This window comes from Emydura macquarii, unplaced genomic scaffold, assembly GCF_026122565.2.
Source record: "Emydura macquarii macquarii isolate MOO-44397 ecotype Brisbane River unplaced genomic scaffold, CSIRO-AGI_Emac_v2 contig_2473, whole genome shotgun sequence".
In the NCBI taxonomy this organism is placed as follows: domain Eukaryota; kingdom Metazoa; phylum Chordata; order Testudines; family Chelidae; genus Emydura; species Emydura macquarii.
In genome coordinates this window covers 8,737,827-8,863,134 of record NW_027132610.1, presented here as the reverse complement: position 1 = coordinate 8,863,134, position 125,308 = coordinate 8,737,827, and the positions used below count along the sequence as shown (strand labels likewise).

The 125,308-nt window shown below is 43.2% G+C and overlaps 3 protein-coding genes across 4 annotated transcripts in view; 2 read left to right on the top strand and 1 right to left on the bottom strand.

Annotated features, from left to right (window-relative positions):
• Window positions 1–26,583: 26,583 nt before the first annotated feature.
• FLT3 (fms related receptor tyrosine kinase 3) lies at window positions 26,584–74,908 on the top strand. 2 transcript variants are annotated; one of them, XM_067562738.1, is made up of 23 exons: window positions 26,584–26,691; window positions 32,869–33,074; window positions 34,490–34,605; window positions 37,896–38,013; window positions 40,175–40,335; window positions 40,997–41,136; window positions 41,220–41,373; window positions 45,820–45,988; window positions 49,263–49,369; window positions 51,993–52,104; window positions 53,919–54,097; window positions 55,458–55,564; window positions 55,652–55,784; window positions 55,875–55,979; window positions 58,554–58,664; window positions 62,350–62,503; window positions 63,082–63,167; window positions 64,372–64,496; window positions 67,082–67,204; window positions 68,504–68,615; window positions 68,695–68,794; window positions 70,266–70,371; window positions 73,592–74,908. In XM_067562738.1, exons 1-23 carry the CDS (start codon window positions 26,584–26,586, stop codon window positions 73,697–73,699), a joined length of 2,940 nt encoding a protein of 979 aa, XP_067418839.1. In that variant the 3' UTR covers window positions 73,700–74,908. The 2 variants fall into 2 exon arrangements, with proteins under 2 accessions (XP_067418839.1, XP_067418838.1); XM_067562737.1 differs by having other exon boundaries at window positions 63,037–63,167.
• A 15,713-nt stretch (window positions 74,909–90,621) lies between these two features.
• Window positions 90,622–95,954, top strand: CDX2 (caudal type homeobox 2). The gene is made up of 3 exons (XM_067562736.1): window positions 90,622–91,114; window positions 94,540–94,683; window positions 95,739–95,954. Exons 1-3 carry the CDS (start codon window positions 90,622–90,624, stop codon window positions 95,840–95,842), a joined length of 741 nt encoding a protein of 246 aa, XP_067418837.1. The 3' UTR covers window positions 95,843–95,954.
• A 28,328-nt stretch (window positions 95,955–124,282) lies between these two features.
• Window positions 124,283–125,308, bottom strand: part of PDX1 (pancreatic and duodenal homeobox 1) — a 6,120-nt gene continuing 5,094 nt past the window's right edge. The window contains exon 2 of the mRNA XM_067562735.1: window positions 124,283–124,909. Within this exon, the coding sequence (XP_067418836.1) occupies window positions 124,497–124,909 (413 nt within the window). The 3' untranslated portion in view covers window positions 124,283–124,496. The remainder of the gene's footprint in view (window positions 124,910–125,308) is intronic.

Below are 125,308 nucleotides of genomic sequence, written 5' to 3'. Positions count from 1 at the left end.
ATGTTCCACCACCTTTCAGTGTAGTTTACTTGTAGCTAGCTAAGTAATGATTTAAAACACAGCTGCATTCTGATGGTTTGTGGACACAGCATGTGAAATCCTTGTTCCATTGAAGTAAATGGGAAAACCCTCATTGACGCCAATGGAGCTATACCATTTACTTCAATAGGGCCAGGATTTCACCAATCACCTTCAAACATGTCATTGATTAAAAATGGACTTAGAGAAAAAGGAAAAAAAAAAAAAACCTCTTAAGACCTCTGTGATATCTCTGTTGTATTCTGTAGCTACACTCTGCTTCAAAATATGCAGACACAAAGAGTATACACTGCTTTACGTATTTTCTTCACTAACGTTCCACCAGACAGACAGGAGAGAGGCTGCTTTGGCTACACTTCTGGCTTGAATATTATGAATTTGTGAGTATTCCCATTGACCTCAGATGAGGACGGTGTGGGCTGTAGGATTGGACCCCCCATATGGCATTGATGGTAAAGAAGCATTAAATTTTAATTATTACCTAGTGACAGTGAGAAAACAGGGCATATTATGGTGATAGCAGGCTAACTCAACAAGAAAATCCAGGGTTTTCAATTTTCCATGATAGACAGGTCTGGCTAAATGGTATTTTTCTACAATATATGGTGTGAAGAAAAAATATCCTGATGGTAACTTAAAATGTATATATAAATTACATTGTTATTTGTATGCAGTGTAGTTGTAGTCATGTTGGTCCCAAGGTATTAGACAAGGTAGGAGAGGTAATATCTTTTATTGGACCAACTTCTGTTGGTGGGAGAGACAAGCTTCTGAGCTACACAGAGCTCTTCATCTTGCTTCTCTCACCAACAGAAGTTGGTCCAATAAAATATATTATTTGTGTCCTTCTTGTACTATTGTGTATTTCTAATTCAGCTGAAGGCTACCAGATATTAGGTCATTATACCAATTTTTTATCAGAACTCCCCATTTTAACCAGTGGTCCCTTTATATCTTCCTTATAGACACTGTTCTCAAATTCTAATATATTGTTTTTTTAAAGAAACTAATAAAATATATATGTAACAATGAGAATATCTCATGTTCTTTCACTACTGTAACCTTTCCTCTTCCCATTCTCCACCATTTCTTTACAGCCAGCTTTTCCTATGTTATCTCTTAGTTAAACTAAAATCTTCTGTCAGGGACCTGTCATTTTTTAATTGCATGAAAACACCATGCACAACTATGACATTGTATAAATAATAAATAATATTCTGAGGCTGTTTCTGCTGTCTGTTCTTCATTTAGACAAAAGGTGGGGGTTTGGACACTCCCTCATTTTGAGTTTCATGGCAGGATTTGGAAGAGATTTCCAAAGCAAAACTGTAAATTTCATGCTGAAAAACAAACAAATTCCTTCTTCACAGATGCTTTAAAAACTGACTTCAAATTAATGCAAAATAAGGGACTTTCCCTTTGAATAATGAGACTTGGCAGACCTGCCATTTTAAAGGGATGTTGAAAGACTGGGTATGCAGGATTTTGTTGTGTGGGTTTTCAGTGAGTCATTTACAATCTCAAGAATTTTTAAAAATCATCCTCAGTCAGACTGTTGCCACAGTTTGTGACACAATCTTTGCAATTATGTGTATAGCTGAAGAATCCCCATATTTTTAAGCACCATGGATATTATTTTGCTAAGAAAAACATTTACTGTGGAATTAAGATCCTTTTTTGTCTTGCTTAGACTCATTATTATAAAAAATAGAAAGTCAGGGGCTGCCGTCAAGATGCTTTGACAGTTTGTATGAAAAGATTTTTAAAAATGAGTGGGATTTTAAATGTCACATTGAAACAAATCAAAATACTCCATCATATAAAGACTTTCAAAGCCTTTGAAAAAGCAGTCTTAAAATGAAACCTCAGGCCATAGTTCTTCCAACTGGTACCATTGGTATGACTTTTTCGGGTGGTTGCAAACCAAGGGAGAACAAACGAATTGCTCTGTTGAAGAGGTTGGTCAGAAAGATGGGCAAGATGCAGGCCCATCCTACCCAAGGAGTCAGGGTCCTATTTGCTTATTATAGGGTGCTCAGGTAATAGTCACCGCAATTGTCCCTTTGTAGAACACAACCACAGACACTCCTGCTCTGTGAGATCAGCAGATGTAAACTGGTGTCCACTAGAGTCCCCCTTCAAGTGAATGACACCTGGGTTCAGTCCTTGCCTGAGTTAACTCCCGCTGCAACCAATCCCTGGTCTGAGAACACAAGGTAGTGTCAGAGGAGGGCCCACCCTCTGATGAAGTAATCTACATAGTGTATATCGAGTTTGGGAAGCATACAAGTTGACTAACCCAGTTGTATTGAGATGTGATGTCATTCACTTTAGCCAGCTTCTTGGGAGTTTTCAGATAATCCCATTTCAGAAGCTGTGGGATTTCCAGACCTATTTGGGAAACCAGCCTGCCTATGAGTCAGATTGGGAAGGATGAAGCTCCCTGCAGCTGAGGGAGAGTCTCCTGTTGTTCAGGAATACAGAGAAGACCATCATGAACAGCATTATACCATGGGGTACTTTCAGCAAAACATCAAATTTCTAACTGGGTTGTCTTTATGATTGAACGCAGAGAATGAGTAATGGAAACAACATCCTGAGTCAGGTACTATTAGAAAGGCTATAATGTGCTAAGTAAGATGATAATGTTTATGTTCATGTGTTATATGTGTAATGTAAGTTATAGGTATGTTTGATATATCTGTATTTCAAATTGTGCAGTGTCTGGGCAATACCCCAGACAGGATGGCTGCAGCACTAGCCTGCTAAATGGCCCATTAAGAAATTCACAGGTACAAGGGGCCCAGGGGGAGAAGCCAGGGATATACCTGATGAGTCACCAGGACTTATTCATGTGACTCTGGACTCCATTTTATTCCTGTAAAATTCCACAAGCAGCATGGCCAAGGCCAAAGGACATAAAAGGCAGCTGCATGACATCCATTTTGTCTTTCAGTCTTTGTCTTCTGTCCTCAGTCTTTAGTCTCCAGTACCTCTGGATCAACTCATCTACAACTGAACTGAAGCTGTGAAACAAAGGACTGAGACCCATCCAGGTACTGGATGTACATCAGAGGGATTATACAAGCCTGCAAACTCCACAATTCTTCTAGAAACCTGATATATATGGACTTTCAAATCATTTGTATGTATCTGATTTATTTAATCCTTTAACATTTCTCTTATAGTTTGTTTTTCTTTTTATAGTAAACCTTTAGTTTTATTTACTAAAGGATTGGCTGGCAGCATGGTATTTTGGGTAAGATCCAAACTTATATTGATCTGGTACTGTGGCTGACCCTTTGGGGTCAGGAGAAACCTTTTTGGTAAAGAGCATAAAGTTTTAAATATCTGGTCTCTTTACTGGACCTAGTAGCTAATTGGGAGCCAGAGACTGAAATGCAGTAAAGGGGGCTGTGTGTATTTGTATACTGGTTTCTGTGGGAATTCAGAAACGCAGTTTGTGGCTGGTTGGGAAGTCTGGTTTCAGTGCTACCCACCAGTGCTGGGAGAATCTGCTCTCCTTTTACAGCCTGCCCTGACCTTGAGATTTTCAGGTGGCTATTCTAGGCACGGATGGGTCACAGGGGAGATGCAGCTACAGGTTATACTTTGAGATAGCACAATCATCCGCTACTAATCTACTCACTCTATGCTGCTAACTAAATCATTCTGTGTATCTTGAGTGTTGTTTTGCAGTGTGGCTGCTCTCACTCAAGCTATGCTAACTCCAGTTAGCCATTGCAGTGAAAAGAAGCCGTACTGTGATATAAAAGAAATGGAGTGATCGTGTGATGTGGTAAGAAAATCAGCTGTCCCACTGAAAAATCCAGTTTTAGTACTAGCATGTATGTGTTCAAAAAACAGATACCATTTACTAGTTCACTCAGAAAAGTGCTTTACTATCAGACATATTAGAGGATGGAGGTCCTCTGTCTCCTGTTCAATACACCTATATGTACATAAGCCAAATGAACTGGGGTTTTGTTTATTTTTACTAAAATCAGTAAATATGAATTAACTTGACAAAAGAAAAACCTGCCAGAGTAGTTGAATGATTTCATAAACATGTTCACTGAGACTTCTGATAAATGAGCAACTGAATCACCAGCTACAAAGTCTGATTCTTCATGAATTGAAAAGTTAACATCAAAGTTGCCACAAAAAGGCAAGGAATCAATAAAATCCTCTGCATCTTCTTCAAGCATGTAGGGACAAAATTAGAAATGTTAAGGCACAAAATGAGATTGAACTAGCTAGGGACATAAAGGGTAACATGAAAACATTTTACAAATACATTAAAACCAAGGGCAGAGTAGTAGGCCCATTATTCAATGAGAAGAGAGAGACAACAGAAAACGCAGCAATGGCTGAAGTGTTAAAGGCCCTTTTTTTTGGTATCAGTTTTCACCAAAAAGGTTAGCAGTGATCAGGCGACTAACACAGTGAACATCATAGTGTAAATGGGGTAAAATCTGAGGCTAAAATAGGGAAAGAACAAGTTAAAATTTGCTTCAACCAATTAGATGTCTTCAAATCAGTAAGTCCTGACAAAATACATTGGGACCTGGCAGAACAGATCTCTGAGCCATTAGCAATTATCTTTGAGAACTCATGGAGAATGGCAGAGATCATGGAAGACAGGAGAGATCCCACAGAACTGGAAAAGGTCAAATATAGTTCTTGTCTATAAAAAAGGGAATAAGGACAACTCAGGAAATAGACCAGTCAGTTTAACTTTGGTACCCAGAAAGATAATGGAACAAATAATCCATCAATTTGTAAGCACACAGAAGATAATAAGGTGATAAGTAACAATCAACATGGATTTGTCAAGAACAAATCATGTCAAACCGTCCTAATATCCTGCTTTGACAGGGTAAGAAGGCTTGTGGATGGGGGAAAGCAGATGTGAGATATCTCAACTTTAGTAAGGTTTTTGATACTGTCTCACTTGACTTTCTAATAAGCAAACTGGGGAAACCTACTAGCCTAAACTAACCTACTATAAAATGGGAGCACAACTGGCCAGAAAACAGAAAGTAGTTATCAATGGTTCACAGTCCAGATGGAAGGGCATATCAAGTGGGGCCCCACAGGGATCTGTCCTGAGTCCAGTTCTAATAATGTCTTCATAAATGTTCTGAATAATGGCTTAGAGCAGTGATTTCCAACCTGTGGTCCCTGGACTCCTGCAGGTCTGCACACTATGTCTAAGGGATCTGCAAAAGGTTGTCATTATCACAGAACAGTAGTTTTCAACCTGTGATCTGCAGATCCTGGGTGTCCACAGATTCTGACTAAGACTTCCATAGGGGTCCGCACCTCCATTTGAAGATTTGTAGAGGTCTGCAAATGAAAAAAGGTTGAAAACTACTGGCTTAGACAGTAAACTTCTAAAATTTGTGGACAATACCAAGATGGGAGGGGTTGCAAGTGATTTGGAGGACAGGATTAAAATTAAAAATGATCTTGACAAATTAAAGAAATGGTTTGAAATATAGGAAGAAATTCAATAAAGACAAATGCAAAGTACTACACTTAGGAAGAAATAATCACTTTCACAAATACAAAATGGGAAATGACTGCCTAGGAAGGAGTACAGCAGAAAAGGATCTGGGAGTTATAGTGGATCACAAACTAAATATGAGTGAACAATGTAATACAATTGCAAAAAGAGCAAACTTCATTATGGGAAGTATTAACACAAGTGTTGTAAGCAAGACATGAGAAGTAATTCTTCCACTCTGCTCAGCACAGGTAAGGCTTCAGTTGGAGTACTGTGTCCTGTTCTGGGCCCCACACTTCAGGAAAGATGTGGACAGATTGAAGAAAGTCCAGAGGACAGCAACAAAGATGATTAAAGTTCTAGAAAACATGACCTATGAGGAGAGATTGAAAAAACTGGATTTGTTTAGTCTGGAGAAGAGAAGACTAAGGTAGTGGGGAGGAGAAATGATAACAGTCTTCAAGTACATAAAATGTTGTTATAAAAAGGATAATGATAAATTGTTCTCCTTATCCACTGAGGATGGGACAAGAAATAATAGGCTTAAATTGCATCAAGAGAGATTTAGGTTAGACATTAGGAAGAACATCCTAACTGTAAGGGTAGTTAAGTATTGGAACAAATCTCTGTCACTGTTTTTAAGAAGAGGTTAGACAAACACCTGTCAAGAATGGACTATATAATATATATATTACTTAGTCCTGCCTCAGTATAGGGGCCTGGAGTAGATAACCTATTGAAGTCCCTTTCAGTCCTACATTTCTAAGATTCTATGAATGTGTTGGGGTGGAGGAGATGAACACCATAAAAGCTTGTTGTCATATTCCATAGTGGTGTTTGTCAGTTTGCAATACCTTCTCTAAATTCTCAGGAATCCTATGTTTTCTTTCCTGCTTTAGGGACCTTTTTCTTTCATGCTCATTTGACTATCTCCCTCACTCCTCTTCAAATCGCTTCAGCTTCCCATTTCCCACCACATCACGTTTAAACTTGTCTTCCACATCAGAGTCCAACATAACTGCCCCAGTCTACATCTCCAAGCTATGTTGGTTTTTTTATCATCACATTGCTGGCTCTGCTTTGCCAGTGATTTCAACCTCATTGCTGTTTGTGCACTTCTCCTGCAGTTGTCTTTGTGACATTTTCTATGCAATCCTCAATGGGTAAAATGCCTTCCTGGTTCTGGTCCATCAAGTTACTACACTCTTTTCATTTAAATCCCTCCTAAAGGTCCTTTTTTCATGATGCCCATAAGAAATTATTCAACCAATATTAATTACCAAAATATCCTAGTCATCGCTTCAGATGGGTTTCATAGAGCATCCTAGCTACATTAAGACTGGCTTGCTTAGACTGTAAGCTCTTTGGGGCAGGAATTGTCTGTATTTTGCAGCTTGTACCATGCCAAACACACTGTTAGCGCTTCATAAATAATAAATAAAACAATAACTATAGAACGAATAATAATGAGAAGTTCTGGAACTACACCAACCCCCTAACTCCAATAAACCAACAACATGGAAAATGATGAGTTACGACAGGGGAGCCCTGCCTGAGGCAAGCACCTTTAATTAGCCACGCTTCACCTTTCCAGCCATTGCCAATGGGGGTGCCAAAGTACAGTCACTCATGCATGTGGCACTTTATACCTATCAATGAACATGAGACTGGGAGTAAATGAGCTACAACATCAGATGCATACGTGAAGAAAGATTTGGAATTGTGATTTAGAGACTAGAGCAAAGGACCAGGATAGGCTAACAATGAGGGCCCCTCTACTCTTACATGGAATTACTCACTAACTCGTTGTTAGAGTGGGCAAGTCAGGTGACTTTTTTTGTACTCAGACAAGCAAGCAGTAAAGTAAGCCACACTAAGTCCTCACAGCTGCTGTAGCTAAGTTTGAGCTTTCCTGTGGAAATTAATAGGTTCCTACACCCACCCACATACAAAAACCGCTGCTTTATTCCTGATCCAGCTCCACTTTCATTGGTAACAAATGTGTCTGTTATAGTAGAACACAAGACCAAAAACTTCTCATTAAGAGTTTTGAACTGAGCAAGTCAACTGATAGATTCAGACAAATAAAGTCTTACTCATCGGGAAGGGGATGCGCTCACTCAGTTTTAAAATCTTCTCCCTCTTGTGATGACAAATGTTGCTGCGTATTCCCATGAGACATTTAGAATCTCATGCGACTTTTTGTTTTGAATCATCCTCTTTCGGATTGTTACCACAACTCGAATGAAGCAGCCCCTTGGAGATACCAATAAATTACATGGATTTTCAGCCATAGACTGAGCAGCAGAAACTGCATTTGCTTCAAAACTTGGATTGTAATTAAAGGGTCAAAAGTCAGCTGTGTCCATCCGCCATGGTATATTTTTTATCCCCACTTATGAGCTAAGGATTATGGGAACACAAGAGAGAGAAATACAGGTATCTAGTCTGGTTCACATAATACGGCTCCTTCTGCAATGATCCTTGCAACAGAAGGAAGAGGTTCCCTGTCCCTCAAAGAGGCCCCTTATTCCCCCTCTCACAGGCATTTCCTTTGGGTGCAGGTCTCGGTTGTATATGTTCTTGGGCCTTTCAGCTTTTGAAGAAGTGGTTTCATGGTGTAAAGGTCTGTGGTCACTGACGTGCACTGTTAAGAGAGCCACCTGCAGCATTCAGTTTCACTCAGTTGGGCCTGGGGACGGCAGGCTGCAGTCAGGCAGGGGAGTCTCCAGCACCAGCAGCTATGAGACCACACCAACCCAGCACCTGCGCCCGCAGCAGCCCTCTTCAACTTCTTGGTAAGGACACACATAGCACAAAGCCTCCTCCGATCTTTCCTTACTATTGTCAAATTCCTTTCTCCTTTTTTTCTCTCACTTCTGTATACCCACCCTCTCCCTCTGTCTATCCCCTCCCTCTTCTCTTCTCTTTCCCCTTCCACTGCTCTTTCACTCCTTCTCTCCCTCCCACCTCCTTTGGCCTTCTTCTCCTTTCCTTCCCCTCTGTTCTTCTCTTCCTTGCATGCTATTCTCTCTCCCTCTCCTCTCCACCTTCACAGTCTCTCCCTTCCCCATCCTTTTTAGGCTTTTGCTCTCAGTGCACCCTAATTCATCTCAGGTACAAGGAAAGAGAGTCCAGGTTTAATGACTAAGTGGTTGTTTGCCAGTGTAGAGAATGCTAATACTGACTTATTTTGATTGTTTTAAGCAATATAGGGGCAATTTCTTAGTTAAACCTCCTATGGAATATCATGGCAGAGTAAGACCTAATATTGCATCTGGGAGTTGTTTGTTGTTGTTTTAGAGTAAAGTATGTTGTTTTGGTTTTTTTGTTCTAGGGTGTAGATAGAAGAACATATCATATTAAAATGTAGCAACTTCTGCCTGATTCATTGCTACAGCAAAGCTTTTAGTTTTTAAAGAGCTGGTTGCCCATTTTAAAAAAATGATTCCAAATATTTTAACTGTTAGGAGAAATGGAGACCACATTTATTGCATGTGAGAGATGCCTCCAAGCTACTTTCCTTTGTCTGTAAAATAAACTTTTCTTGCTTGAGGTGAGCATAATCTAGTTGGACTGCGAATCAGGAGCCAGAGGGTTTTTTTCTGTAGCCCTGATGTATGACTGGGAAAATCATTTAATGACTTAGTTTCCCCATTTGTAAAAAGTAGATAATACTTATCTGCCTCCCAGAGCTGTTATTAGGTATAACTAACTCATTAATGTTTGTAAACCTAACTGAGATCTACCCAGGGAAGGCACAATAGAAATGAAAAGGATTATTTTATGATCTCCTGCTGCAAATGACTCTAATGAAATTACTACTAAGCAGTATCTCTCAAGGTTGGATTTTGGTGCATTTTTCTCTAGAAACACAGACGATCTAAACAAAGTAATCTTTGTGGGAATCAAAGTTAGCATAGTATCCCATTCAGGGCTTTGTTAGTCTTACACAGTGCATTACAAATTAAACATAGTGTTACTATTATTATTATTTATAGTATTGTAGCACCTACCGACCCCTCAGTGGGATCATGGCTCCATTGAGTTTGGTGCTGTACAAACAGATAATAAGAGACATTCTCTGCCCTGAAGACAAGAAAGACATAGGGTGGGAGAATGGGAGTATTATTATCTCCATTGTGTAGCATGGCTAATTTTGTAGATATATGATTTGGCAGTTCTGAAGTGTAGCAGGATTTTCACTGGAAACTGTTGTCTCAATACATATAAAAATGTGGTGCTTTTTTTTTTTTTAAAGTCATTTTTTAAGTAAGAATTATAAGACTTTAGTGAGTGATATTGAGATTCTTAAAAACAAAGTAGCCATGTCCCAAGACTTTGTAAAGGTTCTTCATTATTACTCAGAAGTTTGAACTGAAAACAAATAACATAGCAGGTCCAGGTCTGACAGACTTTCCCCAGCTGATGTAACAATGTCATCATAAAACTATTTACCTAGCAAAGAAAAGTTAAGTTAAAATAACATTCAGAGACTCTCTAAAACTGAGATGATTAGGAAAATATAAAGTTAAGACTCTGAATCCATCTTTACCTCATATATCTGCAATTGCAGAAATTTCAGAACAAAGAGCGTCCTACGTGTGTTTTTTGCTGCAATAGCCAAGAATTTGGAAAGTAATCCTGGGAGCCTTATAAACCAGAACTTGTTTGTTTTATGACAATTAAGAGCTCTTCTCCTTACTGCTTTTCTGGCCATCCTAACCAGACTTGAAGCATGTGGTTAAAAGTAATATTATCTGGGGTGAAATTAGCTTCACTTGCACAAATCCAGGCAAGTGAAGTGCAGAGAGGTGGGGGAATGGGGCTGCTGTGCAGTTCCCCTCCCCACACTCACCATGCAGTTTATGGGATGGGATCACTGCCCTCCTGGGTCACTTGCAGATATGCATAATCTCTGAAGAACCGAGGGCTGTGCCCTATGCCACCCTCCATGGCAGCCTATGTGAGGCTGACACTGAAATCTCTCTGCAACCACTATGGGTGCAGAGACCCCATGTGGCTTTAGCAGTGGACCTCTCCATGCAGCCCCCATTGTGAGGCATATGCGAGGCAAAGGGATTTGATTTGGTTTAGCTCACCAGGGTGAACTTCATCCGTAAGAAAGAGTCTTGTTTCATTTGTGTTTGCTACATTAGCTTTTCATGACAGTTTTTCATGGGGCTGCCCGCAGTTTCAGGACAAATTAGGGGAATCAAGTTATTTAGGTCCCAATCTTGCAATGATGTTAATGGACATTTTGCATGAGTAAGAACTGTAAGTTCAGGGCCTAAAAAAGCTACAGATGAGACAGCAGTTTCTCTGATTGCACAAAAGCTGAAAGACAATAAGACTGACATACATGTCATAGAGCCTACGGAAAACAAAACCAAAGGGTGTAACATTCCTGTCTGGGAGTACCAGAGAAGTCTGAGCCTGGGGATTTAATTTCCATTTTTTAAACAGATACCAGAATCACTTGGGACCTAGTTTTCTCCAGAATTTGTCAATCTCACTGCAGCACAAAGATTACTTTCTTATAAACCAGCAGATAAACATTCCAGAGCATGTTCAGACACAGACCAGTGTCACTGCCAGAAATGGTAAATAAGTGAACATCCAAGAGGCAGAATCATGTTTTAGCCTAACTACGTTCTCTCTCCTGAAGCATATTAAATCTGTACACAACCAAGCAAAATCTTTGTATGAGACTAGAACATGCTCTGCTTACCTGGGGAAGCCCAGTGGGATCTACTGGACCACGACCTATCTTTGCTTTGTCATACATTGCCAAATCTTTTATGGATCAAAAATTTAAGAAATATTGTTTCTGAGATGAAGATTCCTGAAGGTAAAGAGGATTATTTGGATTTTTTGCAATTGAATAAAATGGAGCTTGTTCTATCCATACTGTATTTCTTTTGAAGATAGACCCTAGCATTTTCATTTGCTTTTTCTGATTATTTGAGAAACCACAGTTTGCCCAACTTTCAAGCAGATAAACATTTGGAAAATAGCCAGGGGATGCACTAATTCAGCATATACCTAGCCACCATAGACACGCTCCTGTCCCTGGTATCAATTCTGGATCTGCGCTCAACCGCAGTGGAGACCTCAGTGGGGGAGACTGCAGGTTCCTTGCCCTGCTGCAATCCCCTCTGAGTGAACTTTCTACTACCAAAGGGAGATGGTATATCTCAAGGCACAGAATTAATTAACTATCCTAGTCTACTCTTATTTAGGGTATGTAGAGATCTTGCAGAATGTAACTTTCAAAAGAGCTGAATATAAAATAGCAAAAGCTGTATAGTTTTGACCCATTTGCTCAATTACTGTTGTCTTTGCTGCCATTTTGCACTGCCAAGCTGAAGCAACCAGTAACTAAGAAAACTCTCTCAAACTCCTTATGGAAATGTTCATTGAAAACTCCAGGGACCTGAGTGTAGCACTAACTTCAGAGATAATTAAATGGGAGTGCTAGGTTGTGGTAAAGAATTTCCAGAACCAAAAAAAAAAAAGATAGTAACAGAGAAGACTAACAACCAATTGCAGGCCCACAAGAGAGCAATGGAAGAGATCAAGGACTTTTCAGGGGCAGCAATCAAAACTATTACAATAATTAAGAGGAAAGTGGGACTCAGCAAAACTAGGCCGCAGCCAAGAACATCTAGAACTTGTATTTCTGAGTGGGCAAGGAAGACACAGATTTTGATTCACCTTATGTTTAACACTGTTCCTCAGTTCCTTGACATATACTCCTACGAAGATGTTATAGGAATCAAAATAGAAGCACAATGTAAAATACTGGGTTAGGGACTGGTTGTCTCTGTAACTCTTAGATCTAACATGGACATTATGTTTGAAGGATAGAATCTTCTTTTTCTTGACATACTTCATTGGAAGCCAAAAGGTTAAAGACAGGATAGCCACTGGGTGGATGTCTTCAACCCAGTTCAGGTCCAGCTAGTGTATAGAGAGAATATCTGTTGCCTTTTCTAAAGTACATCCTTGGAAACCACACTGATTAAAAAAGCAAACAGAAAAAACAAACTGATGACTTTGATGTGTTGTAAAGTAGAACAACAATTACACTTCCTTTTACAGTATAGGTTTAATTGTGTAAGTAAAATTTCTTTATGTGTGAGATATAAGGATGTTTTGGACAAATACTTATTGGGTTACAGTGTGCTCCTTTATGGTGTGAACACATTTAATTTTACATTTTACAATAAACCATTTTATAATTGCAATTGTTTTCACAGTTATCTGCTCACTACTGTAAATGACATGCAGTGATATATTAGCACAAAACTATTATTATTTAAAAAAAAATTTAAATTCATTTTTGCCTTTTACATTTTTTAGTTAGTTCTTCTTAACTGCCTGACAGGCTCCTCCTTCCCCCAACAAACAGAAGACAAGAAAACCAGCTGTAGTGGAAATTATTGTTTTAATTCAGAGGGGAAATGTATACAGTACTAGGATGACAAAGAGTATCATTTCTTCAGCAGCTGTCTGTGACATCTACATTCTTGTATTTTTCATTTCTCTATTTCATGGAATCTTTTCTCTTTGGAGACAATTTATTATGGCCCAGACCCTGCAGCCCTTCCTCATGTGAGTACTTCATACTCACAAGAAGTTAATAGCTCCATTAACATCATTGGAACTATTCCTGTGAGTAAAGGTAGCAGGACTGAACCCTCAGTTTGTAAACGTGAAGGATATTTTGATATCCTTTTAATAAACAATGCAAAAATTCTCATTTTATCAGGTGAAGCTAGTGGATTTATAATAATACTTTGGTTTTGAACTGAATAAATTGCATGGTTTTCATGGAACAGACACATGTTCAATCCCCATAAGCAAATCACTGTATATAGTCAAGAATACTATTGGTCCAAAGCCACATGATGATTGCCTAATTAGCCTTTTTTGATGATGTCTGTCTCAGCCATTTACTAACTCCAAGTCCCATTTGGGACTACAGCCCTTACACCCACACACAAAATACCTTGTGTTCCTGGATCAAGGTGTAGTAAGGGACTGGTTTATATGGGGGACAAAAATAGGGAACCCTGTGGGGATGGAAGATGAACAGAAGCCGTTGTGGGCTTATGGAGAGTAAGGGTCTGGAAAAGAAAGACACTGTTTAAACAATTCAACAAAATGCTAAGTTACTATTTCTTGTTTGCAGTGTTGTTGTAGTTGTGTTGGTACCACGATATTACACAGACAAGGTGGATGAGGTAATATCTTTTATTGGACCAACTTCTGTTGGTGAAAGACAAACTTTTGAGCTATTTCAGCACTGGTTGGTGGCCCTTTCTGCCACTTTTAATCTACTTTCCAAAAGGAGAACTAGTCAACAGTCCAAATTATTTTTTATAAATTCAGGTGAATTGAAAGTAGCTGTCAAGCCACAGACTGATGCTGGAAGAGTATTGACTGCAATGGAGCTTCAAATGGGCACAGGAGCTCTACCTGCATGGAGCTGATTGCAATACCGGGCACATGGGCCCAACATGCTCCCATTGTGGTCAAAAGGGGTTTTGCCATTTATTTAAATAGGAGCATGATTTGCACCCAACTCCCACAAGCAAAATAACTGTATGGTAGTTTGATAAATGTACTTTATAATATTTAAGAATCAATGGGACTGAAGGACAGTTTTATTAGTTAGATGAAAGGTAAATACAGGTTAGGATACAAAGAATGTCAGATTTGAAATAAGGTGTCCATTTTTAACTATGAGGGCAATTAACCAAGCATTGGGACAATTTACCAAGGGTCGTGGTGGATTCTCCATCATTGGCAATTTTTAAATCAAGATTGAATGTTTTGCTAAAAGATCTGCTTCAGGAATTATTGTGGGGAAGTTTTATGGTTTTATCAGAGGTCAGACTAAATGATCACAGTGGTCCCTTCTGGCCTTGGAATTTATGTATTTGTCCGAGAGTTCTGAAAGAATTTAAGAAAGAAGTGCCTGAACTGATCACAAATGCATACAATTTCTCATTAAAATCAGCCACTATTACCAAAAGTATGGCAATTCCCATCTACCTGGAGAGACTTGAAAAAGAGGCAGAAAAACAGAAAGCTAATTAATATATACAAAATAATTCAAAACATAAATTCATTCAATAGAAAAAAGAAATCTGGACAGTAGAAATGATAAAACAGGAATATGAGTGACAAACAGCAAATTAGATACAAGTTTGCAATGCAAGAGGACAGCAAAAAAAAAAAAAAAAAAAACCCAGAAAACCCCAATAACAGTTTGAGCTGCATATACAGAGGTATCACATGATAAACACTATTGAACTTTGTGTCGTCATTATCCTTGTTGGCCCAGAGAGGGAAACTGAGGCACAGAGAAGCAAAGTGACTTGCCCATGGATGCACAATGAGTCAATGGCAGTGCAAAAACAGGATCCAGGTCTCCTGGCACCTAGCCAGGTGTACCACTAAAAAAGCAAATATAGAAAACGGGAGCCACTGACAGAGAAATTCAATGCAAATCCCGAAATGGAATCACTTATATAAAATCACTAAATAACTATGAAGCTGACTATGATGAAGCTTATACATGACCATTAACCAGCCTCTTCTAACTACAGAAGATACAATAATAAAAAGGAATAATTTTACCAAGAAATAAAAATGGATTAAATCTATACCCAGGGTGCTAGAAATAGGTGAGGCTTCGTAGGTGGAAGCCAAACTCTTGGAAATGGTGACCAGGAAGCAGAGATCGATAATGAATTAGGAGTGATGTGGTATGACAGGGACATGAAGGAGTACATTCCTCTTCAACCATAGCTATTGCCTAGCTGATGATAGATAATGGAAGATGAGAAGAAGATTTAGGAAGATTGAAAATTAATTTGTGAGCAGAGCTTTAATATACTTGTTACAGGTGTGACAACCATCTTCTTGGGGGAGGGGCAGGTGGCAGGCTGAAAGTGAGGAGCTGCTTCTTCTTCTCTTTCATATATCATGAGGAGAGATCTTTTAGATTCAGGCTTAGATGAAGGCACAATGGGTTGGACAAATTTGAGATGTTTATTATCAGGACAGCCAGGACAGATATGCTATTTTGCATATTAGACTGATTTAGTATCTCTTCAAGAGTGACATGGTAAAGTCCAACAGAAGCCGCAAGAACATGAATGCACTTGCTGAATATTTATTGTTGCTGCACTTAGTTTGTTTGTCCTGGCATCAAAAATAACATTTCTTGTTTCTTCAGAAATGATAGTATAGAGTTGGAATATTATGTCAGCCTTAGGGTTCTTTCCAAAAAGGGATAATACTTTAAGATTGATGCCTTTGAATGAAAACCAGAGGATGATTGATATACAACTGCTAGCCAAAAACACCAGTGTGAAGGAGAAAATTAGGAACAGTTCTGGTTTCTAGATTTTAAATCAATATTCTGGTGATGTAATATTTATATTATTGTAGTTTCCAGAGGCCCTGTTGTTCAAGATGCTGCCAGAAGATGTTACAGTCGAAGAGCTGGTCTACACAGTTTGTGCAACTGTTTAACTAGTTTTTAGTTATTTGTGTAATGAGGGATTTAGTTAATTCAGTACGTAAATTTTGCATAGACAAGGCCTAAGAAAACATTTACAAGTAATTTTTGTTAAGAAAAATGGAATGCAAATCCTTAGCTTGCAATTAGACAGAAAACTGGTTAAACTAGTTGTGAGTTGTGAAACTATCCATAAATTCAAAGACTTCAAAGGGATGCATACATATTCAATACACATTGCTATGTCTGAAACAAATTACATAAAGGAAATATGAAAAGGGAATTTGATTATAGAGTGTACAGAACAGTTTGTATATTGCCTAAACAACTTAATTCAAAGATGTCAAAGTTAGCATAGAGAAAAACATAATGGGTGAAATCCTAGGCCCACTGAAACTGAGGGCAAAACTCCCATTGACTATAAAAGGCCTAGGGTTTCACCTAATGTGTCAGCTAGAGAGGAAGTAGGTGTATCTTTCAATGACTGTTGTGTCTGCTTTTTCTGGGGCTGAATTTAGCCCATAAAGTGTCGTAGAGTCTAAATAGGTTTTACTTACATGCTAAGGGAATGGAAGGATATAAATTACATCAAATTAGACTTCTGAATCTCGCCCACAGTCACAAAATAAAAAGGATACCATATTATTAGATTTATTTTGGCATCCACTCATGAAAGGAGACTGGAATATATCTGTTCAGACTCCAAGCTCAGCACTTCAAAGGCTTGGAAAATGAGTTCATGCTTACCTGACCTAACGTGGGTTGTTCATGAAAGTGAGATGCTTATCTAAAGCTTTATCATTTCTTGTCTTCACAATCTGAACCATCATTTGTTCTATCAGATTTGTGACTTGTGAGTCCCCCTGAATAGAATTACCTGTACACTAGCTTGTTTTCATTATTTATGTTTTATGTTATGAACCTTGTTGTGTGTCTGTATCTGTGACCACAGTGAAATGATCTGACACTGAACAGTACAGACCAAACACTGCTGAGTGTTCAATAGATGGGCTGGTGCAGGAAGAAGATGGAGGAAGGAAGTCTTCTTTCTACCTCAGTACATTCATGCAGAAGCAGGGCAGGATCTCCACCTAGTGGTAAGAGAGGGTCCTGCCACCGGTTCCATTAGCACACAAAAGAATAAGGGTCTGCAAAAATGCTGTGGATGCAGACTGCTCCTTTTATGAAGCAGTAATAAGGTGCATCCAGGTGCCTGGCTCCCCGCCCTCCCATGAAATTGTGAGCCAATCTTCTTTGCCACTGCTGGATGGCTCTATATATATAGTTGAGCTACCCCTGCTCCCTTTCTTTCCCTCTTCTTTGCCTCTTCCAGTAGTAAAGTGGGGAAGTGAAGTGAAGTGAAGCAGAGTGAAGTTTGCCTAGCCTAAAAGCTAGGAAATAGACCATAGGTTTTCTAGAAGCTGGGCATTGTCTTTCAAGTATTTGAGTGTATGGGGAAGGTCTCACCACAGTCCTAAAATAGTGAGTGGCATTAAGAGCACTGAGAAGACATGATGATATATTACATAGTCTAAAATAAATGTTTCAAATAATGTAAGTTATGTGGAGAGTGGTCCCAGTTGAAAAAAAGCCTTAGCAAATACAAAGAATTACATTGGTTGAAAGAAAATAAACAAAGTTTCAATACACTGCTTCGAGGAATGAAACAGCCAGTCTTTTTGTTTAATTCTGTTTTAGTTCAGAACACAGCAGCCTATTTATTCAGTAGCACAGATACCTGAGATGTTAACACCACAGATTCTGTCTTTTCACTGTTAAATCCTGATTCAGATTCAAAGTTTTGATGCTCATCTGCAAAGCTCTCCATGGGATTGTCCCAATTTACCTCAAGGACTACTTCACTCTATGTCTACATTTCACAAGTTTATCATGTTTGAACATGACTGTAATCGATTGAGTTAAGTGACATGGTGTTGACCATGACAGACTGTGTCAGTGTAGACCAGAAAAAATCATGCTCACTATCATGTCAACTAATCATGTTTAATTATCATGATTAAACACTGGTGCTAATACAGTGTTGAACATGATTTGTCCTGGCCTGCATTGACTGGCAATGTTGTGGTCAGCAGCATCATGCTCATGTCATCTAATTTGATTATTTACAATATTGTTCAAACACAATATAATTCTGTAATGTAGAAAAAATTCTAATATGCTGTTATCCTCAGAGACAGCTATATTTCTTTGGAACAATGGAGCTATTTAAATAACATTACACTGATGGGTGTGGTATAAGAACCAAGACAGATGGGTAATTAAATGGATCTCAGAAGAAAATACAAAGGAGCCACACAGAAGCACAGCCCTGCATTGGTGGAGAGAGGAGGCGTCAGAGGTACATTGCCACCCAGGAGAGCATGTGTGCTGAACTATTACTTAAAATAGTATCGTGTGCGACCCTCTCTGAAGTTAGGCACCTCCACTGGCTTGAGATTAAGACAAGGGGGCAATGGACCTTTCCTCGCCATCCTTCTGGGTGGCTTGCACTTCAAGAGACAGTAGGAGGAGCAGTCCCTGTGCTCAGAAAGCAGAGCCAATAATTGTACTTGGCCATTCTGTCAGAGACCATATCTGTACAGCCAGCTCAAAAGATCAAAAATCATGAGTTGGACCACCTCATGAGATCAAAACTCATGAAGCAGGTCCCAAAAGATCATGAAATTGGCAGCACAAATCATGAGATTAAAAAAAAACAAAAAAAGATATGCTCCGGGTATTATTTTTGGGAAGATCTATGGTCTGTCTGATCATCTAGTCTAACCTTCTATAGAACAATGGACCCTTCTGGCATTGGAATCTATTAATAGAAAGGTTATCAGTATTGCCAATTCTGAGATGATATTTGGTGTTTTTCTTAAAGCTCCCGCCTGACTCATGATTTTGAATGTTTGAACTTGCCAGTACTGTGTCATGCCTGGAAAAGTTTGAAACTTCCCAACCATGTATTTTCACTGCAAACTCTGCAGACCTATTCATTTTTCCAGTAACTAGATTGTAACTAACCTTTACCTTCCACATTTACTTCTGTTAAATGTGTTACTGGACCAAAGACTTTTTTTGATCATTCCTTGTAGCCACCTTCCTCTAGCTTCTCTTCTTCTGTACTCTTTATGGGTGAAAGTTGTGCTGGAAAGAATGTCTGGTGTTATTCCATTCTGCAGTTAGGCTTACGTAGCCAGCCTTGAAAGAGTGTCTGCATTAATAAAAGGAGCCATATTGATTTACATACAACAAAAATACATTTAAAATGTTACTTAGGTTGCAAAGTCAAACATTGGAAAATTAGAAAATGCCAAATCTAGGGTTGCCCATGCAGCCTTAGTTCTGCCCTGTTGTGCATTCATCCTGTGCGCTGAAAGAGGCAAGGGTCCTGTGAAAAACTAGTATGTGGTCATGACTGTACCATCGTGTATCTGCAACACAGAGTTCTTTTATTTTCTTTTATCTGCACCACCTCCCCTGCTTCAGCTGATCGGGCGGTTTCCAGGTGTCCCCAGTAAAGTGGCTGCTTTGGCAGTGGTGTGAGTCTGGCACTTTGGAATGTTTGTGTGTTCAACTATTATTCTGGCAAGCCGCCAAAATTTTCCTGAAGAAGACAAGCAAGAGATAGGAAAGGGCAATTTTTAACAGTTTACATCTCAGCAAAAGATTAATGGAATTTTATGGGACAAAGAAAAGGCACTTCCTTGGCGCAAGGGCATTCCCCCTGCTGCCTATCAAAGCCTGTTGCAAACAGTGGTGGTATTAGAGCTTCTCAAAGAAAAGATCACATAAGAACAGCCGTACTGGGTCAGACCAATGGCCCATCTAGCCCAATATCCTGCCTTTAGACAGTGTCTAATGCCAGGTGCTTCAGAGGGAATGAACAGACCAGAGCAATTATTGAGTGATCCATCCTCTGTAGTCCACTAACAGCTTCTGGGCAGCCTCTGTATGGGGTTGCATCCCTGATCATCTTCACTAATAGCCATTGATGGACCTACCCTCCATGAACTTCTCTAATTCTTTTTTAAACCTTGTTATAGTTTTGGCCTTCACAACATCCCCTTGCAATGAGTTCCATATATTCACTATGTGTTATATGAAGAAGTACTTCCTTTTGTTTGTTTTAAACCTGTGGCCTATTCATTTCATTGGGTGACCCCTGGTTCTTGCGTTATGTGAAGGAGTAAATAACACTTCTTTATTCACTTTCTCCACATCATTCATGATTTTATAGATTTCTATCTTATCCTCTTTTAGTTGTCTCTTTTCTAAACTGAATAGCCCCAGTCTTGGTAATCCCTCTTCATATCAAAGCTGTTCCATACTCTTAATCATTTTTGTTGTCCTTCTCTGTACCTATTCCAATATGAATATACTCTTTTTGATATGGGGCAACCAGAACTGCAGCAGTATTTTAGTTGTGGGCGTACCATGGACTTATATAGTGGCATTATGATATTTACTGTCTTATTATCTATCCCTTTTCTAATGATTCCTAACATTCTGTTAGCTTTTTTTGACTGCCAGTGCAAGATGAGTGGATGTTTCAGAGAACTATCCACAATGACTCCAAGATCTCTTTCTTGAATCGTAACAGCTAATTTAGACTCTATCATTTTGTATGTATTGTATTGTTGGGATTATGTCTTCCAATGTGCATTACTTTGCATTTGTCAACACTATATTTCATCTGCCATTTTGTTGCCGAGTCACCCAGTTTTGTGAGATCCCTTTAGAACCCGTCAGAGTCTGCTTTAGACTTAACTATTCTGAGTAATTTTGTATCCTCTACAAATGTTGCCACTTCATTATTTACCTCTTTTTCCAGATCATTTATGAATATTTTGAACTGCACTGGTTCCAGTACAGATCCTTTGGGGACACCACTGTTTACCTTTCTCCATTCTGAAAACTGACCACTTATTCCTACCCTTTGTTTCCTGTCTTTTAAGCAGTTACTGATCCATCAGAGGACCTTCCCTCTTATCCCATGACTGCTTACTTTGCTTAAGAGCCTTTGATGAGGGACCTTGTCAAAGACTTTCTGAAATTACACTAGATCCAATGAATTACCCTTGTTTTTTGACCCCTTCAAAGAATTCTAATAGATTGGTGAGGCATGATTTTCCTTCACAAAAAACATGTTGACTCTTCCCCAACAAATCAGGTTCATCTATGTGTCTGATAATTCTGTTCTTTGCTATAGTTTCAACCAATTTGTCTGGTACTGAAGTTAGACTTATTAGCCTGTAATTGCCAGGATTGCCTTTGGAGCCTTCTAAAAAAATTGGTGTCACATTAGTTATCCTTCAATCATCTGGTATAGAAGCTGATTTAGAAGATAGATTACATATCACAGTTAGTAGTTCTGCAATTTTATATTTGAGTTCTTTCAGAACTCTTGGGTGAATACCATCTGGTCCTGGTAAGAATCTTTTATAATGGAAAGTGTTAGATAAATATAGAAGTCACCACAAGCTCCGCCTATAATATCATACTGAAAACAGCAAAAACCATTGCTGCAGGTTAGCAACTGATGAAGAGAGTAGAATAGAGAAGTCTTGTGTCCTAAAACCTTGAATAATAAGTTATGGTCAATTACCCAGAAACAGCAAGTACTCATGTAATATTACTATTCCTAATATTATACTTAAGGCCACTTTCTCATTCTGTGTATATTTCAGTTTTTGTCAGGTGGCATAGTGCATAGGTCCTGGAATTCTAAGTGCCATATGGGCCATCTGTGAGATCATGGCCCTCACATCAAAAGCATTTTATTAATTATTATCATTTTATTGACAAGAATCTAACAAACATTCAGATCTACTGGGCAGTAGTATCTGGTAAATGTCTGTCTAACCTAACTTGATCTTTATATTCTTTCCTCTTGCTAACACTGAAAAAACCAAATCTTGTGTTTCAGGGGCATTATTGTATATCTAAGCAAGAAATTATCTCACTTTATAATCCACAACATCTGTTTTAGTTACATATAAACATAAGGTTCATTCCTCTGACTGTGAATAGAAATATTATCTCTTCATTCTTGAGAATGCCTAAATTTCATGGATGTTTTCTCTGTATATGACATTAGTATAGTTTATAAACTTCAGAATGACTTTGTCTGAGAATATAATTTTTCCTCTGTTGCTTTAGTTAATCCCACTCCTGGTTTGAAAATAAAATCTAACATATAATTCTAGTGGGTCAACAGTCTGTTTAACTCTTAACTAGCAGAAAATCAGCTTCTCAGTTCATTATCTGCCTCAAAAAGTAGGGTCTTTGCCCTGGATTTTAGCAGTTGCATTTACTACCTGACACTTTATTTTTAGCAGAATTTCCCCAGGTATGTACTTTCAGAACTACATTGCAGGATTGCAGTTTAAATCTTGGGTGAAATCCTGAGCCCACTGAAGTCAAATCAAGCTTTACCATGAACTTCAATGAAACCAGGATTTCACCCTCTGCATTTATTCTTACAGTTTTTGAGGGAAATTAATAAATAAATAAAACAGGCATAGCTTCTGGAACAGTATTTTATTTCCATTCTATTTGTTATACCTTTACAATTCAGCTTTACCAGGTATATTATCCATAACGAGGATCTGTATTCTTTACACAAATATGAGTAAATATTTTCTGTCTCTACAGTTCCTATTCTGGGATAATGGGACCGTGAATGACTAGTGAAAAGTGACCCATCATCTGGTATTGTAGTTGCCAGATAGCACAATTCCAAACTAAACTGTGTGGGCAAACTAGGAGTGAAGAAGAGAGATGGAGGAAAGTTGGAAATGTGATTGCAAGTCCTGCCTTGACTCCACCTCAGCGCCTTCATTTTCTCTTCATATCACAGCCTGTTTAGAATGTTGTTGGCTGCCTTCTCACATGTATTAATTGTTTATTCTTATCTCAAAACAACTGCATTTACTCCCCATTCATTTCAAGGTCCAGTTCAAAATGGCCTTTTTAAAACTTCTTAGACTTGCTTCTGCCTATTGTACCTCACAGACCTGGTCTCTCTCTGCTCATCTAGCATTTTGTTTCCCTCTGTCTCTTCTTGAATTTGGGCCACTGTATATCTCCATCTCTGCATAAATCTCAGTTGAAAATATTTTCTCCATTGCTTAAACCTCTAAATATCTACTATTATTCAAGGAGCATCCTACAAATCTTTAGTGCTGTAAGGAAACTCTTTAAAGTCAATGGACTTACACCAAGGGTGAATTTGGCTCTACATTACATTGTGATAGCAATGGCCATTGTTTGGTTTATAAATCTGGAACAAGAAAGAGATTAGGAGGATGGATGGGTTGAGCATTTGGGGTCAGATTCCCAGCTAGTGTAAACTGGTGTAGCTCCCTTGAAGTCAATGAAGCTACGTTGATTTATGCTTAGGTCTGTAAGGAGAATCCCTGATATGAAATGGAAAGGAAGACCATGCAACAAACAAGTACAGAGCAAGGATGAGAGAGAGGAACTTTATTGAAACCACCAATGAGAGCATCCTGAAAAAGCAAGCAAGAGGAAGCTGTATAAGCATCACATTTCCAAAAAAGATGAACATAGCCTATCACATTAAGCTACCACGGTGACCAAATAGAATTTATGAGCATTGGAAACAAAAATGACAAAGGAGGAAAGAATTATGAGTTCCCATTAACGTCTTATCTAAACTGGCTTTGACTATCTGAAATTTTGTTGCCTCCATTACCTGCCCTCATAGTCTGTTTCACTACTCAGTTATTCCACCTGTTACTGCATTTTCCTAATATTGAGCCTTGTTTAACATCAGACAAGTCCAACCACCTTAAGAATCAATGTAAACAAGGTGGCAGAAGCTTTCTAAGTGTTTTGAAAGAACAGCTCAATGATGTTATTTTAGGAACCCATACTTATTTATACAGTTGAAGGCAGCCTTGAGGAGCTTAACAAAATCACACAATCACTCTATTTGGCTAGTTCCTTATTTTTACTTCCCTTTTTCTTGTTTCTGTGTATGCTGAGCTCTTGGGTTACTGTATTACACCTATAGGGCTAGACTGTTTGTTTTTTTTTTAAGCCAGTCCCTGCATAGTGCTGGTGCAGAGCCACACCGTACCATCAAGAGCATGAAAGAGATTGTTCCTCACAACCAACCAGAATCTTTCCGGTCTTGGATGTAATTAGCTCCATCCACCGAGATGAATCAGGATGTTAACCCTTAGTGCACTTTGCAGGGCCCAAGCATAATTTTTTCAGGCCCAGTACAAACTTGTAACACGGGCCCCCTCCCACACACACACCACAATCCCTCATCCCATACATACAATCTCATGAGCCATGAAAAAAGTTTGAATTCTGAAATTACTGTTACATGTTCTACATTTCTAAACCCCTCCCCCCCTTTGCTATTTTTGCTTAACTTAACACCCAACCTGAGAGTCCTACCGGTTTGCTGACTATTTTGTAATTTTTTGGTCATTATAAAGGTATTATATCCTGTCAATGTCTTGATTTTTTTATTCTAATGGACCAATGTGACTGCAACCATTTTATAATTAGGCCAATTAACTTTTAAGCTTTATTTTTCTGGCCTTTTTCATTGCAAAATCATGAATTAGCCACCCAAAGTCAATTTCTCTTGCAAGTTCACACTCAATAGACAAGATAGTTAGATGGTTTAACCATTCTTGCCCCGTTGTAGAACGCCTGCAGTTTTTGATGAGTGCTAGCTTGCTGAAACTTCTTTCAGCGTCTTCCACAGTCACTGGCAGTGTGCAAAACAACTGATGCATGTTCTGGCAGCTTTTCTTTCTCATCAATTGCCAATGCCACAGACACAGTCTCTATATTTAAATAATTTTCATCTTGATTTTGTTCATCTGATTCCTAGTTAGTATATTGCCTAACTGCAGAAAGGCCTTGTCTTATTTGAAAAACTGGAGGATAGATTGGTGTCCTTTAGCTTCTTTTAGTTCCCTTTCTTTTACCTCCTTACGTTTCTGGCTGCCTAAAATGTATTTATAGCCACCACCAGACATGGCAGTATGGGGTGTGTGTGTGACTGTGAGTGAATTAGACACTTACTCACATATATTTTGGCCCTGCAAATCCTACCAGAAGAAGCAGCAGCACTGGCTCCCACTGTCTTATGGTGCTTTGCTTTGCCCCTCCCTCCTGCCTATGCACAAGGATCTCTGGGACTGGTAGTTCTTGATCTTGATATGCTAAACCATGTCACAGAGAGGAGCACAAATCTCTCTGTCTCTCAGTCTCAAACGACAAGTCCTAGTTTAACTGCACAAGCACACACTCTCTATTCTAGAGAAGGGCCTGGGCTGGGCCAGCTGGCCCAGCAACTCACTGTTCAGAATGTTGCTTGAAACTGCTCTAACGCTGCTTCTGATTGGCTCCAGCAAATCAAGATCTGGACCATAGATACAGGGAAATAAGTTTCTCTAAATATCCTCAGGCATGATCTACAATTCAGCCTCAATTTTTCCCTCATGGTAATGGGGGTTGCAGCCTGGGATGGGCTCCCCCTCCGCCAGGGCCTCTGGGCCCTGGTAAAGTGTCCCCTTTCCTCCCTCCTCGTGTGGGGGCCCTGCACACTTGCCAGACTCCCTGGGCCGCTGTGAGGTTGGGGAGGAGAAAGCCAGGGCTTTAATCCTTCTTGCCATTCCCTGCCCCTTTTTCAACATCCTGCTCTGCAGGAAGATCAGGAACAATGGCTCCTTCACTCTCTAGAATTCAGGGAGCACAGAGAGTGGCTGTGCAAGAGGGGGAAGCATCTTACTCTCCCCTCTGCCTTGGCATGGCAGCCCAAGGGTTGATCACAAACTGAGACATAATGTTGCTTATCATCATTTAATCATATCTTTAAGATCATAAGTAGAAATGTAAATCACAAGGAGTAAGGAAATTCCTCACTTGCTATACAGGGCTAAATACTGCCTTGGCTAGCGCCGCAGGAATGAGAATTGCGAGGCTGGATTCTCTGGGTGAGCTGGGAGTGGGATAAGGAAGTGTATGGAGCTGCTTTTTGCTGCTGCTCTGTGCAGTTGCAGCACGGTTCCTGGGTGACAGACGAACCACCTTGGTGACAATGGGCAAGTTGATACATTAGCTGGCTCTGAAGCGCTGTGAGAAATCCTGACCTGCTGATGCGTACGCAGCATGACCCTTTAAGAGATTCTGACACCTAAGAGAACTAGAAGATGTGGCACCCAGCTTGCAGTATGTTTTTTATTTGCATGGGACCATATTCTAACGCATTCTCCATAATCCACAGGAGGCAGTCATGCAGTCATCCCATTTGCAAATACAAAAGCAGATTTTGCAAGTGCACATATGTACATGAACTTTTGCCTCCTTTTTGTAAAATCTCTCCTATATAGGTTTTGTTGCATTTTATTTTCATTAAAATCATGATTAACCCCATCGCCCAGATAGAAACATGACTTTATTTGTTTTCCATTTTTGTTTTGCAGCTCTTGCTATTACAGCAATGACTTTCACTTCTGCAACAAGCCAAAATATATCAGAGATTACGTGCATTTTAGTCAACCAGAAGAGTAAAGATTCAAGAACACTGGCGTCATCAGGATTTCTAGAGGTAAATTAACAGTGAATGAATAGACAACCACAAAAAATAGCCTTATCCGTTACACAAATATACACTTCCATAAATTTACAACATACTAACCTTTTAAATTGAGAGGGTGTCACAATCAAAATAAAGATTAGGAAAAATATTAGTAGAGAAGGAAGCTTTGAAATCCATGCTGTGTTTAATAATTTTTGAACTAGAAATAAGCTAGTATCTAAAACAGAACTTTTGATCAGTACTATTAGATTGTCTCACATAATTTGGCCTAAATTATTAACCTCTGATTATACTTTGAATTATATAAAGAAAAGGAAACATTCAATTAGAAAGACAAATAATTTGGACATGGACTACAGAATCAAACATGGATGTGTGAATCAAATATCAAAGATAATTTTTACCTTCCAGTGTTGCATTATTGGAGGGCTTGAAGGTCAACAACAGACCCTGTGCAATTGAAACCTGCTATTTCTTTTAGAGACTTAATTACAGAGACAATCTTATATAACCTTTTAATTCTTGGATAAATAAATGTATAGATCTGCCACATCCAGAAGTAAACTAACAAGAAGGTCCATGACTTTCCAGTGCTGGGTACCAAAAACTGAGCACTCAAAATTGCAGCAACATGTTCTTCTGAATCCAAGAACACGAAGAATGTCCACCTCCTCCTGTCCCAGAAAGAGCAGGTAGCACACATATTGATGAAGATTACCAAGGGTTTCTATGGAGTTGTAATCTCATTTTTGTAATTTTATGTTCTCATCTATAAATAATGTGCCACCAGTATTCATGTTCTGCTGCTTATGTCACATACTTTTCCATATCAGTCAGCTAATTCTTAATGTGATACTCCCATTTTGTACATTCAAGTCTGCCAATTCAATTTCAAGTCTGAAATTCAATTCAGACTGTGCCATTGTTCTTGGCTGAGCAGAATAAGGGGGTTTCTCTATCTACCACCCACTGGCAAATGAGCAGGGAAGTGGAAGAGGTGGGCAGGCATTGGATGGAAACTTGGCTTTTCCCCCTGTTCCTCTCATTCCCCCCCTGGGAAAAATAGCTGGCCAGGCACAAGAGGAGGAAATAAAACGCACCCTTTCATGTGCTGCAGTGAGTTAATTGCTTTCACACACCTCCCCACCCCAAGCAAAAAGTAATCTTGGGATTGCTCAACTAAACTAAAGGTTCATCTATTCCCCACTCGCTTTCAGAATGAGTGCAGAATGTTTGTTTCCATTTGAGGTTCTCCTTTGAGGTCCTGCTTTGAGCAGGGAGTTGGACTAGATGACCTCCTGAGATCCCTTCCAACCCTAATCATCTATGATCATCTATGATTTAGTGATAAACAAAAGTGAGGAAATGCAAGATAAGGAAGGCCACAGTATATAGTCTGTTCCATGCTATAGAACAAGGAGTGGAACAGAACTCCAACAATATATGGAAGTGATACACAACATGGTGCTAAGAAAGTTTGCAGTATAGGCCTGGAGGAAAAGGATGGTCTTGCAATTCTTTTATTCATGGAAATACCTAAAGGTAGGTGAAATCTGGAGTGAAAGCTTGAGTGGTGTGTGGTCTTAGGCCTGGGCTACACTACAAAGTTAAGTCAAAGTAAGCCACCTTGTGCTGACCTAGTTGTGCATGTGTCTACACTTAAATTTGTCTCCCTCCAATGTAAGTGACACATTATAGTGACACAATAACACCACCTCTCCAAGTGTCATTGAGCCATGGTTGATGTACTGAGGTTGATGCAGCATAAGTGTCAACCTTAACAGTCCCCAGGCGCTGTCCCACAATGCCCAACTTTGGCTGTTCTGGTTACAGTTGTGAACTCCACTGCTCAGAAGTCATGGAGACTGGAAGACTTCCCCCCCCTCCCCCCCGTCCCCTTTAAAGCCCTGTGAATGTTTAAAGTGCCTTTTCCTGGTTGTCCAGCTTGGGAAGCGCACCTAGCAGCTCTGCACTGCTGTGCGCAACTGCCCAGCTGACCATGCCTGCTACATGTGCCAGATGCGCTCCTCCCTGGAGTAGACAGGAGATATTGGATCTCCTGGGCTTTTGGGGAGAAGAGGCTGTGCAAGCACAACTACAGACTAGCCAGGCAGGAGAAGGGGTATGACAGGAATCAGCAGCAGTGCCATGTGAAAGCCAAGGAACTGCATCAGGCCAACAAGTCTATCTGATACCGAGTTGCAGACCTATCGCTTTTACAAAGAGCTGCATGCTATACTTGGCGGAGACCCCACTACCACCCCACACACCACCGTGGATACCTTCAAGAAGCCCAAGTCACAGGCCTGAAGAGCGAGGACTAGGAGGACGTGAAGGAGGAAGAGGAGGAGGATGGGGGACATGTGACCGGGGAGTCCAGCTGTGCTGCGAGCCAGGACCTGTTTGAGACTCTACCACAGTCCAGTCAGCCCCAGCAGTCGAGCTCGGGAGAGCCTGATGCAGGGGAAGATCCTCGGGTAGGTGTGTAAATTTATTTCCTGTTACAGTGATGGCACCCGTTACTTAACAGGCCACAGCTATCAACTTTTCATGAATGTATTTGTACTAGAAGAGGGAGCGATACAACCAAGAGAGGTAGCATTGTTATCTGCTTTTTATTCCCTTGTAGAGTTAAGCCAGGGGGGCCATGCGGTGCAGTTTGTTTATGTACAAAGAGATGGCTCTTGAATTCTCCTGAGAGATCTCGATGAAACTTTCATGGAGGTACTCTGCAGTGCTCTCCCGAACGTGTCTCTGGATGGCAGCCTTATTTCTTCCTCTGTGGTAGGACATTTTCCCAGTCCAGTCAGCGGTAACTTGGGCGGGCACCATTGCAGTACAGACTAGCAGCAAATGGGCCTAGGTGGTTTTGGGTTGCCAGCAGAAGCTGTTCTCTCCCTGCCTTTGTTACCTTCAGGGGCGAGATATCAGCTAAAATCAACTCTGCCTGTGGGAAATGGTGCCCATATTCAGTGCCATGGCCCTGTACTCATAGATTCATGCAACCAAGCAATTCCCTTTTCATTTCCCTCACCCCAAGCAGGCCATGCTCACCATGGCTGCTGCTGTGAGTGGCGCCGTGCACAAGCATTCTGACTCAGTAGTGTCAATAAGCATGTCTTGTTTAAAACTTTAGGGGAGCAAGGGAAGGTAGTTCTGCATCTTAACTTTCTCTTTCCTTTGTGACTATACCGACAATGGTACCTTTGTGTGTTTTATCTGCAGCTGCTGCCGTTGCATCCTTGACGAGTTCCCCCTCCACACCTGCAGAATATCTGAGCTGGAAAAGGAGAAAGAAAAGGACTCAGGATATTCAGTGAAATCCTGCAAGCCAGTGCTGCATCAGACTGTAAGCAAAGGGCCTGGAGGGTGAACATTGCAGAAAGGAGCAGATGGGAGAAAGGCCCAGAAGTCCCAGCAGGAAAAGGAGAAGGAAATGCACCAGAACATAATGGGACATCTCCCGCAGCAAATACAGATCTGCAGGCTCTTGTGGACATATAGTTCAACAATCCCAGGCTCAACTCTGGCTTGACAAAGCCCTGGCTGGGATGTTTTAGTTGGGGTTGGTCCTGCTTTGAGCAGGAGGTTGGACTAGATGACCTCCTGAGGTCCCTTCCAACCCTAATCCTCTATGATTTTATGATTCTGTGACTCCCTTTGCAGCCCATGCAGAATTCCATTACAGCACCTGCCTTCACCCCCTCCACTTTCCATGTGGGTTCAGGGGCTGCTGCCCTACCTCTGCCACTCCACCCAGCGGGACATGGAGGACAACCACAGCTTCATACACACTGACCTGTGAGAGCCATGGTTGCTGTATGTGTAGGTAAAATGGACATGAATGTTCTTTCCCTGGTTAAGTTCTGTTCCATTAATTTATTCAGTTTTTAATGTGTTTGCTTTTAAATTGCACCGATTTTTCTTTGCCCTGGCTTTGTAACTGAATAAACTTCTATTATTTGGAACATAATTCATCTTTATTAGTTCCCAACAGAGGCTAAAGAGTGCCCAGCAGTTCTGAAAGCACCCACTTCCTTGTTCCTGTATAGTGTGACACAACTCACAGTATCAGTGATAAACACAGGGTACTACTATTATATGTACATCAAGCACTGTAAAATGAATAGGTGCAGTGACAGTGTTACATTCACAGACGTACATCAAGCACCACGCAGTTCTTAACAAGCCCCAGAACAGCAGGCCCAGGTAGAGCACAGTACACCATAATGCATTACTGTGCCTCACTGTTAACATGCTCTTTCAAAGCCTCCCTGAGATGTATAGCTCCACATTGAGCTCTTCTAATAGCCCTGGTGTCTTTCTCTTCAAACTCAGCAAACAGCTGCTCCACCTCCACCCTGGCAGCAACTTTTCCCCCTTAGCTTCACAGATATTATGCTGGACACAGCAGGCAGCTGTAACCATTGGGATGTTTTTTTCACTGAGATCCAGTCTTGTGAGTAAACAACACCCACCAGTGTCCCTTCAATCTACCAAACACACATTCAACTGTCATTCTGCACCTGATGAGCTGGTAGCTGAATCTTTCTTTGCTGCTATCGAGGTGGCCAGCGTCCGACTTCATGAGCCCGGGGAGCAAGGTGAAAGCTGGATCCCTCCAGATCACTATTTGCATTTCAACATGGCCAGTGGTAATCCACCAGTCAGGAAAGAAAGTCCCTGCTTGTAGCTTTCTGAACAGTCCTTCGTTCTTAAAGATGCAGGCATCATGCACCTTCCCTGACCAGCCAACACTGGTGTATGCGAAGTGTCCCCGATGGTCCACCAGTGCTTGCATAACCATGGAAAAGTAGCCCTTTCTCTTGGTTTACTCTGTGACAAGCTGGTCTGATGCCAAAATATGAGTGCTGTCTATTGCTTCACCACAGCTCAGGATCCCCATTGCTGCAGATCCATCCATTATGTTTTGCACATTGCCAAGAGTCACAGTCCTATGTAGCAGGAGAAGATTAATGGCCCTGAACACTTGCATGACGACAGCTTCCATAGTGGATTTTTCCATCCCAAAATGATTTCCCACTGAGCAGTAACAATCCAGCACTGCAAGTTTCCACAGTGGAATCGCCACTTCCTTCTCTATTGTCAGTGCAACTCTCATTTTGGTCTGGAGGGCTGGGGTGAGCTTGGCACACAGATCCGGGAATGTGGCCTTGCACATCCCCAAGTTCTGCAGCCATCACCCATCCTCCAAAGCCTGCATTACAATGCAATCCCCAGTCGGTGCTCATTTCTCAGGCCCAGAAGCGGCACTCCACCATCTACGGCAGCTCCGTGAATGCCACCAGCAACCTTGAAATCGCCATGTTCAAGGCTGATTCAGTTCTTCTTACGGCTCTGCAAATACCGGAGGATCATGCATCTTGTGCTTGCAATGCTTATGACAGTACTGCAGCGGTGTGCAGGCTCCATGCTTCCATCAGAGATGAAGGACAGCAAGGAGGGCCAGGCTGGTTCATGGGATTTTTTAAAAAGGCATGAAAATTGTGGGATATAGATGATATTATGGGATGGAGACAGTTGCATGCTGGGAAGTTGACCCCTTGCTCCCAGTCAGCCCTGCACAACTCATGTCTGCCCCACCATACATTGCCAAAACATCCCAATAGACAGTGCGCTGGATGGTGGCAGTTTGCACACTGGAATTCCTGCCTGTGGTGCACTACACTGTGTGGGGACACAAGCATTCCTGGTGAGTATGCGCCACACTTATGCAAGAATCCAACTGTGCACACACACACAATTGATCAATTGTGGCAGCTTTATGCCAACGTGACTTGCATTGACCAAAGCTAGTAGTGTAAACATGGTCTTAATCACTAGGAGAAAGTAGCACATTACCTACTGAACAAGTACTAACTATAATGTCAGCCCAGAAAGCAAAACTAGTTAATATAGCATAAATCTTCCTGCATTTTTTCATTCAATAGAATTAAACATATTTGATTAATCAGAGTCAAATTGAAAAGCGAAACAAGAATTAAAGTATAGTATTAAGATGACTTTTGTATTTAATTACTATGTTTATTTATGTGTTATAAATAGGTGTAGGAATATTTTAATAGAGTGAAGCATTTTTATAGGTGAGCTTCCTTTTGAAATGTTTAAATATGAAAAACCTAATGACGACCATTAGACATCGCAATCTGTTTTATTGCAATACAGATGCGTAATATTTCGGAAGATCTTGGTTGCTATCTGAGTTCTCAAAGCACAGAGAATGTCTATGAAACAGCAAAAAATGTGGAAGTTGACGTGTTTGGAGACATTGAATTAAAAGTGATAATGAATATTTCAGAAGGTATTTCATGCCTTTGGGTCTTCAAAGAGAACCAAGCTGACTGCAAACCCTCATTGGACTCAGAAAATCGGTAGGTAAAGGGATGAATGCAAATGGGTTATTTTCCATATGAGAATTCTTATTTATCATTTCTTTTCACATTACTGGTTATATTACTAAATCTATCTATCTTAATTATTTTCACTAAACTGCAGGTTGATTATAGCCATTTATACAAATATGCACTAGGAAAACAATTAACTCTGGCTTTATGATTTACAATATATTGATTATTTGCATTTGTATAGTACTTTACAGCTGAGGATCTCAATACACATTACAAACATTCATCAATTCAAGCATCACAATGCTCATGAGAGGTAGAAATTATCTCCATTTTAAAGTCAATGAAACCAAGGTACAAAAAGGTTAATGAAATGCCTTGCCCAAGGTTATACTACATATCAGCCTCAGAGCCTGGAATACCACCCTAATTCTCTTGACTGTGTTCTAGCCACAAGTCCATACTTCCACCCAGAGAGTTAAGAATAGCTGAAGTAAGACCAGAGGCCTAATGTAGATGCTTCTCTTGCAGGACTCTCCTCTTGGTGAGGAAATCTTCATGGGAATCCTATCACATGGGCCCCAATTCAGGAAAGTACTTGAGCACATACTTGTCTACACTATTCAGGACAGTACTTAGAGTGGCATATCGAGCGGGGGACGGGAGGAGTCATGCCCCCAAGCGCTGGCCTCCGGGGGGCGCCAGCCAAGGCCTCCTCCTCCGAGCCACCCCCTCACTGACATCCCCGGCAGCCGCGCTGACCCGGCCCCTCCACCTCCCATACTTCTGGCTCCTCCGCCCCTGCACTGGGTGCAGTGAGGGAGCTGTGGGAACCGCAGCTGTGCAGGGACCAGGCAGCCTCCCCCCCGCCGGGCAGCCCAGAGGCATTTGCCCCTGTTGCTCCTGCTCCCTGCTGGAGGGGCCAGGTAGGCGTGACTGCCAGGGATGTCAGAGGGGGGGTGGCTCCTTCGAAGAGGGCCCATCCCGCGCCTCCTCCCCCTCCCCCGCAGGCCAGTGCCCGGGGACATTTCCCACTTGGTACACCACTGCCGCTGCACCCGCTGTCCCCGCAGCAGGGGGGAAGTGAGGAAGAGTGGGAAATGTGCTGCCACCAATGGGGGGTGTGTGTGTGTGTGTGCAAATACAAATATTGGTCCCCAGGCACTGGACACCCAAAGTGCCCCACTGAGTACTTAAGCACAACTTTGAATCCCACTGGGGACAAGTGCTTAAGTACTGTCCTGAATAGGGATGATTACATGAATCAGGGCCATTGTCTATGAAAGCACTTTGGAGATTGAATGTACTATATATACGCTAAGTTCCATTATCCCAGAATTCTGTTTGCACGTTTTAGGCATAATGAAAGTTGTATTCTTCAGTCAATTACCTCCACCTACCATGACTTTTCTATAACATAAGCTTTATTTTCTGTTTTACAGATACGTTGTATCGCTGGTCTTTTCAAAAATAAAAGGAAGTCAAGCTGGAAAATACACTCTTGCAGTTAAAAGTGAAAACAATAACTACACAATAGTGTTTACCGTTCTCTTAAGGAGTAAGTTTGTTTCAAAGCAAAGGAGTCAGCCTATCCACAGCTTCAGAGGGGGAGGCTGATGCCGGTACATGACAAAACCCTTCCCAAGCAGTGAAACTTTGTTTATTCTACACACTCTGAGGCTTCTCCCTTCCTCAATTGTCTCTCCTCCTTCTCTTTCAGTTCTTGTATTGGGATTTGTGGTCTATTTTTCTTGTCACTTATTTCACATATGGGCACCTCATTTTCCTTGGCTCATTGTGAAGGTTAAAACTGTTCTGAGTCACTAAGTGTTGTTAAAGATGACATGCAAAAAATTGTTTTTAAATGGGGCTTGTGCTCATTTCTCATTCTTTATGTATTACACACACACACAAAATATGTTAAAAGAACATTATTAAGTTTGCAAAGTCAAACACCCAAAAGTTAGGAAATGCCAGTTGGAAGGATCCCTATATAACGTTAATTTGCCCCCCTCATGTATATACATTATGGTACAGTCCTTAATTACATGATCCTATACTATTTTTGCCTCTGGTCCCATCTCATTCAGTACCCAGGATGGATGGTGATCTCTTAATGAGCAGCTATTTAATATTTGTTATACTCATTGTAAAAGTGGCCCCATGTTTTGTTTGCTACACACTATTCAAACACTGCTTTGAATAGAGAATTACTAATTTCCTCAAAGGCTTTTCTGTCTTGCTCTTCACTATAGTATCAGAGAGGGTAACAAATGTTAATTTCTTTTCACAACACTGCTGTCAGGTGGGGGAGTATTATCCCCATTTTACAGATGGGGAATTGAGGCATAGAGAGACCAAGGTCAAAAGCATCCACTAATTTTGGGTGCCTAATTTGAGAAACTTACAACCTGATTTTTCAAGGTTCTTAATATTGCATGGTGCTTTATATGTCAAAAGAGCTCCCACTGATTTCAGTTGCAGCTGTGAGTGCTCAGCACTTCAGATCCTAGGATCCCAAGTTGGGCTACCAGAAACACAGTTAGTGACCACCTCTGAAAAGTTTGGTTTAAGTGGCTTGCCCCAGTCTCACCAGGCTCTTTCTCTCAATCTACTCCTTTCCCTACTCCCTGGATAGGCTCTTGACCCCCTTTATATTCAGATCAGGTTCTTTCCTCCTCCATGCTTCCTGGATGCCAGCAGCAGAATCACTGAGAGATCTAGAGAGACAGGTTCCATGCTCTCATTTCCAGTGCCCTGAGCACCTGGCAGGAGCCATGACAGGGAAATTCTGGCTTCACCCCGTAAGCCTGGCCTGCAGCATGCTCAGTCAACCTGTGGGGATGGCCCATGTGCAGTCTGGCCTGCACTAGAAGCTGTGAGAGGCTGAAGTGTGCTCTGTGAGGACAGAAGCTTCAGAGATTTTAACTGCAAAATCTAAGAAGTCTTTACTGAGCTTGTGTGAACTGTGACTTTTCATAGGGTTACAACTTGGCCAAATTTGGGTGGATTTTCACAGGAGCGGCAAAAGGCACATCCTTGACACACCTGCCAAGTTTCACATCCCTGTTCTGAAGCATGGGAGTGCTGGAGTCTTTTTCTTTTTCTTTTTTTTTTTTTTAAAGTTTTCACCTTTTTTTAAATGGACAAAACAGCATATATTTACCTAGCATCATTCTCAGAAATGACTGAACTGTTTTGGCAGAAATAAAAAAAAATCAACCTGGGGCAGATACCCATCATGCAAAATTTCAGCCCAGTTAAAGCTTGGCAAAGTTATAAGCAACAGGGTCATAATGGGTAATGTCAGGCAATCTTTATACTAGGTGGCACTAACAGCCCTGTCTATAATAAAGAGGTGTAACAGGTTTTGTTGTTGTTTTAAGACTTTTTTCTGCTTGTTTTTTGTCCTAGAAATAGCAGGAATATCAACTCTATATCTTCCCTGATTTTGTTGTAGGACCTATTGGATGTCTAAGAGGATGTGTATTGCTAGTTCTCACTTCTTAATTGAAGGGGCAGGTGTGTTGAATCTTTAATAAAAATAGCCTCTCCAACATATTGAGAAGTCACTAGAATTAAAGAGTTGTAACAAAAACCAAACAGGTTTAAATAGTCTCAGTAAAAAAACCTTTCCCTACTCAGTTGCTCAGCTTTCACTCTCTTCACTCTTGTGAACGTGATGCCATAATTTCACTTTTCTCCAGACATCGGAGAGTTCTCCACACTAAATAGGACCTGCATTTCTAATAGTAAAAACAAGCAGATAAAAACCATTTAAAAAAACAAATAGACTTTCAGTCTTTCTTTACAGGTTATAAAGAAACAAGAAAACAACAAAAAAATGCACAAGCCAAATTTTCCTCTTTGCAAGTCATCTTTAAGATACCTAAAGTATGAATCAGGAGCAACTGTCAGTCTTCTCACCAGAAATTTTAACTTCATAATCACAGTTGAATTTAAAACAAAATCAGTATTTTTAGTTTTAAGTAAAGTCATCATCAGTCTTGGTGTAATAAACTTACAAAATAAGGATGTGAGAAGAGGCACTGCTGCATGCAGTTTCAGTAGATTCTTCATGGATTTAATTAAAATAGATTCAGGAGCTGATTTTCAGTGGTACGAGCACCCATAACTCCAGTTGAACTGAATGAAAGCTACAGGTGTTTAACACCTCTGAAAATCAGGCCCTAGATTACTCTCTGATTCCTAGAGGCCGTTCATTGAAGTCAGAGAGGTGACACATTTACCAGGTCAGGACTAAGGAGCTTGTACAAATGAGGAACTTAGACAAACAGTTCTTTACTTTCCACAGGCATTAAAATCACTTGAAAAAAATATTATAATAAATAAAGTGACATAATATATTATGAACTGAGCAAAACAATTTGGTCTAGTGTTGTTAACAGTTCAAATATCCAAAGATCAAATTTTGTTCTTGAAAGCCTGCATGTTGTTCTCATTGTAGTCACTGCTCTTGTTGGGAGTCAAGTATGGGTATCTGAGGGTAGATTTTTTGCCTTCTGGTTTCTTCTCGTACTTTGTTTATGCGTAATACAATCAAACCATCTCAGTCTGACACTTGCTGTCATTTTCCCAACATAACAAGAAATGCAATTGGTTACTGTTTACATGTATGCCTAAATCAGTGTTGGATTCTTACCTCAGGAAGTCTATCAAGATTATTTAAAGTGACAGACTTGTTTGTTTTATAAATCTATAACTCGGACACAAAGTATATAGCCTCCCATTTCACAAGATTAAAAATGTCCTACACATTAGAAAGATGGATATGATGTTTCAAAAATATTGCAGCATGTTTGAAAATATTTTCACTACTTTTAATAGGTAAACCAAGGAAGCCATATTTTGTGAAAAGTGAAAACTTGACCGTTATAAACTGCCAATCTGAAAGCTACCCTAAACCAGTTATCGAATGGTTATTTTGCAGAACACCTGATAACAGGTATAGTGCATATAATGCTACCTTTTTTTTGTTTACTGAATTTTAAGGTGTAAGTCTTGATGTCCTCCTAAACCGACAGACCTTATACTGCCTGGTGTACTTATTTTTGATGTTATTAAACCTGAACAACTGAAGGAGAACTGGAGTCAGATTTTTCAAAGGAGAATGCAATAGATGCTCTCACAAAATTTCACACACACTGTTTTCAAAAACCTATATGCAAAAATTGAGTGAATGTGAGTGCAATGGGTGAACTCACATTTTTGTATGAACTGCAGTATATTCTTCTTGGAGAATGTGGCCAAAGTATCCTTTTGGAAACTTTAGGCAACCTAGTCTGAAAATGTTGGCCCAAATCCAAGTATCTTCTCTTGACATAGTTAATGAATTAAATATATTTCTAAACCATAGCCCTTTCTTTTCCATTTCCCTAAAACTTAGCTCTTTTAAGAATGAGTGGAGGTTGCAGGTGAGAAGGGTGTCATGAGAAATTTTATACATAAGTTGCCTTTCCTTGAGGCTTTTATGTATGACAAGTGGTTCTATGGGCAATGTGAATATGTTCCAAGAAACATATTAGGTCATGGGTAAATAAAATCAACATTCAGTATGTTTTCATACAGAGTGCATGTGCAACAGCATGGCTTTCTGTCCCTCTCGAGTGCCTGGATCACACAGATGTTTATGATTTTACCCCTTTTATCCTTTCCTCTGGGTAAGTATAAAAAAGATAAAAAAGAAGGGTGATGTCATGGTAAAAGTCTGTTACAGACCACCTAACCAGGAAGAGGAGGTGGATGAGGCTTTTTTTAAACAACTAACAAAATCATCCAAGGCACAGGACTTGGTGGTGATGGAAGAGTACCCAGACATCTGTTAGGAAAATGACACAGCAGGGCACAGATTATCCAACAAGTTCTTAGAATGCATTGGAGACAGTTTCTTATTTCAGAAGGTGGAGAGAGATGGGAGCTGCTGTTTAACTGATCACCATATTTGGAGTCGGGAAGGAATTTTCCCCCAGGGCAGATTGGCAAAGGCTCTGGGGGTTTTTCGCCTTCCTCTGTAGCATGGGGCACAGCTCACTTGCTGATGGATTCTCTGTACCTTGAAGTCTTTAAACCATGGTATGAGGACTTTAATAGCTCAGTCATAGGTTAGGGGTCTATTACAGGAGTGGGTGGGCAAGGTTCTGTGGCCTGCACTGTGCAGGAGGTCAGACTAGATGATCATATTGGTCCCTTCTGACCTTAGAGTTTAAGAGTCTATGAGTCTATTTGATTTTTGACAAATAGGGAGGAACTGGTTGATAATTTTAAAGTGGAAAGCATCTTGGGTGAAAGTAACCATGAAATGGTAGAGTTCATGATTCTAAGGAATGATCAGAGGGAAAACAGCACAATAAAGATAATGGATTTCAAGAAAGCAGACTTCAGCAAATTCATGGAGTTCGTAGGTAAGATCCAATGGGAAGCAAGACTAAGGGGAAAAACAGTTCAAGAGAGTTGGCAGTTTTTCAAAGAAACATTATTGAGGGCACAAAAGCAAACTACCCCACTGCATAGGAAAGATAGGAAATAGGCAAGAGACTACCCTGCCTTAACCAGGAGATATTTAGTGATCTGAAACTCAAAAAAAAAAAAAAAAAAAAAAAAAGTCTACAAAAAGTGGAAACTAGGCCAAATTACAAAGGATGAATATAAACAAATAACACAAGAAAGTAGGGACAAGATTACAAAAGCCAAGGCACAAAATGGCATTAAACTAGCTAGAGATATAAAGGGTAACAAAAAAGCATTCTACAAATACATGAGAAGCAAGATTAAATCCCAGAAATGTAGGGTGAAATCCTGGGCTCACTGGGTTTTGCCACTAACTTCAATGGAGCCAGAATTTCATTTATAAAATTACAAATGTTTACACCTACCAGTATAAGCACTGATAGTGTATTCAGGTAATAACAGCTCATTCTGTTTATCTGGTAATTTCCCTAGTTCCATTCCCCTGGAGTTTTGTTTTATAATCTCCACATTTTCTAGTTCCTTTTATTCAACTGTGTAATGTGCCAATTTCTCTACCATTGTTTGTATTTTCTCATAACTTGGATATCTGTTTGGGATTAACCAAATGATTCAGTAAATAATTGTATTTGTAATTACAGTTGCACCAATATAAATCACAAAAACAATAAAAGAAACGGGGAAGTACATGGAGTACAGAAGGTGCAACATGGATTTTCAGCAAATACATTATTTCAAACAGACATACAGTGCTGCGCAACTAATGAGCTGGGCAGAGAATGCACCAAGCTGTATACAATAGGTAACATAACTATAAGGTTTATTTAAACAGAGGCCTAATCCTGCCACTGATGTTAATTGCACTACTCACTTGAGTAAGGTTTGTAAGACTGGCCTGTAAATTTGTCATCACTGGAATAAATATGTTTAGAGGTGTATTACTGGGCAAAATTAATGTAATCCTGCTATGTTTCTGTCTCATATTTATCTCCTAAATTCTAATAGTTATTTGTAATACATTTAAAAACAAATTGTTGTGTTATTTTACATTTCCTAAATAGCTGCTATTTTTTCACACAAATCTTTAGTATCATACTTTTAAATGATTTTTCTGTAATATTGATATTCAGGTTTTTTTGGAATAAACCTACTCTGATTGGCTTAATTCTATGTTGAATTGTACCATTTGAGAATACAGGGTTACTGTTGGATTTGAAATTCAGGACTGAATTTAGTTTTATTTATTTAAATGTTAGACTCTTTTAATTCATTTTAATGTTAGTTATAAATCTGGAAAAATAGTCTGTTATCATTACAAATACAATAATAGAAGCAAAAACTATGGATGCTTACAAATGTGAAAAGGGGGTGTGGGAGGGAAGGAAAAGTTTAAATAAATTATATTTTCTTATGGGGGAAAGTGATTTTATTTGTTGTCTCACTGGTATGTTTTCACTTGGTAGATCTAAATGAAAAACTTGAAGGATCTTTACCAGAATTCCTTCTTAAGGCTGGGGAACCATTACTGATAAGATGTAGAGCTGTTTATGAAATCTATAGATTCGGACTGAAATGGCATTTTGAAAACAGAGAATTAAAGCAGGTAATAAAGACAGAATTATTTTCACATAAGCAATGATGGGCAGTATCACACAATATTAAATACAAACCTTTATTAAAAACTAGGGGCGCTGGTTTGAAGAAACAGACTATCAACAAGACTCATCTGTGGTACGGATTCTCTATACATTTGTCTCATCAATGGGAAGAAATGATAGTGGACATTACACCTGTTCTTCCACAGAACATCCAAATAAAACAGCTTTGGTTAAAGTATTAGGTAATTCAGATTCGTGTTGTTAACTTTGTGCTATATTTTTCTTTTAGTCATTCGGCTGTTTGCTTGCATGTACATGCAATATGATTACAGTTATTACGAAAAATCCTCCTGTTTCTACTTGAAAATGGAGATAAGCCAGAACTGAATTATCCGTATCTCTGCAGGTACCCCACAATCACACCTTCTCCCAGGTTATTTATATTGCTCCCCGAAGGACAATGCTTCTGGGAATGACACCACCATAACATTAATTTGAAGTGAAGCCTACACAATGATGTCATTCTTGCAATATTATTACCAGACACAAAATAATTCAAGATGGCAGCTGCAACCATTTCAGAGGGAGGATAGGGATATAAAATACTTGACCTAACCAGAGGGTTTCCAGGTACCTGAAGTTTCATGTAATTAAAACTTTCTGTACAGGTTTGACCAACCATCTTTGGGAATTATCCTGTTGACCTTATAACAAATATAGGAGATACATTTTTTACGTTAAAATTCACGTTGTCCAGTTAAAATGTAAAAAGCCAGAATATACAAGAGTTAAGGTTTGTAAAGCAATGGTAACTTGGCCACTTTGTACTTATGCAATATTTTCTATTCCTGTTTTTCTTGTTCAATTTGTAGTTTGATATTTATAAATTTGTGCTAGCAAATATACATCAGATGCAACACTGGCCAATGTGTATCTTGCAGAATTGTGCCCATAGTTCGTAAATGTTATAAAGTGCTTCGAAATGATGCTCTCCAAACATCAGGTCATTTTAGTGGGCTGAATGGTGGCATTCCCATGAGCAGTGCTGCTGTTGTGCTCACTCTGGAGAAATCCAGGGGGGACACTGTGATCCAGAGAGAATGAGTTCTTGCTGCTCTGGGTAGGGAATAAACTGATCTGGGTCTTTACCACACACTCCCTGTCCCATTTTGCTCCCCCATTCAAGGAAGGGACATATCATGTCTGTGGAGCCTGCTCCCCCTGCCACACTGCTACTTATGATTCAGGTAGCCAGTTCAGGGGCCTTCATATCCCCTTACGTCCTGCACCACAGCACTATCCGGTTAGTATTTATTTTACATGCTGGTTGCACTGATACATAACTTAATTTACCCGAATCTGTACCATGTATAATCTACGTGCACAGGAATTAAATACAGTTATTACAACAGCATGCAGTGGTGGACTCTCTCACAGAACCCGTAACAAAGGCATGAGGTTGATGGCTCTCCCTCGTGGAGCCCTGCTCAAAGTGAGTGACTACAGAGTGAAAACATAACATCTGGTGGGTAAAATTATTTGTGAATGAGTAAATCTGGGAAAGAATCGCACCTCCTTCTCTATAGATTCATACACACGCAACAGCTAGATAACAGAAAAGAAGTACTAACTTCCAGGTAATATCCAATTTTTCTTCTTATTTAATTAACGACAATATGATTATGACTAGCTACCCAGGCTATAACTGGCCAAACTGGCATACTAGAAGGCTTAGGGTATGTCTGTGCTGCAAGGAAAACCTGCAGCGCTGAGTCTGAGTCCTTATCAATTGACGTGGGCTGCAGGGCTAAAACCAGCAGTCTAAACATTCCCACTGGGACTGGAGCCTGGGCTCTAAAACATGGTGATGGGGGAGGTCTTGGAGCCTGGGCTCTAACCTGAGTGGGAATGTCTACACTGCAAGTTTAGCCCCACAGCTCCAGCCCCACATGCCCAAGTCAACTGACCCAAGCTCTGAGACTTGCTACTGCAGGTTTTTCTTTTCACTGTAGAAATACCATTGGATACTGCCGTAATGGACACCATGGAAAACCCTAGGGTGGTAGCTAGTTGCTGATAGTACAGCTGGATGATAATTTTGACCCAACCTTTTTTTCAGCAGAAAAATGCAGATTTGGCAACACTGAAATATTTTGTGGATTCCTTTTGATTCTGCCAAATTGTTTCAAGCAACTAAAATAAAACTTAAATAAATGAATAAAATAAAATTCAGGAAAAACTTGAATGTTTCAGTTTGAGGCTTTCAAAATGGAATGGGTGGGGGTTTTTTTGTTGGAAATGACACTGTAATTTTCTTTAGTTTTTTTTTTTTTTTCAATTTAAAATGTTTTAAAAAATTCTCAAAATAGAAACAAAACATTTTGGTTTGGGTAGGAAAAATGTCTTTCTTGACCTAAAATAGTTTTTTTAATGTTTCAATTCACCAAAAAAAATTAAAAATTTCATCCATGGCTCAACTTGAAATTTATTTTATTTTTTATTCTTTGGAATTGCCAGTAAAAAAAAAAATCCATCATTTGCTCAGCTCTAGCTGCTAGATTATTGCCTGGGCTAGTTGATTCCCACCTTCATGGTGCTATAGCTGAATATCTTGAACTCCTAGTTTTGTCCTGCATAAAGCCTGAAAATTAAAAAAAAAAAAAAATCTAAGGCAAAGCAAAGGCGCAGCATTCAGCCCATTTGGTTTATATGGCTTTCAACTAGGCTTGTTAGCTTTCCTATTTCATGGTAACTAAATACAGTAAACTGCTATTCTGATGTATTCAAAGTTTCTGAGTAAAGGAAGGAGAAATTCAAACCGAGGCTGCTGCTTACAGATGAGACACGTCTCTCTTCGTCTTCTTCAAGCCTAGAAAAACTGCATCCTTGGATCCCAAATTTAACTATGTAGCTTGTTTAAATTTAATGTTCACATTTCTCACCCTGGAGAGTCTCAACCCTGATTCCTTCAATTTATAGATGAATGAAGTGGATAGATTTCCTTCTGGGTAGTCTCAAAGTAGATGAGTAGGATTATTGCAGGAAGAAAACACTTCAGCAAAACAGCATAAATTGCTATTTTTTTGCTCCTTTTCAAATGTGCCTCCTAATCACCACCTTTTTCATTTTAGCCTTATTCTCCACATTGTCAAGTCTGGCAGAGAGGTTTTGTTTATTTTAAACACAGCAGAAACCATGCCATCCACCGCAGCTGCGGAGTTCTTCATGTCTCTTATTCTCACATCCAGTTTCTGGATGTTATCTGACATGGATGCCAATTTTTTTTTTTTTAATAGCACTGGATAAAGAATTCTAGACATTATCCAATCTTTGTTCCAGGGGAGATGAGCAATTTTAAAATAAATGGTTTAAGCCGCTGAATACCAGGTTCTAAAGTAAAAAGAATAACAGAAACATGAAAAGATCATGCTCAGAATTAGGAGTTTCAACTTGACTCCCATGATCCCTAAATAATTACTCTTAATACATTTTGAATAGAAATAAAAAAAACTGCCATAAGTGAACTGAAAAGGAACCGCTGTGAAGATCAGACCACTCACTCTTGCACTCCTTTCTTTCAACTTTAAGAGGAAAAACCATTTTGTTTAAGTTCTTTTGTAGAGAAATTGTCACTTTATTTCAAGGTACTTATGGGCAATATGGAATTAGCTGTGAGACCCATTTAATCTGAACGGTGCTCACAGCATAACTTCAAATGACTTTCTACCTGAAAAGATGAAAAATACTCCCCTCAGTCCTGTTTGTACAGCCAGGAAGCTTATAACACACAAAAACTGGAGAATTCACACAAAGGGAAACACTTTCTTGTTTTAAAGCATTGTCCCTTTTTATGGTTTATGTAGGAATTTCCACCGTATTCTTTGCTAAATGAAAACATCAGCTAGAGAAAACTGTGCTTTACAGAGTATGTGGATATGGCCCAAAGAAAACCATTTAAAAAGAAAAGCCCAAACCAGCAATATTTACTACAATTCACTTTTTCTTTCCTTTATGGACGTGAACCTAAGTCCATTGGTGTCAGTGGGAAGGCTTCCATTGATTTCTGTGCACTTTGGAGCAGGCCCTCCCAGATGTGAATATTTTTTTAATGATCATTTTAATAGATTTTAAAGTTACTTTTCTATCTCTCTCTAAATTAACAAACAAAGCAGTAGGTATATATTTTGTTTTGTTTTTTCAAAATCAGCCCTCTACAGGTAAGAAATGACAGCAGCCATCCAGAGATACTTACACTGACAGTGATGTATTATTTTCTATTTTATAAATCTAAAGTTATTAACATTTGGAATAAGTATTTACAATTGAGTGAAAGAAATTTACAGGAGATGATCACTACAGTCGATTCAAAACGACTTGAGGGGCAGAAAGATGGATGAGTTCCTGTATTCTGAAAGGTCTTTGAGTCTTTTATTAACCAAGCCAATCAAATGGTTTCATTCAAAGACAGAGAATTACATAAACTGGAGTGGAGCACCATGAGAAAACCTGTATATTATCGTTCAGTATTACACCGGATCTTTTTGTAGATAAACAGAGTGCTCCTTAGTGAATTGTGACCAATGCATTTATAACGTGCAATGATAAATGAGAATAAAAGTGTGCACATTTTCAAAATTCCTTAATTGGATGGCAGTTTGTATAATAGAATTTTAATATTTTGTTCACAGAAAAGGGATTTATAAATGTAACTGACTCAAGAGAAGATTTTGAGATTGATCTGTTGGAAAAGTTTTGTTTTGAAATTAAACTTAAAGCATACCCACCAATTAGATGTATGTGGATTTTTTCCGAAAAATCATTTCCTTGTGAGCAAAGTTACAATGCGGATGGATACAGGTACTTATTTACTCTGAATATTTTTCTGCTATAATTTGTACAAATACTTATTTTATTTTTTGTCTCATTTAAAAAATAGAAGTAAGTATTTGTTCAGTTTTTCTTTTAACATATAGAGCGGGGCTTTTGGTTTTAAGTTAATTATTCTTTTTAAAATATAAATAGATTGATATAGTGGTAAAGTACTGTTACCAAAGTATTCTGTAATGTTACTTGAGTCTTCAAGGACAACTCATGTAACATCTTGGGTTATCCATGTTGATCAGTCTTGTTTGTTATAACAAATCCTTTCCCCTAAATTATGCACATAACATCCCTCTTTCAATTATTTTGATATATCCTCAGAAAACTCAGTTTCTTTATCTTAGACATAATTCTCCTTTTATGAATCCATTCCAATCATCTATGACTGAATTATAACCTTCTAGGTATTCCCTTAGTTTTATTCCATTCTTGGTTAGTGTTCCCAGTATCTTTCAAGATGTTAAAGTCAGGCTTATTGGCCTATAGTTTCCTAGACCTTTTATGGATCCCTCAGGCCTTCTACATTACAAAAATGTTAATAGTTGTCCGGTTCATGGATATTTCCTATGTTACAAAAGAGGTTTTGAAAAAAATGGTTAACTATCTTTTCTGTTACTTCCTATAATAAAGTTCTGGCATGGATCCTGTCTAGTCTTAATGATTTATCCAGTCTCCAGGCTAATTTCTTGATATCATTATCTAATTTCCTTCTGTGTTTCCTTTCATCATTGCAAGGTAAAGTCATATGGCATTTGAACCTCTAACTTCGTGAAAAGTCAGGAAAAAAGTTAACATTTTAGCAATGTGAACAAGTCTGAGAGGACATAATGCTCCTGTACTGATTTCTTGTTCCTCATATTCTTAAACATTTCATTATTTGCTTAAAACTCGGTTGCAATCTTGCTTTCACTTTTTAGCTTTATTGGTTTGTTACACTTCACTTTAGTCTTAGGCCTTTTTGGTCCTATTTTGTATCAGAGTTGGCGCTCCATCTGAATCAGATTTGGCATTTGGATTCAAACCTTCACATGGTACAGAGACAGCACTGATCAACCTGGTAGATGATCTTTTCCTGGCAATGGATGCAGGAGATCTGTCTCTGTGATAATGTTAGTTCTGCCAGAAGACTTTGGTAGAGTTGATTACTGGTTGTTAGTGATTAATCTGCAGTCTCTTGTGTGAGTAGGCTGATCTGTTCTTCAATGGTTAAGATCATTTCCGGAGATGAGCTCTCTAAAGATAGTCATGAGCATTTACTCATCCTTGTCCAAGACATACAATTAATTTGCTGATAATACTCAGCTTTTTTACTTTCCAGCTATTATAGACTGTCTCTTAGCTTCCTGATTATCTGGCAGACAGTTGTGCTTGGAGGATAGACAGCTGGTTCAACCCAGATAAGAGTAAAGTGATGGTGGACCAAAAACAGCATTTTTAGGAACTCTGAGATGGTTTAGGCAACTCCAATATACAGGAGGGTGGGGTCACCACTTGGTCTCAGGAATTCAGAAGTCACTCTAGATTGCTTTTTCAGCATGAAAATGCATGTTGCTATCAAACTCCAGAGTTGTGACTACCATCTCCAAGTTCTGTGACAAGTCCATGCTTTTCTGTCTATGCAGGCCTGGTTTTGCTTATTCACATCTTAGCCATCTCCAGGGGAGACTCTTGCATCCTAGTCAAGATTCCAGTGAAATTGATCTGGGGAGCTGTATCAATTATAGAACATAGCTGCCCATGTACTACATGGCATAGGACCAAGGGAATCAATTTTGTTTAAAAACTGTTTTTTTTTAAATTTCATTTACAGCATCCCAGATAATTATACTTAGTACTTTAAGATTTTCAGGCAACACAGTGACCCTATAGAAAGCAGGTAGTTAAATATTATTATTGTACCCATTTTATAGATGGGTTCAATGGACAGAAAAGTAAATAAATTAAAAAACAAATATGCAATCATATTCTGTAACACACTGCTCAATTTGTTTTTTTTCAGCTTTGCATGTTTCGGTTTATGGTTGAGCACTCCTATCTCCCATCACTTCTACTTTGCTCCTTTCATATCCTTTATTTTATTTCCTTTTTTGATTTATGTTATTTCCTTATCAAGTTGTTCCTCCTTATTGCAATCTATAGTAAATTTGTACTATGAACTTTACTCCTTAACTTTTAATTTTAAGCTATAAAAAATTTGGAACCCATCTTTAGTTCCTCTACTTGACAATAGCAACAACAGGTTCTATCAGACTTTCCATTTTCTGTTCTCTCTTTATAAAACAGACCATATCTGTGTTTAGCTCACTGCTGCTTTTCACTTCCTTTCTATGGGTGAATCAATTCCAAAATGTTCTCATATACATCTTGTTCTTCCACGTTTTTTTTTTTGTTTGTTTTGGTATTATATATAGACACCAAATAAATTATTCTTAAATGCTCTTATTTCTTTCCTGTGAATAATGATTCTGGATACATCAATGTTTGGGTGCCCAACTTGAGATCCTCTAAAGGGGGCTTAATTTTTAGAAAGTGCTGAGCACCTAGATATCTTTAAGGTGTCCTAGTTGAGCACTCTACAATCAAGGCACGCAAAATCAGTAATCGCTAATGAAAATCTTTGCCTCAGTCAGCAGGTAAAACCACCATTCTCTTCATGTGAGTTTTCTTGCTTTAGAACCACATAAGGATGGGCTGGCTTCATAACTCTGTGTTAAGTGTCTTGTCTAATAAAAGCTACTCAGCTTTCCCCCCTCTCTCTAGGTTTCTTTTTCAGTGCTGAGTGTTTCTTTCTCCTGTGTACCTACCTGCTGATTTTGGCTGTTTCTTCTCTTCTGCCTGTTATAGATTTCCTTAATACGCCTGCCCTCTTGACCACTGTTGACTGACTGAAGCTCTTCGCCAACGATCCTTATTCCCTTAAGTCAGGAAATCTGTAGCCTAGAGCTCCAGTAATTACATGTAAGGTGCATTTCCCTTAAGTATTCTTCTAACACTGATGAGCCACCAAAAGTTCTTTCTCAAATCTGACATCATCTAGACAAAAATAAACCAATCAAATGAACAGGTTTGGGACACATGCCAATTTTCTTCCATTACAGCTCAGAGAGAATATCATTATTTCTGGAGACTGCTTTTACATTTCTTTATTCAGAAACAAATTTATTTTGGATTCTTTGTTAACAAGAATTTTTTTAAGAATATTTGACTCCTGTAAACATGCTTAAGCAATTTTTTTTTCTTTTCTCAACAGCATTTCTTCAAGGTTCTGTGATCATAAGTATCAGTCAGGGGAATATGTATTTTATGCAGAAAATGATGATACATATATGAATAAAACAATGATATTGTATGTGAAACGTAAGTAAAAAATACACAGGTTTGATTAAATTTATCAGTGAAAAATCCTGACCCTTTGGAGTCAATCAATGGAAATTTTGCCATTGATTTCAATAAGGCCAGGATTTCACCCCTTATGTTGTTTCTTTCCCTACCCTCCTTCATCCTACAGAAAAGAAAAAAAAAAAAAAAAGAATATCACAATTCATCATATTCTAGATCAGGAATTTTTAGAATATTCAAAAGTGAACCATAACTAGGTATAAAATATATTAGACAATACAATAAAGCAAACTTTTTTTTAAGAAGAAAAAAAGTTTGGGTACATGGGAATTTTAAGGTTTGACCAATACTAAGGCTGCTTGCTAATGTCTTCTGTTTCTTAATGACTCCCATGTAAATATATATTAAACAAGCCTGGTTTTCTTTCTACAACCTAGATGGAATATTTCTTTTTACTTGCATATTGCAGATTTTGGAGTGCAGTAAGGGTTTGTCTACATTGCAATCGGAGGTGTGATTACAGCTCGGATAGACATGCCCGCACTAGCCAGCATGGCTAAAAATAGCAATGAAGACGTACAAACTTTTCACGTCTACTTGTAGTCAGGATAGCTAGATCAATGCTAGTGTGGGTAGAACTACTGGAGCTGCAATCATACCTCCGACTGCAGTGTAGATCTACCCTCAGGTAGTCTGAATCCTAGTGAAATATTGAAAACTATCTCACTGTCCTGGAAATATTACTACAATGATAGGTGTCATCAAAATGAGAAAGGTTTAAAAAAAAGTGGGAGGGGGAAATATCGTAAACTGCTGTCAGAATTTTTTCACACTCTCCATGTAGCAGTTGCTATCATGTGCTTCTCATATGTCTACACTGCCTCACAGTTTGGACAACAGGAGTGTGCATTGAAGTGCTGCACTGTGACTCCTCCATGTGGATGTTGCAGGCGTGAACTAAAAGGTTCCTAGTTCTCCTTAATATAATTCTATTTAAAGAGGACTATGGTAATGCGAGCTAGGAACCTTTTAGTTTACACCCACAGCATCCACAGAGGGGAGCTCCAGTGCAGCACTTTGGTACGCATTGCTATTCATACCCCGTAGTCCGAGCCGCGGGGAATTGTAGACATGGCCTCCTAATTTCTTGCTTCATTCTCACTTGAGCGCTCTCTAGGCCTCATTCACCTGGAACCTGCACCTGTTTTGCACCAATACAGCTCCGTTGATTTCATTAGAAGTGCTTCTGATTTACACCAATGTGAGAGGAGAATCAGGCCCTATGCGACTGGATTGTTAACTAGAAATCCCCAAGCCCTATAAAACCAAGCAGAAAATCCCAAAGAAATCTCAGACATCAAATATAATCAGGAAATAGCCTTTTACAAAGAATTCCCACCTCTAGTGTACCACTAGCCATGTGGACAAAAATAGAGACATTTGTCACACATCAAGAAAATGAAAATGAAAACTTCTTAAGAAAGCAAGGCACCAACTGAAATATGGTTACATTAGCTCAAAAAGGCAAAATACACTTAATATTTGAGAGTGGGATAGCGTGATAGGAGAAAATTCACTCAGGTATAATTTACCATAGCCTACCTGTAGCCTCTTTATGACCTTCGTGAGCTCACAAAATTCATCCCATAACCCAGTGATGGGGTGTATAATCCTGCCCTAGAACTAAAGATATCAAAGAGCAACTCTGTATCCAGACTATCCTGCCCAGCTGCACCTGCAGAACATGCTCCAGATGGAGGTGCAGCTTAAAAGAAAGTCAGACAGCTTAGCAGGGGGCTGACAAGGCGGGGAGAAGACCTTGCCCTGGGAGCTCCTGAGAAGGATGCTGCAGAAGCCTCACTTAGAAAAGCGATGTCTGGCGGCTGGGGCCCAACGGACAGAAGGTGCATTTTTCCATTACCTGTTTGCTACAGACTGCAAAACTTGGACAATGGGGGGCAGGGACAGGAAGTGGCCTAGGGAGGGCAGCCTTAAGGCACTGTTGGGTGCCAGACCTTTGATAAACCTCAGAGGGCCCCCTTCTCATTAAAAAGGGACTGACCACCTAACCATTAGGTGACACTTCCAACAAGCACCAACTATCACAATCCCATGAACATTTAGTACCTCTTTGTGCTGCACTATCATGTGTTATGTATTCCATCCAGTATTTTTTGCTGAACATTTTCAATTATCTTTGCTACATGTTAGTAATGTCATGTCATTGCTTTAGATTAACTGTCTACAAAAGGAATGATCGTCAGTGGGAGTTGTGTGGGAGTCAGGCATTGAGAATTTGGCTCTTCATGTGTACCATAGTTTGGAGGAATGATTGTGTTGGAGTTGGGAGTCAGGAAGTCCTGAGTTTTAAGCCTGGGTCTTCCACTGATCCACTGTGAGACCTCAGTCAATTATTTCACTTCTCTGTCGCCATTCCATTATACATAAAAAGGAAATAACAATACTTATCTACCTCACTGGGCTGCTCTGGAGATTAACTAACATGGCTTCTGGTGATAGGATGCTTTATAAATAACTAAATAGATTTTGATCACTTTTGGTATGGTATAATCCTATAAACGTAACTGTATTATTGACTACAGTCTTGTGTTAAACTTTTTTTGTGCTATGTTTGTTACAGGGAAACCTAAAGTAACCATACAGTCAACCTCAAAACAGATTTCTTGCTTCTCTGATAGTTATCCGGCACCATCTTGGACCTGGAGGAAATGTCTGGAACCTGATTCCTCCAAGTAAATAAAGATATTTTCTCTCCTTTTTTGATTTTAGTGATCTTATCTGTTGTTTCCTTGGCTAAATAAAGACTAACCAGTGACTAGCACATTGTAAGCTGAACTTTGGGGGTACTTCTAAAATAACATATAGTAGTTTGGTACATGGATGAATCAGATTCAATGACAGTTTTTCCTTGACTTTAATGGGAGCAACATCAGGCCTGTAAGCGTGTGTATCTGAAGTTCTTTAAACTGAAATAATCACAGCTACGTTTATATAAATAGTAAGACGTTGTCCCCATATGAATATTGGATCCCATATACGCTTTCCTTGGTGCATCCAGTGGTCCTAGTGAATCAAAGTATCAGGATCAGTGGATTCATCAGGGAATATATCAAAGTGTCAAGATATTCTTTTGGTTTATCTAACCATTTCAGTACCTGGAAGCGCATTAAGGATCTAATCTAATGCCCAAAGAATGAGAGTCTTTCCATTTACTTCAAGGGACAATGAATCAGGCCCTGAAACTTCAAGGTACCGGGTGGTGTTTCTTGGACTGTGTGGTCATTATGTTACTCATTCCAAAAACTGTGTTTATCTGAATTAACAATCTAATAAACCTACATTCAAATTAAGGTACCAGGTCAAATATACTAATGGAATGTTATGAATGAGACTTCAAATATTTTAGCAAGTTTTTTTTTTAATTATTATTGTTTTTCTATCCTTGCACCTCAGTCCCCTTCTTTCTATAAGTCTAATTGTACAAAAATCAGAAGGAGAGAAAAACATTTAACTTGTAAATTTAAAATATTTCTTAGAATAGCTTTTTATACATAAAATGCCGTGACTCCAAAATTCAAACTCTTGGGAATGTGTAGGTCTGGAACAAGTGTTGTGTGTCCCATTACAATCTGGTAATCTCCTCGTTCCTTTGGTATAAAATTCTTCTTTCTAAATATTAGACTTTAACTTTGTTTCTCATTCAGGACTGAATGTTTTCCATTCAAGGCCTTGAGCCAGTGTAGTTTTGGAGAGGAAATTGCATACATTAGGGGAAAGATGTAAACATTTTCATGGCAGGTTAATTTTTTTAAATGGCAGCTATTTGGAAGCTGCTGAGAAGTTGAGAGCATTTGAAGCAGTCCCAGTGGAAGTGGATTAGTGGGCAGAGTGAAGGAGAAACAGTCAAAGTGAAACTCAGGTGGAGACCAGAAGCAGAACCTGGATAATATCAAAGGATACTATTTAGTCATGGAGGTCACAGTTTCCGTGACTTTTAACAAACCACCATGACTTCTTTAGCGTCAGCCTCCACCGCAGTGGCTGGAGCTGTTGGCCACCCCGCCTCTGTTATTTTGAGTAAAAGTCAAGCACAGGTTACGGGCTTCTGTGAATTTTTGTTTATTGCCCACAACCTGCCTGTGACTTTCACTCAAAATAACCGTGACAAAATCTTAATCTTAATAATATCCCTTATATTTATTTTATTTAGATTCAGAGTGTCAGCCCCTCCTCAGGTGTAAACTGGCATAGATCCATTGGAAACAATAGAGTTATGCTGATTTGCACCAGCTCAGGATAGAACCATAATGTACACAAAAGCACCCATCCTTGGCTCTAGGTGCCTTTACCAAAATTAAAAACACAATCAAATGAAAAAGAAACCTAGCACCTTCTCCCAGCCCTCACACTAACAATAAATATAGTAAAAATCAAGCCCAGCAATACTCTCCTCTCTCACACAAACATCAATCATTTCTGATTATTTGGCCTCCCCGAAACCCTGTGCAAGTTGTAACAATCATAACTGGACCTCATTTCTTTTTAGCTGTACAGAAGAAATCACAGAAGGGATTTGGAGTAACACACATGAGAGAAAAGCCTTTGGGTCCTGGCATTCCAGCAGCGCTTTAGATATAGAGGATACAGTGATAGGCCTTTCTGTTGAGTGCTGTGCAAACAATTCTGTGGGCTCATCCTGTGAGAAGGGATTCATTAACCAACAAGGTACTGTAGAGCTACACATACAGTGCAGGCCATCTCAAGTTCATTAAAGACCGCAAAAAGAGAAAACTACTGTATCACTTCTCCATATTGTTGGTCCAAATTTGAATATTCTTTGCCATAAAATATAGGATTCCACACAGGCTTTGGGTAGAATTGTGGGAAAAATGTGTATCCCTTCTGGCATGATCTTTTTCTTAAGTTCAGCGATCTGATAATAGGGACCAAATCCAGCAGCCCCAAAGCAGACTCCTCCTCCATTAAAATCAGCTGCAGAATCAAGCACCATGAATCTAGAGGCCTGCTTTTTATTCCAGTTAGTAAACTATACTTGGAAATCAAGTTACGAATTGATGGGCAGCCCCTTTTGCTTATAGAAATGTATGAGATCCTCCTTTTATGTATGATTGTAAAGAAGACAACATGGCTATCAGGTCTTGCTCTGTTCAAATATCTTCTCTGAGACTTAAGATTTACAGCCCATATATATTCCATACAAAAATATATTTGAGCTACAGAAAATAATATTCATTGTTATTTAGAAAGTAGGCAAATATTTGCTTTATTTAATGTGAACGTAAAGGTTTCCTTTGTCTTGATCACGTGTGATATATGTTACCAGGTAACATTTCACATGTGCAGTATATAGTCTTATAGAAGGTATTAAAGTTGCTGAATTTTGATTTCAGAAGACATGTTGCAGTTACACTAAGAAAGTAGACAGAGAAGTAAGAGGAGAGGGTATCACAGTCAGTCAACTTCTGTGAGAGAAGGTCACACACTTTCACCTTGAATGTCTTAGAATCATAAAAGTATAACAAGGAAGAGGCAGGGGATTCTGATTTTAGTACCATTAGTTATTAAGGGGTCCTTTTCATATGTCTTTGTGACATCCAGCCTGGTTTGTTAGTGATAACATGTGCATGATTAGTGGAGTATGTAGGCTGGAATGTGTATGAAAACATGTGTAGAATACATTTAAGTATTATGAATCCAGTCTTCTAACATTTAATATTTTGAATTTAATGAAAACATGAATTTATTTAAGCATGTGTCAAACATACTTAGTTTACATTAGCATATATTGTTTGGATGGCACACAGTGACTTACTGTACGCTGGCGTTACTTTTCTGAATGGGCAATGATGTATTTACCTATATGATGAAAAAGTTAGACCTGGTAATTTTGGTATGATGGTGTTAATTAGACAATAGCAGACCTATCCTCTCAAAAGGTTTTGTATAATTGGAAAAATAGTAGAGATAATACAATCAAGACAGATTTTACTCTTTTCCTTCTAACTTAACATTACACTCACGTTCTGATTCATTGCTTAATAACATGTATCTTTTTAAATTACAGGAGCTGTTTTTTCCCTCCAAGATAATGTTTCATTCTATGCAGTTATTGGATTTTGCCTTCCACTTATAGCTATTTTGCTTATATTTATTTTTCATAAATTCAAAAAGGTAAAAAGCAAAAATGTAAATGACTGCCTTCCACCCGTCTTTTGGAAAACTATTTCTCTGACTAATACAGTTTTTCCATTTCTGAAGCAATCTAGATATGAAAGCCAAATGCAAATGATACAGATAGTTGGTCCTTCAGATAATGAGTACATCTACATTGATTTCAGTGAATTTGAATATGATCTCAAATGGGAGTTTCCAAGAGAAAATCTGGAATTTGGTGAGCAATCTGCTATGTAAACCATGAAGTCATCATATCAGTTTGCATTGCACTAAACTAGAAATCACATTAACTCATTTTTTCTTGTAGGGCAGGCACTTGGCTCTGGTGCCTTTGGAAAAGTAGTGAATGCTACAGCTTATGGAATTAGTAAAACAGGAGTTTCAGTCCAAGTTGCAGTTAAAATGCTTAAAGGTACAGTAAACCAGAAAGATACTGCACTTACAGGCAGTGATTTATTGTTTGTGTTTTAAGGTAGAAACAGCCCCAGAAGTCCCTCTAAATCAATTCCCTTAGCTATTGCACATCAGAGTCCTTTTATTCTTCAAATACCATGCTGCCTGCCAATCCTATAGTAACTAAAATTAAAGGTTTATTTTAAAAAGAAAGGAATAAACAGTAAGAGAAATGCTAAAGGATTAAAGTAATCAGATACATACAAATGATTTGAAAGTCCATATACATCAGGTTTCTAGAAGAACTGTGGCATTTGCAGGCTTGTATAGTCCCTCTGGTATACATCCAGTATCTGGAGGGTCTCAGTCCTTTGTTTCACAGCTTCAGTTCAGTTGTAGATGAGCTGATCCAGAGGTAGGTTGGTAGCTGAAGCTGAATCCTGACTGAAGAACAAAATGGATTTCCAGGCCTCTGCCTTATATATCCTCTGGCCCCTGCCATGCTGTCTCTGGAATTTTACAGGAACCAAAATGGAGTTCAGAGTCACATGAGCAAGTCCTTGTGACTCATCAGGTATACCTCTGGCTTTTCCCCCTGGGCCCCTTGCACCTGGGAATGTCTTAATGGGCATTAAGCAGGCTATTGTTCTGCAGCCATCTTGTCTGGGGTGTGTCCCAGACAGCACAATTTGAAATACAGATATCTCAAACATATTCATAACTTCCATTACACGTATAACACATGAACATAAACATTATCATCTTACTTAGCACATTATAGCCTTTCTAACGGTACCTGACATGGCATATCTTACATGAATTACTATGATTTTGACATACTGATGTCAAACAATATCATAAATGCTCCTCCGCAATCCAGCCAGCATGACAGCATCCTTCTCTTCCCAGTGTAGCTGGCCAGCTCCGGTGGCTGGTGCATGTGGATTTGGAGGGAGCCAAGCTGACAGCTCTAATTTAGACCTGCTAGTCCTGGATGCTGTCTTTGACCACATTACCCAGTTGGTCCTGTCTTCCCTGTTCTGCAGGCCATTCAGTTTCTCAGCTGTTTCATAGCTGGGAGGAACTTGCCCCCATCAAATCATTGGGATGTGGCGAGATCCTGCTTCCTATGATACGATTACCCAGTACCCCAACTGCCACAGATGGCATTCAGATGTGGAAATGGGACTCCATCCAAAAAAGGGGACAGGATTTAACAGTCATGTAGAGTCAGCCCTGAGAGGGCTTCCCACAAAGCCAGTTCTGAGGAGGTTTCCCACCTCAGAATTCTAGAAGGGCTCTCTACTTGTAGAAACCAGCTCCACCATGTAATCCAGCCTCCTCCATGCTGTGGTAGGGCAAAGTTTTAGCTCTAGTAACTTTTTTAAAGTTCTCTCTCTATTTAATTGATATAGAGAGAGTGCTTCCCATTCATGAGGTAATGAGACATTATTTTGGGCTAAATGAACTCTGAGGCAAAGGAGAAGTTTATTAGAACAGGGTACCATTTTACTATTTACTGAGCGAATAGAAAACTCCTTCATTTTGTTGTTATACTGAAATATACTTTCCATTTTCTAACCTTTACCCTTTGATTGAGTCATCTCCATTGATTACTGCTTTCAGAACAGACATGACTGCCTCAGTTTCTGGCCCATTCAATACCTCCCCCTCTTTTAGCATAATGAGGAGTTCTTAGTTCCTCTCTCTCCAATTAAGAATAATTAAATACATAAATTAAATTGTATTTCTTATCTGCAGTTATGTGAGGTGAGTTTGCATAATGATTCGACGTTTATTGAAAAACAGGTATAAAGTCATTATTGAAATGATTATACACTGATTGGCTAAAGGCTTTTATGAGCCAATTGGAGTATAACTATTTGTACACTTTATGGTGGATGAGAAATCATAAACATTAGATTCCCTCACTCAGTCAGCCTCCAGGGAATTGCATAAATGAGTAAACAAATAATTATGGGTCAGTAGCTGTACTGCTTCTCTATATTGTAACTGAGCCAATTCCATTTCAGTTTAAGTTGTCAACTAGGAATTGCACATTCCAGTTTTGAATCAGGAGAGACAACAGGGAAAAGATATGGGCCAAATTCTGCTCTCAGTTATAACTGTGTAAATCCAAAGTAACCCTACTGAACATGTTTCAATTTTATAGCAATATAAACTTAGAAAGGAATTTGGCTCTATATCTGTCTCCCTGTTGCCTATTTAAAGCAAATTCTGGCTCCTTGTTAGAACCTGCCAATAGTTCTTTATTTTGTCATTTTCATGATATCTGTTTTTCAAGACCACAAAGTCATCTCACAAAGCTTATAGCTGGAACATAAACATACATATTTATATATATGTTTGTGTGTTTATGTCTGTGTTCCAGGTGTGATATTTAGATAGATAGAATATCTATTTACCTTAAGGTATTATACTTCAGAACAATTTTCTACACATTGACAGCTTTATATTGATGGGATTAATGTAAAATGAAAGCTTTGTACACCGCAAAGAACCTAAATTACTTAGGTTTCAAACTCTAGCCTATAAATATTTTTCTAAATTTGTGTTGCTGTTATATTTACAGAAAAATCTGACCCTTCTGAAGAAGACGCTCTAATGTCAGAGCTCAAAATGATGACTCATATTGGAAGCCATGAAAACATTGTGAATCTATTAGGCGCTTGCACCATGTCAGGTAATAAACACCAAGTTGAAATATACTAACTATTTAATATACTAAATATACTAAAGAAGACTTCTGAACAGAATACTGTAGAAGATCCCCTGTAGGGGGCTGCGCTGGTGGCTCTCCCTCGGTGTCAATCTCCGAGGGAGGCCACAGTTCCCAGCGCCTACAACCTTCGGGGAGTCCAAATTAAAGGGGCCACCTCTGGCCCTTAATAGAGTGAGCCTTAGGTTCAGGCTGCTCCTTAGGGGTAATCGTCTCTTGCCATCACAAGGGGGGGCAAACAGTCTACGGCTCGGCCCTCAGCCAGGGCTGGCCGGCAGCAGGAAACAGCCTTCAGCCCTCAGCAGGGCGAGGCAATAGTCTCAGGTCTAGCCCTTTGGCAGGACAGGCCGGCAATGGGAGAACATAGTCTCGAGCCCTGGGCAGGGCGAGTAAGCAGTCTGTGGCCTAGCCCTTCTGTAGGGCAGGCAGACAAACACAGTCTTGAGCCCTTGGAAGGGCGAGTAAGCAGTCTGCAGCCTGAGAGGGCGAGGAAATGGTCCAAGGCCCTGGCCCTTAGGCAGGGCAGGGCAGAGGGGCAGCAGTCTCTAGACCTTAACAGGGAGAATCGCTAGTCCACACCTGGCCCTTCGGCAGGGTGTGGCTAGCAGTAAGAGACAGGCTCTGGCCCCCAATGGGCGTTCATCCCTAGGTCAGGGTAGGAATGGGGGAGGGGGATGCAGGCCCACCCGTCTCCACTGCATCCCAGCCCAGGCCCTGTCAGTGACGGGGTGTCCCGTCAGTGGGGCTCTGGCCAAAACACGCTGACTTGGAGCGAGTGCAAGCTCCACCGGACCATAGTCAGCTTCCCTGGGCTTCTTTCTCCCACCCTCTCCCTAGAGTACCTGGTTTCCTGAGGCGAACCCTGGATCCTCGTCGCTTGACAGCAGGCCTGGGAACTGTTCAGGGTCATCTGCAAAGGGCAGTTCCGCTAGATCCCAGGGTCCATGTGTCCCTTCTGGCTCATCGGGCGTTGGCAGCTTGGGTTGCTCCTCCAGGTCCTCAGGGCCCCAGGCAGTAGGCAGCCTCTCCTCCAGGTCGCAAGGTCCCAGGGGTCTCCTCCGGCTCGTCCGGTTCAGGCAGCTCCTCCAGGTTCTCAGGGCCACACGCCATGAGTAGCTCTGACAGCCTCTCCTCCGTGTAGTGGTCAGGAGCGGCTGTAGGCTTGGGCACCAAGGGAGAGGTATCCTTCTCCCTTGGCCACTGGGGCCTGACTGAGCAGGCAGGCCTGGGTTTTATAGGCCTAGCCCTGCCTACCTGCTTCCAATCTGGTGCTGCAGTCCTGGGTTCCAATCCCCAAGGGGGGTTTGGCTCTCCCTCGGTGTCAATCTCCGAGGGAGGCCACATCTCCCGGCTACAAATATAAATACCTTAAAAATTTGCCATTAGCAGCAATATTAAACATCTGTGAACCCTGATAAATTACACATCTCAAAAATCCTGTTCAGTGTCATAATATTAACAATAGAATAAATAGTGAAATGAGGTAGGTGAGTCTGGTTCTGTGGCCTGCAATGTGCAGGAGGTTAGAATAGATGACCATGATGGTCCCTTCTGACCTTCAAGTTATGAGTTTGTTTGTTTGTTTGTTTTTCTAGTGTTGTGCTATGCAGTGGCCCAGATACAGAAAATAAAGTGAACGTAAAACAAAAGAGAACCTAAGGGCTTGTCTACACACAAAAATTGTACCACTTTAACTATAGTTAAACTATAGTTAACTATATATATAGAGTGGTATAGTTGGTACAGTTAAAATAGTACAACCCCACCTACTATGGATACAGTTATGCTGGGATGAATGTGTTTGTACTGGAGTAGTTAATACATGTAAGGCAAGGGAAATAAGCAATACTGGTGTAAGGCATCTTTTTATTACTATAACTGTGTCCACACTGGGTGTTGTACCTATTTATTTTCTGCAGTAGAAAATCACCAAAATAGTTACATTGGTACAAAAAGTGTTTGAAGACCAAGGCTAAGAGGGAAAGAAGACTGGGTAGCCTGAAAGAATGACAGTAAAGGAAAGGAAGTGGGGAGGGGTGAAAAAGGAAATAAAAATAAGAGAGTGGAATGAAGGATGAGGAGCGAGTGAAGCAGAGAAAGGAAAAATAAAGAGGCAAGTGAACAGAAGAATAGAATAAGGATGAAAAAACATAAGAGAGGCAAGATTTGTTATTTGTTATTTGCATTGTGGTGGTGCCTAGGACCAGGAATTGTGCTAGGTGTTGTACAAGATGGGTGATCCCTGCCTCCAAACAGCTTACAATTCAAGTAACGTAGTAGTACCAGTGAATGGAGAGAGGATAAGGAAGATTGTGTTAGCAAGGCCAGGATTCTACCTGGTGTTTGTATTTGTAATTGATTTGTTACATCCATCACACTAAAAAATAGGAAAGATTTGAGCGATAGATATTATCATAAGGCAGAAATAATAATAATAACAATTAAATCTAATTTCCCCAGCTCATATGAACAACGATACTGTCATGAGACGAAGCCATAAATGTAAAAGGAGGGCAGCTAACTAGATCATCGCAACTAGTTTTGGATGACTACAACTAAGTGGAGAAGGGAGAGGGGGAGGGTATTCAGAACCTGAGCAACAGCCGAAGCTGCAACTTCAAAGCACTGTCTACACAGCTATTTTTACAGCAGTGGCGCAAGCCCAAGTCTGTCAGCCCAGGTGGAGAGGCTTGCTTCCAAGTGGTGTGTAGACAGGCCCTAAAAGCCCCACCAATGAGTATGGCAACATACATCCGCACCTTCACTCTAGATGGTCTTAAATTAGAAGAGTTTATTGCTAGAGCGTACAAAATAATCAAATACTATGAAAAGAAGGGGCTTAAATCAAACAACAGTCACTCGGTTTGTCATAAGAAAAGGTACTGCTAAACATGGCCCAAAACGCAATGACAGCATCTGGGTTAAGCAATACAAAAACCTGCATATTAGAAAGTCTTTTCTCTCCAGCAGGCAGTTTGAGGGTGGAGTGTATATGTCCGAAGTCTTTCTCACTCTCAAAAGAAGATGTCGGGCCTTTATGGGAAAACCAGGTTCTTTGCCATCCCTCAAAAAGCCATTATGTCATTTCCCAAAAACAGTTGGACTCTACCTCATCTTTTGTGCCTTCCCCATCTAGTGTGGATGACAAGCTACATCGTCATGGATGGCAACTTCTAGTCCCGTACACTAAAAGTCAGATTTTGAAAGGTGCCTAAAACTCACTGATGCCTAAAACTGAGGTGCCTAAAATTCGTTGATTTCAATAGGTGCCCCAGTGCTTTTGAAAATCTCATTAGGTGGCTAACCACCTTTAAAAATCTGGCCTTTAGTCATTAGTGCGAATGCTCTTCTGGTTAGATTTTTGAGAGGGAACTTTAGTGATCCCCTGTCCACCTTTGATGACACACATCTGGGAATGTTAGCCAGGCAAACTGTTTTGAGCTGTTTGCCTCATATCCGTCAGTACCAGTTATTTATATGAAAACTGTATAAGGTTCAGGCATGTAATATAGACCATACATTGGGAGAAAATGAGAGTCCCTTAGGGCTTCACCAGGGATACAGAGGAGCTCCTTCCTCTCCCGAAAGATTGCTTTAGTACATCCAGTACCCGGACAGTAATAGATATTCATTCTACAAACTATTTCAGGACCAATTTACTTGATTTTTGAATACTGCTGCTATGGCGACCTGCTGAACTATTTAAGAAACAAAAGAGAAAAATTTCACCGGACATGGACAGATATCTTCAAACAGCACAATTTCAGCTTTTACAACAATTTCCCCTTGGCTCGAAACTCCAGGTAAAATGTTCAGTAACAGTTTTAATTATAAGTAACATATTATCAGTCATGCACTGACACATCATGTCTCAGTCATGTGTACCAGAGCACTTTGCAAATACACACTTCGAGCCTGATCCTCAATTGCTGTAAATTGGCGTGATTCCTTTGAAGAGCTGAGGGTGCGGAGTGGTGTATAATAAACAAATATGGCTTAAGGAGTGATTGAGAAATGTCCTTTAACAAGAGCCTCAGTGAGCTCCAAGCTCATCATACACTAACCTTTGGTTCTCTGTAGGAAACCCACAGGCAAATGGCTAAAAACTGGTTCTGTTTCTGCTGCAGTTCTTCTGATTGCACCACAAACATCATGAAACCCCCTTTGTGGATTCTGGCATTTAAAAGGGTCATACTATATATATAATAAATTATCATTCAATGCCAAAGGTTTTAATGGCAGCAGCTGACGTGCTTTTCACTATAAAGCAGTTTGCATTTTAGATTATTATTTTATTTGAAGTAAGCCACTTTTTAAAATATGCCACCTACTCCAGACAGGGAACTGCATTAAAAAATGGATCATATATTTCATTGTGTAGAATGGATTACTTTGGAGGTATGCAACTAACGCAAGACTCAGATCTGGCTTCTGAATCAAACGGGATTGCATCATATTTAGAGGAAGGTAAGAAATTAAGCATTTTCTTCTGAGTAACAATTGTAAAATACAAATGTTCTCTTTTTGTATTAGAGATGTGTGTATATATAGAAAGAGAAATTAACAGATCTAGATTGTAGTAAAAATGTAGGGACAGATTATTTATTGGGGTGAGAATAGCTATTCCATGGTTGGAAAGATGGAAAAAATGTTAGGGTGGGTTGATTTTTTTTAAAATTCCTGTTTCAGAGATTTGGAATATTGGAATTTGGCCTTGTGAATATGAAAAAGTTGCATGGCTTTAACTAAAGGGGTGATTTTAAACTGATGTACACAAACAGCTGCAAAAGACTGGGTTGCCACTCTTATTTTAGTTTAGCTTAACTTGATTAGGAATCAGTTTAAACTAAACAGAAGTAAGCCACACTTTAACCAAAATAAGAGTGTCCACCCAAAGAATTGCACTGGTTTAACTAAATTGGTTTAAAAAAATGACTTAATTTAATCGAGTGCAACCTTCTCCTGTAGACAAGTCCTATAGTTCCAGAGGACATGGAGTAGTTGGCAGAGAGCAGATAAGATGGTTATAGGTGAAAGAGAAATGCATTTTATCACATAAGCTGCACAGATATCACATCAGTATCACCTCTGTGTGTGTGTGTGTGTGCATGCACACGAGACAGAGAGAGAGAGGATCTCATAATTTTGCCCAGTTACAATAAAAGTAAAGTTGCAAATTGTATCTCACATGTATTAGTTTAGTTCTAGTTCTGACTGAAGTCTTAGATCTTGATCTGCTCTCATTGAAGCCAATAGGAATTTGCTAGTATAAAGGACTCAGCCAATGCTTACTAAGGATCTCAGAATTCGGCTTATAATTGTTTTATGTATTGGCTAGCGGTAATAGAAATAATAATGGTACTGGACTTTGAAGATATCTACTCTTGACTCTTTTCCCTTATCTGTGTGAGAAGAATAAGTGCACAATGCCCTGATTATGCTTCTTGATGCTATATTGGACAAACCAATTGTAATGATTCATTGAGATAAATGGAGAAGGGGAGTAAGCTACAGAAACTTTGCTTTACTTTACTTCTGAATGAGAGCATCCATCCAGAGGTTTTGTGCACTTTAACTAATGGACTTCAGCCTCACACCTTCAGCTAATTCATCTTAACTTTCCTGAGTGTCCCCAGGTAGTCACAGCCCAAAGTCTGCTTTTGTTTTTCAGAAGAAATTAAATATATAAATAGAAGGGTGTATGAAGAGGAGGACTTCAATGTGCTCACTTTTGAGGATCTTCTCTGCTTCTCATATCAAGTTGCCAAAGGAATGGAGTTTCTTGAGTCAAAATTGGTATGTTTAATCTGTGAACAGTGCTTAGATAGCAAAGAATACAAAGACAAATCTAGGTAACAGAACTCTGCCTGAGATAGAGAGAGCTGTGAAGTGACAGGTTTAAACCACATCTTTATTAAAGGTCTTAAAATAACAAAAATAAAATATCACTAGATTGTGCCTTAATGCGTGCCAGGGCTGGTGCATATGCTACACTTTCCCAGGGGGTACTTCTCTGAGGCACAATTCCCTCCCTGCTTCCTCTTGGCTCTAGAGGACTATTGATTTGTTGCTGGTCTGTGCCAGCAGCAGATTGCAATATTCTCATCTGTGTGTTGGGGGTTCAGTTGCATGGCTGATGAGTTGTGGAGCACAGCCAAGGCTCCGCCCACTCCCCACTTACTCCTGCCCACCTACTTTGGGACACACAGCACCCACTTGTTCCTGGACACCTGGACCCATGGTCTGAGACTCTCGTGTAGAGGTATAAAAGAGAGTTCTTACTCCTCCTTACTCGCCTGCAGGTGCACATTGTCCAAGGCACAATCTAGCCCGAATAAAAGCAAATTATAAATCCTATACTATTCAGTAACAATATATAGAAATTTATGGAAACTAGGATCACTGCTCTTCCCTCTCCCAGGAGCAATCATCGCTTCACACATCTCTTTTGGGGCTAGTCCTGCATCATTCCACATGGAGCAAAAGCCAGGGTGTAGGTAGTTTGTCTCTCACACCAGGAGATAGATCTTTGCTCCAGCTAAATAAAGAGGAAGATGTGCATTAGCAGAAGGAAAATAAATATGCCCCTCAACAAGTGTTGGGTCTGTTCTATATCCTGTTTGTCACCACCTACCTAAGGCAGATTCCCAGTGGTTCCTGAGACTGGAGGAGTTAATTGTTAGTTAACAAAATGACTATTGTGCACCTGAGGTTGGGGTCTGCAATCTGATGAAAATTAATTGTGACATCCACTCTCTGCTCATACCATGCCCCCTTTTTCAGCTTGTTCACCATTGCACCAGGTGGGGTGCAAATGGAGTGAACCAGATATTTGCCCACCCTGCAGTGATTTGTGCTGGATGCACACTGCTGGTTTCATACCTGCCATCTATCTGGAACCTTCTGGGTTGCACAAAGTCTTTCTTCTCCCCTCTTCTACTCCGTTCAGGACAATGCCAAATTTGCTTACCCTCTGTCCCTCTCCTCCCAGGGCACAAGGAGCTATTGTAGGTGCCCAAATATCAGTATGTGCCCTGTACATGTTTACATGAAAACACACACGTGCTCAACTCATGCCCTCTGCCCCTCAAGGTTTGGCCGTGCCTTGTATGGGAGTAGAAGAGGACATGACATGGGAGGAGCGTGGAGCTGGCCATGATATGTCTCCTAGAATCCAAAATCTAAATGTAGCTACATCTGTGTGCTTGTAGGAATAATAGTAAATGCACCCTATAGGCAGCCAGGGATAGGCAACTGTGCTGCCACTTGCTCAGGTATGTATATTTCTCTTTGGCCAATGCATGATCTCACTCACTGTGTCTATCTGTTTCTGTTACTGCAATCAGTATAATCAACCTATAGACAATGATCATTTTCCACTTTAGCACTTAACGTACAAATTCAGACTAGGCAATCCCAGCCTGCTCTGCCTTTTGGCCAAAGAAAAATCAATTGCAAATCATTTCTTGAATTTTTGAGTTCCAGTTCCTTCTGAAGGGGGTTGGAAACACCTCATTCTTCTGTCACGGGGCAGAGTTAGCATCAGTGGAAGAGGCCAAAGGTTCAACTTCTTAAACCCATGGGTTCTCGGTGATCCCTACAGATATCTTGTGGGATCTGCTGGAGCAGCAAGGACCTCTGTGCTGAGAACCTAAGGCTACTCCCCAGCCCTTAGGGCATCCTACAGATCTCAACTCAACCACTTGTAGAGAAGTCATGTTGCTTGAGGTCCCTGGATACTCCTGACTATAAACTCAACCCTCAGAGTGTGTGTCTACGTAGCACAAAGAATGAACCTACCCACATGACTACAGATTGGGTGTGTGGGGAGTAGTGGATGTATGCTGTGGAGAATATCTTGCCTCCAAGCCCCTTACCTTACTGCAGTCCCCTTTTTTGGACCATTCCCAGCCCAGATATGCAGGTTTCAGTTCCTTTTGCTTGCAGAAATGAAGAGGAGTATAAGGCCTCTAGCTGTCAAACAGAAAGCATCTGTGGCTCAAGCTATGTATTAGCATTCTGGTGCCCTTTGAAGGTTAAGGTTTATCCAGTATATAATCAAACTGTATTTTGCTGGGAGTTTTTTCTCTGAAATGATAATTGCTGCGGGGAGAGTTAAATAAGCCATTCACAGCTCTAATCTCAGACTTCTCCCATTCCAATATTATTCCATAAACAACTAGCAACTATGAAACTAGTTCTGACATCCTGTCTTCCATTGTATGTGTTGTTAGCACTGCAAAAACAAGCTGTTTCACTTTTCCATGAATGCAGCCCAAGGTGCAAATTTTAAGATTGTTCAGATGAAGCCACAAACAATGCATAACGACTTCCATCTGTTATAAAACAAGGCATGAAACTAACCCATTCTTTCTTTACAGTGCATTCACAGAGACCTGGCTGCCAGGAATGTATTAGTGACCCTTGGAAAAGTAGTGAAAATATGTGACTTTGGCCTAGCTAGAGATATAATGAATGACTCTAACTACGTCATCAGAGGCAATGTAAGCTTGTGCCTACTTTACATTTTTCACATAATTGTAAAAACTATAAAGAACTGTTGAGCTATACTACCTGTTAGATATACATGTAGCTGGACATACAATACAGTAACCTCACTGTGTCACTGGAACGTTTTCTAGCCCTTGGCAAATAAAAATAGTAGATTCAGTATAACCTAATTAGCCAGATTTGGACCGGCCCCTGCAAATGCTAGTATAGCAATCTAAACATTAGTTACCTTGAAAATACAATGTTGTGGGCCAGATCCTCAGCTGGTGCAAAGCAGAATATCTCCAAGGAAGTCACTGTATGGAAGTTAATATGGCATAACCAGCACATTATAAAACCCGCTCCGTTTCATATACTATAGAAGAAGGGTAAAGGAAGCAAGATCTTAGAAAAGAATGGACACTGAGTCATCGTTGATTTCAACAGGCGCTCCCAACATGGGGAAACTTTTGGCGGGGAGGGATAATTAGAGCTTGCTCTGTTAATAAGTGTATTATTTTAGACTGATGTAAAGGCTTAGGGAGGCATGTGAGGATAGGGATGTGTAGGGTAGAAAACAAAGTTCTGTGGCCCCACTTAAGAATATTTCGGGAGCCCCAGCATGGTGCCTTGGATCTGTGTGAGAATGAGGACTTGGGTGAGGTTTGCCAGGCATGGAGTATGCCAAGCGAACCACGCAAAGAACTTTGTTAATCAGCTCTCTAGTTACATAAAACTAGATTGTAACCTTACCACCTGCCCCAGGAAAGAGTCAGCACATAGCTGCACCAGCCCAGGAGCAGGCCAGAGAAGAAACTGGCAGAGACTCACAGCTCCTTTCCTGAGTCCCCATTGGTCTGGGGGCGGAGCAAGTTACTTCACCCCAGCTGGCTATTCGGGGAAGTGAGTAAGGTGTCAAACCAGAGCTCCTCCCACTTCCTGCCTTCTCCACTCCCTCCCTGTCAGCTTGCTCAGAGCAGGGAGTAGCAAGTAGTCCCTGCTCTCCTCCCCATGGCCAACATCACATTCTGAGCAATGCCAAAAAGAGGAGTCAGAGGGGGCCTTAATCTCCTGTGTAGCAAAGTGAGAATTGTGACACTGTAGCTCACAGAAGGCAAACGATCTGATAATATGTCAGACAGTAGCCTCGCCTGCAACTAGATGAGCTGTTTGCAGCACCTATTTAAAATGAGTCTCTATTTTTCTGTCTGCAAGCAGACTTTGATTGTACATGGGCAGGGAGCGCTCTAAGGAGTCAGCTTTACCATGTATAGAAAGCACTAAGAAAACTCCTTTTTCATCTCTTTGTACAGGCTCGGTTACCAGTAAAATGGATGGCTCCTGAAAGCTTATTTGACAGGATATACACAATTAAGAGTGATGTCTGGTCTTATGGAATATTACTGTGGGAAATATTCTCTCTTGGTATGTTCTGTATTATAGCAGAAGAGCACCACTTTTCCCTAGCCTGCTGCATGCTAATATTTCCAAATATTTTTCATAGGCGTGAATCCTTACCCGGGAATTCAGGTTGATTCAAACTTCTACAAACTCATTCAAAATGGATTTAAAATGGACCAGCCATTTTATGCTACAGAAGAAATGTAAGTTCATGTTCTGAATACTGCTTAGGCTGGGGATTAATTGTTAACCAAGTAATTATTTTTCCTAATGCTACATTTATATTTATTCCACTCCTTTGCCCTCTATCCTGCCTAAACGAGATATGCAAGGCAAAATCACTTCTTTCTCTAACTCTAGTGAAGGATATTTGTTAATGTAGCTTTTGTCCAGAAGCCGAAATTATCAGCAGTGAACATTATATTTGTTTGAAAGGATCAATTTACTATACCTGTATTCAATTGGTCCTTCCATTCTCAGAAAACTTCCTCTTGGACGGGCATTTCAGAATCTTGAGCTCAGTTCATGTAGGGTTTTTACTTTTGAAAGTAAAGGTTACTCAAAATCCATTTTAGATACTAAATAAAGAAAACCCAGCTGTGTCTAGAGTCATCAGTGCCTTTAGTAGAAACAAGTGATAACACAAATGAGTTTGGGTGTGAGCAGCAGACAGAAGATGCAGGGACATTATAACTGTTGTGCTTCTTAGTGTGGGTATTCCAATCAACATGATGTCTGATGTGGATATTCAAATTTCATGGAGATTTGCCAAAGGGGAGGGATCCTAAGGGACAAAAGTGGAGAGAGGGAAGAATGCAGAGGGCTGGAAGACATTGAGCATGAAAGAAAGGGAAGGATTTTAGTTTCTCTGGGCTTCCCATTGCAGACATTTGGACATTTACTGGGACAGCTGGTAGACATGTTGATATCCAGGAGTCCAGATACATGTATTGCAAAGATATGGGCATTGCAAAGTCTTCAAGCTTTGCCTATGGCTATTGTAATGTCTGGGAAGTTTCATGTATACATTACAATGTTTATGAGCCCAGCAGGGATGTCTGTAGAATTTATAAGGCCCACAAGGACTTATGTTGATCTTATAAATTCTCAAAGGACTTCTGCAGAGATTACAAACATTGTATGGACTCCTGTGTAGATTATAAACTCTGTGTGGACTTAATTTAAACTGCATAAAGGCTTTTGCAGGGTTATGCTCCATAAAGATTCCTATGGTGATTATATGACCATGACATTCACTTAAATGGGAGCAGGATCAGCCCCATATACGCAGTCCACCGTTTCTTAGGAGGGAAATGTTCTCCTAGTTGTCTCTATGCGGAGGTTATACCTATTCATGTTAACACATGAATCATGCGTCACATGATAAGTGATATGTAACATGATAAGTAAGTAACAACTGGCCACCATGAAGTCCAACAGGAGATTTGCCATTGACTTCAAGGAGCAAACTACAGAGTTTAATGTATGTATTCTCATTCTTTTTATTCATCTTTCTGAACAAATCAATCTAACCTGAATTCTGTATCAACATCTTTCTGGTACTCCATAATACAGTCTGTCTGTTGATCTTTGGCATTTCTGTAGTGTCAGTTACCACAGTATTTAACTATTTTCTTTGGAAATTGTCACGTATTTCTTCTGTTCTTCCTGCAGATACTTGGTAATGCAATCCTGCTGGGCTCTTGACTCTAGAAAACGGCCCTCCTTTTCACAGCTGCGTTCCCTTTTAGCACGTCAGCTGGCTGATGCAGAAGGAGCGGTATGTAATCATGCAAACAGGAAAAATGCTCCCTTTTGCTGTTCTGTGTTTTAAATATATCTTGTAGTGTCCGGAATCAGATGTTTGGAAATAATGGTTCCTACTGGTGGCCCACATCATTAGAAAGGATCCTGTTTTCCCCCAGGGAAACCCTAGAAAGTCGTGGAGCTGGTTTCTTCCCCTTGCTGAGCTGTTCACAGAGGACTTAGCTGAGACTTAGAAGGAATTATTTTTGCAGAAATTTCTGTGTGTTACTCTAATAAACCACTTGGGACATTAGGACTTCCTCTTTCTTGCCTATTTCTCCAGTCCACTGCAGGAAGGCCACAAACTGTCTCTCTGTGCCAACAGAAACTAGATCCCCTTTTGTAAAAACTAATGCAGCTGGCTTTGTGGTCCACTGCCAATGCTGATGGCTGCTGTGTGCGGGGCTCAATGTTTAGGACATATGGCAGGGTCTGTCAGGAGCCGGGAGTGCAACATGCTCAAGTCCTTGAGGAGGCAGGGCCGTATGTCATTCTCAAATGACAACCTCTGCCAGACCAACTAACGTTGACAGGGTCTGGAGGGAGCGATAGTCAACCCTCCTTAAATGGAACCGTGTCGTCCTGAAGCTGACGAATGGGAATATGGAGGATCCTAGAGGCACTTACTTTCTCTCCCCAAAAAGTTATCCCAGTGAAAAGATGAACTGACTCCTTTCAAAGCCATAGGTTCTCGACTGGCTTCCTCCACCTAGCTGGCCAAACAAATGTCAAGTATGAAGTGTCCTTGATGAGCTTTCTTCTGATTATAAATTAATCTTACTGTTTCTGCCATAAACCTTTCTGCAGCAGTAGGCTTGGCAGCAGTCATTAATTTAACCAGAAAGGGTTTCTTTTCCTTTTGTTGCTCTCAATAGACTCATTGAGCATGCTCAGTAGAGTGCATGTACTGTCTTCACTAATGGCCGCTCGCCAATGGGGATTAACTGTACAGAGGGACAAGGGTCTTTATGTTGCATGTGATCTTTTGCAGGAGGGTTGCATTGAAGTCCAGAGATGAAGTTCCACTGTTGAAATAAAAGAGACACTTTTTTGTCTGAGCACCTTTTATCAGCTGGGATATCTTTCCCTCTGGGGAAGAATTTCCCACAGGGGCTGAATGTTTATTGCTACTATTCCACATTTTTGTTGAAAAATAGCTTGGATGCACTATCACATTGCTGTCATTATCACAGCACTATCACTTAATTAAGATGGCAGCAATATACAAAATGGTTACAAACAATCTAGCCTATTTCCTGGCTGTTGATATCAAGCCCTTAATGTGTTATTGCTTTTCCAGTATTTTCTTGATGTTTTTGTTGTCTTATACACATGACAAATGCTAGTCATGTCACTTAAGGCACTTCTGGAAGGTGGTCAGATTCGATGGAGATGGGGGCAATATAAGAACTTGAACAGAATTATAGATAACCTGTGTGATACTGGTTGATAGGAAACTGTGTGCAGTAGGCAGCACTATTACAAATGATCATTACTAGAAATTAAATATAGAAAATGACATATAATTAAAAATCAATTTCAATGTTCACGTTGTCTGAATTTCCAGTGCACTCATCCCATGAGGTGATGTGTGCTTCTAGGACTCATGCAGTGAGGATCCTCTCCTGTGTGTGTAATGGGTGAGGTTAAGAAGGGACCTCAAAGTGCAATCCCCCTTCTGCCTTCCACCAAAGCAGTGAGGAAATGGGAGGAGAGGTCAGTCATGACCCAGTCTCCCTCCTCTGAAAGCAGGGGTCTTCAGAAGACCACTTGTGGGCTGACTTCACCCCTCCAGAGAAGCAGGAGGTGCTGTGAGAGTAGATCTACTCTCAGTTCTTCACAGATACCCAGGGTCAAAGGTAAAGAAGAGCCAATCATATAAAATAAACGTATACTTGACCTCTGAGACAAGGTGGGTGAGGAAATATATTTTGTTAGACCAATTTCTATTGGTGAGAGAGACCAGCTTTCAAGCCTGTCTCTCTAATATCCTGGGACCCACATGGCTGCAACTGCATTACACTGCATATACTTGACCTGTTTATTGTGTACAACTCTGAGGCCAAGTTCCGGCTTATTGACACAATATCATTGGAAAATCTAAAGGGAAAGCAGGTAGTAGGGACTCAATCCTGCAAGGAGTTGAACACTTTAGCTCTGATCCAGCAAAACACACCAGCACATGCTTAACTTGAAGCAGGTGACTCGTCCTGTTAAAGTCAATGGGACTTTTCAGGTGCTTAAATCAATCACATGCTGAAGTGCTTTGCTGTACTGAGGCCAAAGTGCTCAGCACTTTGTGGGATTGAACCTTTGTTGTGGTGCACGGCAGATCTCCATTCCAGGCCTAACTCTCTGGAACAGTCGTGGAGAATATACTCTACCTGAACTCCAAAACAAAAGTCAGTAAAGTATGTAACACATCATAGCCATAGAGGCCAAGGACATGGTCCATGCGTTTGTGAAAGGGAATACCCAAATCCAGCTCTTACGCACAGCCCTTGAAATGTTTAATTTTATTTCTAGATCTCCTCATTTCAGGAGACTGCTTTTCTTCAGGTTTCTTACGTCAATAGGACTTAAGGACATCCTTGAACAATGCATACATGTTTTGCTGAATTTTGGACTAAATTCACCTGTCTCCCAGGTGGCGATCAGATCACTTTCCCCGCAAGGTTTGAATTTGACCTCATGGTTTGTAAAACAGATTTTTTTTCCCCTAAAAATGTAACATTATTTAGAGAAAAAATGTTCAAGATGCTGGCAGCTGAACTGCATCTGCTAAAACATTAGCATGCATCCATTTTCATGCAAAAATGTCATGTAATGTGGATATATTATAACTAGTCTATTAGTAAGTATGTGTGCAATTATCTATCTGCATGCACAAATGTGGAGACTGCATGCACAAACATGTTGCATATATTTGGCCGGCACAGACAATGAGTTTTGAAAATATAGCCTTAGATGTTTATTAATCTTACAAGAGAGTGCTTAGCTAATTTACCCTCCTGTACTGTTACAGCTGGTATTCATTATTGTATTACTTGTTTCTGTGCATTTTGCTAATATAGTTACACTGAATTTAGATATGCAAATTCAGTATTATGAGGGGAAAATGGATGCTAATGTACTTTGTTGTGTTTAGCGCAAACAGTAATTAATATGACTTACTTTCCCTTTCTAATATATAGGTCTATCAAAATATGGAGAGCAATATTTCTACACATCCTTCCAATTACAAAAACAGAGCCCCTGTGAGCAGGGAAGATGAACTCCTTCCATCCCCTATTACATCCTAAGATGAAGATTATCAGATCAAAAAGTAATTCAGTTTCTAGACTTTACCTAGAAATTCATATAAGCTCTATCTATGATTAATGTTTTATGTCACCACTATAAGAAAACAGATTATTAGCTGCTGCTATATTAGAGTTTCTTACAGGCAAGTCCATCATCCTCGTACTTCAAAGGGAAACTTTATTAAAATTCATTATTTTAAATCCAGAAAAGGCATTTACCACAAGCCAGAAGTAGTATGAATTTTTAGCCAATGACTTTTTCATGCATCTACAACTGAAAATATCCCAGTAACAGTTTTATGGAAACCGTATTTAATCAAGGCATTACATTCAAACTATTGTATGCTGTATTGTAAGCAAATGTGAAAATCTGAGGTATTTTCAAACTTGCATGCTTCAAGTTGGGTCCCTGAATCCTAGCGATCTGATTTTTTAGAAGTGTGGCTCACACACAGCTCCTGCTGAACTCAAGGAAGATTGAGAGTACTCAGTATCTTTGCAAATCAGGCCACTTTGATTTAAATGTCTGATTTTAAGCACCAGCATTTGAAAACGTTGGCCATTATTACCAAGAAGGTTTTGAGTTGATTTTGAATCTTTTCATTCCTTTACATTTCCAGTTCGATGTACAGCTTGAGTTCTTGTACTTCTGTCAAATGGGCACGCTTCATTTTTAATTAGGTTATTTTTTATATTAAGTTAGGGGTATAATCTCATCCCTATGATTCAGCAACCGTTCAATCCTCAGTAGTTTTAATGAGAGTTACATGTACAAATACCACTGCACTGAGATGAGAATATACCTCTCTATCTGTTTTTCTGCTTTCCTATGAGAAAAATCCTTGATGTGATTGCTCTTAATATAGATTTGGAGAGATATTATTTTCCTTTTGATGTTATGGGATGTATTGGTGCAACTTCTATGACTGTTAATGAGAGATGTGCACATAACTCCCAGTGAATCAAGAAGAGAATGTGCTTCTTTCACCATGTTTCTCTTTCTGCCTATAAGAATTTCTAACCACGTTCAGAACTTTCTTTGGTAACTTCAGTAGGTATACACCTACACCTACGCGTTCTTTTGATTAAATGTTATCCCATAAATTAAGCTGCTATTTACTAACAAAGCTCTGACAATGATTAATAAATCTGTTTAAATACAGCAATTATGCATTGTATGTCTTGGTTAACGTTTATTGTTGAATTATCAGATGGGAATGTTTTATACCAGATATAAAATCCTGCTGAGGACTATCTTTGAAATGCAAATGTAGCAATAAACCTTTTCAAATATATTTTTCTTTTGTTTCTGCAAAAAGGCAAACGCGCTTGGTGTATTTCAAAACATTTTTTCAATTTATGGAAATAATAGTTTCAAAATGCTCAGAAAAGGGACTGCACTATGGTTGAACACACATCTTAAAAACAGATGAAAAGAAATGCTGTTGGGAGCCTTCCACATATAGAGAGAGCAATTTGGACAAGTTTTCAGCCATTATGATTTTTAGAGATCTGTGGCAGTGTTTCTCAACACTGATCTATGGGATAAACTGTGCATGAAGTGCATGCCATTCATGTTACCTGCTATATATAGCACACACCTGTGTATATAAACATTTTGGGTAAGATTGTGCCCTGCATTGAACACAGAAGAATTAGAACCGCCTTTACTATCTTGCATGGGCTACCTGGATCTTGGATCTGAGCACACAGCAGTAAGTAAGTGCAGCACGTCTGCTATTCCCTCCTCCAGAGAGTGAGGAATGGCTGGAGCAGAGCTGAGCTCAGAGAGCAAATAGTGGCATTTAGAGCCAAAATTCCTTCCCTGGATGTTACTGGTTCTGCACAGCCAAGTGCCAGCCCATTCATAGGCTTGTGCAAAACCACAATAGAGCCCCCTTTAAATGGCTGTTTTACAATTCTCTCTCTCAAAAGAAATGTTAACCTTGGTGTTAAACATGTTGGGTGTTATACAGTGACATGTAGGTGCACAACAGTGACCAGAGAAGATTCATGACAGGAGTGTCAAAACACTGCAATCTGATAGTGAGAAAAGGTAATAGTCACATGTACTTTGTGCAGCTAAAATGCTATTTGAGTAATTCCTACTGCCTATCAGGGCTTCTGGGGTGAGGAGGGAGTAATATATCATTTTGTTTCTTGTGAACTTTTCCTGCATTTCATCCCAGCTGGGACTAGAATGGCAAAGACATTTCTCCTTAATAAGGGATAACAAAACAAAAAGCTAGGGTTGAGAGGAAGGATGGCTCAGTGGTTAGGGTCCTAGCCTAGCGCTTAGAAGATCAATGTTCAATTTCTTCCTCTGCTACAGATTTCCTGTATGATCTTGGGCTAGTTACTTGTAGCTTCTTGGTACCTCCGTTCCGCATCTGTTAAATAAGGATGATATCACTTTCCTAACTCACAAGGTTGTTATGAAGATGAATACATTAACGATTGTGAGGGACTCATATACTGCTGTGAAAGGGGCCATATAAATACTTAAAATAGCTATGTTCTACACAGGATGGACTTTATAACTTTAAATAAAGATCAGTGGAGATGCCCAGAGGATTATGAGACATCAAAGTGTATGGAACCATCTTTCTAGTGAAAGTACCTGCTAGAGAGATGAGAGAGAGCTGAAAACTTCAGAAGAACCATTACAGCTAAAAAGCATTTGAACAGGAGTGATTCTGCCAGAGCACAAAAAAAAAAAAAAAAAAAAATGATAACAAAGGTGTAAAAATCAATTGGCTCCGCTATCATAAAAAGCATCTTATATTCTCCTTGCCTTAAAAAAACCATTGTGAAACACAGAACACTAAAAAATACGATAAGCCAAATAAAAGTACAAGATGCACTCAAAACTCCCCCTAGTCTTCATGACTGAGGTTCCTAGGCACTGCTGTAATACAATATATTTATTTTATTTTTCTGCTTCTGGGCAGTATCAAATGACCCTTGTCGAATTAGCCAGACTTTTACATACTTTTGTAAACAGCTATGAAAATTATCATCGACAAGAGAGGGTTCCCTCACCCCTCAAATAGACATACCTCAGTTTCATAGAGTCATAGAATCACAGGAGAATCAGAAGATTAGGGATGGAAGGGACCTCAGGAGGTCATCTAGTTCAACCCCCTGCTCAAAGCAGGACCGACCCCAACTAAATCATCCCAGTCAGGGCTTTGTCAAGCCAGGCCTTAAAAACCTCTACAGATGGAGATTCCACCATCTGCCTAGGTAAACCATTCCAGTGCTTCACCACCCTCCTACTGAAAAAGTTTTTCCTGATATCCAACCTAGGCCTCCCCCACTGCAACTTGAGACCATTCCTCCTTGTTCTGTCATCTGCTATCACTGAGAACAGCCTAGTTCCATCCTCTCTGGAACCCTCCTTCAGGTAGTTGAAGGCCTCTATCAAATCCCCCCTCACTCTTCTCTTCTGCAGACTAAACAAGCCTAGTTCCCTCAGACTCTTCTCATAAGTCATGTGCTCCAGCCTCCTAATCATTTCCCTACATTGGACTCTCTCCAATTTATGCACATCCTTTCTGTAGTGGGGAGCCCAAAATTGGACACAGTACTGCAAATGAGGCCTCACCAGTGCCGAATAGAGGGGAATAATCACTTTCCTCGATCTGCTGGCAATGCTCCTACTAATGCAACCCAATATGCCGTTAGCCTTCTTTGACTCATATCCAGCTTTTGTCCACTGTAACCCCCAGATCCTTTTCTGCAGAACTGCTGCTTAGCCAGTTGGTCCCCAGTCTGTAGCAGTACATGGGATTCTTCCATCCTAAGTGCAGAACTCTGCACTTGTCCTTGTTCAACCTCATCAGATTTATTTTGGCCCAATCCTCCAATTTGTCTAGGTCACTCTGTATCCTATCCCTGCCCTCCAGCATATCTACCACTCCCCCCATCTTAGTGTCATCTGCAAACTTGCTGAGGGTGCAATCCACCCCATCCTCCAGATCATTAATGAAGATGTTAAACAAAACCGGCCGCAAGATTGACCCGTGGGGCACTCTGCTTGTTACCAGCTGCCAACTAGATGTCAAGCTGTTGATCACAACCTGTTGAGCCTGATGATCCATTCAGCTTTCTATCAATCTTATAGTCCATTCACCCAACCCATACTTTAACTTGCTGATAAGAATACGGTGGGAGACTGTATCAAAAGCTTTGCTAAAGTCCAGGTATATCACGTCCACCACTTTCCCCACACCCACAGAGCCAGTCATCTCATCATAGAAGCAATCAGGTTGGTCAGGCATGACTTGCTCTTGGTGAATCCGTGCTGACTGTTCCTGATCAGCTTCCTCTCCTCCAAGTTCTTCAAAAAGGATTCCTTGTGACCTGCTCCATGATTTTTCTGAGGACTCAGGTGAGGCTGACCAGTCTGTAGTTCCCCAGATCCTCCTCCTTCTCTTTTTCGAAGATGGGCACTATATTTGCCTTTTTCTAATTGTCCCAGTCCTCCCCTGATCACCACCAGTTTTCAAAGATAATGGCTCTGCTCTCACATCAGCCAACTCCTTCAGCAACCTCTGATGCATTGCATCCGGCCCCATGGATTTGTGCATGTCCAGCTTTTCTAAATAGTCCTGAGCCTCTTCTTTACACCACTAAGAGCTGCTCACCTTCCCCCATACTGTGCTGCCCAGTGCAGCAGTCTGGAAGCTGACCAGACGCAGAAAAGCCAGGCCCACCTCCCCAATCATTGTTTTAATCTTGAGCACTAGGTGGCGCCCTAAGATCACTTTTTAAATTTTTCTCTTCGGGGTAGCCCTCCAATACCATACAGTCGTAGTAATTTATGTATGGTGTATAATACAGCTCTTTGCATGTCTAAAGTTTTGTACAAACATAACTTAGTTAATCCTCACAAAAACCTGCTCCCCTGCTCTCCGTATTCCACCCAGGTAAGGTCAATTGCCCTCAATAATCAACATTAACATTTTAAAATCATGTAACTGAATACAATAAGAAATGAATTATTTTAAATAACTCTGCCTTGGGACTTTTTGTCCAAATCCAGTATGGCTGCTTAATGTGTTGGTCATTCAAGATGACCCATTTCTTTCATTCTCTTTGATATGATTGATTGATACGGATAAATTCTGCCCCCTCGTTACAATTATTCCTATCTTGGGTGTAACTCGGGGCAGTGTTTGGTTCTATAGGTTTATTATTCAGCTAAACTTTCTACATAGAAGCAGGGGAGTGTCTAGTGGTATAGACATTGGACTGGGGCACTGGAACGCCTGTATTCTGGGGTGGAGGGAGAGGTGTATGTTTTTTGTTTGGGCGGGGGATTGTTTGTTTGGTTTTTGCTTTTTCTTTGCCACTGTGAGAACTTGAGCAAGTCACTTACACAATCTGTGTTTTCCCAGTTTCTCGTGCTGAATATGGGGTGGTAATTCTTTCTCACTTGTTTTGCCAGGGCCTTATTCTCCCCTTACAGGACATAAATAACTCTTGTTGAAGTCAGATGCACAAGAAGTGCAGACTCAAGCCCAAGAAGTTCCAAACGGCATTTTCAAATAGTCCTCATTTTGCAACCTAAAACCGTACTTTACTGAAGGTTAAATCCCTGCTATGCCTGAATTTAGAGTTCAGCCAACTTATTTTGTGAAAGGTAGCCTGAGGAGGGCAGTATGGTCCAGAGACAGAACCGGCCTCTTGGATTCAATACATTTGAGTTCTAAGGTTAGTTGTGTCCCTTACTCTTTCTGGGGCCTTGGATAAGGGTCTCTGCCTCAGTTCTCCAGATGTGTAAAAAGGGGAAATAAAACTACTTTAGCCACCTCCCAGGGGTGCTGGTGCCTAGATGGACACATTAGATCATAATATAGAACTGCGTGGAAAGCCGGTGGTTAGAATAGGAAACAGAGGTCTGATCCTGCTCCCATGGAAGCCGACGGGAATTTGTCCTTAGGTTTCAATGAGAACAGCTTTGGGCCCCATAAGAATTTTGTTTTCATCTTCATGTAGCCCAGAAATAAAGAACACAAAGAAAGAAAGAAAGAAAGAAAGAAAGAAAGAGAGGCTTGGGAGCAGAGAAAAAAGCATGGAAAATTTCATCCTCAGAGAAGAATATTTTGCATAATTATGAGCCAGTTAAATCAGGAGGTTATAATGTAAACGTTTTAGCTATAGCATCCACTCATAGCTATTGCTATAATTCTGACTGAGCCTGAACCTGCTCCCATTAAAGTCCAATAGGAATTCAGATACTCTTTAAGAGGAATAATTCTGGTACTAGTAGTGGTACCATGGCAGTGCAATGGTGTTAAAAGTCAAATAGAATCACAGTCTTATACAAGCCCCAGTCCTGCAAACCTTTACTCAGGCGAGCAATCCATACTCATGGGAATGGTTTCATTCCCTCCCTTAGCATAAGGGATTGCAGAATGGGGTCTGAACATTGAGGGAGATGCTGTCAAGCAAGATGCAACTGTGGAGAATGCACTGCAAATTCTCTTGCTATGGAAGACACTATAGAAAATAAAGACAATTGTTGTTAATTAATTAAGTCATAATGATTTACTTCATCTGAGAGAAGGATACCCTGGGAGTTTGCAGCAGATAGTGATCTAGATGTTTACAAACCATTTTACAGCTGGGATTTCATGTTTTCATAGGATCAGAGAATCATAGGGTTGGAAGGGACCTCAGGTGGTCATCTAGTCCAACCCCCTGCTCAAAGCAGGACTAACCGGGACTAACCTTAGCTAAATAATCCCAGCCAGGGCTTTGTCAAACTGCAGTTTAAAAACCTCCAAAGATGGAGATTCCACCACTTCCCTAGGTAACCTATTCCAGTGCTTCACCACACTCCTAGTGAAAAACTTTTTCCTAATGTCCAACCTAGACCTCCCCCACTGCAACTTGACACCATTGCTCCTTGTTCTGTCATCTGCCACCACTGAGAACAGCCTAGCTCCATCCTCCCTGGAACCTCCTTTCAGGTAGTTAAAGCCTGCTATCAAATCCCCCTTCCTTCTTCTCTTCTGCAGACTAAACAAGCCTAGTTCCCTCAGCCTCTCCTCATAAGTCTTGTGCTCCAGCCCCCCAGTCATTTTTGTTTCCCTCCGCTGGACTCTCTCCAACTTCTCCACATCCTTTTTGTAGTGGGGGACCCAAAACTGGACACAATACTCCAAATGCGGCCTCACCAATGCCGAATAGAGGGGAATGATCACTTCCCGCAATCTGCTGGCAATGCTCCTACTAATGCAGCCCAATATGCTATTAGCCTTCTTGGCAACCAGGGCACACTGCTGACTCATATCCAGCTTCTTATCCACTATAACCCCCAGGTCCTTTTCTGCAGAACTTCTGCCTAGCCCATCGGTCCCCAGTCTGTAGCTGTGCATAGGATTCTTCCATCCTAAGTGCAGGACTCTACACTTGTCCTTGTTGAACCTCATCAGATTTCTTTTGGCCCAATCCTCCAGTTTGTTTAGGTTCTTCTGTATCCTATCCCTACCTTCCAAGGTATCTACCACTTCCCGTAGCTTAGTGTCATCTGCAAACTTGCTGAGGGTGCAATCTACCCCATCCTCCAGATCATTAATGAAGATGTTGAACAAAACTGGCCCCAGGACCGACACCTGGGGCACTCTACTTGTTACCGGCTGCCAACTAGACATGGAGCCATTGATCACTACTCGTTGAGCCCTATGCTCTAGCCAGCTCTCTATCCATTTTATAGTCCATTCATCCAACCCATACTTCTTTATCTTGCTGATAAGAATACTGTGAGAGACCATATCTAAAACTTTGCTAAAGTCCAGGTATATCACGTCCACCCCTTTCCCCACATCCACAGATCCAGTCACTTCTTCATAGAAAGCAATCAGGTTGGTCAGGCATGATTTTCTCTTGGTGAATCCCTGTTGACTGTTCCTGATCACCTTCCTTTCTTCCAAGTGCCTTAAAATGGATTCCTTGAGAACCTGCTCCATGATTTTTCCAGGGATTGATGTGAGGCTGACCGATCTGTAGTTCCCTGGATCCTCTTTCCTCCCTTTCTTGAAGATGGGCACTATATTTGCTTTTTTCCAGTCATCAGGGACTTCCCCCAATTGCCACTAGCTTTCAGCACCCTCCGTGCATTGCATCTGGCCCCATGGACTTGTGTATGTCCAATCTTTCTAGATAGTCTTGTCTAAATAGTCAGTTTTCCTGGGGAATGGAGTCAATATAAAACCACTAGCAAAATTATCCTAGGCGTTAGTCGCCAGAGAGCTTGGTTCCTGCTAGTCTAGTGTCCGCCTGCCCTGCCAGTCGGGAAACGTCAGCTGTTTTGTCAGTTCTCTACTAGTGATGGCCTGCGCGTTACAGAGCTCCGTGCCTCAGTTTGCCCATGTGTAAAATACGGATGCAAACGTTCTAGGCACCTTTGTAAAGCAGTATAACACGCTGGGATGAAAAGCAGCGTATTAATATCGAATACGGTGTAGTTCCTGGAGTCCTGGCTTTGGGTCCCTCACACTAGATTCCCTTTCACACCGATTGTAGGCCCGCCCGACACGGTGGCTTTCCACGGAGACATGCCGCTGTACCGCTGGGGCCAGAGAATGGGGGCTCAGTCTTGTGCTACTCTCCAGGTGACAGGGGAGGTGGAAAGGCCCTGTGACGGGAGAAGCCTGGGCGGTATTTACATCTGAAACTCAGACCCTCTACCGCAAGTGAGCAGGGTGGACTAATATTCCGAAAACGGTCCTGGTTCTTTTTAACCCCCGTGCGCACACGCCAAGCTGCTGGATCGGGCCCAGGGCGGGGAAGGCGCCCTGCGTGTCCCTTTGCATGGAGGTGAGGACCATGGCGGCTGCAGGCACAGGTCTGTAGAGGAAAGGCGGGAGGCCGATCCTGGGGCGGGGGGCGGGGGGGAGTCTTGTCACGGCTGCTGTGAATTGCTTTGGCAATCGCTAGCGAGCAGGCGGCTGGCGCTGGCTTGAGTGCCCAACCTGCCCTGCGTTTCACGAGTCCCTCTTCTGGGCTCTGGAGCTGAGCGGCTTTCCTGACAGTCCTCTTTCAAGACGGGCACAGAGACGCGCGGGTGGCTTCGTTCATTTCCTTCTGAGCCACGAGCCCCCCCCCCCCCCCCCCCCAGGTTCACCAGCCACCACAGCAGAGACCAGGGGCTCGATTCCGCCCGGCGGCTCTGCACCGGCTCAGTCCGTGGGATTTGTGGCAAGGGTTTCAATGGGGAGCGGGCCTTCGGATCTTGGTGTAAATCCGAAGAGGGGCCGCTGAAGTCGATCGAGTTAGGTGCAGACTGCAGCAGAGTCTGACTCCGCATCCAGCCCAACGTCGATTACGGCGGGAGGTGTCTGATCAATAGAGATGCCATCGCAGGCTGGCTTCGGTACTAAATTCACGGGCACTGCTTTCCTATTTCAGAGCAAACCCTGCGGCCACCATCTGCGCTTCGTGTATGTTCCTGTTCGCTCCCAGGGAGTCTAGGAGAACCTCAGCCGAACGGGCAGACACTTGCCCCCCCTGTCTAAAGAGAAATTATCCAATGAGTAACCCGGCAAATGTCCTTCAGAGACCGGCATCTAAAATAGCCCCACGTTTTACTGCAAGGCGGGAACCACCAAAATATCGCCATGTGGGTTGAACGGGGGTGGCAGGGGGGAGGGATAATTCTCTATAAGGAAAATAAAAAGCTGATGTCAGGGGAAAAAACCAACTAAACGGTGCTTGGTTTTAGCGAAATGAAATGCAGCCGCGTTTTCCTTCAGTATTTGGTTTGCACACACTTGTAACTGAAGCAGGCGAGCAAACGCTTGGCATCTAAGCCGACCCTCGGCATGTATTTAAACAACCCCTAATATCAACCCCACGGTAAAAGTATTGGCTTCTTCTGCAACTTAATCTACATCAAAGCCTCGGGGGCAGCCAGCTTGAAGAGATCCGAGATGCGATTTTAACTTCTTATCACGGCTGTGCTTAGGGGGAGCCATAAATTCCACAGCTCGGACTAACACACGGTTCCGCCTTTTCTTCTCCTGCCTGGCCACCGAGGACTTTAAAACAGTTATTTTCCCCTTGCAAACAAAGCCCCTGGAGCAGAGCGTAGCATCTCCGGGAGAGTCCCGGGGGAGGGTCCCCTTCCCCCAGCAGTCCCATTAGTGGCAATGCATACACGCCTATGTTAGCGACCCGATTCCGCCGCCCGGGTGCCCAGCGAAAGAAGCGCGTGTTAATGACCAGGAGAAAAGATCACTAGCTAATCCGGACTCAATGTAGGGAAAGAGCAGCCTGTCGGGTTGTACGCACAGTGATCGTAGCCATCGGCAGTGGGGTCTGCAGGTAAGGAGAGGATCTTGACTGACTCTCTGACCTGGAGGGGCTGGCGAGTGGGAAGGTGGCAGCCGAGTCCCGGACCATGCAGAACCGGGCAGCTCCCCACGCCAAAGGCTGAGCCTCCAGCGGACAGATACAGCCCGCTTCCCTTCCCTGACGCCGCCAGAATGAGGGACAAGAGCCAGATCATCCCTTGTGGTTAGGGGACTCGGCACTGCAGCTCTGCCTCGGGCAAACCGGCCTCCCTGGACTGAGCTCAAACCCCAGCTCGTCAGTTTCAGAGCCAGCCCCTGGGATCCGTTCACACGAGCCCTGGAGAGGTTAAAAGCCTTGTCCCCTCGCACTGCAGGGGACTCTCGGGGGCAAGGCGAGCTCTCCTAGATCACAGGCATAATTCCATGGGTCACATAAACCCGCCGCTGAATTTTACACTGGCGGGAGGTGGTTTGTTTTACTCCTGCGGGGCAAAGACATTTTTCTGTCAAATGGTAAAGGAAATGTTAGGCTCAGTTCGGCTAGATTTCGAGTTTGAACGGAGGATCTGTTTACAGATCTAATTTTCAAGCTGAGCCAACGATTGCTTTTGTATTCTGTCTTCCTTAGTCCCAGGCAGAGAGCAGAGTTTGCTAAGGATATTTTGTTTCCATTATAAATCCACGCGGTAAGACAACGGCCTGCTGGGCCAGTCAATACAAGTGGCAGCATAAAATGAATAAAGACAATATGAAAAAGGACGGTGCCTTATTCCATTTTGCTTTTACCAGGCCCTGTATTTTTGGTGAGGTGCTTTGATGAGCTGTGCAACGATCAATTGGCACATTTCATAACAACAGACATGTCGGGTGCAATTCCAACTGATTTCAGGGGGAACAAATTTGCACTTCGCTGGAAATACAGCAAAAGGTGTGCTGGTGAAGGCACAGTGCAGCGAACAGAAGCAATATTTCGTTCCACTCGCAAACAGCATTTTGCAACTTTTAGGTCAAACTATTTCTTCAACCTCACACTTGAAAGGCTCGCACACCATGCATCGGGGCCCGATCCTGCCAGGTGCTGAGCACGCCGTGCTCCCCGAGTCCTTCGATGGCAGTGTGGAGCCCAGGAGCTGCGCTCGAGTTAGTCAGCCAGTGGGGGCGAGGAGGAATCGGGCATTAAGGATGCTTTCGTTTTGTCCTAGGAAGGGGGACCTGCAAACGCGGTATTGAAACAACAGGACCACCTGGTTGACACGAGCGAAAAGTTTCAGAGGAGGGTCTTTCTGAGGTGTGCATTTGTGTGTGTCTCGTGTAGCTTGCTCACAATGGTGGAGGTGAGGAAAGCGAGAATGCGCACTGATAACTGGCAGTGCTATAAGACAACACGAACCCCAGCAGCTAGTGAAGACATCATAATACTCTTTGGAGTACAGTTTAGGTTATTTGTGGTAAAGACCCCAAGACATGTCTCTAACGGTGCTCCACGTTTTGTTGTGTTGAAGCGTATAGCAAGATCGCCTAGCAAACTGGGGGCGGTTCAATAATAAATAATCCTTTTTATACAATTAACATCACAAAGATTTGACAAGGAAAACTTTGTACTAAAACACATACAAATTGCCTTGCCCACCTTCGTGTCTATTTGTTGCAATGGGATGTTTCTTTGGGAAGCACAGAGGGGAATAGAGGGGGAAAGTCGTTCTGGACTGTGCTGATTTAGAATCTGAAGGCATACCAAACATTTTTACAAACTGTAAGTGTGTTACACAATTTAAAAAAAAAGTTCCTGATCTGCTTCCCAACGAAGATACATACACTGAAAGGTAATGGTTGAATATAAGAAGAGAGGTAAAAATACAAGCCCTCCCCATAATTATGTAGCTTTGTTACCGTACCCATCGCAATGGGAATGTCACATAAACAGCAATAAGGGAGCCTGGATTTTGTTTTCAGTGTGGAGCGCTCTCATTCTGGGATAGTGTCACTGGGACACCAAAGCAATGTCACGCAGCTGATTGTAATTCATTTCTGCACTGGAATTATGTTGGTTAAAGTCCAGTGCAAATTAACATGCAAGGCCATATTTGAGCGCCCTCTGACAGCCTCCTTTTTTAGGGGGGAGGAGGGAGGTGGCGGTATTTGCAAAGATTGATCCAATAAAGTCAGACAGGACCAAAGAGGTAGCAATCACCGAAGTGCTACTTGCTCAGAGGAGTTGGACAACTGCAAATTTGCTCTCTGAGGTTCGACACACGCATGTTTGTTTGGTTTAAAGCTTTGACATTGGAAAGGTTTCCAGGTCACTGTAAGTGAGAAGCCAAAGAGTGATGGGGCCCCGATCCTGAAAGGGGCTGCAAAGCGTCCTGGGAAATCACTGCATAGGACTGACCCCAAAGGCTGCCCTTCCCCCTCTCTGCCATTGCAGTCCTCGTTAGGGCTCCTGAAAGATCCGATTCAGCCCTGATGTGAGCCTGGGGCCTCCAATGGCGCTGCACGGACTTACCCCAAGGCTAAATTTGGCCCAGGCTGTTTAACCGAATTGAGCTACAGAAATCTTCCCCCCGCTTTGTCTCAGCTTTCATTTTCGCCACCAGGCTACTACGGCTCCATTGGCGGTGCGGCGTCTCCATTAAGCACCCCGTTTCCGGGGGAGGGGGTTTAAATGGATCGTGTAACACGTTTGCGCCTGCCTGAGGCCACACGGGCCAGCGAGGGCAGATCGTGGATTCTAATGCAAAGTGACGCCCCGTCACCTCGCGGGGCCGACGTGACGTCGTTGTGCCTCGCGCCAGCCGGCTGCACCACGCGGCAAGTGCACGAGAGAGAACAGACCTGAGCGTGCAAGCCCTTGTGCGCTCGCGCCATCCCCACCCCCACAGGCAAGGGAGCCCCAGCGGAGTCCGTGGCAGGTGAACCTTGCGTTGGCCAGGGTTGAATACGGCGTTTGCAGCTCTTCCGATGCAAGGCAGCCGTTCATCAAACCCAAAACACGGCCTAGCTGCACCGTCAAGGCGCCTAAACCGCAGTTCATGCTCAGGGATTACTTCTCGCAAGAGGCCTGTTCCCCCCTCCCCCACACACACACTTCCCATCCCCCCGCCCCAGACCTTGTCCGGTGTGGTATGTTTGACCCATTGACACAATAGTCTCCTCTAGCGTTGTGGATTCCGGGTCCCTAACTACTGTGATTGACGTGGCTGGTGCTCTGGAGTTGTTACATGCTGGTGTTGCCTGTGCTGGGTGGGTTAAAGGAGTAGCTCAGATGCCCCACCCTGTATTTGAGTCCGAGCTTCAAACGCAAAATAAAATACAATCCCACAAAAATGCCCTTTAACCATCTTGCTGTGAAATTCCCCCGTAGGGCAAGACCTTGCAAAGGTTTCCATTTGCTCCCAACTCGCCCGGTCTGGCTTCGCTTCCTACAGCCGTGTGTGCTCGCTGGATTCCCTCATCGGTGGACCATAGCTTTGATTTTTCTGATTAAAATCGTAGCCTGGGCTTTATTTTAAGCTTCGTCATATGTATGTTTCCCCTTAGACCTTCCCAAGCCGGTGCAGAGGCCCCGAGGTTTCCGCACTCTCTCCAGTCCTCAGCGGCTTTGTATTATCTGTCCCCCTTCATAGCAAAACAGGAGCTACAGCCAGTATTCCACTATCAAAGCCAGTCCCCGAGCGGGCCAACGAGGGCGTGGAGATCGCTGTCTTCCCCTCCACACCCTCTAACAGCCCCTATCCCCAACCCACCCAAGTTAGGGCACAGACTGGATCTCCCCTTCGAAAATCCAGGGATGCGTGTGTGCTGTCGGGATAAAATACGCTTCACGTGGCGACCGTGCGCTTTGCCGCACAGCCCGGGGAGGGGGTAGGGGGCTTTGATCCAATATGCACAGAGCTTTGTCAGTTTAATGGCCCTGTTTTCGGTTTATTGCTTCATCAAATTCGCATAGTCATAGATGTGCTTTGTTAGCCCTTATCGGCAGAGGAGATTATGTTGAAGGATGCAGCCTTTTTCAGAGCTGTGTTTAAGCCTGTGGCATTAAGAGCGCCGAGCTTTTAAAGATTTCTCTAATTCCCCTTTTCTCTCTTTCATGTTGGCACCGGGTCCTCAAACTGACACCAGGAAAACAAATCAGCCACCGAGCAAGTGGCTTTCTTGCGTCCAGCAAGTTCTTATGGCAACCGTGTGTAAAATACGCGCTGTATTTCAAACTGTGTATGTTACATGGACTGTTTTCACGTCCAATAGATGGGGGTGCTAGCTACAGAAAATGTATAGAGACAATGTCCGGGGACAGTGTGCAAATATGTCCGCCCAGCACGCTGGCTAATGAATGGGACATATTCCAGATCAGCAGAAAATCTCGAACAAGGTGTGCAGGCTCCAGAGCTGAATTCCACCATTCATATTCGCTGGCATCACTCCTTCATTAAAGAAAATGATTACGAATGAATCCAGTTCTTCAACGCTTGCGCGCTCAATACTGGAGGAAATAACATGGGAAATATTTGAGAGCTAAAATGGTCCAAATCTCTTAATCAGAAACATTAAACTTCATCCACACGCTGCCAGGGCTTTAGTGACAAGCGTTTCTGATCTAGTTACTCCTGAACGGTTATCCCTGGCAAAAATAATGTCTATAACTAATAATGAGCTCGACCCCTCGTTTTTCATTGCTGAAGTCGTCCGGCCCATGTTAACTAGAAATATGAAACAAAGGGGAATTGTACTTCCTACGCGGTCTGCCTGACATTAAATGTGGAGTGATGGTTCGCATAATTCTCCACGCTGTGATGTGGAGCGCTGATTAGAAGGGGTTTCTACCGCCGTCACTGGATTCTCGGTGAGGGTGGCCCAGAACGACTGAAGATGGCTTGTAAAGTGGCTTTTGAGAAGGGTTAGCGCTGAGTTGTCAGACTTCTGTGAAACGGGGTGGAAAGGGGAAAAGTTTCCATCTTATGCAGTTATCTGTGTGAGCAAAAGACTTCGTTGCTGTGTATATAAAGAAATGCAAATATTCAGCATTTTCTGCATTGTTCCTGCTCAAGGTGACAAGTTAAAGCATAAAAGCAGTGAATGGATGGCGCCTCTTCAAAGACCGAATTGTATATGAGATGGGTTGTGGGGAGAATGAAGAATTCTCATGGCAAAGTAACATTTTCATACTTGCTTAGTAGGCGCTGGGAGTTTGGTCGTGTCTGCATAGCGCGTTAAAATGTCAATTCTCTGCGTGAAAAAATCATTTCGCCAGCGCCGCAAATCACCAAACCATTCCCATGTTTGTCCTAGTATCTATGCGAGGCACCACTTCGCTCGAATTTAGTTTCAATTGATCAAATGGAATTAATGAAATATATTAATGAAATAAATGCAATTCATCCACCGATTTTCTGGAAATGGGGTAACAACGATGTGACGTTACCGTTTAAGGAGTATTTCATATCAAAGAAACTCTCCCTCGGTTGCAATCATTTCTCCCTGTGCAATCTAAACTACCAAATGGGGTAAAAAGTAGAATATATTAGATCAGAGGACTTTTCTTGCCCTGCACGTGTTCGGCATTGATCATATTTCTTTCCCAACAATAATATCTAGCGATTAGATTAATATTTGTTAAGATTATTCTCTTGATTTTGTGAGACCTTTCTTTCTTGCGGATATTCGATACGAATTTCGAAAATCCACTCTATCGCTCTGATTTTGAAAATATTTTCAGCAAAGGATATATATAACACACGAATATTGCTATATTAAGTACAAATACAATAAGCTACACAATAACCGAGCCACTTATCAACATTTAGGGAAAACAAAACGTTACTTGGTTGGTAAGAAATGAATGAGATCCAAGTGCATTCCTTTTGGACTGAAAATTCTGTATGCCCCCACGCACACCTAGAGACATTGAAATAGCCCTTCTCGTGTCGATTTCACTTTCCCTCTGTTCTTCATCCAGCCGTCTAACGAAAAAGTTATTCTTAACTAATAGCTCTGAAAAGCGGACTATCTATATACATGTATCTCCTTAGATGTGCTGCCTTTATACCATTTAAAACCAAAAGCAAAACCTAAACAAGACCGGTTTTTCTAAGGTGCTGCCTAGGGATAGTCCATGATACAATGTTTCCAGATTCCCACCCTGGCCCTTAGAACTCTCTCTCGCGCTCTCTTTTGCAAGTCTCTTCATTTAGTTCTTTGAACCTGTGATTGGAGGTTAAAGTGCACCAGGTTGCAATGGAAGGAGGAAGCTCTTAAACAATAAAGGCTTGAATATTTAGCTGTGATCGGGTCGCTGCCCTCTCCTTATCTTTTTAAATGCAAATCTTCTTTTAGGGGTAGTAGCTATATACCCAGCGCCTCTCCACGTCACCTGCCTTTGGTGTGTCTGTGCCATTACTAATACAGCCTTGTAAACAATCGTTAATCATGTAAGTGCTGCCGGCCAATGGGTTCGGATCGCTAGTGGGAGAGAGACGGCTCGGCAGAGGCAGCGAGGGGGACAGTCCCTTGGCGTGTCCCCCCACCCCCACCACCAAAAGGGGAGCCCGTCCCCCAGGAAGGGAAGAGCAGCTCCAGAGCCCCAAGCAGCATGTGGAGAGCTGCTCCCTGGCTCTCGCCATCATGTACGTGAGCTACCTACTGGATAAGGAGGTGCCCATGTACTCCAGCTCCGTGCGCCACTCGGGGGGGCTCAACCTGGCCGCGCAGAACTTTGTCGGCGCCCCGCAGTACCCGGACTACGGAGGATACCATGTGGCCGCGGCGGGGGTGAACCACCTGGACAGCGGCCAGTCCCCCGGCCCCTCGTGGCCCTCTCCCTACGGCGCTCCGCTGCGGGATGACTGGAACGGCTACGGGCAGGGGGGGCCTGCGGCGGGCAACGCGGTGCCCGGGCTGAACGGCGGCTCCCCCGCCGCGGCCCTGGCTTACAGCCCGGCTGACTATCACCACCACCATCCCCACCACCCGGGCCCTGCCCCGCACGGCTCCTCCGGGATCATGCAGCAGCTCAACCCGGGCGGCCCCGCGGCCGAGCAGCTCTCCCCTGGCGGCCAGCGGCGGAATCTGTGCGAGTGGATGAGGAAGCCGGCGCAGCCCTCCCTGGGCGGCCAGGGTAAGCAGCGCCGGGTGGGGGCCCTGGGCGAGCACAGCGCTAGCGCCCTGGAGAGCGCGGCCGAGCACGCGAGGGCCCCCCGGGGCACTAGCCCAGCTCGGGGGAGCTCGGCATTGCAGCAGAGCTGTGCCGGCCTGGGGCTCAGGCCAGCCACAAAGGCGGGGACCCTGCGCGCCGGAGCTCGGCGTGGGAGCAGAGCCCTGGGCCCCTCGCAAGCAGCCTGAGCCCTGCCGGAACCCAGGGCCGCCCAGAGAAGTGTAAACCCCCGGGGACTGGACCGTGCTGCGCCCAGCTCGGCCTGCACGGTGCGGTCTGGCAGGGTAACCCCACTCAGTTCTTTCGCTAGTCATTTCTCAGCCTGCAGTTTTTCCGTTCTGGCAGGGGAGGAAACCTCCACAAAAACCCCTGTGGGAAACAGTGACCAAACTTTACAGTGGCAGGAGGGAAAGAGCCCCCCAGACATCTAAGTTCGCTTTCCGTTTGGAGCCGGCTCTAGGGCAGGATCAGGGCAACCTGCGTGTTACCGGAGAGCTGTTTGTGCCATGGTTTTCAGGGACATTTGATCATTCCAAAAAAAATGATCTCAAGCGTTTTGGAGCCCGCCTCAGCGATGTGGGTGGGCCCAGGCATTTCTCTGGACTATCCTCAATTTGGATTATTTAAAACCCAAAAAAGAAAACAGGGAAGCAGCCGCTCAAAAACGAGGCTCTTCTTTAAGAGGAAAGATTCTGTTTTCCCTTCGATTATTTTACATGTTTAATTATGAAACAAAAACACTGAAGTGGGTAGGGGAAAAGTCCCCAACTAACTGTTCTTGCTCACTTTAAAGCAGAGAGTTGTTTAACCACTCGAGAACAATTGAATTAAAGATCCTTTTGGGAAGAGTTTGCAATAGCGAGCAGAACAACTCTGGGGCTTTGGAACCTTGTTACCGAACCGCAGCTACAGGGAGAAATGTGAACCTTTCCTTCGCCTCTGGGAGAAATTAACTTCAAATGAAAAAACGCACGAAACAAAGCCGTAGTCCTGCTGGGGGAACGGCTGTACGATTTTAACGCAGTGCGAGGGAGTAGATTTGTCTTTAGGACCCGACACAACAGAGCTTTTGAACCCCTATTTCAAGGTATCTCTTGAAACGATGAGTTGTGGGGATAATCTGTTGGGGGCCTTCTCCTGATTCGATTCCAGGTTCGCAGAGGCCCGGAACACCTATTTCTGCTCAGGGTGTTGACAGATTCTCCGATGAGTTTAGTTTAATTTCATCCCAATGGAGAGCTGGCTGGTCCTCCCTATGCTTCAGTCCTAGTAGCCTTGGTTATAGCCACTTAAAAGATTTTTATAACCAATTATAGCCATATAAATCATTGGCCGGTGTCGCTTTGCATTCGTTTCTGAGTCATTGGGCGCATGCCTTTATTAACATCTTGGCGAGCTTTTATTTCTCGCACTGACCCGCTGCGCCCTCGCTGGGAAATGTGCAAAGGCGGTTCTGAGTCCTGGGATTGTCAGGTTTCGGGCGGGCTCTTAATTCCCATCCCATCGAGCTGGACTGCAATTTTGTGGGGGGGAGGGGGAAGGTTTCCTCCAGGAAGGCGAAACTGACCTGTGTGCTTCTTTTCCTCCTCGCCCTGGGGAGAGGTGCTCAGCTTGGAAGGTGTTACCGGGGGGGACGGGGTGTTTTAAAGCAGATTTCAAAAGTTGCCCTCTGCCTCCTCTAGCGGGGTAAGGAGGCTGAAGGGAGCTGCGGTGACTGGGGCTGGCTGTCTGTCAGCTAAGAAAGGTCTGTGATGTCCTGCACTATGGTGGCAAGGACGTGACCAGGCGCCGTCCTCAGTTGTGATGTTAATGTCTCCTTGGTGCCTGCAGACTAGCCAGGAGCTCCTGTTTTCTGCAGACCCTCATCTGTCATGGGCCTTTAAACACATCTTGCTTTGATATACACCTTCCACGCCATTGTCTCTTTTACTGACCGGAAAAAAGGGTGGCAACTTTCGCAGTAAATAATGAATTCTGGCATTCCTCTCTCATTCTCTGGAATGAGGGTTCCGATCTGGCTTGGTAAATCCCCCCGAATCAAAGGGCCTGGAGTCAGTGGACTATACGGGAAAGCAATGAAGGACTTTAATGTGACGGAATCTGCAGTCCGTTGAGCACCTCCCCGTAGCCAGCCGGGCCAACAATTCAGGACTGGAGGCTGCCGATTTTCCCACAATTCCGTCATGTTCCCACCGTTTTCGTGTTGGAAATGGTGGTTGGTCACTTGGGGGTGATGTCTCCATTCAAATGCTGCCTTTGGAGCCAGTGTTTATGTTAATCTGCATGGCCAGGGGATGAAAGCGCCTGCCGCCATTTGTTCAGTAGTGGTAATTCAAACAGAATGTGCCTGTTATTAAGGCATTGAGAAGATTTTTCTTTGATAAGATCTCCTTGTCCTGCATTGTTTGCCATTGTGTTCCCCATTCAGCGGCTCTGGGAAGTTTTCTCTGATCAGACTTGTATCTTTGCAGGGTGCTTTTGTTGTGGTTTGCAGAGAGTTTACCTGAACAAAGTCAGCCTGCCGGGCATTAAACACCTAGAGGCAGAACCTCCCGACTCTTCAGATCTTTCTGATGAACAAGAAAGCTGGGGATATAACCAGTTAAACCAGAAACAATCAGAAGAAGGGAGATCAATTGATTTAGCAATGCACATAGGATAAAAACCATATGCCTTACATTTAGCATTTTGGAGGACTGATATTTTTCGTCTCCATTTCAGTGTCAGACTTGTCATTTCTCTTCTGCAAAAAGAAATGAATCCGAGTAAATGTACGGATTCAGTAAAACAATCTCAGCTCAGCTGCCTCTCGTACAGTGTCATCGTTTGCCGAGGGACATGAAAATCGGGACAAATAAGAGCAATCAATGCCCAAGAAGTGAACTTGTTAGCATCTAGAATTCTTCGGTTGTAGGAAATAACCCCAGACGAAGCGTGCCTACGGTAATCAGGCGTTTTGTCATTTTAAGGGAGGAACAGCGGCTTTTCAGAACAGTGATCCTCGGAGAAATGTACAAACTAAAGGTACATTTCAAAATAATTGAAATATGAGGCCCGTGCCTAAAGATACCGTGCATGCGTCCGGTTACAAGTGCCAGTCGTGCAGTTTGTGTAATATTTCCCCCAGGCCTGGAAAATTGCTTACCTGAAAATCTTCTGTCTCGGGCTCTGGTGCGCTCTGCATTAAGTCCTCGTTTAGGGAAATGCAATCATTAGCGGGGTCCTGATCCTCTGTACTCCTTACCCAGTAAAGAAGGGTTTGCCTGAGTAGCAGACAGATCGGCAATGAGGAGACGAAAAGGTGGGTCGGGGGAAAGGTTTCCATAAACTATGACTGATCGGCTGCCTTTTTTTTTTTTTTTTTTTGGTCATGAATTTATCCTCTCTAGTTAAAACCAGGACAAAAGACAAGTACCGCGTGGTGTACACGGACCACCAGCGGCTGGAACTGGAGAAGGAGTTTCATTACAGCCGATATATAACAATCCGGAGGAAAGCGGAACTGGCAGCTACCCTGGCATTGTCAGAGAGACAGGTCTGTCCTTTGAGAGTTACCTTGGCTTGATTTCTGAAATACCCAAGTGCTTTTTAGTCCCCGTCCCCCGTCCCACTCCTGTGCGCTTTGTCAGTCTTGGCGGTGTCACTTGCCCAAGAGATAATGGAAACATGGACGGTGGGATCGGGCCCCCCGAGGGAATAAATGGCTGGCACCAATCGGTGGTTGGAGGGGGGGATTCTGCTTAAAAACCAGGGGATGGTGCGGCGCCAGGGATGGCGATAAATGCAGAGGAACAACTCGATCGAAGTGGCGCGCTGTTTACACCCTGTCCTCCCCCGAGTGCTTATCCCGGTGACTTAAATTGTCCTCAGCCGCCAATGGCCGACGTCAGCTATTGCCAGGAGCGGGGCTGTTTTCGTAGATAATGGGGCATGGGATCATGTTTGGAGCTTATCTCGTTTTTTGAAATATCGGTGTGCGCAAGAGAGACACAGACGAGCAAGACAGAGAGTTTTACAGCCAGACAAACTCACACATCGCACACACTAGCGAGGACTCGCAGCCCACGCGTGTGACTGCTGGCTCTGTGCTCCGAGCTGCCTGCTGAGCTGGGGGGGCTGGAACAATTTGTGCAGCGGGGGTGCTGAAAGGGGAAACCATGTATTTGGGTTGGTATTGCTACATCCAGCCAGAGGGTGAGGGAGCAGCCCCCCACAATCCTCTAGCTCCAGCAGCCGTGCCGCGGAGATGTCCATTTTAGCCCCACCTAGAAAGCCCTTGCTCAGAGAAGCTATGCTCGCCTTTAGCAAGGATTTAAGCCTGCGTCAGGAGCTGGGGATCAGGCCCCACTCCCCCGGGAAAGGGTCTCGCAGGCGAACATCCACGGTGGAACTCTGGCTTGCATTAAACCGAACTATTCCGTGCGTGTCGCGCCAGCGCCGGGCTCCGATGGCTGGGCTGATTGCCGAGCAAACCCCCTGAGGTGCACACTCCTGCAGCCCAGCCCTGCTCGCCTTGCGCTCCTGGTGCCGCTTCGTTCTCCGATTTGACCATTTCTCCCTCTCTCTCTTTTATCCCCGGGCGCCAGGTAAAAATCTGGTTTCAGAACAGGCGAGCGAAAGAAAGAAAGATCAACAAGAAGAAGCTGCAGCAGTCTCAGCCCGGCGCGGTGCACAGCGGCTCGCAACCGCTGAGCCGGGTCTCCTCTCTCCAGGAATCAACGGGTCCTGGCCCGGCTGGGGCCGTCCTGGGAGCCGCTGGGGTCTTAGCGCCATCAGTGACCCAGTGACAGCAGCCCGAGACTGAATCTGGGGGGGCGCTTCTGCCCTCCTTGGTGAACAGAAGAGCGACATTCACAGAACCCATCGTGGAAAAGGTCACTTAATGAACCTGACAGAGTCCAGGCTTTTCCCCCTCTGTGCACTAACAATGGCCTCACCGACCTTTCCTCTACCACACTCCAGCCATCTGCTTTTTTGTACAAAATGTACAGTGTGTCTGTTTCGTTGATCGGGGATATTAATGATCTTTTTTTATTTTTTACACTGGAGTTTGCAATGCAGTAAATGCCAATAACTGAGAGCTGACCCCAAATACCCCTGTAAGTTCTCACACTCTGAATCTCAGGGATCGGTGTGAATGTTTTTATTACACATGTTGGGTTAATGATGAAATTGAAGAGCAAAATTTAAAGCACACTTGTCTTTTGCAACCATAAACATTCAAAATGACCATCTTGCCTTACAGCGCAGGGAAGGTAAGATAAGACGCTGCTTAAATGTTCAGAAGTGAATTGCTTAATGTTAGCCACTTGTAAAAGAGCTCATAAATGTGGTGCGGATTGTCACCCGGCCAGATTTATTAGCACCGTCCTGCACTGTGGAGAAATTAAGAGGTGAACTCTCCAGTGGAAACTGCAACTAGCTACCCTTGCCAAGAGAGAGGATCCCTGTGTGTGTCCTAATATTATTACAAAGGGGGTTAAGATGAAAGATTTAAGAAAGGCACCGAGCGTAATGCTCTGTTGTTTAAATTGTGCGCTATTTCTCTTCTCGCTAAATTTCTGGACAGCTTCATAAATACAAGCGCCTGCCTGGTTTTAAAGGTTTTATACCAGCTTCATTATGGGTCCGACAATGAAAAGAAAGACCCAAGGGGAGTTTCTGAACGGTAACAAGGGTTCTTTAACAAAGCTGCCTGGGACACAGACATCTAGGGTTGGCACATTTTAGTAAAGAGAAAGACCAAAAGATGGATCATTTCGCCCGTCCTGGACACAGATGACAGCGAAAAATACCTGCAATTCCTTGTCAAAGATTTAGTTTGGTTTTCACAGTTTTATTGCAGTATTTACTCATTATCCAAAATCTGGAAAATTAGCCTTTGAAACAGACGCAGACCAAGTCTTTCCAACCAGGTCGGAAACTGTATGTTCTTATTGCACCGGTCATGGGATAGGGACATCTAGCCAGTCAATTCTCCGCGGGCCATTTGCAATTTATTTTACCCGGGATTTGCAGTTTTAATATGTTTTAACAGTGTTGCTAATAAGGGTGACATTTATTTGACATTTCAGACCCGTTATTGCCCCTGGTGACCCCTAGGCTCATGCAATAAGCTTTGGCCAAGCACTGGTGAGGACTTGTTCATGTTGCAATTTTTATTCCATCATCCCTGCTGGGTTCTAGTCAATACCAATAATCGAGGGTGAAAATAGTCTATTAAATGCATCCTGCTATTTTATTTATAACCTTCCCATGCTGGAGGAGTGTTAAATACACTGTCGTTTTAGGAAGGCTATTAATAAAATGATTGGGTTTGTTTTTTTTGGGGGGGGGGAGGCTCTTTAATTACCCACCTTGTTTTTAATCAAGTCTTAGGGCTAGGGCAGACGTCTGCTAAAGCTGAGGGCTTGTATATGTGTTTGTGTAGCTGCGACGTGATTCCACAACGGGAGAGGGGCAGAAATTAAAGGTCTTCCAAAGAGGGGAGTCAAGTGCGGCGGGCAGGCTCCTGCCCAAAGGCTGAGAAGCTGATTTCATGTGCCAAGCATGTGAAATCGACATGGTGCTTCCCCCTGGCCTGCAATGAGTGGTTTGAAAGCCCTGGTCTCTTTCGTTAGCTGTTTCCAACATGAGCAGAGGTTTTGTTTTTGCTTTTTGTTTGGTTTTTTTATTTTGTGTCGGGGCTCTGTTTTTTGCTTGTTTGTTTGTTGGTTGTTGTTTTGGATTTATTTTTTTATTTTTTTATTTTTTTTGGAGTCGGGAAAGGTTTTGTCTCCATTGCAGAATACCTGTCCTGGTGTATTTTGGGAAAGCCGTGATCACCAAAATCTTGTGCTTAACCGTGTGCGCGCGCCTCGTATCAGTGTGTGTGTGTGTGTGTGTGTGTGACTGAGCAAGTGTGGATTGCTCCTTGCTGTGCGATTTTCATAAAGATGGGTGCAGCATCTGTGGTATTTACAGTCCTCCCAGGCTGGCTGGAATACAGAGCTGGTCCTTTCCATTTAAAGCCTCCTTTTATATCCCCTAAAAGCCGTGTCAAGGGCGCTGGACGAGCCGCTCGACCCTGAAGCTAGGGGGAGGACGGGGTTCAGTGGAGGGACGTGTCTGTTAATTTTTCCGATTCTCTAGTTGTGCTGTTAAAAGAAACAGCCGGGGGGAAAGTCTGCCTTGTGTTCCTGACAATCAGTGGCCGTTTGGGGGCGCTGTCAACCCGGCGACTTTGGGTCCCGAGCAACCAGCACCCGCCTCCCCACAGCTCAAAAAGGATCACTTCTGCGGCCCTTCTTTATTCCGGCGAAATTCCTCTCAGCGCCAAGAATCGTGCCCTGCGCCGGCAGGATCCGGCCCCAATGGGGTCCCGACTTACAAACAATGCGAGTCTTCCTCCCCCGCCGCCGGGATCTGCGCGCCCCGCGGGCAGGAGGGCGCGCTGGCGGGGAAGGCCGGTGCCCAGCCCTCGCAGGACGCGGTGCCAAATGACTCTGCCCCCCGCGCTTGCGAGGGCGCGCAGCCTTTGCAAGGGTGCCCTCTGCTGCCCCAGGGGCCGCGCCCCCCCCACGCCATTGATCTTCGTGCTCCGCCGGGCTGGAGCTGGCGGCGGCGGCTGCCCCCGGTTGCTATGCGTTGCTGTGAAACGCCTGTCAATAAACCGTGTTTGGATTGTGGAGCAGAGCGCAAGGTTTGTTTGCTCAGTGGTTAGAGGTTCAAAAGTCGGCATTGTCCTACTTGCGAACGATCCCAAGTTCTTTCTCCCGCCGGAGCGCTGGCTGCAAGGGGGCGGGGAGGGAGGAGGGATGCCAGTGTCTTGACTCTGGGCACATTTATTTGCTTCCCGGAATAATTAATGGCAGAGCAAGGAAGATGACCGCGGAGTTGTGTAAAGCCATCTCTGAGGACATTAAACACAGCTGATCTGTGGGAGTAACATGCGCCAGTCACCGGGGTTTTGCTGGCACTTTTTCATTCTGGTGGAGCCAGGCTGGTGCGTCTCCGCTTGCAGGGCTGACAAAGCCAGGGGATTCCCGTTGCTAGGGGTCATGGACGGAAGTTTAATAATAAAATACTAATAATTAATAATAGAATAGAGCGGCTATTAGGAAATCTTCCCTCTTGTGGAATCGGTTGAATCGTCTCCCAAGAACAACGGTGGAAGCCTGCCTCATCTTTTGCCATATTTAACTGTGGTGTGCAAATTATTTTTAAAACAGCTGGGCTGGTGTCCTTTTTTTAACGTTTATTTTCCTGTTTGTTTTTACCTTAGAAATATCAGCTCTTCCTGTGTTTTCTGGAGGACTTGTTGGAGGAATCAGAAAGTTGTTAGGTATCTCCTCTCCACTGAAGGGGTGGGGGGTTTGATCTTTAAAGAAGAAGTCGTTTCTCCAAAATGATAAACGATAGAGTCAAATAAGTGTAGACAAAACCAGAGTTTTAAGCAGCCTGACTGTCAATCTGTTTCCTGCTCAACTTTCTGTTCTTGCCTCTTGGGATGGCACCCTGTCACAAGTTCCCTACTTCTCGCGGAAGCCTCCAGGTTAGACAAGACTCAACTTTCCAACCATAACAAAAAGCACCAGCCTTTCCACCCCCAATTTACAATATTTTTAACTGAAAAAAAAAAATCTTTCGGGTCTTTATGTTCTCTGTGCCTCATACAGAAACACAAGAAGGCGCGTGGTTTTTGTTTTGTTCATTTTAGGTGACTTTTCAAACTACTCAGGACAAAGCACTGGCAGATACACTTGCATGATACGATCCCCCCCCCGCCCCCCCCTTTGTCCCAGGGAGCTGGACTATGATTTTAACAGCTTTTCCCCCCATTTTTACTCTTAAGACGCTACGGTTCTGGTGCTAGGTGGTATATAATCATTTGTGCTTATAGGGCACCTACCATATAAGGTTCTCAATGCACATTATACGCTTTAATGTAATGAATGTATCCTCACAGCACCTTGTGGGGCAAGGAAGCACAATTATCTCCCTCCTCCAGGTGAGGTTAGCTAACTGGCCCCCGATTGGGCAGGAGGACTGAAACAGAGCATGGTGTAAACCCCAGAGCTCTAAGCCTTATGTCTCAATCACAAGCCACCTCTGCTCCCACCCCCCTTTGCCATTACAACAGGAATAGGCCGGGCTTCCCTCTCCCCCGCGCCCTTCCCCCTCGCCCCTTACAATGGTATTCTTTATGCAACCCTACCAGTAACGCCCAGCAATGAAAATGGAAGCAAGCTCGCCTTTTACGGCTCGAAGCGCAATTCCCCGGATCCCTTCCCTAGCAGGGTGCAAATCCAGGAGTTTATATAACGTCATCGCCAGTTTGTCTGCTGGTCAAGCTTTCAGCCTCCTGCGGGCTAAATAAACTTCGTAGCTCTGGAACTGCGAGCATAGGATAGATCAGCGAGTTCAGTGTCGTCGGCCCGGTCATCTCGGCACTCTCAACCCGAAGTATGAAACTAACAAACAGGCTTTGTACAAATGGTAGTTGATAAATCCCACTCCAGGAAAACTAAAGCAAACAACGGGAAACAATGACAGAACTATCCCACTGCTTTATAAGCATACAATGGCCTTACCCTGGGCGCCTTATTTCCACTCATCGATGATTAGCAGAATCAATGACTAGAAACAAGTATCTCAGCAATAGATGGGAAGCCAGATCCTGGCCCTATTGAAATCGGTGGGAGTTTTGCTCTGGACTTAAGCGGGAGCAGGACAGGCCCCCAGGTTCAAGAACCAAAGAGGGGTCAGCGGCCACGTCTCCATCTGCAGCTGTATGTCAATGGAGGACATAACAAAGGAAATCGCCAGCGAGCTCCGTGGCCTACTGCGGTGTCATTGCCACCGAACATGCTCTGCCCCGTGCTTTATGATCCGATGTAACGCCAAAGGGCCATGTCTTGCCCTGAATTCACATGTGATCATGACCGGTGTTGAAGGGCGCTCCAGGTATTCATCTGGAGCTGCTCACGGCCGGAAGTTTGCATTGGCTACACAAGCAGAAGTTGAAGTCACTCCCCAAAGGGTAGCAGGAACAGCCAAGAAATACCGCAGGAAATGAACCGGGAGGCGGGCACTACGCAGCCGGTGTGTGCTGAAGGAGAAAAACCAGAATACATCGATAAGGAGAGGACCGGAGGCAGACGGCAAATGTAAAGTACAAGAGATAGGAGAGATGCGGACACGATTCAAAGGAGTGGCACAGGCAGATCCAAAGGGAAACGTTGGAGGAACGTAAGGACATGAAAGGGTAAATCCCACAGGAACCACTGTAAACACAGCGGTGTCAAAGACCGAGTCAGGCGCTGCAGCAGCAAAGGGATCAATATGCAGTACCGGAGCTAGCAAGCCCTCCACGCTGGAAGCTCCCATTGATTTAACTGGGCCGGGGCCTGGCTCTGAATCTTTTGGTTCTGGCTTCATGATTTCAGAGGGAGCTGCAGGCCAGAGGGGCGCTCAGCGTCAGGCCCAGGGCTTCCAGCCGCCTTGCGCTATTATTATTACTACTGCATTGTCAACATGTATTGCTAAGGTGTGCAGCGCCTCCATTGCCTGGGCAGGGCGAGGGCGGGAAGGAACAGGGAGAGAAGGGTCCTTTATAAGCACAAATCTTACTAACCTTAGCAGGTATTGAGAGAGGCTTCTTCTTTCCTTCTGCTTGCCCAGCTGTGACTGTTTCCTGCCCTAAAACCTTCGCCTCCTGTCCTTGCTGGCTGCAGTGAGTCTGTATGTCTGTCTTTCTGATTGCTACGCCCTCTCCAATGTCCACGATCCCCTCTTCCATTTCAGGCTGGCTCCCTAATGGGACCAAATCCTGCTCACTTTACAAGAGGGGAATTGAAGCTTCCTTGCAGATTGACCGACAACACTAAAACGAATCGTTGAAAAATGAACACGCCCTTTACAAATCAACCTATCGCACATTTGTGACCTCCAAACTCCCAATACACTTCTGTAAGAAACGTTGCTAGATTGCTGGGTCTCCATTAGCGGTTTCAAAATGTCACTAATGTGGGAGGACAGAGAATAAGCAGAGCCACATCTCATATTAACACAAGTGACTAGAGTTGTCTGTATCAGCCAGTTGGCCCCTGTCCCAGAGAAGGGTGGCAAGGTAGCAGTCAATCGGAATACGTGCCATTAACCTACAGCATTCTGGGATCAGTCACAGCAGACAATAACACCGCACCTATGGACTGTGCAAGTGGCCATCCAGTCATCTCTGTCCAGTTTAGGGAAGTGTCTTCTCTTTCTTAAAGGGGCCTATGTGGCCCAGCTGGCCATCGATCTTTGACTTTGATTTAAGTGAAGAGATTACAAATATGGCATCTGGGATGCCTGACTCCGTGTTCCTTTACCAAAACACAAAAGACAGGGTAGGAAGTAATACAGAGCGTGCATTATTGCAGGGAAAGAAAGGACAACAAACAAAACAGAGACAACATTGCACCAGCAAATTGTTGCAGAGACAGAAGAGTCAAACGCAGAGACCTCTTTCGTGGTGAGCACTCTGACCCGTGGTTCCCCAAGTGTTCTTTGATGTCACAGCCCACTGAAAACTTTTAGTTCTGCCCTTGGGCTAAATCCTATTCCTCCGACTTCAGGGGGACTGCTCCGCTAGCCTGCTGTACTTGAATCTGTTTGAGAGAGAACTCACGCGGTTGTAAGGAAACCAGCCTGCCTTTAATTATGGAAATCTATATAAAGGAACACGTCCAGAGCGTGAGTCGTTCGCTTGTTAGCCGCACAGCGCTAGAAGCTAAAATCAAATCTCTGGAGGTCTAATCCTGCCTAAATCACTAACTCGTTCTGCAAGCAGGCAAGTCACTTAAGAAAGCCTCGCTTTAAAACTTGGACAGTTCTTACCTTCTTCCCACGGGGGTTATCAGGATCGAGTCATGTTTGCACACAGTTTGAAAATAGCTATATCATTTGCTAAAGATCAGGGGAGATGTTTAGATACATCTCTGACAGTTTCATCTCAATACTGTTACGAGTGGCTGTCTGATGACACAGCAAATCACCCTCCGTCTGCGTTTGATGTATCTGCGCACCGCTCCGTTGGTTCACATGCTCTAAAAGTTGTCTTCAGTTATTTCATTATTATAAAGTCACATCTCACTGCCATCAAATTAAAACAAAACAAAACAAAAACAAACAAACAAAAAAACCCCAACAGCCTCAGTATATAGCTATGTTGATAAAATTCTCTATTAACAGTCAGAAACATTTTTGCTTTACGGGTTTATAAACCCCTACAAACCAGTTTATTATCATTATTATTTACAAAACAGAAGATCAAAACTGGGAATTTGCATTCATTCTTGCTGTGATTGTAAAAATCAGTTCCAACTGGCTATCCAGAAGAACTAATGACTCTACTTTAAAAGTAAACTATCTGCGTTAGGAGTCTTGGATTGCAGTAACAGAAGAAATAGTTCTGCTACCAACTATATTAAATGCAACATACGCTGATAATATTTGCTTGTTTCGAGAAACACCTTTTAGAGGGTTTAAAGGTCCCTGCCAATTCCTACTGCAGTCAGTGGAGCTGGGGGCTCTGAAGGGGATCCCTGACAGAGAACTGCATGCGAAGCTCAAAGGACTCCCAGTGGAGTGATTCAGAAACGAAAGCAGCTTTCTCTTATCAGCTGGTTATTTGTTTTACATGGTTTCCAGACAAGACATGTGGTCGTCTTCCCAGTCCCGGCAATCACACTTCACTATTATTAATATCCTACACGGCACCTCCATGTCCTCCTCTCATTTTCAGGCGTTCTGCAGCCTCTCTGATCCCACCTGTGTGCTGACCCTTCGTAACGCAAAGAAAGTCACAACGACGCGGGCAGATGTTCACAGAATCGTGGCGGATTAGGGCTGGAAGGGACCTCAGGAGGTCATTTAGTCCAACCCCCTGCTCAAAGCAGGACCAACGCCAACTAAATCATCCCAGCCACTTCGAGCTGAAATAACCACACCCTCTCGAGCTAAGAAGAGATGTGTCCGAGTTACTGGACTGGAGACCTACACACACATAGCGAGACCAGCGGTTTCCCCCGATGTGCACTACTATGGCTCGCAGTGCATACACGATCGCTCAACTCACTGCACCACTCGGGGCGTGAACTGCCGTTTCTCCAGCAATACCCGTTCCAGTCTAGCTCCATGACTTGGACCGTTCTTCCCTTTGTAAATGACACCACAACATCGCGTGGTGATTACAAGAGCGTGTCTGTTAAGTGCAGAACGCCTCAGCCTCCAAGAACTCACAGACCTCTTCCACTTCGCACCATTAGCACCTCCGTTTATAGACAATCGTTTTAAGCTTGAGTTACCCACATTTGCTGTCTCTCGATTTTTTCCCTTCAGCAAAGATCACAGGAATCCTCACTTTCTTTCTGTACATTTTAGAGAACCGATTTCGGTCTTCTGGCAGTATTACGCCATGGATTTTCAAGCAGAAGACCCCATGATAGTCAGTGGGAACTGCTACTTAAACATTGGTGTCAGGAGATGGCCTTCAGTTGCACGGGTGTAAATTCGGAATGGTTTATCAAATGGTGAACTAAGATCAGAATTTGCCTCTAGAGGTGCAGGCAATGTCTCCCGATTTCTTGGGGCAGCATTAATGACTGCATCTTCTCTCCACCTTTTATTACTCGGTACCCCTAACACGTGTCTTGGTTTTTTTCCCTAACAATTTACAATGATGAGCTTTTGGCAGAAGCGATAAAGTACTTTAGGGCTTGGCGGTGCAAATCTTCTCAATTTCATCCCACCTTCTGGCTAAGTTGGGTGTCTCGGTTTTGAGAAGCAGGCGACAGAGATCGCCTTTTATGGACGAAAAGTAAACTCGAGCTCCGGCTTCGCATTCCAGAACAACAGGATAATCGCATATTTCGGGTGCTAGGAGGGCGATCCGTAGTAACACGGTGCATTTACGAGCAGAATCACAAGCTTTTTCTCTAGGTATGGGAGGATCATTCTAGAGAGTTCCCCTCTTCATTTTCCCGGGATCTAGTTTAATTTTTTTACATGTTCTTAATTCTTCTTCTTCCTCGGGAGCCCTAGGAGACCTGTTCCCACCTTGGGCCCTCCAGCTTTGTTCGAAGGCTTTTAGTCATTCCTTTGCTTCACTCCAAGGGACTTAAGTAGAAACGTGCAAGTTTCCATAAAGAGCAAACTCTTCCTGTGGTTGACGGGAGCCTGCTGCTACTGTCATTCTCGGCTAGTGTAGGTGTTCCCCTGCCCTGGCACCGCGGGGAAAGGGTCACTAGATGGCAGCATTGGTTCTGACACTGGGCTGGGGAAAGGCTTCTGCCCGCAATCCGGCTGTAATTGCTTTTCTTCCTCCGCTCCTCAGTTTACAACCCTCACAGGTTGGCAGGTTCCAGCCGAACAGCTCCCGGTGCAGCCCCATGTGACAAAGCGAACGGCTCCCTTCCCCCAGCCCGCTCTCGGTTTTACAATGGGCGCCGGGCGGAGTGAATTGGTGCGAAAGAACTGGGAGCACAGCCGCAGGGAATGCCGGCGGAGTCAGACCCAGTATTAATCAGCCACGTTAACACCCACCGTCCCCCGCCTCCCCTGGGGATCTGCCAGCTTTACACGAGCCCATGGCAAAGGGGAGCGATGGGGACTGCAAGCCGCTGGCCTTTCTTTAGCAGGAAGAAGCTCCCATGCCAGGACACCTTATAGGTGTTACCCGTGGGAAGCGAAAGTGGCAATATTCCCTCGAATGGAGGCCACTGCTGCTTGCCCCACTACTTCCCGGAGCAGAAAGATCATCTGCCATTCTGGTCCGCTAGCCAAGGAGTGAGTAGACAGGTGAGCACTAAAGATGTTCGATTCTCGGGCCTAGAAAAGTTGGTTCTGTTCGATGATCATTAGGCAGCTCACCTGAAAACCTCTGAACAAATTCATTCCCACCAAGTTCCACTGCGCCTTTTAAAAAAATTATTTCTCATCTACTTAACCTTCATATTTCCCCAATGACTCCTGCATGAGCTTTGCTTGTTTGTTTGTTTAATTTCTGGCAATCTCACACCAATACACACGCTTGATCCTTATTTAAAAACGAATATTCTAACCTGCTGAAAATCTAGGGAAATTACCCTAGCAAACCGATCGAGATATTTTTCCATGTGGAGTGTCTTTGAATCTAATTGTTTGTTAATTTTGTTCGGATTTGGAAACACCCAAGTGTATTTATGTGTTTTTAGCTCGCACACCAGCAAGTTTACCTTTCAATTAATATTCAGAGCTCTTCAACATATTGATTTACTTTTACAGGATTACATGGTTTCAGGTGAAAAACTTGCATGAAATATATTGACATTTGGACAAATTCTGAAAACTTTGCATCATAATTTTACATTTTCCTCGCGTTCCCCTTAAGGTAAAAGGGATCAACGTAATAAACGTATATGCTGACGGAAGGGTACCTTCATATACTTACCAAGTAATCTGGGCCAAATTAAACCATGGCGCAATTCAGCTGGAGTAGAATTCTCCCTGCTTTACCAACTGTACAGTCATTTACAGGTGTGTAAAATGCTCAAAAATTACTCTGAACAGATGGAATAGCCTGATCCTGTTCTGTCAGAAGCCAAATGACAAAACCCTCATTGTCTTCAGTGAGAATAGGATCAGGCCCTAAATGACTGGTATTTCCTAAATTATGAGTGTTGGACTTTTCAACCTTAATGGTGTTATAACAATATGTGTGTGTTTCTAGAGTTTTAAAAAAAGCAAACTGAAAAAAACAGAAATCCTATTATGTAGCATCGTATTGACGTTCACCTGGGTCATCAGATGGGTTGGAACATTTTAGAACCAATGCACTGACCTCTGAGCTAATGGAATAATTGGTAGAAACAGTAGGTTGTTGTGGTGTACTGAAGACTGTGTTGGAACTTGAAGAGCAGAGGGCTTTCCAGGTTCTGCTTGCAGGCTAGTGGGCTATGACGCAAACTGTGCAATCAGGATATGTACCTCTGGGTGAGTTGTGCCTCTCTGCCTTAGAGAACAGCCTGCTTTCTCTTTCTCTGTTTTGGATTCTCGTGTGTTATTTTTCTGAATTATAAGAAATAAAATAGTGTTAAACAGCAACCTTTCAGGAAGGCTTTTTGGTTTTCTCCAATTTCTCTCTGTGTGTGCTGTGAACATAACACTTGTCATCCTCTCTCGGGACCAGCGCCAGAGGGGTATGGGACACAGATATTCATTTACAGCAAAGGAATGGTGAGATTAAGAATCATGGTTGGGGATGGGAATGTGCTGTAGTGGAACAGACTCTTCTGTCCTGGCTCCTCAAGTGTGACTCCATGTGACCTGTCACCCTCTGACTTGTCCCTGTCCCAGCCTTAGTTCTTTGTCCCACTCTCCTCAGGTTTCTCATCCTAATCCCAATCCGTTTATCCAGTAAATCCTAGTTTCACCCCTCTGGACTCCCAATCCCAGTCTTCTTGCCTAGTCATTCACAGTCCCCCCCCCCCCCCCCCCAGCTCTTTGTCCCTAGTCTCCTTGCTCAGCCAATTTCAGTTTTCCCTCTCCTGTCTTCTCATCTGATACGTCTCTCACAGACATCCTCACCTCCAGTCAACCCACACTTCCACTGCCCAAATTCCTCATCGTCACTGGCTCTTGGTCCCAGTAGCCTTCCCCAGGCTCCTCATACAAACTCAGTATCCCCCTGCTCCTTGTCTCAGTCTCTCTGCCCAGCCATTCTCTCTTCTACCCGCACACTTCAGCTTCTTGTGATATTCATCTGCCCTCCCCTCTCAGCTCCCCTCTTATTCTTTGGAGAACGAGCTGGATATGAGTCAACAATGTGTCCTGGTTGCCAAGAAGGCTAATAGCATATTGGGCTGCATTAGTAGGAGCATTGCCAGCAGATCAAGGGAAGTGATTATTCCCCTCTATTTTGGCACTGGTGAGGCCTCATTTGGAGTATTGTGTCCAGTTTTGGGCCCCCCACTACAAAAAGGGTGTGGACAAGTTGAAGAGAATCCAACAGAGGGCAACAAAATGATTAGGGGACTAGAGCACAAGACTTATGAGGAAAGGCTGAGGGAACTAGGCTTGTTTAGTCTTCAAAAGAGAAGAATGGGGGGGGGGGATTTGATAGCAGCCTTTAACTACCTGAAAGGGGGTTCCAGGGAGGATGGAGCTAGGCTGTTCTCAATGGTAGCAGATGACAGAACAAGGAGCAATGGTCTCAAGTTGTAGTGGGGGAGGTCTAGGTTGGATATTAGGAAAAACTTTTTCAGTAGGAGGGTGGTGAAGCACTGGAATGGGTTACCTAGGGAGGTGGTGGAATCTCCATCCTTAGAAGTTTTTAAGGTGCAGTTTGACAAAGCCCTGGCTGGGATGATTTAGTTGGGGTTGGTCCTGCTTTGAGCAGGAGGTTGGACTAGATGACCTCCTGAGGTCCCTTCCAACCCTAATCTTCTACGATTCTATGATCTCCTTTCTCCACCCACTGCTTCTCATCCCAGTCTTCTTGCCCAGCCAATCCCAGTCTCCTGCTAGCTGTCAGTAACAGTCTCCTTGGCCAGCCTGTCTTACTCTCCCTTGTAACTCCCAAACTTAGTATTCTCCCTCCCCAAGGCCCAGTTTCCTTCTCCCTCACAGCCAGCTTCCAGTCCCAGTCTCTCACCCTCCCCCCAATCCTTGTCCCAAACTTTTGTTCTCACTCTCTCTTTTCTCCCACCCCTGCAGGTCCAGCTTTTGTTCTCTGCGTTGAAGCCAGGCAGCTTCCTCCTCCTTGTTGCCTACGCCCAGCTTATCACTGAGAGCCCATGACTGAGCATCTCCTTGCACTCAGTTCAGGTATTCAGACGAGGTCCCAGCCCAGCCAACTGCAGTCTAGAGCTGCAAATGCAGGGAAAGTTCTTCTCAGCCCTGGGCACTGGGGCATGCCCAGTGTGAATGAAAGATTCAGGGAATGTAACTGCTAATATCTAAGAAGTCTCTACTGAGCATGTACAAATTGTGATTTTCAAAGGCTTGTAATGTGGCCAAATTTGGGCAGATTGTTGCAGGGATGGCAAAGGGCACATCCCTGACACAAAGGCCACCCCTCTGCCAAATTTCAAATCCCTGTTCCAAAGCAAGGGGGCATTAGATCTTCTCAAATAAAAGGTCACCATATTTTTTTAACAGGGTCAAAACAATGAGTTTTTCCCTAGTCTCATTCTCAGAAATGGCATAACTGATTTAGCTAAAATTGCCCAAAAACATTCAGCCTCAGGCAGATACCTGGTATAGAAAAAATTAGCCCTGACAGATAAAGTTTGGCAATATTATAAGAAACTGAAAACAGGTTCTTATAATGGGAAGTATCAGGCAACCTTAGTAATAGCACAATTAGCTCTACCTAAAATTTAATTCAATAACAGTGAAACTCCATTAATAGAGAAGCAGAATGAACTTTCTAACTGCACATCATTGGTGAAAGTAACTAATGTGCCGTTAAAAGATGTTAAATAAAACTGGTCTTAACACCCAGAGCCATGATCCTGCAAAATACTCAGACTTGTACTTAACTTTAAGGAGCCAATGAAACTACTTATTTGCTTAAAGTGAAACAAGTGCTCTGCTGAGGCTGGATGTCCCTCTGTCCCCCCAGTGGATATCTATTTATCCCCTATGTGATGCTGTCTGGATTAGGGGTTACAATGTATAATATTTAACATCAATATTGCAAAATTACAATAATTTGTACAGGGTAGGTCATGTCAGGTACCATTAGAAAGGTTGTAATTTTCTAAGCATGATGATATTGTTTATGTGTATGTGTCATACTTGTATTAGAAGTTATGGATATTGTTGTCAGTTGTTGGCTGCGTGTGTGTGCACATCAGATGTATGTTGTCCCAGCTCTGTGCAGATAACCAAGACACCATTCCACGACTGAATAACTCGACACCACCATGGATCCACTAAGCAATGAAGGCACCTGGCCAGGTTTATTGTGGGCAAACATGGTCCTAGTATCCTATAGACTCTACAGGATCACTAACACATGCATGCTTGTTACAATGGTACTGGCGGGATAAACAGCGGGACCTTCCATTTCCCTCTGGCCAGACAAAGATATTTCATCTGAGACCCTCTTTTATACATTGATACAAATACATTAAGTATTGCCCCTCTGATGTGTGTAGTTGGCACCTCCTAACCTATTCTGCAGACTAACCAGGACTTGCCCAGATGACCCTTGACTCCATCTTGTTTCTGTTTCCACAAGCTGCATGGCAAAGGGACATAAAAGTCATCCCATGTTGTCTTCATTCCTGCTTCTTACCTATGGATTAACTCATCTGCAACTGACACTGTGAAACAAAGGACTGAGACCCATCCAGATATTGGATGTACTCCAGAGAAACTGTAGAAGCCTGCAAACCCCACAGTTCTACTGAGAACCTGATTTATATATGGGGACTTTGAAGTCATTTGTATGTATCTGATTCAGTGGCGTATTGGGGAGGGGGCCCAGGCCCCTGGGCGCTGGCTTGTGGGGGGGTCGCCCCATCCAAGTCTGCGCCAGACTGCGGGACTGGAGTGGCAGGTAAGTGCAGGGTGCTGGGCCAGCCCTTCATGACAGGCGGGGGGTGCAGGAGGCGAAGGGCGTGCCCCCCCCCTGCGCATCATCAAGCGCTGACCTGGCCCCCGCTCAGGCTGGGGGGTGAGGCTGCCCCCATCTGAGCTGCTGTTGGGCTGCGGGACTGGAGCAGGAGAGGCTGGTGCCACGTGGCGGGTAAGTGCAGGGAGAGGGAGGCAGCAGAGCCAAGCCTGCATTTGTGCCACCCTCCTGGCCTCACTCCCCCTCTTCAGGTACAGACTACCCTTCCCAGGGCAGCTGGGGGGCGGTGCTAGGACCCCTCCTGCCTCGCGCGTGAGGCGGCAGAAGGGCGCAAATGCAGGCTTGGCCTCTGGGCATGGAAGACCCCTGGTACGCCACAGATCTGATTGCTTTGACCATTTAACATCTCTCTTCCTATTTATTTATTTCCTTTTATAATAAACCTTTAGTTTTAGTTACTAAAGGATTGGCTGGCAGCGTGGTATTTTGGATATGATCCAAAGTCATATTGATCTGGTAACTTGGTGAGAACATTTTGGTACAGGAAATAGTTTTAAATAACAAATCTCTTTACTGGACCTAGTGGCCGAATGAATGCCAGAGACTGAAATGAAATAAAGGGGGTTGTGGGGTTTTTTGTTTTGTTTTGTTTTATCTTCTTGATGATCAGAGTGGGGAATCAGAAGTCCTGATCTTGGCATTTTCAGGTGGGCTGCTCTAGGCACGGACAGGTCACACCCTACTCTCACAAAGTCTTTCAGACCATTTTCAATGCACATAGCCAAACTAATCAGAACTGTTTTTCAAATAAGATGTGATGGCGCACTCTCTGAATCACTGTACTAACAACTAGCTATATAACATCCACCACTCTGTCTTAACCTGATACTGCTCCCATTGAAGTCAGTGGGCCTTTTGCCACTGACTTCTGTAGGGGAAGAGTCAAACCTTGATTTTGTAGTTCATTAAAATGAAAAGAAAAAAGAAACCTCTAGGTTTCTATTAGCATTATTTGTTCTTTATACATGTATGACTGGATCCTCAGCTAGTGTAAACTAGCACAGCTTCACTGAAGCCCATGGAGTTACACCAATTTACATCAATTGAGGTCTTGGCCCCTCTTGTTTACTGCTTATGATTTTGTTATCTCCTAAATGTTTACAATTTTTTTCTCTTTTAACAGTTATTTCAGCTACTTTGCAGGAATTACAATTTGATATATCAGAAGTCCTTCTTTCCCCCCATTTTTAAGAAACTAGAACTGCATTTCCATTTCTCCAAATCTTGAACAGCTCTCTGTTGTCCATAAGTCATCTTAAATAATCACTCCTTCATCTCTAGGGTAGCAGTATAAATCAAGCTCAGGTTCATAGCATAACCAACTAATGGCAGTCCAGCAGCCTTTGTGAATGATTTTGTGGTCTCTAACCAGTTACTAATGGCCACATGTTCACATCAGAAACCGTCAACATAATAATAATTATTTATGTGTATTGTGGTAGCCCCAATCAAGGACTAGGAACCCTCATGTTGGGTGCTGTAGTCAACTAGATGGTAACTTTTGGGGCAGTCTCAGGTGAGGCCAAGGAATGAAGGGACTTGGAAACTAAGGATACGTCTACACTGAATCTAGGAGTGAGCCTCCCAGACCCAGTTGACAGATTTGTGTTAGCGGGTCTTGTGCCAGCGAACATAGGTATTGCTTTGATGTTGTGCCTTTGGCTGGAACTTGGGCTCTCAAGCCCAGGGAGAGATGGGTGGGGAGGGCTGAATTCCTATCTGACCATAAGAGGTAGGCCTGCTTTACTTCTCACTCAGAGTGTCTGGATCCTTAATATTTGGTTCAGGAGTTTTTTATCCTTGCTCTCCCTACGTCCTTGTGGCCTGTAACACATGCATACTACAGTGTCCTCTTTGTTTTTTGCATCCATAGCCAAAATATTTGCTACCCACGTCATTGTCACATTCCAGCTCACCACTTGATACATATATTACATGTAATTGCCGCCCTTCCACCTCCTCTCCCTTTTGAGAATCTTCTCTTCAGCATGGAAGCACATCCCACATTTGATGTGCAAAGTGAAAACTTCCATTCCCCTGTCCTGACTACTAAGTGTATAGGCTGCCTGACAATCCCTGCTGTCAGCTTTGAACCTCTATGATAGGGGAGACTGGTCAAGTCACTTATCAACTCAGGAGGTCAAGGATCCAGGGACAGATTCTGTGCTAAGCCCCACAGGATGGGAGGAAGCAATGCTTGTCACTGTAATTTACTGCAGCCCAGAGCATTATGGAGACTACCCTTCCTGTCTGTGACATTCACCCCCCAACATGCCTTGCATGTTGGGAGCCCTAATGGGGACAATGTAGGCCTGCATGCAATGGCCCTATGTCATTCCTGCTCTCTAGTCATGCCTCAACAGCCCTACATGCTGTCAGAGTGGTGTACAGGGATTGCGGTGAGCCCAGAGTCAGTCCACATACCGTGCAGCGCTAATTTCTGTGTCAGACATCGCAGCGCGGCACAGAATTCTGCTGCCGACTGGCCTTCTGGATGGATGTTAACTGATAAGGAAATCACTGGCCAATGGACTGAAACGGTGACTGGAGAAAGGCACCACAGGTGAGCATGCAAGTAACATGGATTGCTCCTTTGCACTCGGGTGGGGTGAAGCGCTCATCTGAGAAGGCCTTGGCATCAGCCAGGAAGCACTGTGCCCAGTGGAGGTGTGTTCTGCTCCAGCAGGGTCAGACGGAGTGAAGGCGGCGCTCCATGTGCCAGCTTTGTTGCTGGAACAAGCACCACGCTGAACTCCTCCCCCAGACGCGGTCTTGTTGGACGCGCAGTTTGGCCCAAAGTGCCTTTGTGTGGAGATCAGACTCTGACCCTGGCACAAAATTTCACCCTGGTAGTTTCATCAAGTGGAGTCCTGCTCTGGCCTCGATCAAGAGCCAGAAACTTCCCTCTCCTTCTCCCAATGTCCCCCTGACTCTTTCTGCCACTCCCACCACTGTTTCTTCCCCCAGTGGTTCCCTTCCTAGATAGCAGCTAAGCCCTGCTAGAGAGAAGCAGTTTAGTGACTACTGCAGAGAGACTGCCCTCCCCCAGCCCATCCCCCACAGCTCCCGGGAGACCAAGCCATTGTTCCAGTTGGGCAGGTGATCACTCTCACTATACTGTTGCTGTCTGTGCCCCTTGCTAATAGCAGAACGATTGCCCTTTCTTTGTCTCCTATTCTAGCTTTTTAAGGCAGAAGCGTGGGAACAGCTTTTGGAAACCCACGAACCTGGCCCTGATGGAGAAGTTATAGAACGTTACACATAGAAGGAGGGGTGGCAGGCAAAATGACAGCTGGGCAAAGTGAAGATGGCAGTGAAATGGATCCTAAGGTGTAAACAGAGGTTTATTTTCATCTTAGAAACCAGGTAAATGATGTGGCCATTTTCCTGGCTGCATCGTTGCAATGGTGGATTCTCTGTGGGGCTGAATTCCCTGCCTAGGAGACTATGCATGCCCCCTTGCCTCAGTTTGTTCCTCCTGTCCTGTCCTTGTGCCCTTTCCCTGCAAGGATCCCAGATTAGGGGCGAAGTATTTCCTCTGCAGGGCAGAAGAGAAGATGCCTTTAAATTGGGACCCACTCCTTCTCGCTGGGCAGTCTTGCTTCCTCTCCAAGCTCTGATTCAAGGGGCACAATCTGGCCCATGAATTGAAATAAAAAAGCTGAGTAACATTTTTACTGTGCCTCCTACTTATCTTGAGTTACGTCACCCACACACAGTCTTAACCAAATATTTAATCACCTCTGGAGGTGTTGGAAGGTGAAAAGGAAACTGAAGGAAACAGGATGTTCTGGATGGAAGACAAGCTTTCATCAGTTAAAATAGAAACCTATGGGATGAGTGGAGAAAGGTGTCCTTGGGTAGAAGGGATCTGAAAGTCAGGAAGCAAAGGTGAGACCTGGGAGGAAAGCCATCTTTCCAGCATCCTTTTGGCAAGCAGAAATAAGGCTTGTTAGCATGGAGAGCTCAGAGTTAAATGTACTCAGATTTAAAATGTGAATCTTCATCCTGAGGCTGCATGATCTAGACCTCCCAGCCTGTGTCACTGTTTCAGAGACTTTTGCTTTTCCTAAGAGTAGGCTTTGCAGCTTGGGAAAGTTTATTCAAACACAGAACTATATATAAGTCGAGAATCAACACACACTTCATTGCCACCCTCTGCACTCTCAAGACTGGTCTCAGCTTCTAAGCAGTGTGGTCAAGTGAACTGCACCCTGGACAAGGTGTCAGGCAACCTCCATTCTATTCCTGTCGCTGTGAGTGGCTCATTGTGAGTTCTTTGGGGGGTCCAGTCTGTGCTTCTCTGAAAGGTGGGGCTAATAATTCTTACCCTCTTTTGCTAAAAACTTTGTGATCTGTGGCTGAGAGGCCCATATTAGCACAATGTAATTTATTAGTGTTAATGTAATACTCCCCACGGTGATGCAAGAGCATGAGTATCAACCTCAGTGCAGACTGTTAAGAACCACGGCATGAACCCCTAATTGGATGTGGGTTCTAAGCTTCGCTAACTGACTGCACCAAGTATAAACTCATCAGGCGCTTTAACAGCCTGAATATGGAGTCACAGACAGTCCACTTGGGTACTATGATGTGCCTTGCCCCCCAGGTGACAGTATCTCTGTGATAGATGGCTTCTTACACCAAGAATCACAACAATATTCAGGTTACTCCTGATCCCAAAGGACCAGCCACTTTCCTCAGGTCAATCATGCTTTAGATTTCACACCAAAGACAAGACTTGTAGCCAATACCATAGTAAACTATATGAAAATTTATTAATCAGGAAAAGGGAATAAGAGAGTTATTTACAAGGTTAAAGCAAGCAGACACACAAACTAGTTATAGTCTTAGGTTTCAGATGGTAATATAGGCTTCAATAATCAGCAAGCTCTATTTGTCCTTTAGGGCTAACCCAGGCTAAGCAACTGGAGATCTCTTGTTTATGCCTAGAAACCCCTTGTCCCCACCAGAGTCCAAGCAGCATCAGTATCCTTAATTTCTTTGGTTTGGGGTTTTTAATCCCCTTCCTCCATGTGCTCTGAGCTGCACACTCAGCTGATCAGAGGAGTCCACTTGCATGGCTCACCTTCAGGGAGAGGAGGTCAGAACAATAAGGGTCTTTAGTCCTTTTGTAAATGGTTCCTCAATCCAGATGTGGGGAGTTTCCAGTTGTAAAATGCACCCCTAGCCTGTCTAGTATCGATGGCTCTCCTCCTTTGGAAGGGGTGTAACAATTTCCGTAGAAGAGCAGCTCTTCACATTAATTAATGTCCTTCTCCTGTATGGTGATTCATACAGTTACAGAGGCTCACAGTACAACTGCTCAAATGTTACATTACAACATGAAACACTAATGCTACTAGTGAGATTAACGCATGCAGCAACTCACAAGCACTCAACAGCATCTAAACACTAAACATTTTCTTAACATTCTAATGCTTATTTTATCTGTATTAACCCCCAAGTGAGCAGACAGCTTCCAGATATATATCTGTTAGTGTCTAGCTGAGACAGGGACGTTGGCATGAGCTGGACCCTGGCTTCTCAGCATCACAGTTATTATTCGATATCATCAAATTGTCTCTATTCAGTGCTGCAGAAGAGGTTTCAAATAACCTGCCAGTGTTTCAGGAAATATTCCTTTCTGCTACAAATTTAGATGATGTGAGAAGCAAATCACTAGAATTAAACTTCTACCCTAAGATGCTCTTGGTGCCCAGTAATTGTCGGTTTTATTCTTGAATCCTTATATAAACCATACCAATACCTCTGGATACAGAGAACTGCTAGGAATAAAAATTCTGGAGATTTAACCTAAACATTTTTTTTTTCAGTTTCCAGGAGTGGCCAGTGTCTTCTGGCTGCTTGGTTAAAATAGGTTAAAAAAGAACAGCTGTTGGACAGTGTTATTTTTCAACCACTGATGAATCATTCAGTGCTATACAAGACACAAATACAGATAATCCGTATTCCCTGCCTTGAGGAGCTGAGGTTTTACTTTCTTATAAGGTGCTTAATAGGTACAACTTTGTCATTCCGTGTCCTTGACCACCTAAAGAGGTGAGAATCAGCAGGACATTTGCTTTGGCAAAGATACAATCTAAAATCTCTAACAAAAAGAGTCTGAAGCATCCCTGACTTCCAAAATTTGGTTGTATTGGCCAGTTCATCTTAGGTGTAAAAATGAAACAAAAGAAACCATTGTTTGCCATTGGTTTTAGAAGTGCATTGTTTTTAATGTACTTGATCTTATACTCTCCTGTGATTCCTCTATGTATGAATCTCTGGGCTCGATTGTCACAGACCTTACTGGCATTACACTAGTATAATGACCTTGAAAGTTAGTGGTTACACTGGCATCAGACTGGGGAGAATACATTAGTGACTGAGACCTGTTATTTATTTTATTAGACAAAATGTCTGTTTGAAATATAGGAATACATTAATTAAATAACATCAGCATAATCTAGCATTTATGAGCCAGATCCTAGTAACCCATCTAACATGAACACACGAGTGCATGGTTCAATGGAAGAAGATTCACTCATATGATTCGTTGATCATGCTTTGTAATCAATCATGTGTTAGACTGAAAGTTCTTCAGGGTAGGCAGGACCATGTTTACTTCTATATGTGTGTTTGTAGCACAATTGTTTATAGCGAATTAGGCCATCATTACCAAATGTGGGTGCTCACTTTTAGTGCCCCTGAAGTCATTCTCTCTCTTTCTCAGACCTCTCTCTAGCTTGCACTTTGGGCCACACCAACCCCTAGTGGTCCTCAGGATCAAGGAGGGGAAGAAAGATGTCATAATGCCACTGAAGGGAACTCTGATGCCTCTGAAGATCAAGCCCTATATTCCTGGTGTATTAGGAAAGTGAAGCAACTGGGACAGAAAATAAGAAATGTAAAATTCAGAACTCTGAAGTTATGTGTCTATTTATCTGTCGTGCCCTTCACCAAGGTACCTAAGAGTGAAAGGTCCTGCACATGTGCTCTAGAGGAAGAAGAAAGTACAACGAACCCCTCCCCCAGCACACCTGTGCAAAAGCAGCTAAAGTTAGGGTACAAATGCTGGAGGGAGCAAGAAAGGGGAGGAGTGGAATGACTAGTCCTACCAGCAGTACTTACCAAACAAACAGGCTTGGTCATGTCTTTGTGCATCCTGTGCACTGGCAAATGACAGCTGGTGAGGAAAAGCAGGCTATGACTTTTTAAAGGTGTATCAAGACCTGTTCCTTACTGTGCTCCTCTGGAGCCTGGTGCAGGGAAATGTTATTTCTTCATAAGTGCTGGAGTGCTGGAGGGACTGAATCCTACTCCTGGGCTCCAGAGGCCCACAGGGCAATAATCTGGCCAGGAATCTTGTGTGGTTTTATATAAAAAAGAAAGCAAAACTAACACACGTGGTATTTGGAGGGCACTTCCTTCCAACAGATGTCTCAGCGGCATAGAAAAAGGAACCAAGTGTTATCCAATAAGCAAATCTAAATGCACCACAAAACCTATTCCCCTTTTCCACAAAAAATGTTTTAAATCAAATTTAGACCATTTATTTTTCATATTTGTATCCACAGAATTCCAGCTGGTGGTGTGTTATTACTTATGGTTTCATGGCAAGCAAGGTGTGCTAGTTGCAAATGCAGTATGTCTGGGCTTTTGCTTTCTATGTGCAGTGACATGAACTATATCAGCTGTGCAACTACTAAACCAAAGAGTCTAAAACACACCTTTAGGCAGGTTGGGTGCTGAACTGACTGCATTACATTTCTTGGTGTGCTGTAGCACGATGGACATGTTTTAACCCACATGGGGCCCAAACCTGCTTCTGTTTCTCAGTGGTAGTATTCCCATTCACATAGGTCAGAAGAGGATGGGCCCCATAGCCAGAAATAAAAAGCATGCCACAGTTATGTGTTTATGCTGTTAAAAACGTTCTTCTTTAAAAATAAAATAGGATCTGGGTCTGCATTCATTCACACTGGTGTAAATCAAGAACAACCTCACTAAAGTGGATGGGCTAAAACTTGCATCTTTGACAGAAGATTCAGGATCATATAATGCAATTTATACATGTAAGTCAGATAGTTAGACATAAAATTACCTCCGCTTTGGGATGAAAGGTGACAACTGTTTAACAGTGCATGACAATACTGCACAACTGTGTAGGACAGGAATTGAATACCATATTCTACTGAAAGTGCAAGGAGAATTTAAGCAACAAAATAATCAGATAATCAAACTTAGCCACAGCAACTTTACATGTCAATATACCAGTAAATTCCTTTTAATAAAGGAGATAAGACTATATTTTGGAAACTCTTATTTATGTAGATCCTATTATATTATATTTTAAGCAGAACATCTCTCTAACCTATTTAGGTGAGTTTTGCTTAAAATCAATGCAAGCTCTTGCCCATTGAGTACAGTTGCACTGATCACTGGAGCAGGGAATTTGATGCAGGTTGCCCTTGTACAACCTGCATCACAACTTCCCATAAATATTCAGATTTCCTTACACATAAATGCAAATATGCATGTATGGCGACAAAATATAATATAATAGTGATTCAGTCCAGGGACTGTCTCTGTGTGCTTTGGGAAGCACCTAGAGTGAATATCAATTATAATATAATATATTCTTGGGAGGTGCCGTGTCCTAGGGGCTAGAGCGCTGGATTAGCAGTCGGTAGATCCGCTCAGCTCTGCCATTGACCCGCAGTGTGATTTTAAGCAAGTGACTTCTTTCAGTTTCTCTTCCTCGCCCACTTTGGTTTAGATGGTAAAATCTTTGAGACAAAAGGGACTGTCTCACTTTGTGTGTGTACAGCGCCTGGCACAACGGGGTCCCAATCTCTTTTGGGGCTTCTCAGCTACGATGCAGATGCTGACCCTGGGAGTCCTCTGCAAGGCTCACGCCTTCGGATCCCCTGCCCTGGGGTACCCCCCCCCCGCGGAGATACAGCGCTCCCGCTCCCGTGCGCAGGGAGCTGATGTGTGAGTTGAAGTTGGGGGGGAGGGGAACAACAGGGGGTTGGTTCTTTTGCGGCTGCTCCTTCTCTTCGGTTGGGGGGGGGGGGGGCGCGGCGCAGCGGCTGCCTTGATTTCTGTACTTGTATTTCGGCCGGGGCGCACCTCCCCCCCCGAACCTTGCCGATAAATCCACAGGCCTGAACTAAAGAGCGCGCGAGGCTTTCCGCCCCCGTCAATCGGCGCCTGAGCCCCGCGCCCTGCGCTCCGAGCCCGGCCGCCGCGCGGTGGGTTCGAGCCCAGCCTGGAGAGGCCGCGCTCGGTGTGCGCCCAGGTGCCCCGCGAGCTGGGCGCTCCCCAGTTAGGGCCATGGACCTGGCCTGGCCTGAGCCCGGCGTGTCTCGTTCTGCTGGGGCAGCCCCGCGCGGGCGATCCCCGCTCTGTCCGCCCCGGCTCTGTGGGCAGCTTCACTTCCCTGGGTCGCCGCCTTGCGTCGTGGCTCCAGCGAGCCCTGTCGCTGCAGGGAGGGGGCACGGGAGAAGCTGCTTTCACCATCCCAGCGCCCCAAAGCGCGCACGCCGCGGCCGAGTGCCGGGATGTACATAGTGATGCAAGCCAGGGGCCTCCATCCAGGCCAGCCCGAGGTTCCGGACCCGCCCCGGCGCTGGATGAAAGCCTCCCCGAGGGCTTCCAAGCGCCCAGCAGTGGCCGGTGTCGATCCGTGGGTGAGCGCACGTTTCTAGCCCAGCAGGCGACTCATTGATGACCGTCCCCCCTCCGCCCCTCCCCGCCATACCTTCCTGCCCCAGCCCCTCAATGACCGGGCTTTCTCTCCGCTCCACAGCCAGAAGAAGCGGGACCGGGACCCTCCACACCAAAACCACAGGGTTGGACGCAGCAGAGGAAAGGCCCGATCCGGCCCAACCCAAGTGACTCAGGCAAATAGCGCGTGTGCCGGCCAAGAGCGCTGGCCCGGGGCCCTGCGCAGGGGGGCTGGCGACCCTGACTCGCGGAGAAGCGTCCACAGGTGAGCGAGGCTGCGCTGACTCGAGTCGGATCTACTGGCTCCTCCAAATACCACGTTTGTGCTCCGGACCGGGAAGTGTCTCCCGATTGTTGCTTCGTATTTGCCTGGTTCATTCTTATTTCACAGCCTTGTGCCTGCCTTTAGGTTACTCTCGCCCTCTTCCCTTTGCTGTTATTAAATACACCAACACCCCCCCCCCCAAACTAAGAACAAAGTCCACAGGGAACACCCCCGGCACCCCCCGCCTTCCAGAGAAAAGGGGCATGAAGATTAGCAAGGGATGCTCTAGCTGGTTACCGTCACACCATTGGAACCCCGGACACTGAGCCCAGCGGGATGTTTGTGGCCTGCTCCCAGAACGAGCCGTTTCAGTGAATGGCCACAAGTTTTAGTGCGTCCCAGAGCTGAAAAATGAGAGGCGAGTCTTGAAGCTCTCGGGCTTCGTGAGCTTCCCATGCGGCGCTTGCTCGGACGCAGCTGGAGAAGAGATCTGGTCCGTGGCGGAGGCGCCGAGGTGTTAAGTACAAATGAGTAATAATCGAGACATTCAGGCTGGCGCTTGAATTAACTGCTTCCTGCTGGCCATTAATATTTGATGTCTCTGTTCTCAGGTATTTTATTGGCTTCATCACTGGTTGGTTTTTCTTTCTCTCTTTCCTCAGAGGCCTGAAACTAAATTCGCATTGACTTCGGGCTTTATCCAGCCGGGCATAGCAAGACGAGTCGATTGTTGTTCAGTGTCTAGCTGACAGCGGCGGAGTGGGTACTTTTGGTAGCCTGCCGCCAGGATCTGAATGTTTCCATGGGTCTGCCCAGAACATTTGAAATGACAGATTTCATCTAGGAATCTAGACTAGCTGGGCCCCGATCCTGCAGTCCGCAGGCAGGTGACACTCCTATTAACTAACTGCGAAGCGAGTGTTAGGCTACTTCATGCTACTTGTTTACTTAATTTAATTTCACCCCCTTTTAGGTGGGTGAGCTGCTGAACTATCACGTTTCTTTCGCTTCGAGTGCCTGTGCTGCGGTTGTTGGGATACCGAGGAGTTTCCCGTAATGGGCAAATACTGAGTCAGGAGAGGAGGGGGGAGGAAGGTCCCTTGAAATCGCAGATGGACACAGGTTACTCAGGCCTGGACTTCTGAAAGCCAGCTGCCGATCACGGGCGCACACAGCGTCCTGCGCGCTTGGACTCGCCAAATACCGCGCTACCAGAAAGGGGCACAAGCCCATGTCTTTCAAGCGCCTCTTTTGTACAGTGGCAGCCGTTAGCTCCACGGATGTGAAAGGAAATACAAAATCTCCCCCAACATGCCCGTCCTGCAATCTCAAACACTCGGACCGAGCTGATACTTGACCGTAAGGTACACGTAGACCTGAATTCCCCCTGCGCGAGTGCAGTCGCCATGAAGATATTATCTATCGAGATCTCCACCTGTGCCTGCCTGTATGAAAAGCTAATACACTCGGGCATTGGCTTCATTTTGTACAAAGGTTTGTGGGTGATGCGACAAGCGCAGCCTCCCCACCCCCCATGCACAGCACCGACAGGGGAACAACAGCGTAGCAGGGACCCAGACCTAGGCAGCGATCTCTCGCCGCTAACTATTTATTTCTATTCTTGGACCAAAACAGACAAAACGATCGATGCTGTCTGTAAGCTTTGCCATTCCCCCCCCACACACTGGCTGATCAGGGCGGCGATGCAGTTTGCTTTCGCTCCCAGTCAGCAGGCGTGTCCCAATTCGCATCTGGTTTTCTGGCTGATTCAGTCGGACTGCTGCTCTTTGAGTTACTTTTTGATTCCTCTCGGTCAGAATTTTTTTAAGGAAAGCAGAACACACACACACACACACACACACACACACACACAAACTCTTTCCTTTTCCCAGCGAAATCTTTCCCCGGGGATTTGGGGGATTTTGTCGGGAAATATTGCCCAGACAGACTGATATTGTCGCTGTTAAGCTTTCTACTCACAAGCCTTCTGCACAAACCGTATCCACACACCCACCAGAATTGTTTTAAATGAACCCCGGTAGGGACAAAAAGAAAAACAAATACACCAAACAAAATCCCCACCAAAACCACAAATAATGCCATGATCGTTCCTTTTAAAACCTGACGGCCTAATATGGCCCCCAGTTGTGTTTAAGGGCTACTTAAAGGCAACTGCTGATGCTCGCAAATTAAACTAAGAACACACCTGTCCAGATGATCACTTGCCCCTGGGTTCTGTGCCCCTGCCTTGCATTCAGTGCCAGCTCTCTACCCGCGTGAGGAGGAGTCAATTTGCCCTGTCCTTACCGCACGGAAAACACTGCCCCAGAGCGCCAGCCTCCTCGCTGACTTTTGAGCGGAGTTTTGTTTTAACTAAAACTCAGCATCTGCCCAGGTAAGGGCCCGATCCTGCGCTCCGAGCTTGCAGTGGCTTGAACGGGAAGGCTTGGGTGCCCCAGAAAGCAAGATCGGGTCCCAGCGAGTTTAAATCTCCGGCGGATCCTAATCCCCCTAATGCCCTTTCTGTTCAAAATTCGTTCCGGGATGCTCTGCAGGCAGTCCCGCCTTTGCGAGAGTCCTACGGGGTGTGCAGTGCTGTTGCAAATCACACAAACAGGACACAAACAGGACTGTCACCAAAGCTTCCCGCGTAGCAGCCTCTTTTTCTGAAGACTCAGACAGTCTTTCTGACTCCAAACTTACACGATAGATTGCTCCCGTACATACACACACATGCATACAGACGAGATGCGTACCGGTGGGCTATAGAGACACATATATAGCCACACAAATCATAGACTCATACGTGTGTGAGAAAATGATCTAGCTAGCTACCTAACTGCATTTCTGAGTTACTAACACCGTGTCTTAACAACAACAACAACAACAACAACAACAGAAACCCAACAGCAACCAAGTCCACCTTACAGAAAGTTTTGGTAAGTTTTCTCAAGGAAAGACAATCCAGTTCAGAACGCAGAAGGAGAGTGGCCGATGTTTGGGGCGTCTCTTTGGAAAAAGCATGTTCATGCCAGCGCCTCTCGGGCCGGATTTCGGAAGGGAGGGTCGCCCTCCGCTCCAGGGGAAGTCAGCCGGTGCTGGGGGTACGCAGCTTTGTTGGAGAATCGGGCCCACCGTCCACATCTGCGTCAAAACTGAGCGGGAGATTGTGGCTTCTCTTCTCTCGCCCCCAGATCTCCATTGCCTGAAGTTTCAACTGATCATGTGCCCTGGGGTGGTCTGCCCTCCCCCCCACACACACACCATCCACCTCCCCAGAAGCAGGAATTGCTCCTGTAAGCTGAATCTCAGCAAGGGCTCCCCCAGGTGCCCCCTTGAGCCGCTTCTCCCGGGGACACCCAGCAGAAGAGGCCATTGTCTTGTTTGTAGGCCGGCTGGACAACCGGATCTTGCCGGGGCGAGAAGAAACCACAGCGAGGACACACCCACCCGGGCCCCCACAAACCACACCGAGCCTTTCTCTGCTGCAGCCAAACACCTTTAATGTTTCCACACGGGCACGGGCGTAGCTCTAAAGCACAGGGTTCCCCTGGGGTGCACGGCAAGGATCCACATGACAGCTGAGGCTTCGGGAGGCGGCGCCCCCCCCCGGTCCCGTCTCCCGTTACCTTAACGCTTACCCCGTCTACACGGCACCTGCCAATGCTCGGGCGCCGACATTCCTTTCACCGAGTGTCCTGCTACCTTCGCGGGGCGTTGTTAGAGGGCTGGGGTGAAGCAGTGAGGCTGGAGGGGAGCAGCTCTCCGGAGGCCGCCGAGGCCAGGTTCCCAGGGTGGCATTGCTGGATCTCCTCTTTCCCCGGCAGCTCCCCAGAGGACACCACACAGTCTTGCTCAGGGTCCTTGCTGCTTCCCCCTCCTCCTGCCCCTCCCCTCTTTTTATCCTCTTCCTTCTTCCACTTCATCCTCCGATTCTGGAACCAGATCTTTATGTGTCTCTCTGTCAAGTTCAGCATGACAGCCAACTCCACGCGCCGGGGCCTGGAGATGTACTTGTTAAAAAGGAACTCCTTCTCTAACTCCAGGAGCTGGGCTCTGGTGTAGGCTGTCCTCGTCCTCTTATTCTCCTCTTGCTCTACCACGTAGGAGCCACCTAAAGAGAAAAGAAAGTTAACAATTTATCCGGGGAGGAACCTCTCTTTGCGAAGGAGATCATTCCCTCTGGGACCCGCCAGGGATCAGAAGAACCTGGAGCGACGCTCCAATAGCAATAGAAAGTTCTTGTCAATAACACAAGGCGGGCAGGTTTTTTTTCCCATCAGGCTTCCCCTTTTCCTTACAGAGGGGCGGTTTATTGGATGATCGGGACACTCTTTCGCCGCCCAGACAACATTTAAACCAGGGGCCTGTCTGGCGATTTTGTTTTGAATAAAACAGACTGAGCCCAAGCTCCGGTGCAAATCGTTGTCTGGACACGAAAAGGTTTATAAATCCGGCACAAGACACTGAGGGACGGGTATGGATGGATTCTGCCCTTTAAAGAATGAAACTA

Coding starts and splice junctions, on each gene's coding strand:
- CDX2 (XM_067562736.1), top strand. CDS start 90,622: ATGTACGTGAGCTACCTACTGGATAAGGAGGTGCCCATGTACTCCAGC. Junction 91,115..94,539: donor GCCCTCCCTGGGCGGCCAGG/GTAAGCAGCGCC, acceptor TATCCTCTCTAG/TTAAAACCAGGACAAAAGAC. Junction 94,684..95,738: donor CCTGGCATTGTCAGAGAGAC/AGGTCTGTCCTT, acceptor CGGGCGCCAGGT/AAAAATCTGGTTTCAGAACA.
- FLT3 (XM_067562737.1), top strand. CDS start 26,584: ATGACTTTCACTTCTGCAACAAGCCAAAATATATCAGAGATTACGTGC. Junction 26,692..32,868: donor CGTCATCAGGATTTCTAGAG/GTAAATTAACAG, acceptor ATTGCAATACAG/ATGCGTAATATTTCGGAAGA. Junction 55,565..55,651: donor TTTTTCATAAATTCAAAAAG/GTAAAAAGCAAA, acceptor CCATTTCTGAAG/CAATCTAGATATGAAAGCCA.